This window comes from Gallinula chloropus (assembly GCF_964237585.1).
Source record: "Gallinula chloropus genome assembly, chromosome: 20".
In the NCBI taxonomy this organism is placed as follows: Eukaryota; Metazoa; Chordata; class Aves; order Gruiformes; family Rallidae; genus Gallinula; species Gallinula chloropus.
Window position 1 is genome coordinate 10,893,690 of NC_140105.1, and position 144,179 is coordinate 11,037,868.

Here is a 144,179-nt window from a genome sequence, read left to right on the forward strand (position 1 = left end):
ACAGGCATCGCTGCTGCTGTCTGTAAAAGGGCAGGGAAAGCACTTTGCAGGGGACGAGATTACCCGGTGCATCGGCTGGATGCTCCTCCAGTGACATAGCAGCCGACCTCCATCCCAGAACAAATTCTCCCCTGATCCCTTCACTTCACTGCACAGACACAAACATGAACTGGCCTTTGCAGCTGAAGGAAAAGGGCAACTGGGTTTCTTTTCTCCGTCAGCCCCGTCCTGACCACTCAGTTGTTGAGAGACTGAAATTCCTGGTATTTTTTCAAGCCTGAAGGCTACTGAAGTGCAACCGGTTTCATGCCATTGACCTTTGAATGGTAATGTCTGAGGACTGTTTTCATCACAGCAATGGTAAGAAACTGTAAAAGGAAAACCTCCAAACCCCAGATTTTCTTTTGGATGTGATACCAGGAGGCAGATTTAGGGGAAAAAAATATGATTGCAAGTCTTAGCACAGATAAAGAAAGCTCCATCCTACTCTTCAGCACTTAAATTCTCTTTTCCAGTAAAATGTGCCCACTGGGCTGGGGTGTTTCCCAGGCAAAGGCAAGTTTCTGAGCCGTGTTGTCAGATGCCATTCCGATGGGCACGCGCCTGAATGCTCTGCTGAACCTCTGTCTGCCAAAGCACCTCTCAGCTGAATACCTGGTAGCTGCTGGAGCTTATAGTGCTGAGGATCCTGATGGGACAGAGCCCTTATAACCTACTTAGAAATCAAACTATAAGCAAGCCAGTTCCTGCTTGGTTTGGTTTTACCTGCCCTTGCCAAACATCACCTTCAGTTTCCAAGCTTGGTGCTGTCCTTCTTAGGACCAGTAGGATAATTAGGCTCATTGGGCTGGGCGATGGGTGAGTCCAGGTTCCCATCCCTCTTCCGCGGTACTTGGGAATTTTACTCCATGGTCTGTTTGAGCCATATCCTAAAATAAAAGAGGCCACACGTGAAAAAGACAAGAAAAGCAATCTCCAAATGCCCTGTGGCTAGCAAAGCCAAGGGCTGCACACACTGTCTGCTGGCTATTACAGAGTTTCGTTGCCGTTTCTCTGGAGATGGGTGCTACAGCGGGTCCCCTCAGTCACCCTCTCTGTCCTGGGTGACGGGCTCATGCAGTGTTACCTTCTTCCCTTCAGGACACAGGTGTTTTGATTTTACTCATGGGCCAAAAAATAGTCAACTTGCTTTATTCCCACATCTGCTTCAGGTGGGCTTTGTGTCCGTCTCAAAGCGTTGGACACCAGCCCAAGGCTGGAAGGTTTTATGACTGGTTTGTGCAATGGAAAAAGTCTATGGGGTGAGAGGAGGGGGCACCAAGCCAAGAGAAATGCTGTGGTGCTTCCAGCCCATCCTTACTGCACATTTTCATGTCTTTTTTTTTAATTTTTTTTTTTTTTAGTCCATAAGCAAAAGTTGAAGCTGTGTTTCCAATCTAGAAGAACAACATGGAGTCAGCGCTCTCCACAGCACAGCTCCAGGTCCTCTCACCTGCCCATTTAGACCTGGCTTTCATGCCCAGTTTGTACATTCAGAGATTCAGGGATGCTCTGCCCTGCAATCCTCGGAGCGTGCCTGGCTCGGGGGTCTGGTGAACCACCTCTACTAACGAATACAAACAGAAGAACCTTGATTGCCACTCACATTAGCAGGTGGGTAGAAACAATGCTAGCATGAAATCATACTTAGGAGTCCAAAAGACTAATCTCCCTGTTCACATAGGGGTTAGGGGAAAAAAGAAGCTCTTGAAGAGTTTAAGTTTTGGGCCCATCACTTTGCTGTGCATCTGGCCCTCCCACGCTGTCTGGTTTGATGTAAATCTGTCACACGGGGACTCTGTGTGCTCAGAGCCCTCCACTTCCACGCGCTATCTGCAGATACGTGTGTGTGAGAGCTATACATCACCAGCCTGTGCTTTCCAACAAATTAGCAGAAATACCGTGGCATTACATGTGATCTGACTGCCAGTCAAGGAGAAACTCTCCTGGTCCCTTCTGATATTCATAGCAGGGGTGCAGCCATCCACTACCTGTTACGCACCAAGCTGGGCACGTCTCACACACAGATCCTGGGCTTGGTCTCCCCGCTGCCAGGAGTGGCTGCAATAGCAGCAGGGGAGCTAGATCATAAAAAGAGCACTAAATAAACCCAATCTTAGTGCCAAGGTTGATACAAAAAAAGCCATAAAAAGCAGGGATAATAAAAAAAGAAAAATGCATGGCAACAACAGAACCTGGACGCTGACATGAAGGGATTTCAATTGGAAAAGACTGCTGAAAATTCCCTCTTCTGAAAGTGATGGGCATCTCTTGTCCTAGCAGGATTATTGCTTGCACATACACACATATGTCAGCTTGTATTCATAGCCCTAAAATGTTCCTGTCAGTTATAGATGTCACAAACACCAGCAAGACTTGAGATCCTGCTCCCCCCCCCCCCAACTGCCCCCCGCTGGTGTTGTTGCATCTATCATTGGTCCCATCCTCATCTTCACCTGAGCATATGTTGCAGGAGAAGAAATATAATTAAGTTTGGAAAAATGCATTTGAGCTAACCAGATGTCTTTCACCACCTTGAACGTGTTTCCCACACCTTAATTAGCAGAAGGAAAGTCACTGCCTGCAGCCAAGCAGCACAGGCTGGGGCGGGGGCTGTGGGCAACCCCTGCCTTGTTGAAGACCAGACAGGCTTTGTTCTCTGGGAGTGCATCCCCCAGAGGCTTTTGGAGGGCTGTCATGGATAGGGAAAGACTCTGTTCATCACCTGTACACACTCAGGTAGCCTACATACAGACCAGGGCTGCGGGCTGGATTTATTACAGCCGGATGAGCTGAATCCGCATCGCTAAGTTGAGTAGCTACTTCTGGGGCTCGCTGGGTAAGGCGGTGGTGGACGGGCAGCGACACAGTGGCACTCGGGCTCTGCGGTCACAGGAGCTGTGTGTGCCAGATCAGGATGAGCTGTGCAACACGGTCAGCCACCAATTACTGGTGAAAACAGCATTTCCATACTGCTCTTTTACAAGAAATGCCTCATTAGGCTGTAACACATTGCAGGGGACTCGAGCCTGCCAGTCAGGGCCAGGTATATACAGACCAGCAGTTTGCAGAGAGCAGCGCTCTGCAAAAACCTTCCCGCTCCTCTGCCAAAGCCTTAAATCCCTCTGACAGCCTTCAGGTGAACTCTTGGCCTGCAAAGAGAGAAGGGAGCCTGCAGAGGGGAATGGAGCAATGCTGGGAAGCCCAGAGACGGCAGGGAGCAGAGAGGAGAAGTGATGCTACCGGGAAGAAGCCGGATGCTGCCCAGGTCACCCTTCTGCCAGCCCAGAGGGACACTCACGCCAGGGGAGGGTTTTCCTATGTCCATGCTGTGCACCCACTCTCTAGGGAACTGGGCATGGGCTATTTCTGTACTCTGTCAGTGGCCAGGCGTGACAGGGTATTCCTTTCCCAGCCCAGCTCTCCCCCCAGGGCCAGGCTTTCTCCTTCCGTCCCACCCAGCTCGCTGGGTCCCTGCCAGAGGCGCCAGTGCCGAGGGAGGGGTGACACAGCACCGCTCTCCCTGGCTGGACTGCGGAGGGACAGGGGAGGGACATGGTGCTCTTCTCCAACTTGTGCCCTTGCTATCCTCCTACTCTCATCTCTGGATGACCGATCCCACTGTGGTTGTGCCAGGGTGACCACGGCCGCATTGCATTCCCACCAGGGATGCACCTTCCCTCACCGAGAGCACCCTGATGTTTGCCAAGCTCACACCTTCCCTGTGCAAAACCCCAAAACAACACCCCAAGACTGACATGACACCCCATTTCTACATCCTCATCCACATTTGGAAATGACCAGGACAGACCCACCTTGGTCCCAGTCTCCAGCAAGAGCAGCCGTGCCTGTCCCTGCAGCAGCTGTGGCAAAGCCGTGCCAGGGCAGGCGCAGAGGCACAGGGGCTCCCTGGGATCAGGGCTCTGGTTTTGAGCTCAGCTGCCACACACCGTCTGTAACCCCGGCTGGGTTTCAGCTGCTGGCCGAGCAGAGCGGTACCCGTCCCCCCGCTCCCTGGGAGCCGTCGCGTTGTGCCGCACGGAGACAAAAATACTTCCCCAGCTGCTGCCCACCTGGTGCCTGAGACGAGTTGAGGAAACGGCAATAAGAAACTGAAAATAAAAGGCTGAAAAGAGATAGATATGGGGCTTGCACCAGAAGTGAGAGCGCTAAAAATAGCAGTGATATGATCCATCTATGCTATAGGTCATAATTAACCGCTCTTGTGGCTTTGGACATGGAGCAAGTGCCTCTGCAGCAATAGGAAACTCACAGGGGTTTAACAGCTGAGACAGCGTGTCCTGGGCTCCCAGCACGGCACCGCCAGGAATAGATGATATGTGGATGGCCCCTGGGCCAGCCGATGCTGGGCACTGGTGGGTTGTTATCCCCCTGCCCGTGCTGGGGACCACCACGCTCCTTTTTCCCCTGCCACAGAAGTGTGGGGGTCTCCAAGAGATGAGCCAGAGCCTCTTGCAGGGTGAGGGGCAGGCAGTGGTGGGTGGGCACTAGACCGGGAGCTCTGTCACCCCTTTGGGAACAAGCCCACTGCTGTATTCCCAGGGCCTCTTGGGAGAGGGGTGCATGGACAGGCTGCAGCAGCTGCTCGCAGCGACCTGCTCAAGGTTCTGGTGGCACCAGCATGTCCTTTGTGGTGGATTGGAAAGGAGAAGTCGCAGCTCTGGGTCACCTTCGAGTCTGGAGATAACGTGACTGGTGCTTTCCCGACTGCCCCACGCCAAGCAGCAGCACAGTCCCTGGAGCCTTCCCAGTGCTCCCACACAGCCATCTGCCCCATGCTGGGACCAGCGCTGAGCAGTTGGCTTGGTTGCAACCCAGGCTTTTGTCCAAACCCTACTCCATGCCCAAGCATGATCAAGGCGAGAGGCCTGGATGTGTCCTGCCCCTGTACCCCAAACCCCCAAAGCCCGTCTAGGCTGTACCCATTCTCCAGCTCCAGCCCTCCCACCACATCCCTGTTGTGCAGAGCACAGCAATGTCCCCCCAGCTGAGAGGGACCCCTTGCTCCTCAGGGTGCCCCACTGCACCAAGGGAAAGTGGTTTTACACCAGGGGATGGGCAGGGGGAGCTCGTGAGATGAGTGTGATAACACTACCAAACGGGGAGGGGGGGCTCTGCGCCCCACTGCTCTGCTCACCCCAAAGCCCCGCGGCTCCAGGCAGCTGCCTTGTAAGAGTCATGGGGGGGCTCTGGCAGATCAAAACATCACAGTCATTTAAAAGGGACCTCCTTTCAAGTCAGCTCCTGCCCGATGGTTGGTGTCTGCAAATACAGGACACTGTGCATGGGATCGAGTGGAAAGTTTTTCCTTTGATTCCTCCGGAAACAGAAAACTGAGCTGCTGCTCCCTGGAAACATTTGACTCCAACATTATGACATTGCAATAGAGGAGAAATTCAACACCACCACAACAGCCCTCGGCTAATCCATTTTCTTTTCTGGGACTGGGAAAGCTCAGACTAAGAGAAGGACGTTTAAAACCAGTTCAGCTCTGAGCGAGCGACAGTTAAAACCCCAATGAAACAGGGAGGGATTTTAAAAACAAATGATGACTTAATCATGGTCTAAAGTGAAGCTGAAACAGCTACGAGCTGTCAGGAATGTGTGTTCCTTGTTGCCTGTGAAGAAGCCTGATGTGAGCTGTGTGCTGGGAGCCCTTAGACAGCACGGCCGAGGCTGAGCTGTCAGGAAACAGCCCGAGGTCCCGCTGTGTGGAAACTGCCCGTAACCGCTGAGCTCAGCGGGACAGGTGAGCACTGGTGTCTTCGCAAAAAGCCCATTGCAGCTCACTTGGGTCCCCAGTCAGATGCCAGATCCCAGCCTGCATCCCCTTCACACCCTTGCTGTAAATCCTGCGCGGAGCCTCTCTTACCTCTTGTGCGACCGGCCCCGGGGGGTTCCCGCCTGGCCCAGCAGATGCATGTATCCCATACGTTCCTGGGGGTAACGTTACACGGTGGACACCAGACGTAGCCTGATGCCCTGTGAGAAGGGCCAGGCGCAGGGACGAGCCAAGCGCCCGGCGCGCAGAGGGCGGACAGCTGGGCTGGAGCAGCCGTAGCTATGCAGGGCTCCGGGGGGACAGACACGCAACAGGTTTATCCTGGGTGTGAACAACTCAAGGCTTTCTCATCAGTGAGCACACGTCTGCTCTCACGACTCCTCTCCCTGCCCGCAGGTCCCGGCGCTGCTTCTGCAGAGCGTGCAGAGGGTGTATAAGCAGACTGAAGGGCACTGCAGCCATCTGGGGCTGAGATTTAGCAGAACTCTGGGTTTCATGGCACAGCCAGCTCAGTCCTGACTGTCACAGACACAGCACTGGAGTGGGCAGAGCCACCTGATGCCCACTGCATGGCCATGGCCAAGGGTGCATCCCGCTGATGGCATCAGGTGCATCCTGGAGACCTGCTGTGCCTGCAGACCTGGGCTGGCTGGAGGCAGAAGAGCTTGAAAGTCACAACGTTATTTTCTCTCCTTCTCCCTATTTTTGGTTTCAGATTCTTGGATGTCTCCTGCCTACTCCCCAAATATGTGACAAGGAGTAGGTTTGAGATAGTAACAATATTAAGATGAGTCAAAGTGCGGCATGAGCTCACACAAAGCTCCCACAAAGGCAGAATAAAAACCTCTCAGCAAAAATAACAGTGAAGGAGCAGTCAGGGAGGCAGGAGATCCTCAGGAACAGCCCAGGGAGCTCTGGAGGATCGCAGGCTCAGCAGGGTCCCTGATACTGCAGCGTAGGAACCGCGTGGAGACTGGGACACCTTCGATGTGCTCTGCTTGGCACAGCCCAGGATGAACCGAGGTGGCAAAACCCTGAGAATGATGGAAACAATCATAAAGTGAGTTGACTGTGAAAAGGGTAAGACTGTCCTGACCTCCTTCACGTGACCTCCTGAAAAGCCCCAGCTGAAGGGACGCCTTATCTGTGACATTTAAATCTACGCCTGAGTCAGCAGTGAAAGAAGCTGACCTGCCCCAGGCACAGTACGGAGCCCTCCAGAGCCTCCCCGGGTCCCTATTCCAGCTTAATCCTCCTCCAACAAAGCCACAGAGGTCTTCCAGCCAGCTACTACTGCTTTTAACTTATCTCTGGTACAATGCTGAACCCCAAGCCCAGCTGTGGTACCCGGGAAGGGAAGCCAGGACCTGAGCAACCTGCACAGGAAGGAACCCACAGGCTGGGAAACGTGCATCTGCCGCCCGCTGATCCCACAGTGGGGATGGGTTTGGGGAGGAGGTGAGGCATTTACAGCTCCCAAATCAAAGCAATCCCAGTTAAACACCACGCTCATTTGTTGACTGCTTTGGGGAAGACCCCAAGAGCCTTAGTGATAGATGGCATGCATTCACCCCCAGCCAGCAGTGTAGGGGCTGATCTTGAGGTAGGCGCATGAGCAGGGAGTGCTGTAACAGGGATGCAGGAGCCATGGGGCAGCATGGGACACGACCCCAGCCTGGGGGAGTCCAAAAGCTCAATGGAAAAAGTGGGGAACAGCAGAAATAGAAACAAGCCAAATGTTAGAGAGCCCCATCAGCTCATGGAACAGGCTAAACCGAAGCAGCAGATGTCTCAGAGCTTGCACAGGTGCTGGTTGGGTGGAGAAGATGGGAAACCAAGATTATAGAAAGCAGCAGAGATGAGAGAAAACCAGCTCAGAAACCTCGTGGACAAGCTCAGTGTTTGCCAAGAGGTGCAGGGTGCTGGGAAATGCCCCCTCGCTGCGGGCACAGCCGTGACCCAGCCCAGAGTGCTCATGTGCCATGAGGAAGAGTGAGCCCAACCTTCTTCTGGGTGAGGAAGCACTGGCTTGGGAATAAACCAGTTCTCTGAGGAGGAGAAAAGGAAGGTGACGTTTTTGCCGAAGATCCTAAAGTCGAAAGTTGTTGTTGCTGCCCTTGTTCTTCTGTCATGGCAAGAAAGGAACTTAGGGTATTCTCTGGGCAAATCTGATTTCTCTCCTCCCTTCTCATGCCCCCGACTTCAGACTTGCAGCATTCCTAATCCCACAAGAAGTGAAGCGGGTGCTTCCCGGGGGCACATGAATAGCCCCATTGAAGTCATGTGCTGTGACTTTACGTGTGTGCTTAGAAGTTTGCAGGACTGTGGCTGTAGAGCCCAGGTGATTTTTGGGAGGAGTGACCGTGACACCCTAAGCACCCCACAGAAACTAAAGATACCCAGACCACAGCCTCAAAGCCGCTCATCTAGCAGGTACATTGCATTTGTAGGCTGCTTTCCTAGGGAACCTGCTTTGCAGGGGGGTTGAACTCAATCTCTGGAGGTCCCTTCCAACCCCTAAAATTCTGTGACTCTGTGCTCCAGGAGGCTTGATGCATGGCATAGTCCATGTGGCTGTCCTTGGGCCACCTCTTGGCACTTTGCTCAGCTCCAGCACTAGGTCACAGCCCTGACTGGGCAAGGACAGTCCCTGAATTTCAGTTACCAATATAAAACATTTAACATTCCCCAAATGGGGATGTTTGACAAAAACATTTTGTTACTACACTTCCTAAAGCATCCTGGAAAGCACAGCACTGTCAGGCAAATAAAACCTCTCAATAACTCCAAGCTATTGAAAGCCAATAGGTTCTTCCACCCTCTGTGGCCATAAAACCTGCAGAAATAAAGACGCTGGATGCTGATGCTGTTTAAAGGGCGGGCACAGCATCCTGCCACCATATGGTGATGTGGCACTGGCCAAGTCCCTCGATTACACTGTGTACATGGCAAGGGCTCATTTCTAATGAGCGTCCAGCCTTCCTCTCTGAGCATCCCTGGACTTCCACAGGTTTGTGGTACCCGTGTCCCCACCTCCTCGCAGGGTGAGGAGCTTTTCCCAGCACAGTATCTGCGTTAGCTGGTAGACTGGCTTGTTCCAGTCACATAGTATTTTTTATATCTTTAATCAGAAGCTATAAAATCCAGGAAATGTGGATTTATGGCCTATAAAAGGTTTAGAAGAGCTGTGACCTACTGGCTTATGTAACTTCACTTACTGCTGGCCTTAGATGGGGCTCCTTTCGCAGCGACCCACTAAGCTCGTTTTGTAGCACATCTTCTCTGGGCTCTGTTAGAGACACAGCGACATCAGGCAGTCGCTGGGTTCAGAGATGGGGGCTGGGAGGGTGCGCGGGCGCCCGCTCCGCGGGGCAGCAGAGGTGGGCAGCACCAGTGTTCAGCTTCTCACCAGGACCGTGGCTGCAGCAGAGTGGAAAAAAAAAAACCCCATGTCAGTCTTGGATGTTGGTGGCCCCGGGTGCAAGAGGTTTGCTGAGAGGGGTGGTGGGAGCGTCCCTTTGTCAGCCCCCACCCATCAGTTTGGGTGATGCCAAGTCAAAGTCTCTGAGGGGGCAAATACAATGGCAGGGGTGCACCCACCTCTGCTCACAGGAGGGGCTGGGCCCGGAGAGATGATGGCCCGGGGCTCTGCAGCGCTTCTCAAGCAACGCTGGACCTGCAGGGATGGTACCAGAGCATTTATCTGTCACAAGCTGCCCTGATGCCAACATCACCTTGGAGGCCTCCCCACGGATCTGCTCCTTGTCCAGCACAGACACGTTCTTTCATTACATCTCCCAGTTACAGCCACAGCACCAGCATCTTCCACCCACTGGGCATTGCTCTGCCTGCCAGGGACTTGCTCAGGTTTGCCACCAGCCCTTCCCAGCACTGTCTGGGAGCTCCAAGCAGTGCTATTTCCCTGGGAAGCACAGCTGGCTGGACCATACCCATGACACAAAACAGTGCCCTCCTCTCAGGACTACCCCGCTACGCCCCAAATCTGCACATCCTGAGGCTTATTAACCCTCCCAGCTGGTTTGGCTCCAAGTGCTAAGTCTGCAGGCAGCACCCACACTAGGACCCAGCTGCCTCCACACAGCAACTCCCACCTCCGGGCCAAAGCAGCCCCACTTTGAGAAATCCCAAACAACATCTGAACCAGCTGCAGGCCAGGGTGTCTTCATCCCCATTGCCTGGTGAGTAACTTCATCCCCCTTGAGAAAGGTACTGCTGCTGTGCAGGGTGCCTGGTGGCTGGAGGGGAAGGCAGGGTTTGTGGTACCCGTGATTTTTGATGAGAAGTGACAAGAGCTGCCCAAGTTCAGTGCACATGGGCTGGGAGATATCCTCAGAAAATGGAATTTGTACAAACAAGAGAGGAAACTGCAGCAGCTGTGGAGATTAGCAAACACTCCTGTGTCCAAAATACCAGAGGAAGGGGTGCTGCCCACTGTGCCCAAGGTTTGGGTCTAGAGCAGCCAGCCAGCCAGAAGACCACCATCACTGAAAACCCTCCAAACGGCACCTGTCTGACCTGCTCTTCCTGACCATTTCAACCAGCTCTGTAGCTCTCATTTGCTCTTTTGGGAGTCAAAGCCAGACCTATAATTTATACTGTGTGGGTCCCCAGCCTAAAGCGACGCTCTCCGAGCAGCAGCAAGCAGCATGGTCCAGCCTCAGGTTGTGCAACCCTTGCTCAAGGCACAGGGAGCCTGGCAAAGCTGGCTGTAACCTCAGGAGGGAAACAGGGAATCAAATTGTCGCTTCATCGGCAGGGTGAGCCCAACCAGTGCTGCTAACTCTCCTTCTTCTGAAAACACTCCTTAGGACTCTGATTTACTTCTTCCTTTGTCTCTAAGATCACAGCTTATGGTGCTTGCAAAACCCAGCTCATAGAACAGGAACACTTTCAACACTCAGGTGCTGCTGTCGGCCTGAAACACTGCTGCCAGCTCTGACAGAGATTTCTTAAAGTCTCTTCATTCCTCCACAGAGTTTCCTCCACACTTCCTTTTGCACTGTGTGTGTCCCATTTGTATGATTCCCAGGCTGGGTGACCAGCAAGAGCACATCCAGGACAAGGCTGGCTGCCCTGAGCTCCTCTGGGAACCTGGGACGGTGACAAACCGGCTCTCCCACCCCTCTGGTGCTGTCTGGTGAGAGGAGCTCTGGATGCCTTCAGCCTCTCCAGTGAGCCCCGCAGCAGCTGCAGCTGCTTCTCATGAGAACAGCCTGGTTACAGGAATTTTGCCTTCCCAATGCCAAATCAATGGCTTTTGGCCATCAGAGCACTAAGCCTCTGACAGACTGGCAGGGTCTGAAGAGCCACAAGACCAGCCCCACAGGGACCACGGCACAAGCTCCACCTTACCTTGCATCTGGAGCAAGAGCCACTCACCTGCCTCTCTCTTCCCAGATCAGTGCAGCAGTTCAACCATGGCAACTTCAGGCTTTACCAGAGATGGGGGTTGCTATGGTGCCTTCCAAGCACCCCGAGAAGTTCAGAGGTTTGGCTGAGAAACAACAGCCCTTCCACACTGACAAAGGCCAGTCACCCGACCCACTGCGCCAAGCCAATGGCAGGGCGGTTTGAGAACACAGCATCACCCAAAAGGCAACAAAACTGTTTCCTTACCCTCACTGCATGGAGTTTTGACTCTGTCCTGGTGTTTTCCATGAGTGTGTTGCCATTCAGACATTGCCAGGGATGTTCTGGTGCCGTCTCCCCTGGAGTTGTCTGTTCTGATTTTCCCTTCCCAGCCGTGGGTAACTGCAGCCCCCTGCAGCAAGGCAAGCGTGGGGACCTCCGAGTTTGATCGCCACTGCTGGGGGCAGACCCTGCTCCCCTTGCACCTCCAAGGTCTGGCTGGGCACAGGGGCCCCAGCTGCAGCATCTTTCTTTCCCACAAGGACCGAGGTACAGGCACATCTGCCAGGGGCACAGGAGCTTCTTGTGCCAGGGAGCACCCGCAGAGAGTTTGAGTCACCCGGACTCTGGTGGGATGCTGTACAATTCACCTCACTCATTGTAGGCATCTTCATTACCTTTTGGACAATTTTGAGAACTCCATTCTCCCTGCCCACACACACACACCCTGCTGTTCTCTCATTGAACACATCAATTAGCAGCCAAAAAAGTCCTCAGCATCTTTTCTCTCCTGGATCCAGGCTCCCCCATCAGCCTTTAACACCATTCCCAGTGCAATTACCCACCCCAAACCTCTGCCAGGTCTGACTCGAAACACTGAAACTCTTCACACATGATCCATGTGCTTCTCATCCCCACACACGTGTCTCTGCCCTCCTGGGGAGCACAAACCACAGCCCCAAGCAAGCAGGGACAGAGCTGTGCGTGGCGGCAGCGCCTGCCAGGAGCGTCCCGCAGCGGCACAGGAGATGTAACTGGAGGAAGAACCTAGCACTTTAACTCATTCTCAGTACTTGCCACCTCTAGAGGAATATCCCAAGGAGTTCCAGCTGCCTTTGCAAACCTGGCAGCTCCCTGGCTTCCTGCTTTGTTTGCCCTGGGATGCAGGGCCCCACCATTTCCCATCAAACCCATCGTTTCCACAAATCTGAAGCCGAGTCTCGATGCCTGAAGGAGCAGGAGGCTGCAGGGTGACCTACAGCTCTGCCCCGCACCGGCTGCCTCCTCCAGGCCTTTGCCTTCAGCCAGGACACCAGGACCTGGGGTCTGACCCAGCCCAGCACTTACCAGCTTTTTTTTCCCTTCCTTGAGCTCACCACAAGCATCGGTCCAGTTTGATGACCCTGAGAACCACACCTGCAAGCCAGGCCACGAGATAAACACAATGATGACTCCACCCCGACATACTGCCACTGCTGCCACGCTGGTCCGGACACAGGGACATGGCTGGCAGCAGCTCCATCCCTGCCAGTGCAGGGCAGGTGCTGGCCCCAGGCTGACTGGACACAGAGCTCCCCCATCTCAGCCCCAGGCACGGAAAGGTGGGTGTGAAAAGCAGATGTGGAGTCTGGGAAGGTGCCCAACATGAGGGGTTTTGGTTTTTCCCTCACTCTCCCATTTCAGCTCTGACTGGACAGAGCCTACAAAGCAGGAGCCCACGGGCACCGTGACATCGTGTGAAGAGATGGCAGGGGTGGCAGCAGCCCTCCCTGTCACAGCAGATCCCACCCATATGTCCCAGGGCCCAGGTCTTTTTCCTTTTCCTAAGCACTTGGTGCCCCAGGCTGGTGAGGTCGCAGCTGCCTCCAGCTCTTGGCAGGGCCGTAGCAGAACAGACAAACCCCCACATTGCAGAGGTGAAGGTGAGACCCATCTTCTGAGCTTCTCAGCGACCAAAGGATCCTCCCTTCCTTTCCAGGACCGCTGACACCACAGCTTCACCTTGAAGCGCTCTCAGAGGAAACTTGAAACCTGGGTGTTGAAAAGCAAGGGGAAGAGGATACTCCAGTCGGAGTTTCCCTGTAGGTCTCCATGTTCTCTTGCAGTTGTAAGAGCTCCATCTTGTGTCTACACACCACTCTGTGCCCAGCCTGTGGCTTCCCATCTATCTACAGTCATGGGCACCAAGCCACAGTGCTTCTCAGCAGCTCCTGTCTCACCCTCACTTCCCAGAGTGGTTTGAAAAGCTGGGAAACAGTTCTCATGCTCAGGTTTGTCATCTCAAAACAGCTTTTGAAAGACACTAACCATAACCATGCAGAATTGCAAGGAGTGCTGAACGCGGCGCTGAGTCGGTGGTCCGAGGCCACGAGGCCTCCGCAAAGCTTCTTACACAGCAGCTGTAAACTTGTGCATCAGAGATCACCATGGTGCTAAGTAACACTTACAGACTGCACTGCTCAAACAGCTTTCAATTGAACACAAGATGACAAAGAGGGACACGAAGGCAAGAAGGACCCTTGTTTTGGTTTGCTGTTCCATTATAGGAAGAGAAATTAAACAAATCTCAGTAAAGTTGGAGGTTTAATTTCCAGCAAACAAGGATTTTCCAGTAAAGGCCATTCACACTGAAACAGTTTTACTGCTGTAGGTGCATTAACATCTTAGGTATTCTGATTACCTCTTTCTGCAGGACATCAGTACAAACCAGGGAACATTTTTAGAGCGCGAATGCTTCTCCCATCACAGCCATGCTCACTGCAGAAGGGCCTGGGTGTTTAGTGGCTTAAAGCTTGAGTTTCCAAATACAATCTTTAACACCTTAATCTAGTTCACCGCTCTGTTGAAACCTCTCTCTCCCTCTCTCTCTCTCTCAACATAGGATCTCAAAAATTCAATTACTTACCCACAGGCCTGAGGTGCTGCCAAAAGAGCTCCAACATGTCCAGAGTCACTTACAACACTTCTTCCTGTTTAATATGCACACACTGTCTCAGCACAGTGCAATAACACAATGTGCAGGTGACTGGACACATCCTGAGAACCACCACTCTGGTGGAGAGGGACGTTTGTCAGTACGTCTGCTCTGGAGAGGCAAAAATCTTGTGAGAAAACCCCCTTAAATGAGCAGAGAGAATTGTTTTCTGTTAAGCACCAAGAAGATGAATTTGAAATTGGTCTACCAGCACCTACAGGACACTGCATACTCTGAGGCATGGACAGTGCCCCCATTCCTATATGCAAACATGGAGTATTTACATCCTAGAGGTGTTTGTGTTTATACAGGCTCTTCCTGGCTGCCAGGGAGAAGCAAGGGCAGCAGATGGCTGCACAGACAGAGCAGGACAAGGGACCGGAGGGCATCGTGCCATGAGCATGCTGGGGGAGAGAGCCTGGGCACCGCAGGACAAGGGCTAAGCAAACACTTCCAGCCACTCACTACCTGCTGACACAGGGAAACCACTGGCAGAGGAGCCCGGCAGAAGTTCAACCCCAGCTCTAGCAGAGCACTCTGTGCCTGCATCAGACTGGCTCTCCTGGCACCGAGTCCTCAGCCTTCTGCCACACCAGTGTACCGTTCCCTTTGCCGCGCGGGAAGCAGCGAGCAGATTCCAGCTTAGATGGCTCTGCCATGGGGCGTTGAGAACACCTGAAAGCCAAACTCCAGTGCCTGCTGGAAACGAGCTGTGGGTTAAGTGGATCTCCTCTGGCCCCTGGTCCTGCGCGTCAGCGGGTCTGTGGGCCATGCAGGAGGCTGAGGGGCAGGATGTCGTTTGCGAGCCTGTCAGCAAGTTCAGTTCTCCAGAGCTTTTGCTTACAGCCAGTTTGAGATCGCAGGGTTACACGAGCTGTTGGCCGACTGAAGTCCATGGCACTACCTGTACTTATGATGGCAATTACTTGTCTGCCAGTGTAAAAAAAACCATCTTGCAATTATGCTGCCTTCTGGTAGCACCAACCCCCTTCGAACTTCACGTGAGACTCCAAAGAACACACCAACCCGATGCATGTTTCATATACATATTTATATATATTTCATGTACAAAGTTACATTCTGAACCCCATGGATTCAATAATAGAAATAAATACTGAAATAACTACACTGCTATATGAGCTTTTCTGCTCACAGAAAAGAAGCCTCAAGTTTTAAACAGACAGCAAGTTTAACGCTGTAGGATCCATCTCGGATTACAGAGGCAAGTAAAATTCAGCGTAAAGTGTCCAACAGACAAAACTTTCAAAAATTACAGACCATAAAATGTTTAAAATATATGTTTAAAAGATTGAGAAATGTGCATCAACAAAATTAATAAAGGAAACTTAATCTTGTTAGAGGGCGGGAGAGACATTTAGTGTATAGAAAAATGCTTTGAGGTGCAACATAGGTTGTTACAATATGGCATAACCCTGTTAGAAAAACATTTGATTTCCCTAAAGAACCGTATTTGAGTTTACCATGTCTTGCTTTAGAGAGCAGGGCCTTCACCAGACCCTGGCTCAACAGGGTCACTGACAAGAGTGCTAAGTCAGGTTTAATCCTTTGGTAACTTTTATAATACTCACATGGAAATAAATATTCAGTTACACAGTATTTTAAGAGACACACGTTCTTTAGAACAGTTAGTAGAATAAAACAGATTTAACATTTGTTTGTTACTAAGGCAGCCTATGATAAAGTGTCTATGCTCTGCCAGCTCTATCTGATCCAACGCAGGAAGACCTTTACAAGAAACGGACAATGCAGCAGCTTATACAACGCATTTCACCTTTACCATGCAAACACCCTTACCCAGGCAAGTAATGTGCTGCATATTTTGTGCTCAAAATGTTTCCAAACTATTAACAAGCTGTAGCTATCAAGAGATTAGCTCCTATTTATATGATGCTTAAATCACAGGAGTGTATGCATAAACACATTCTTGAGAGGGATTTGTAGGAGGGTATTGTCATCCCGCTGCCTGGGGTTTTATGGGCTTTATTCTCCATTCAAAGCGACCTTAAGTAGAGTTTATCAATCCCAGGGCACTGTGATGACAATAGGGACCCATTTCATCTACTGTACCTTAGGCCAGGGGATAAAGTTTTTAAGTGAGAAACACAGAGAAGTGCACAAGCCTTTTATCTACACCCGCAGTGGTACATGGTTAACCTAATTTTTTGCATAAAAAAAACCTTCCACTACTGGACAGAAACAATCATTCTCTGAAAAATTTGCAAGAGTTGGCCCACTGGGGTGACCACAATGGCACGGTGGACCAGATACATTTGGCAAGAGACCAGGTACACACTTGCCCGATTGAATCGCTTGGTTTGAGCGCGGTGAAGCCGCTCAGAGAAGACGGCCCATCGCCAAGTCAAACGAAACAAGAACCAAGGAACAGGATTGTGCGCTTTTCTTTCTGAGAACACGAGAATGTGACAATCAACCAGTGAGAAAAAGCTTTGGAGACTCTGGTTTTCCAAAGAGGAAACAAAATAAGAAGGAAGTGGCAGGAGAAGCAATGAAACTGCACCACTCAGTGCCCGTTCTGCACAGCAGTAAAAGTTCAGACAGCATTTTTCTTAGACATCCAATTTCCTAAGTTAATTCAGATGTGGCTTCAGGTTCAGCACACATCTGGGTAAGTTTTAAATAGGTCTTTCAAAGACTGTTTAAGCCAGTTTACTTTTTGCATCTGGTGTTTTGGGGTTTTTTTTTTTTCTTTTATTAGCTCCCAGACTTTATATTTAAGCCAAAGTACTTTAAAAGTGACGTTAAAGATGAATTTGGAAAGCAAATTATGAACAACACGCTCTCATCACTTTTGGCATTCTGAAGAGAAAAATACTACCAAGATACTAGACATCTTTAATAAGGATTTTTACTACATAGTTCATGTCCTAGATACATATTTACGAGAGGAACAGCTGTGTACAAAATATGTCGCTTAAAAAGTATTTATACATATAAATCTAACCAATAGACCTGAATGGAGTTTTCTGGTTTATCAGCTATGATATGCATTTGAAAAAGCTGCCTAAATATATATTTACACAATAGACCTCAGCTAAATGTGTTCATTTAAAAAATTAAGAAAATATATAAACACATGTTTGCCTGATAGACCAGAACTGCTCCTATTGCATAAAAATGTTTAGGCAGTTTTAAAAAAGAGTTTCTATATTTACTCCTCTGAAACTGTTCAGTTCTCTCACGTAATCGAGTTACTAAATTTCTCTGCTAATCTGAAGAGAACAGTCCCAGCCTTTCGGGGGGTAAATGTTGGATGTTTATTAAAACCCCTCAAAACTTTTACTTTCCAGAGACTAAATGAAAGAGCAAATCTGGGTACAGAAATGATGAAGTGTTTAACTTAGGGTCTGATACTAATGTAGGCAATTCAATGTAAAAGGAAGACAGTCTTCAACTCACGCTTATGGTTAAAAAAATAGATGGTGAGTAGACAGAATGTCAGCCTAGTATTAAAGTCTCCTGACTTTCATCAATTTATTCAATCTTAGTGTTACCTGCTAACATTGTTGCTAAGCTTTTATTTACTAAACTGGGGTAAGCAGCTACAAAAAATACATTTTGTACCTAATTGTCTGGCACTAAAGTTCCTTTTTACAATCTCACTTGGGCAGAATGCATTTTTCCTGTACACTCTCAGTCTTTTCTCGTGCTCTATTCGAGGTCTCTAACCTTCACACACATAGTGCCTCATGAGTTTGACCAGCTAGGCAGAGAAGATCATTCTAGTGCTTAGGATGTAAGGAGTTAAGACATGAAAAGAACAAAACATATCCCCTGCTCAAGAATTTTACAGTTTTTTCAAATTTAAATCATCCTAAGAATACCCTTTGGAATCAAATTTCTTCCATGTCAGGGAAATGGAAAAACACTATGCTCAAAATTGCTCATTACTGAGGGCAGCAGTTCTCAAACTTTGAGGTTCAATAGTGAAAACATGTAATTTTATTTAAATATTGTCATCTTAGTTCCTATACAATCCCCTCTTCTTCCCCCCTCCCCCCCATTCAGATGAACGCAACAAATTAAACGGTATACACTATGCCAGCAAGATTTTCCAGGTTTGAAAACAACAGCTGAAATTTACAGTTTGCTTTAGCCCTCACTGAGTATTTGGATGAGTCTTAATAATCCATCTTAGAATTCGTCAATTTTGTAACACCCTGGGAGTAACTTTGCTGTTTTACTCAATGCATTATACAGTGAAATGAAGCTCAGTTGTAATAAAGCTGAACTCAAGTGAGACTACCAAAGAAGTGAACTACATTAGATTGCTGTGGTACAGTAAAACTAATGTCTCAGTTGCTTACTATGGTGTGCACACCAGTTTTGAGAAAGATCTGATTTCATTATACTGTTCCATGTAACACGGGTGCAGTAAAACAGCACAAGCTAATTCCTGTATAGTTCAAGGTATGACAGATTTGCAATATAAAGTTAAACAGCAAAGAAATGCTTCAACATCGTGTAGTGAAACAGGTTTCACAAAATAAAAAAACATGCAGAAGCTTTTTTTTTTTTCCTTTTTTTTTTTTTCTTTTTCTGTTTTTTTGAAGGTCTCCAGCTGCATCCTACAGGCTCACTCACTGCCACACATTACTTGCCACACTATCAAGTGACTCCTCTCAGCTTTGGCTACGGAAGGTTCAAGTTGTAGAGCTTCTCCAAGGAGTTCAGATTCTCCACCTTCATCACCTGAAAAAACAGCAGCTTTGGTTCAGGCAGACAACAAAACCCAATATTAACACCAAACACAGCAAGCCAGGTGACATCTGGGTTTGCAGGAAGACACCACCAGTGACAGTAGCTCACGTGAAAGCACACTTTGAAGTTGTGAATATATATATGTTACAAAGACTGTTGCATAATTATTTCCAAGTCAACTATTCCCATGGTCATATTTTTCAGTTCTAACCCCCAACTAACCATAGTTTGAGTATAAATATTCTACATGGTTCCTTCCTTGCAGCTCTTGGAAATGGAGGAAGAAACTCCTAATTCGCAAATCCACAGCCCCTCCCAGGCAGGAATGGAGCTGGTTTTGCTATGAGCAGAGACAGCACAAACACAAAAGCCACCTAGAGCGCTCTGGAAAGAGCAGCAGGTTGAGAACAAGTGAGACAAGGTATATGATGAGCCTTAACCCCCTCTCTCCTCCTGCTCTACTTACCCTAGCTTGTCACAACTCCACACACACTAGCACAACACAGCCTTAAGCTCATTCCCTGTAACTGCTCTTCATGAGCAGAGCAGTTTTGTCTAAACTCTTGACGTGAGCTGACTTGGATCAGAGGTGACAGTCTAACCACTAAACAACCCTGCACACAGACAGTAATGAACATCAGTGTCCAGGCAGTCTAGTGGCACAGAAGAGCATCAGCTTAATCAGACAAAATAGGAACAGACCTACAACTTCAGGAAGGTTGCAAGTCACAGTTTGGCTGGTTTTCTGGTTACACAGCTTTGGAAGTCTGAAGAATCTGAACACTGAATAGCCTGAACTTGCTCTTGAGCCAGGTTGCTGCACCAACATAGCTACAGTACTGACACTTCAGTTAGTGGCTTTGCATCATACCACAAGGACAGCAAAACACACCTTTGGTATGTGGCCATACCAGCTTGCTTGGAATACACACAGAGGTTTTAATACTCACTACAGCGTGGCACAGAACTGCCTCACGTCCTTCCTGCCTCCACTGGGGTTACAAGCAGGAACTGGTTTCTCATTGACTGGTGGGATGACAGAATTTGGGCTGGCCTTCACAGGTTTGTCTTTGTAGTGGTTTGGGGGTGTGAGTGTGTTTGTTTTTTTGAAAGTCACTACAGATTTAGAGAAAAGGTCAAAATAAACTCTAGCAGTTGCAGCTCCTTCTATGCCCCTTTTTGTCAAAGTTTCCAGCTGCAGATCCCAAGCACAGGACCACAACCATTCTCCTTTTGTTATAATGCCCCAAAAGCTTCAATTAACAAAAAAAAAAGTGTTTGTACAAGAAAATCTTTTATGGGCTGAGATCATGGAGAATTGCTAGCTGAGAAAAGCAGTGATCAAAGTACAAAGGCCACACAAAGACAGCAGTGAGCCAGTTGTGCACTTTTCACTCAGAAATGAATAAATTTAGTTTGAGTGTTCTTCATGTAATACATGACTTCTACAGTCAGTCTGCATATTTAAGTAACTGAGGACATGTTGTCCAGCAGTTGAGGCAGAAGACTAACCTGTCAAAGTAAGACTGAAAGCACAAACAATAAGGTTGAACACGGCTCCACAGCAGAGCTTCCAATAAACCTTTTTACAGTCATCCTGGAGGTCATGGTTTGCTGGGTGGAGGAGAAGCAGCTGCAGAAGTGTGCGTGTGTGTGTGAGAATAAAGATACTTCTATCCTCACATTTGCTTAGTCAGTCAGTAAATGCTCTGTACCACACACATACACTCTGCAATCACAATGGAAGTTATTATACAGTTAATGACCTTCCGTAACGAAGAGGCTACAGCTGACTTCAAGGTCAGTTTTCTTACCCATTCTGAAGTCAATATATCCTTCTCCGCCACTTATGACCAACATGGATTTTAAGGGACTCTGGTTGAAGGACTCTTGGGCTGGTTTGTCAGCTGTTAGCTCTGTTCCACCACTACTCTGTGGGCAAACAACCTGACCTGGATTGAAAACAGAATACGTTTTTATGTGATATCTCACAGAATAATACCCCCTATATTTAATCATAGGATGACATACTTAATGTCTAATGATAGACTTAACTTTGATCCTAGTAACTCCTCAGCAAGGGACAGGAAGCTAGCTTTGCTCTGATTTCATCTCTCTAAAGAGAGGCAGAATCCGTTCAGGTCAGTTCAATGGAAGTCAGAGAAATATTTGACAGCACAAGCATGTGGATCTAGAGACTTACATTGAAACAGTCCTGACAACCTTCCAATGCACAACTGAAATGACTCAGTGTCACCCATTAAGTGAACTTCTGCCATTTACTTCCAGCACACAAGGTGTGTAAAAGCACTGACAAGGTACTCAGCCAGGACTGCAGCTTCTAGGAAACCCTTAGCTTTTGCAACTGATAGTTTATCCTTTGGGGGCTTCTCCCTTAGTAGCTCATCCTACCTGCAGGATGTCAGGCCCTTAAATGGGAGCTTCCCTCAATTAGACTGCCTTCTTAATAGGCGAGTACTCAGTGAGTGATGCAGTTTCTTCCCCAGAAGCAAAACACTTCTTTCTTTGTGACCAAACTGTTTCCCCCCCACCATGAAACAACTGTGCACTTAGAAATCAGACAACTCCTGCAAAGAGAACATAGTAAATTGCTTCTGAACATACAGCTTCAAACACTTGCTATCTTTGTCTGAACGCTACGTTTAACTAAGCGAATGAGGACAAACCCAAAGCTTCACGTGAAGAATGGCAATAAACCCTCACCAGGTACTGCAACAAAGAACTTCACAGCGTCACGGTGCCCGTGGAAGCAGAGCTGAGCATGTGCCATGGAACAATAAGGTATGAACGTCCCTGGAGTCACTTTGTCACTGTTCTCATCACCATAGACACGGATCACGCTCCCCGGACGGTTCCCAGAGCCTGCTGCTGCTTTATTAGCTGTGGAAAAAAAAGAGGAGGAGTGTTTTCTACTTGAAGATACAAATTACAGAAGTGGTTATTTGTTAAGAAACCTTATGGTACCATCTAAAAGCTAAAGCCAACTTAGATAAAAATGAAACAGGAGGGCAGCAATGCCAATTCAAGACAGAGCTGGAAAGAAAAAAGATTGCATGCTTCGTTATTTTAAGTACATCAGAAAATGGAGCAGGATTCTTATTAGTCTAGCATAAACACCAGATTTTAATATCCTACTTTTGGAAGAAAATAATTTGTGAAAGACTGTATCTTTCACAGAAAACAAGGACCTCTAATGTGTTTCAGTATGAGCAAATTCAATGTACTTAAACATATAATTAAAGACAGTTCCATTCCAACTAATCATAGGGTATCCCCTTGCCAGCAAAAATTCTCTAAAAATAGCCCTCTGCGGGCATGAAGGAGCTACCCTATTATAATTCTGTGTCTAGTTTTTATGGAGAAGTTTTAAAATCCATTAAAACAGAGAAGTACTCATGCTAGACATACAAGCCATCTCCATTCCAGAGACTATCAAAGTAGTGAAAGAAACAGTGATTTGTAACAAGACAGTAAATGATGTGGATTAATGACAAAGTTATAGGATATGGTATCACATTGGCTGGAAGAAAAACAAAGTCTGTATGAAAGTTCAGCTGCAACACAGGATGATATACTAAACTGCTGAGCAGATTGGTGGCCATTTAGCAAACATAAAACTGCTGCAATGCAGTAACTGCAAGTGGAAAAACATTTAGGAACATACAAAGGGTCAATCTATAAAGAGTGGGAAACAGCCTCAAAGTGGCTATTAGAAGCCTGAAAATAGATTTTGTCGTTCAGGATCTGCACTTACCCCTCAGCCCCAGTAAACGTCCCTGGTGGAGGATTACAGCTACAGTGAGAAAGGAGGAAAGGGGAAATGGATAGGTATGACAGTAGAGGAGAAGGATTAATGAGAACCCACCACTCTTGTATTTTGGTTTTTTGATAAGGTAGAGCTTAAAAAATTTTAGCTCCTCAAACTAGTAAATATCAAATTACAGAAGATTCAATAAAAAGTCACAAAAACCAGCACCTCGTTAGAAAAGTTCCAGTACAAAATGGACAAGGAAAGCACTGCCACTTCCACAGGCTTTATCATGATAAAATTTATTATTATTAGCAATGTTTCCCCTTTCTCTCTTTCCTTGGCAGGAGGCCACCAAAATAATATAAACAGAACAACTCAAATCCTCAAGTGCCCTTGTGAAATATCATCTGCAGATCTGGAAGATGCCGTGCTACTGGGACACAGGGAGCTGGAGATAGTCAATTGCTTATGTAAGGATGTGACTACTTTTGAAAGCCATGACTATTGGTAAGGAGGGTTCTCAAACCCACTATCAGGCTACCCACAGTCGTTCTGATTCACAAACAGCTAAGAAAACTGAAGTTCAATGGAATAGCTTTACTAGGGAGGATTTCATGTTCACTACTGTTTTCAAACAAACTCCTCTGGCAACATTAAGTTAAGCTTGATGCAAATTAAGAGCTATAATTTTTGAAAGCATGATTTAAACTATTACAAACTCATGAGAGGAAGGCTGTCCTTCCTTAGTACACTCATGCAATGCAAAAAAACACATTTACTGAATGCATGGACAATGTAATGGGACAGTATGAGAAGCGATGTATGTATGTATGTGCTGTTCAACAAAGCAGGTACAACATGAAGAGGTTTTTCTCCCCTCAGACTGTACTACTTGTTATATAACAAGGGCACAATTAGGACTATCAAAGTAGTACACCTTATTTTCTGAAACTTCTGGCCATGTCAGTCTCAAGCATAAGTGTGTGTGTGGGGGTTGTACTTCTAAATACAATCACTTGACAGAGATTCTTCATGAGCTTGACCTATTTAATATTTGGTTTGCCCTTGAACTGGACAGTTCTCCCAAGGCTCAACTGCCCAGGTCAGAGTGCTCTCCCCTCCCACACCCAAGTAGTTTCAGCCTACGACAAGAGTTTGAGCTCTGTTATTACACAGATACTTGGATTTACATTATTGTAATTTTACCTACAAGTTAGTGCCCTATTTGTAGAACGTGTTTACAACTCCTGGAACTTTTGAACATGTCCTTTAAGCACTTGGTACTATAGCTGCTCCAATCCTTTATACCAGCTTTGTGATGAATTCTCCAGAACTAAAGCCAACTGAATTGCATTAGCAACAATACCAACTCGCTCAAACACACACTACTTTGGTGATCATATGGCAATCAAAAATAACATGAATTAGAAAACTAAAACAATCTCTTACAAGCAACAAACTTCCATAAACCCAGCTGATGCTCATAACATCTCTAAGGCTACAAAGTCTCTCTTTTACTCAAGCCATAGCAACTCTGCCCAAACTGAAGGGCAGGAGATTCGGTAGATGAGCTTTTTTGCTCAGAGTAATTGTAACCACACACAGATTAGATGCTAATTACCACACAGGCCCAACCTGCTACACACCTGAAAGACTCAGAGTGGGCAGTAAAGCTTTCTTTTTATTAGCAAGCATCTGAATGGTGTTTAATACTCTCTTTTTGTGTCTACAGCATATTGCACAGTGCTATTCATTTATATTTTACTTACTTTCTGTTAATGGAATGGAGATGATGACACCATTTCCTGTTCCTACCCATAAACGATTACAAGACACCATAAGAGCTGTGATTCTCACAAATGAGAATCCCAGTTTACCAGTACCTAAAAACAAAAGATGCTTTTCATCAAAAATTATGAGCAAGAATAAGTTCAGTTCCATAACAGAGAATCTTAACTCCAACTCCCAAACCAAGCAGACAACTAATTCCCTCCCACTTCAACCAGAAACAAGGTAGAGGAGTACATTTAAAAGTTGTAAAGATAACTTAAAAAGCTAAAAAACTCTTAAAAAAAACCCCATGTTAAGTTGTGAACCTATACTGAAAAAGACTAACATGAACTGTGAGAGCAGAAAAGGTGCAACAGATTCATAATTGCTGCACAATAAGATTTTTGGGGCTTACATCATCAGGGCAGCTTTTCAAGAAAAAAACCTAGTGAGTTTACAGATCTAAGGTAATGGTTTCTCATCCACTAACATCAGCACTATGAGGGGAGCAGACAGCAGCCAACCAGATGCAATGGCACAGTAGTTACATGTGAAGGATTTCCCATGGCCTGATTACCTGTATCTCATGTTACATAGATGGTCAAACTGCTCTTATATGAAGATTATAACAAAATAAATAGGAATGCTTATTAGCATCTATAGCAACAAAAACTTGCTATTTTGCATCTGTATTTTCTTGAAAGAGGCAATTTTTCCATGTAATGGATTCTTCCCACTCTTAAATTTTAAGAGAGGCCTCAGCTCCAGCTCAGTAAGAGGAATATTCTAGTGTCTCTATTGATTCCTGCACAACCCAACCACCATTTTCCTTGTTAGTTCTGAGATGTAAAGCACAGCTTAGAAATCAGGTAGGTTCAGACTGCATCAAAAGACTTATTGTCCTCATGACACTTGACAGACTAACTTAGACTTCTACTTCCAGATTCAAGTTTTCACAGACAGGATTTGACTAACCTTCCACCCACCCTTCCCTTTAGCTTACATTCAGAATTCCCTGAACCCTAACAGGAAAAGAAAGCTCCAGACAGCAAGAGGTATAAGAATGCAGCTGTGTGTCAACTTACCTAGCATTTTGCTTACATAAGGTTCAATATCCACATCTTGTAGATGCTGATACGTGTGCGCATGATAGAGACGCAGGGTGGAGTCCAAACGAATAGACACCCACACCCCGTCACCCACCCATGCCAGCTGTCTCACTTGGCTTTCTCTTCTTGGGTGTGCATCAAATGACTTCTACAAAAGATTGGATTTTAAATTAGAAGATGAAACAAGGGAAAGAGTAAGACAGACTTCCCTGTTACTCTCAAGCAAGTTGCTGGTACTGACAGTTAAGCCATCTATGACCCTCTGATTTGCAAGATCACAAGCAGATAACAGTGTTTACTTCAGCTACAATTAGCGTGGGATGCTGGTAAAGCAGTAGCAAAAGCACTGATTTCCTTCCCTGGAGGGTGATCTCAAAGCCATAGTTTCCTATCCTATTCCATTTACATCCACTACCCCAGCACTCTGCTGCTGTCCCCATTTTAACACAGGGTCTTTCCAGTACGAGGTCCTCCTGTCACACCACAGATACATATGCTGCAAGTGTCTTTCTTCCTGGCTCTGTCCAGCCTTGCTCCAGCATACCAACCAAACCCACCCTGGCAAAATACACACTATCTATCCACCAGCAAAACAATTCATGCCCTGTCGCATGACTTCATTCCTGCTTTCCCTGTATTTACAGATTATTAACTGAGTGCCTGGTATTTTCAGAAGAGCTGAGCAGTCATCCTCAAAAGGTCTGGCTCATGTCTCAGGCCAATTAGCAGAAGCTGGTTATTAGTACTGCTAATGGCTTTCAGAAACCTTCCTGTACTTGAGGGTAGTCAGACACATGTACAACGCTGCAGAAACACCAGTGTACACACCTTACACATAGCTACTCTATAACTGGATGAAGAGGACATTCAAGATTAGAATTTAAGAGCCTCTAAAGTATGCAAACAGGGATTATAAAGAAGGTTCCAAGCAGGTGGGCCACATGAGGCATGCATGTAGACCATGTCCTTGGCACTAGCCTTACAATCTCTGCACAAGGGCACTCTTCAGTTGGAAGTGGAGAACTAACACCCCAAAATTTAGTTTTAAGAAGTAAGAACTGTCTCATCATGGCTCAACATCTTCCAAAACAATTAAACATCTTAAAATGTAATAGTATTTCTCAAGAAAAGTTTGCTTGGCTGCTTGTATCTGTACTGATGAACAAACAGGTGTGCTCTAGCATGGTGTGCACTGAGCACGGGCATGAGATGTGATTAAAACATAACAATTACTTTAAACATGATTTTAACTTGCCTCTATTTTCATGGCCTTTGGTTGAACAACATAGATTTTGTTCCTGTAGCCACACCAGACTTTGTCATGTACCACTGTCATGCACCTTATTGAATGATGTGGCCGGCCCAGGTCTAAGAGGTGATAATTCGTCAAGTCCCACTGACCATCTGTTTTTTAAAAAAAAGAAAAAAAAAAAGAAGAGAAATAATAAAGCACAGGGTCCTAGGAGTTTAAAAATAGCTTATGAGCACAAGCAAATATATTAACAGTCTACATTTTTAAAAATAGCACTGAAATAATCTGGATAAGTCACTACAAATTTATGGCTCGGCTCCTCATTTTAAAAAGGCAACTAATTATCTGAACAACCAACATCCCCAACCTCCTTTGTGTTTATATATGATTGTACACTGACTCATGTCTAACACACATGAAAACATTTACCTGGTGCTAAACACTTTACTTCGTTAGGCATCAGTCTACATTACAAGCGACTACCCACACATTGCTAAGCACTTGCTGCTTGACCAGTCATAGGTATGTGGGCCAGTGCACAAGGGTTATTAAAATATCCTTCAGGACCTTAACAGCTGCACCTGAAATCCACTAAAAAACATACTAAATTGTTGGTCATTCAACACCAAGGAAAATTCTATTGTAGACTGAGCTAAGCTACAGATTATCACTGACATTTACTCAAGATCCTTAAGGATTCTAAGGCACTGGAGTTAGAGTTAAAAATAACAGAACACTAAAAACATAACTTCATCCCAATATCTGCATTAGTGTTGTGCAACCTATTTAATTCTTATAAATACTGATCACAGGGACTTCAACTCCACAAGAAGTTTACACAAGTGAACAGGATGCTGTGGAAATAAGCCAACAGGTAAGTTGCAGTTAGTCAGACCTTCCCCTCCAGGTCCTTATTCTGGAGGCTGAAGAATGGAGCTTGTCCAGGACTGGTTTAGGCAGAAATTCTGAGGGGACACTAACATAATTCTCATTGAAGGACTTGGCCACAGACAATTAACAACACTAATAATGAAACTGAAGAAGATGTGACTACTGAGCATGATGAAAAGCAAGAGATATGACGACGCAAGATTTTATCAACTGGCTTTTCACTACTGAGCTCACACAACCCTTTGTTCTCAGAGGAAAATAAAAACATCCCAGGAATGCATCAGGACAGTGTGAAAATGGCACCTGAGACTGCACCTGAAATACCAGAACAATTTCTTGTTACAACCTGTACAGTGGCCATCAGGGAATACGTTCTCAAAGCACTATTTACAAATGGCACATTTCTCTCCCAAGTCCTGTTACACCTTCACTGGCTTCAAGATCTAATCAAATGCTTACCAACTCCTCGGTGAAATATTGCTAGTGTTCCATCAGCTAGTGCAACTAATACTATTCCTTTTACATGTCTGGGAAGAGAAAGGAGGCACAAGAACACACACTGTTAGTCTGCATTTCTCCAAATGCCAGTTTAAAGTAAGGTAGAAACATTTTGTTTTTCAGCATATTTTTTACATTCAACACCAGCTTCAAACGTTGCTATCTACAATGCCAGAAGAAGACATCAAGGCTAACAACCTGTAACTGTTTTCAGTATCCAGCTACAGCTCATCATTTAAGCTCTAGTATTTTCCACAGAGACTACTAATGCACTACTAGGCCTTTTCTTTTTTCCCAAACTATTTCCATGGCCCCTCAAAAGACACACATGCATTTATGGCAACTGACATTCCCAGTATCTGAGGACAAAATATAAAACTACTTCACAATATTTTAATAAGCATTCATTATGATTTAGATGACATTCTTTCAGGACTTACACAATACTGAGAATAGAATCTTTAAGTTTAATGGCATGAACGCATTTCCTCCACTGGCCCACTGACGAATGAACATACAGGCTGCAAAGACAAATCAGGAAGGGTTAAAAGCACTAAGAACTGTCTGCCAGACAGGAAAAAGCCAAAGTAAAATCCCTGTAACCGAAATCCATAATCAAAGGGGAAACCCACAATCAAAAGGAAAAGAGTTTTGGGTGGAAGATGAAATCTTATGTATAGACTGAAAAAAACGAACTACATGGGCTGGCAGAATGTTTTTTTTCAGAGGCCTGAAATCACAACCCACTCCTCTGCAGGTATCTGTGGTAAAAAGGGAAACAGATTTTTCTAGTGAAATAAAATAGACAGTCATGACTATCAGACCACAACAATTTGGCTACAAAAAACCCTGAACTAACACTTTTCTGCAGAAAAAAAATCTGTCAAAAAGAGCTTGCTCATCATCTACAGTATTTTCTTTGAATTCTGTTAACACCTAAACATAGCAAAGCATACAAAGTTTAGGCTCTCGAGGTGTTCTTGCACTTAATCTTGACTTAAGACAGTTATCAGGCCTGTGGGCACAAGACTAAAGTTTAAAATAATTTTTCCAAATATATTTAACAAGATGAGCGTTTTCTTACCATCCATTCTGTGCTCCAAGCCACATTGTTGGTAAAAGGCTACTCATTTTCTGTGCTTCTTCTCTCACTAGATCTTGCTCATTTGGCAAAACTGCAACATCTTTATATAACTCTGATTCAGTGCTAAAAAAACCAAATCAACAGTTAAAACACACTGAATAAAGTGCACAGATGACTCAGATGATAAACTACACATTTACTTCATTGCTGCTAGTGTCTACACTGGCTCCTGAAGTACATAAGGTATTTAAAAAAAAACCCCAAACAATAACTGTGTATGAAAGCATGACACAAAGAAACTCACTGTTATTGAGGTTTTCAAATGGCCATTTACTTACACAAGAAAATTTAGGTTCCATTCAAGCCTGTCAGTACTGCTGATATCTCACTGGAATGATGGAAGAGTCATAACACCAGAGGCAAGAGAAGTACTTATAAAAAAGTCATATGATACTTTTGTGCCTGTATGCAGTGCCCAAAGATTTCTAAAGATCTGAAACACTCATTACTGTCAAGCTGCTTCTCCACTCCTGTAACTAATCTGATTGTGTTCTGAGAAATGAAACATCCACCTGAACAGCCAGGTGATTGGGAAAAAGGAGTGTAAATTTTATTTATAAAATCAAACTGAGAATGTAAAGGGGCATCTCTAGATCAGTGCCACTGTCTTGGTTTCAGCACAGGGCTTATTTTCTTCCTAGCAGTGTTGTGCCGTGTTTTGGATTTGGGATGAGCATAATGTTGGTAACACACTGATGTTTTCTGTTGGGGTCAAGCAGTGAAGTGAAGGACTTCTCAGCTTCTCATGCTGCCCTGCCAATAAGAAGGCTGGTGGTGCACAAGAAGTTGGGAGGGGGCACAGCCAGAACAGCTGACCCCAAATGGCCAAGGGGATATTCCATACCATATGATGTTATGTTCCATATATAACTGTGGGTTGGCCAGGACACAGGGCAGCTCAGGAACTGGTTGAGCATCAATTTTGGGTGGCAAGATACTGTACTGTTCATCACTTAATAAAAGTGATAAAAATATATAGAACACTATATACAGTCCTATTAAACTGCCTTTATCACAGCCACAAGTCTGGGTGGTTTTTTTCCCCTTTTCTAGTCTCTCCTCCACCCCACTGAGGGAGGAGTTAGCAATTGGCTATGTGGTTGTTTTAGCTGCCAGCCTGGTTAAACCACAACATTCCCGTTAAGTCCGTGGGAGGGCTTAGTGCCAACCTGGTAGACACTCCCTATGCCACACTCTGGAGGTGTCTGAACTCAAGGCATATGAGGTCACAGGCAAAAAGCTCTTTGTATGTAGGTGAACTTTTCACACAAGCAAAGAGTAGAGTGAATTGTACTAAAACTTCTTATATAAACCTAAACATATTTAAACAGTCATTTCATCCCCATGTTCTTTTCCTGCAGACATCATGTTTTTCTTTTTAAAAATATTAAGAGGTATGAGGACTATATACCTAGGCTGGTACACTGGAGATGCCTCTGTTGTATTCTGCACTCCCAGAGGGTCTGTAAAGACATGCTCCGTGTAGACTCCAGTTTGTGCGATATCAGCTGAATCTTCTCCTGTCCCTGCATTGACTTCTGTTGCTTCTGTTGCCTCCTCTGCTGTTGGAATGTTCTCATCTACTGAATTGCTTTCAGTTGCTATATCTATGGAGCAAAAAGAATTTGAAAAGCTTTTAACAAGTGCAAGAGAACTCTCAACTGTTTAAAACAGGCAGGATGCAATACTAGGTGAATAGCTTTAATGACCAGACACTCCCAATAGAGATTTTATATCTCATCTTAAAAAAATAATCAAAACACACACAAAAAAAAAATCAGATCTGAAACAGTGCAACCCACTAGTTTGCATATCAAGTGTCAAATGCATTTTAAGTACCAGTCCAGTGACCGATGACACAGATTGCCCTTGATGTGATTAACTGGAATTAGAAGTGAAATCAAATCAATTAAAGATCAGAACTATGGTGACAGTATTACATGCCATAAGAAGTGACATTCAAGTTGAATAAACATATCCATTAACAATCAAATCACCATGCAGCTCTGAAAGGTGTATATTGGAAACAATTAAGATTGCCTATAAACTACGTAGCTTCACTTAAATTTCTAGTGTGACTTCACAAGAGTTAAGGCATATATCTATGGTCTATCATTTGTCAGTAAGGTCTGCACTTCAAATACCAGGTAACTTGAAAGCTCTCTTTAGACCACACACCTGATCAAATTCTCTTTTGAAAGAAGCAATTGTCTATACATGTTTATCACCTCCACAAAGTTTCTGGCTACAGTTACACAGTCCAAGTGTGTCAGGCTTCCAGGCCATTTCCCACAGAGTGCTTGTTTTACATTATCATCGCTTACAGGCAAGCTGTGACATTAAATACTGGTACCAGTCATTTCTCAGTTATACCTAATGGAGTCTGTCCATCCCTGGCATACTTGTAAGTTTGCCATACCTGACTGTTTATCTGTCATTGGGGAGCCACCGTTTGCATCGTGAGCTACAGGTGCTCCTGTGATGCCCTCAGCAGTACAGCCAACCACTGTTATTCCTCCTAGCAAGCTATCTGTTTCTGCAGAGCTGTTGCTAGTCATACTTCCACACAGAGATGACTTGTCCACTTGACTGGGATCTGCTTCTTGAGACCCTTCTTCTCCTGCAGGATAGTCTGTTTCCCTTGCCCCTGAAAGAGATTAAACTCATACATTTCTCGTGGGCATGAAGGGGAGTCACTTTGCTATCTACTAACAAACTAAGCTTTCAAACAGAATGAATTCTCCAGCAACTGAGATTTAACATGCAGATACCCATCTAAAAGCTCATTTTAACATGATCAGCAGACACTGAAGATGCTGTCACAAAACTCAGAAAGCAAAAGCACTCCCTACACATGCTGCACATCTGAATGCCATGCATTGTATTTCCAACTGCCGTTTTTCCAACTAATTTATTTGTATTTCAAATATGTTTTCTGTTAAAATTATATTCCATAACAGTGCATACATGCAAGGGCACCTAGCTACCTCTTTCTGAAGATTTTTTTACTGCAATAGACCCTGTGTTCTGGAAAAGAAGCTGTTTTTCTCTCCTACAACCCTCTCAAATACTTAAGACTTAAAATATCCTTGGTCTCCTGATCGTTCTGTAATTTTACTATATTTTGTGCTGTTATGATTTTACAACTAGTTTCAGTGGAGCAAAACCTCAAACTTCTGTAGAAAGAGATTTCTCCTGAACTCATTGAACAAAACTATTTCACTGGAGCTAGTGCTCTCTAAGCATAAGCCAAGAAACAGGAAATTCAAAAGCATAATTACTTCTTCTCCAGATTCATACTACCCTTCTATTAAACTTCCCTCAGTACACTCTCCACATACACTCTCAGTGTAACAAGGATTCCCTCTACAGGAACCTCCAAGACTTGCTTCTTATCTTCAAGTGAAATTTTATCATTGGTTTTTCATTGGGTAAGAAAACCTGAATAAGATATGGGAGCTAAACCACCATAAGTGTTTACCTGGTACACTAGCAATACAAAGCACGTGAGAATTGCAAACAATGAAACTGTCCAGAATATTTCCTGGTTGATTAGCATCAATGATGATAACTTTCGTAGCAGAATGTGTGCTAGTACAGATCCACACTAAGCTGGATAGTTCTTCCTGATGTTTCAGCTCCTTCTGCTGGTCCTGAAGAAGAATGAAGGCAGAAGAGAAGTGAAAATCAGCAAGGTGGACAAGAAGAGAACTACTGCCTTTGATCTTGTAGGTTCTCACATTAACAACTACAGAAATATTCAAACATGTGATATGTTAAATATCTTTAATGCCACTGCAAAGCTACATGTATTTACTTGTTCTCTATGTATTTGGAACATAAACTCCCTTATATTGCAAACTTGTGTAGAAAGCTATATAAAATAATTATCCTGCACAGTTTCTCAGTTACACAAGAAGCTACACAAGAATGCTATTTATGTATCAGCTCCCATACCCAGTTATCACCTCACGTCAATGTAATGTTCCAAAGTTAAGCCTTTGTTTCTACACCTTTAATATGAATCCCATTCATTGCTTCCTCATGAAAACATGAGGACTACCAGAGTTTTAAACAGCACAGACATCTAAAAAAACCCACTGAAGTGACATCCAGAACATGAACGATTTTGCCACAAATGTTTTTAAAGCAGGCAGCACTGATATAAGCAGTGATTCATGCTCATGTAAAACTGATATGCTCCTCAGCTTTGCAAACAAGCTAGCACACAGGAATCACAGTGCTTTTATGGACTGATTCAATAACCCAAACGTATCTGGGGTTGATGATTACCCAAGAAAAATCTATTCCTTACCAATAAACCTGATTACAAAATATAACAATCTACAGCTGTACAGAAAAGTGCTCATATACATTATTCAACATCTTATGTGATCTTACCTTGAGCTCTTGGTCTAGCCTGTCTAAGCTACTTTGAGATCCTGTTTGCTGCTTGTTGCCATCTGCATCCATTCCAGTCACATCATTGTAGAATACACTAGCACCAACCACAGACCCGCCGTCTCGTGTTTTCCCTCCCGACAGGTTCACCCCTACAGCACACCACAGCTTGAAAGAAAAAGAAATACTTCACTAAAAAAGAAACTCCTGTTGTGCAGTATGTTAAGTTATATCAAAATTATTATCTATCTGTAGTCCATTTTAAGGAACTGATTAAAGGAATGTACATTTCTACTGAAGCTTAAATTCTGATTCACCTATGTTTTCAAAACAAACTATGTCAAAAAGAAAATAATTGGGACTCAAAAATCTTCAAACTACATATTGTTCAGGTCTCTCCAGCATTACTGTAAATATCCTACCTTCATAGAGGTATCCTTCTCATCTAAAGGTCTCAGGTAAACAGGTACAGGCAAGTTCTTCATCTTATTGTCTCCCTGGCCACCATTTGCCACCTAAGCAAAAAAAACCCACAGCACATCAAAACCAAGAAAACCCAAAAGCCAACAGAAAAGCATTCCCCTTTAAGAGGTTAACAGTTTTGGAATCAGTTGATGAGACTTGACTAAACACAATTAAGAGTTTTGCATTGTGGTTTTCCTTAGAAAAACTTTAACTGCAAAAATTCAACAAAAAATACCAGAGAATCACAAGCTGTGGAATTACACACTGTTCAAATTTCACAACAGGTGCAGCTGTTACCACTGCATATGAACACACAAACCTGTTTGTACTTCTGAGGTAGACTCCAGCCAAATGCTTGCACTCTGCCATCCTCTTTCTGAACATGTGCTTTCACTTGGCGATACTGTTCTCTCTTCTGCTCTCTGCGCGAGGCTAAACTGGCTTCAGTTCTAGGGAAGAATCATTGTTAAAGAACCTGTTATTTATGCTCTTTAGAATTCTTTGTGCAATGGAAGTTGCTGTTAAGCTCAATAGACAGTATCTCTGTGGAAGCACTGGATTATCAAAGAAAACCCCAGTTTTTCAAGGCATCACCTACAAAACCATAGGTTTCCTGTAGGCTGTTTCAAAGGGTCCTGTGAAAGACACGCAAAACCAGAAAGTCTAATGCCAGTATCCTTAAAGACAATTAAATTGGGTTATGTACCTCTGCTAGAAGCTTTAAAAGTTGTAAACCAAAAGGATATATGCCCAAAAAGCAGCAGAGGAGGAAAGAACAGTTACAGATACTTGTTAGTCTAACTTACATTGTATTTTTCCACTGAATTTAAAGTGGTAGCATGTGTAGTTAGTGCTTAGCTACAACACTTGCATACAGAAGCATACCAAGTGCTGCCTCCTGTGTGTAAATGTGCTCTTGTGGAAGGCAGCGGTATCTGCCTAACAGCCTACCACTGCCAGGTACCCAGAACACACATCCACTGCTGTGCACTGCAGTCTGCACCATGCTGATTGCCAAGGGATCAACACTCACTTTAGGAGAGCATTATACTCCAGTATAAAGCAAGTGAAGGGCTGTGTGGTAGTTGTGACTGCCTGCTGGGCTAAACCACAACACTTCGCAGCAATGCTATTTGTCTTGGAGGATTAAGAGAGTAAATGTTTTCTAGAGCATATCCAGTATTATAAAACCAAAATGTCTTACTCTTCACTGAGGAATTCAAAGGCTTTAGATTTGTCACTAGGTAACTGCGATAAGGTGCTGCTTCTTTTCTTGACTGATGGAGTAATATGTGAGGTTGGAGCATTGTATTTAACATTGACAGGAGGTTCTGGTTTCTTAGCTGTATTGCTAGATGAACTGAAGAGCCTGCTAAAACTAGAAGGAGAAAAAGAAAAGAATGTTAAGATTTGTAAGACACATCCTCACAATTTGACTATACGGGCAAAACACTGCATACACCAGCCTGCTCAAGGCAGTTAAACTAGAGCCCAACATAGCAGCAGCCACCACACACTCAGCAACACTCTCAAAGCTCAGACACTCATGTCAGTATGCAGAATTATTAAACAAAAGGGATGATCATTCTTTATCAAAATTCAAGATGGTCCCGTTAAATAAGATCTACAGGGAATCAACAAAATCAGAGTGCCAACATCAGACCTGGAGGACAGTTTTATGAAGCAGATTAGTTCATGCACAAAGCTATTTAAAAACCCCACCATTTTCTACACTATAGCTTACAACAGTTATCACCAAATCCCAAAACTGAAAGGATTATTTGATAAGTATCTTGTTATGAATTACACTATTTTAGATTTAACGAGCCTGAAGTTAGAAAGGAAAATTTAACAACCAGTGAGCTGCAGGAAAAGGAAGCCGAAATAAATGCAATTCACACAGGTTATCCAAGTTTCTATTTTTTATCATAAAAGTGAATCCAGAAAAATGTTCAGAACAAGAGTCCTGGTGCATATTCAGCTAGGAAAAAAAAATTACAGCACTTTGGCATTTAACTTCACAAAGTGCACAGCCATTCACTATGTGATGCAGCTTACGATATATTTTGTCTTCAAGAACAGTCTTACCGAGCTGGCATGCTAGGTAACAAGAGGAAAACAGTTAAGACATCTTCATGTGCCAAAAGATAATTAGCTAACATACAAAAAGTGTACCAGCTAATTGGTTAGGGGCTTTTATTTATTTTTGCCAGTGAGCTGTGTTTCAGTACTTACAACTGCCAAATGCTTGATCTCTTCTTTTCTTGCATGGCTGGATTTTCTCTTGATGCTCTACAAGAAATTAATGCCAAGTTTACTGAGTAAGCATTAATTAAAAAAAAGGAAAGAAACAGTACAGTGTGCAACTCATTAAAAAAAATCCAGGATAACATATCAAAAGTATCAAAGCCTGTTTCTTCACATCGATGCTTCTTTTCTGATCAGAGCACAATACTGAAATTCTTACTAGGTGAACTGAACTTACATAATAAATATCATTCGTGTTTTCTTGTATCACAAACACAACTGGTGAGTGCTTTTCAGACAGAAGAGACAAATGTGTAACGCTTGGCAATGAAAACAGTTAGAAGACAGCAGCAAATGATCTTAAATTATTCTGCCTTCTGTTTTGTAATATTTTAACCATTGCTTTGTATTTTCTAGTCTCTTATTCTTCCACACATCACTAGACAAACGACGGAAGTGATCACTCCTGAAGCAGATGTATTAACAGGGATAGGAGATAATTTCTATCTAGGAGAAATAGCTATGGAAAAGCAAGCCACATCAGCTCAACAATACGTGTTTTTCCTTTCAAACTGGCTCACAGGCATTGGGGACAATGAAAAAATTAAATGCCATTAGTATGTCTGACAAGTAGGTGGCACCGAATGACACTGCTACCTCTGGACACAGACACAGCTGAGGGGATGTGACAAGAACAAACTGGGCTGAGGCAGAACACGTTCTTTTTTAAAATTCACACTTTCCACACAGCTTAGGATGCAAACTAGACCAGCTCACCATCTTTATAGCTTATCTTTAACAAACCTTGCAGGGTTTTAACATCGTGATTTTTCCTGAACAGCCCAAGTCCTTACAAATGAACTATGCTCAGTCTGAAGACTGTATGTTATTCCTGTTTTGACATCTCAGCTGACAGCTGGGCCCACTGCTTTAAGGTCTGTGCACACATACACATAGGAATTTTCTCCTGCCCACCTAATTACTGCTATTTACAACTGCCAAGTTTTCTAACTGTTCCAAAATACACTCATTTCTTCAAGGGGTGCTTATTTCTCATCATAGGAACTAACGTATCGTCACTGAGGTCTCACAAGAACACATTTTAACAGGCTGAGTTATATGCACATAGCTTTAAAACATAGCTTTTAAAGCATGTGGGGAGACAAGGAGAAGAGCAATTAAGGTCTCAAACTACTGACCAGATCAGTCTGCAGCTTAAAATCAAACCCTTGTAAAATCCAAGGAGCTCTATCAAAGATTTTTAAAAGACCCTTTTACCTTATCATCTCAGTCCATCGGACAGCTTCCTGGAGCTCCATCAGCCTCTCTTTGTACTGATTTCTTTCCATCAGAACACGGGCCATTTCAACTCGAGTGAAACGCTTCCGCTGAGCGGTGGGGACATCACTCTGAACACACAGAAAGGAAACATAGGACAAACAAAGGAGCACAGTAGGGCCTTGCAGAGTCAGCCTCTGCCTTCCAATAAGAGTCACTTTAGGGCACAATCCCAGATTCAAAATCATTTGGGGCTTTGTAAAGCCAACTCAGTTTTACTTTCCTCTTCTCCCATCCTTTGTATGTAATATAATCTTAGTTTAAAAAAAGAAACCGTTCTTCAAAGAGAATATGACAACAGTGGGCAGAGAGGGAAGAAAGAAAACCAGACAAGATCCATTTAAGTTTACTTGTGCTCTTTAGATCTTCTATTTTTCTATACGTGGAGGAAGTTTACTGATACTAATTAAGCACTAAAGTTGAGTAGCACTCACTAAACTCACGTGAACTTCTAAAGTCCCACTGTGAATTATACGTACAAGAATACACACACACACATACACCTACATCATCATCCTCTTTAGCTTTCTGTCTTGCTTCCTCTGCTTCTGCACGAGCTCTAAACACAAAATAAAACCAACTGATTAGATACCATGTGGGTGCTTTGTTTTCTTTTTCCCCGAACACAGAATTAAACTTACTTTCTCAGCTCTTCTTCCAGTTCCTTATTCTTCTCTTCAAGCTTTTGCTTTGCTTGTTTTACAGCCTCTAATTCACCTTGTAGTACATCCTTCTCACAGGTCAATTCATCCACCTTTGCTATCAAATCATTCTTCACTACATTCAGTGCATTTCTACGCAAACATTTAAAATACACCATTAGAAGGATGACTATGGTCTCATAGTTTAGCTTCAGCCTGATTCTACTCTTGAATACCTACTATTTTCTGACATTGAGCTGCTGTATCAAGATACAGCTTTCTAAAACAGGTCAAACCCTCTTCCCCTCCCCCCCATCTCAAATGCATTCATACCTCTCTATTAGAGAAAAGCACTGATAAATCAGAGCAGTTTGCTTAGAGGTTGAATTCCTCAGCACTTCTCCAAAGGATTAGTTTTGCAGTTACAACTGTGTTTCTTACAGAAAAGGTTGAGGAATTGATCTCATTAGGCCACAGCACTGCATTTCTTGTAGCCTTATAAAGATGAAAGCAGCTTTTGCTTCTTAGGCCCTTCATTTCTAGAATACCAATTAATCTATGTATTTAGCCAACTCTACCCACAATTTCAAAATACTTATACCAATACTACTCTTACAAATGTGCTTCCAGTTGTAGACCTCCAACTTTCTGTGTATGAAGATTTGAAGATGTAACAAGAAGTCAGTATTTTTTATTTTTTTTTTAACATTCTCACTTACTTTGTCTCCAACAGCTGAGTGTTTTCCAAAATAAGGTTTTCAACCTCACGACCCATTCCTTTCCAAAGGAAACAAACACATGAAATTAGTCCATGAACTGGATGCTCTTACAAAACCTATGTTTTGCCTTTACCTAAAACCAGCTCAATTTTAAGTATGCCAAACTCGTCAGAAAAACCATGAGCTATCTGAATTTTCAGGACCTACCTTCTACAATTAATTTTCCCCTCCACCTTCCTCCCAAACTGCTTTCAGTTACAGCCTGAAGACAAGCCTGGTTCACCACTGGCTAGTTCTACCACTGCCTAAACCATACATTCTGAAGAGGTTACATTACTACTAAGTTAAAAGCCAAATATGGCATCACTGGGGAAGTATTACTCCACAAAATGTTAAGTATAAAAAGCTCAACTTTGGTTTAGACACAAAGGTACATCCATTATAGACAAGACATGCTGAATTATAAAGCTCAGATTGCAAAAAGCCCTGCAGATCTCCCCAGAGCAAATGATACCTTACCAAAGAAATTATGGTCTTTAAAGCCCATGCATTCCATGTAGAGCAAAAACAAGAACAAGAAATATTTCATGTAAGGTGTAGTATGAGTGAAGAGCAATAAAATATTTAGACATGAAGTAAGAGTGAATTAAAACAAAGCCACCACCAAAGATTTGAAGTGGAATGTGATGTGATTAGAAGCAAGATTTATATGAAAGACAGATGTTAAAGTCGTTCAGTTTGTCACAACCATTTCTGCTGGTTAGACTTCTTATAAAAATCAGTAACTTCATAGAAGTCTAGCTCATTTTCTGTGAAGTTATTTAGGAGCACAGTACTTGAAGAAATGCTAAGCCATTGAGAAGCTTCTAATAAATATGCTACTACAGAAAACAGCAACTTAACTCTTTATGTAACTACTTCAATGTTGGTTACACTTCTGGAAATTAATTACTTGCCCCCATTGTTTGCCTGCCTAAAATAACATAATTTGTACATTTTTAAAGCAATAAACTTTCAGGCAGAAGCCAGTTATTTTATATCTTGCAGAGCAAAATAATTAGCACCCTGAAATGGCAGGAATTATGCTAATTCAAGTTTGACACAACAAAGGAAAGAAGTATCTTAATGGTGGAGGCCTTTTAGAGTACTCTATGAACACACTCTTCTAAGCAACTTTGGTAACAGAAGACTTAAAAGATCTGGATAACAAGAAAAAGGTATCTTAAAATTGAAGTGTGGGTCAAAGCTCCCTCTTCTGGAATTTCTCCCTGGGGTTTAGATTGCAAGTGACATGTAATAGTGAAGGAATTTCAATATCTGGAGAAATCCTCCACACTACAGCCATCACGAGGTTTGATTCCAGCGGCTATAGTTTTTTTAAAAGCCCCTAGGTTCATTTCCAACAAGTCTCAGATCCTTTACAATGCAGTAACAAAAACTAGAAAGCCAGAGTGCAAAGGCAAAAAAAAATATAAATGTTACCAAGCAGGGAAAAAATGCAGAGAATGTATTTTATGAGAGCAGCAGCCAAGAATGCCTAACTGGAGAAGCAACAGATTTGAAAGAATTTTTTTAAAAAAGAAGCATACACACCAGAATATTCCCCTGGGTATGCAGCCCAAGAGAAAACAGATTAGAGAATCCCAATTAACTACTTTCACAGAACTCCAAACTAAAGTTTAACGCTCACTTAGAACAGATCCAAATGCTTGAAACACACCCACCATCCTGGATGCAGATGTGGCTTTTAAGTGACAGAGTAATTTGGACTGTGGTTATGCTCAAAGTGAAATGGTGATAGTACAGTAAAACCTTTAGACCAACCCCTTCTGCACAACACAGTTAAATCAGTGTGCTCCTTTTGCACACCCCTGTGTTTCTAGCAGCTTTTACTGAAATGGTAAAGAAGTCAGTGACAAACTTAAGATCCATCACACTTATAAATATGTTATTTTTGCTCATGGAAAACAGCATCTATTGTCAGGAAGTCCTGAACTTAATTTGATTTCTTTAAACAATTTATCATGTAGATAAGGGATGGAAGCTGTTATATGTATCTATTTTTCCATGCAGAACGTGTGATTAGCTGTCCCTGTGAGAACAGAGTGCAAGAGTTTTAGATGAAGTATGATCCAGCAAGGATGGGGTGGTTCTCACTGTTCAGGATTCAAAGTATCAGAGAGTGACAACAAAGGAAACCCATCTCAGACTGGAGATAGGCCTGTTACTCCCAGTGAGTAATACTTTGCAGAAATGTCACCTACTTGATGTAAAACAAGTTTCTGGTGGAACAATGAACAACCAGAAATCCAGATTGCACACACAACAGTTCTAAACAATACTGCTAACAATCTGTGTTTCAGCTGGGTCAGACAACAGAAGCAAACTGATGATTTTCTACACATAACTCATTCCTCACACACACAGAAGCTGCATCTGCTTTTATACATTCCATAGGACTGGATCTCATTATTTCAAAGCAAGGCCTGACTGTGTCCAAAAATACCTTTCTATAATACAAGGCACTTATTGATTAGAGAGATCCTTCTTTTAATGACCTTTTTGCTCCTCAACAACTCATATTCCCAAAACCTACATTATGTTCAGTCAGCACACAGCGAGGGGAGAAATGTGGGTTCCCCCTCCCCTCTCCATGAGCAGTTTGATTCTCAAATGACCCCTGCTGCATTCTGCTGCAATTCTCTTACGTGTTAAATTCCACAGAGAGGTGATAAAGCCAGGCCATTGCAGATAGGCACAATCTGAATTAAACTACTTAAAACTAATTCATGAGAGAACACACAGGGAAAACCAAACTAGAGAACAGCGCAAGAAGTGCCCCAAAACACCAATGCTGATATTGTTATACTGAAAGAAAGAACAACCACTTTCTCCTGGTTTTTTGCATCCTAATGAGCACCTTCAGATGCTACTCAGAAGTTTTGAATGCAAATGAATCCTTATAGTGAATCTAGCAAGGATAATTAAATACTCCATTAACAAGGAAAATCCTTTTTTAAATAACCTTTCTTACCCAGTAAATCTGCACCTTCATCCACATCTCCAATTAGGCCAGAACCAGCAGATGACAGCTCTTCAAAGAGTGACTCTGTATTACGGTCAAATGCTTTGTTCTCTATGCCTTTGGTAGGAGTGCTATTCAAAGAATTAAAACAAGACATAAAGAAGCAGAAGGAAAACATTCCCACATGGAAGAACGTTTCTTCCGTGTTTTCACCAGCAGCTTGTTACCCAAAAAACCCACCCCAAACAAAACCCCAGAAGTAAAATTTTCAGCAGTGCTCAGTTGGCTTAGTCCTAGATTCTGTTCTCAAATACTACTTTGGCATCGAGATGCCAAATTTGAGGTAGCTGCTGATATTGAGCCAGTCAGGATTTTAATAAATTAAAGCCTATCAAGTTTTGGCATATAGAAATTCAGCCATGTCAGGACTTAGTCAGCCCAAATGCCTAAAGAACAGACAGCTCAGCCAAACTCAAAGTCATTTAATGTAACACAAGAGAACCAAATAGAGATCAGAATACTCTGTGGCCAGAAAAGGGGCTTCTTTCACACGAAGATCTTGCACCATTAATGTTCACTATACAAGGTAATTTTTCCCACCTCATTGCAACAATGAAGCACAGACATGTAACATATCTGAAGGACTGGTGGCTAGATCCTAAATTATTCAGAGCTTACCTAAAAAGGTCAGGTGCTCCCTCTGCTACTAAAACAGCACCTGTTTATTTTTTTATGGGGCTTTAGAAAGAAATATTATCCTTCACAAGTAAAAGCCTGCAAGGGAGCAGACTCAGGCAAAAGCATTCTGGCAACACTGGGATTCAACCATCAGAATCTGATAAAGCAATGGCAGAGTCAGATGCAGGTCTAGATTTTAAAGACATGGGTGAACACACAAGGGGACAGCTTAGAAAATGCAAATTACCTTGAAACACCCATCTAGGGAGAAAAGGCCTTTGGGTACAGACCTTTTGTTTGAAAAATGGAAAGAATATTTAAGCATTCTTAAGTCTGCTGTAGCATGAAGTCCCCTGAACATTCGTCAGATGTAGCAGCAGAATGAAAAACTGCTGCTGCACTTAACCCCCTGAGGAATTTGGGGGAAGTCAGGCCACAAGAGTAGGAGATTTATTACATAATGCATGACCTCAGTCTGGTGAAATTTCTAACAAAGACGTGAGTTCAAAAGTGAGGTCTGGTACTTGCTAAAATTGGTCTTCCTACTCAAAATGCAACACACAACTTACCTGGAACCCTTATATCCACTGAGATCTTTATCCATATCCAACTCTGGAGTTGACTCAATGATTGCCTGAACTTCAGATTTTTCTTCATTTTCATTTCCACCTAGGGAAAAGCAAGTGCCACATGTCCATAAACAAAATCAGTGTGACATGTGACATTACTTAACATGTAGTTGTTTCTAATCAATCAACTTAATAGCCTTCTGTTCAAAGCTTTATCAAGGCAACTGAAGGAGAACTACAGATTTTGACACTCCAGTGCAGACATCTGAATTTCCATGCAAGTCTCTCCTGAATTTAACTTAAGTCATCAATAGTAGTTATTCTCTAACTTCTTCTCCAAATAGATGGCCTTTCTTATCTTGTGACTTCTGGTGTCTAGATTAAGTGCCAACTCTTTTTGCAAGGAAATGCCATAAGTAATTCTGATTCTAGAAAAGTAAGTACTAGATCCACTTATAAACAACAAGCTTTTCTCTCTTACCAGTATTCTGTATTCCAAAAATAGGAAGTCAAAAAACTTCTCATTTGTGGCACAATTAAAGACATTTCATAAGAGATTAAATATGAGGCCTGTAGTAAACATATACTGAAAAGTTAAAGCAGCTCACCAGTAGACACATTTCTGGTCTCCTGAGCTACTTGTACTTCAATGTTCTTGCTTACGTCCAGCTTCTCATTCAGCATCTCTGGGCCCTTTGCAAGTCCTTCAACATCTTCCTTTTGAGGGGTTTCAGCAGGCAGTGCAAGTGCATCCGAAGCAGCTGTGGATGCTGGAGTAGTAGATTTTGAGCCTGCTTGGCTGACATCAGAGAGCTCATCCTGAAATTGAGCATCACCGTTAAAAAAGGAATTGGAAATTGAAGTATTATTAGAAGCATTAGGCATATAAACTGAAGAACTAACACCAAAGTTACTGCATTTTACTGAAGAATATACAAGTAAGAAGGAACAGAAAGAATACTTTAAGCCAGTACTGCCAAATTCATCTTTAGACTATAGCTGCAGTGTCAATTCTTTTAAGGAACTTTTATCTACATAGAACATGCTCTTACTTTTAATACTGGTATAGTCTCAATGGTTTTATATTAAGTCTTTGAAACAACAGGCAGCATTCTGACATTAATAATTCTTCTAGCTGCACAATGAACTCCTGAATCTTCCCAAAGCTATTCTAAAATATTTAACTGCTCAACATGTCCTTGAGACCTTAAAAAAACCCAACTTCTTACAAAGCAAACAGTGCAGCACTGATGCAGAACATGGATTTAACTGGTATAAACCCACAGTAAGCACTTCACTCAAGACTTATGTGCTTTCCAGTCTCGAGCCCTGGAAGACCCTGGGAATGAGACACTGAACTGCAGTGACTGCTTGTCAGGTTAGATTTCAGATCAACTGTGGAACAGCAGTAAATGAAGCTGATTCCTGACAACACAGGAATTTACATCACAGAGACACTATATCAAGAAGTATGACTATTAATCAGCTGCTGGACTCAGGATTCTGATCGTTACACAGACAAGGCTGCATCAGGCACTGTATTGGATGTGACTAGAGGCTACTGCCTGAGAATACTAATGGCCCTTTCTGGACCTTGTCTCCTTTCATTCCTCATTCATGACCAGACCCATACCAGTGCCCAGATATCTTAACTCTGACTTTAATAGCATGAAACAGTGAACAAGATTTCACTGCAGTTATCAAAACAGTCTGTTTAGGTCGTTGTTTTCTAGCAGACACTGTTAGAGGGATCTCCTGGGGAAAATAAAGATGAAAGGTATGAAGGCAGGATGGTAAGTTTTGATTTAAAAAAAAAATAGTTCTTCCAGGGTTTTTGGCAATCGGAGGTGAAAGCACAACTCCTAGACACATCTGACATTTAAAGAGAATGTATCTGTTAGCTCAGGAAACCAAAATTGTCAAGAATGAAACAAGCCTTGATTTTATGAAGCATGAATTTATCTAGCATCCCTTTTTGAGAAGGAAGTGAAACTGAATTTTAAGGTTATTAAAAAAACAAGAGACACGAGCACACAGACACACGTTCTCTCATTTGTACTTTGTGTAAGATTACCAAGAATTCTAATTTCTACATTTTTATTTTCAGTACTTTCCAGAAAGATGAGGTTTTTATTTGTGGAGGAAGGGAAGAAAACACATATTTATGTATATCAGCATAAATAAAACTTGCATCCTACGGTGATACCCCTACATGGATTTTGCAAACCCTAGAAACAAAATTCAGCACTTCACAGTGCCTATGAATTATTTCATGCCTATGAATTATTTCCAGTCTTTATCTTTCTAGTAAATTCCCAAATAACCAGTGTTTAATAATGGATATTCTGACAACATTATTCAGAAATGCAGCCAGGCAGACACCCCTAAAGGAATAAAACATGCACAGTTATCCACAGTTACACATATGTGGGCAAAACCCACACGTGAAAGCATTCTGTGATATATGCTATGCCCATCAGAATAAAACAGCAAAGCTACACAGTTTACCCAATTGCCTTTTGAATTGGTGAAGTTCAGTCTCTGGATAACAATTCATACTTCAACGAGCAGGAACAGAAGGGAGGAAGGAAATGGTAGCCCTTACTGAGGAAACCCACAGTTCTCACAAACAAGGAATAAAGCCTCAGAGCTGTTGGCTCTGTTCAAGCATTTCTACATCTTTGTATTCCAAAAGCATCCAGTAACTGATGCGGCACAGGCTGATCGCTGACTTTCACACACAAAGCTCAAGAATAACAACCTGATAGCATCAGAGACAACAGTGAAGAGAACTGTCCTTTCCTTCAAGGAATTTCAAATAAACCTATCTATTCTGTATTTCTGATGACCACTGACTGCATTTTTTTAGCTAACTCTTGGAAACTATACAGATTAAACTGCCACAAGTGTTTGCTCTAGAACTCATGGAAATGAAAAGCAATTCCATTAAGTGACCGTGATTTGCTCAGGGTACCTTGCAGCCTGAGCATTTGAAAAGCAGCACTGGGTTGACTTAGCAAATTTGACTGTTTTGGCAATGTTGCCAAAAGACTTTTCCTGAAAAAAATAATTTAAAACTTACATAATTAGATCTGAAGAATTAGCAGCTCATCTGCAAAGCTTTGGAGAAATCAGCAGAGGAGAGCAAATGGTGCATAGCTGTAAGCTGTCTTGCACTGACAGCCAGCAATGGCACTACTGTAGAAGCTACAGGATACCCTGCCTTTTTAGTCTGGCTTTCTCCTTGACACCTACTCTTTGTGATACTTTTAGAGGAAACATTGACCAGTAATGAAATATTCATGCATGAATGGAAAAAAGAGATGCCTGAAAGCAGTGTACAATGTTGTTTGTTCCTTGCACCTGATGTTAAAAATATTTAGAGGAAATAGAAGCATGAGAGAATAGTATTTCAAGTTCTGGTTATGACTTCAATACATCATGTTATTCAATGTGTTCACCTGACATGCATAGCTAAAAGCAGAGATGCTGCCCTGGACCTAAGGAATTTACTCTGCCTAACTAGACAGTCTGTGTTAATTTGTAAATTCTTTTAGCAGCATAGTATTTTTAGAACTATACCAAGAAACCTATTTGTACAATATATAGTAACCAGTTTGATTTTCTGAGGGGACTGGATGGAATAAGAGCCATCCCTTTACACCTCATCTTCACTTACCCATTTCAGTCAGCATTCCTAAAGTCTGTCAATTATTGATGTTCACTGACAATGGACAAATGGAAATCAAGGTCCAAAAATGGTCCTAGCCAAGAGTTTGAGACAGATTTTTAGATCCAAACGCCTGTTGTTACTTAAATATGTTCATAATTAACCATTACTTACACTTCCCATTATCTCCATACAACCTCTAGGCCGAAAAACACCAAGTCCAGGTTCCAACTATTTCTGTATAGCTATTCAATTCTTATCAGTTGGATATTCCCCTGCTAGGTATTAAGTTCATTTAGAAGGCCATTCCCCTCAGTTGAATGTCTTTTCAGAAAGAACAGTACATCCACAGTCTTTCAAAAAGCCTCATCAACATAAAGATATAGGGAGGCTTTACACATTCTGGAGTTCTTCACCCTTCAGATCCCTCCTCCTGCTGTGCTGTTAGCGCACCCTCGTCCCGACTGCCAGATTCATCACACCCCAGCACCACTCCCCCATTTTTCCAATACTGCAGCTTGTTCTGTGCCACCCTCTCACTGTTAGAACACAGAACAATTGCAGGAATTATAGCCAAGCTACATGTAAGGGAAATCATAATCACAGGCTAATTTAGGAAAGTTAAGTCATTCTCGACTCTGCAGTATACCTACGCTACACGCCTGATAGTAGGCACAGGCTGCATCAAGAGTACTGCCTGTGTAGTAATCCAAGTTGCCTTCTAAAAGAATACTTACACCAGCAGACTTGCTTACACTAGCTGCATATCTAGGGTGTAATGAACAAGTGACTGACCTCTGGAAAGGCTCCTCAGTCAGAAAAGCAAAGCTCACTCCTGAGAGGAAGGGAACTAGCCTGTACTACCACTCATTCAGAAAGTGCAACCCAAACTCCATTTCTTCCAATAAGTTCCCTTAAAGCTTATCTGAGTAAGCAACATACTTGGCATACACAAAAATGGTTTAGGGGTTTCCCCTCCTCCCCTTTGATTTGATTTTGTCCCCACTGAGGATCTAGAGCCTGTTTATGGAGGTTTCTCCTACCACACAAGGCAGCCGCGCTCACCTTCAGGCTTGTGTGGGACCGTGGCTGGCTTAGCTCGTGGAACTTCCAGTGCTCCGACCCAGGCGTCTCCCCCGCTTCTCTCTGCGTGTCAGGCGTAAGCAGCGCATCTCCTGGAGGCAACGGGAAGATGCCCAGGGATATTGGACGCTCCTTTCTGTTGGAAAGAGACAGGTTTCATCAGCCACCTCAGATATCCCACGATTTCTTTTCCCCTTACGCTTCTGAAATCAGCAGGGAAGTGGTAAAATTCCAGGTTCAAACATTCATACACTAGGCTCTGCTAAACACACAATGGAGCTGACACAATTTGTACTGCCACACACAATTCCTCATTTCACATTATTTAATTGCAAATAGCCTATTTCATGGCTTCAGGCAGCAGCTATTGATTACACCAAAGCTAAGCTATGGTAAACAAGTGGTACAGAAATGGAACACAAACAGGAGCCTAAGATGAAAACGTTGCCTTATTACACATTAAGCTAGTTTTCAGCAACCACTCTTACAAATACTGACAGTCAACAGCTAAATCATTAAGTAAAGCATTTTGGAAAGTTTAAGCAATCAGCCTGAAGTCTGACTCTTCCCAAAAATTCTGGTGTTTTTTTCTTCTGAAGATCACACGAATTACATGGATTACATGGATTTGGGTACTGCAAAAACCTGGGTTCAAGGATTACTGATGTTAAAAGCAGCCCAGCTAAAAAATTGCATGGTGTTCACAAAGTTCAGTTCACCTCTCTACTTCAGCCTAAATCTGCAGAGAAGCTTGTGCCAGTAAGGCAAAGGACTTCATCCCATCTCTTCACCATCTTGGCTGAATTTATCACTTCTCTACGATAAACAACATTTGGAAATCCCAGAGTTTCATATAAAAAAAAATCCTCAGGCCAATCTTTCTGTCAGTATTGTGATCAGGGAGCAGTGAACAAAAAGATTAATTCTTCCTACTAGGAAGAGACAAAAACATTGTGTAGAAGGCAACTCATAGGATGCTATGACCAGCCCTGAGAAGGAAGAATATCAGCCAGGCATAGAATGGAGATAAAGCGAAGCATTTGTTCAGTCAACAATGAAATGCAGCAAAAAAGGGGCTGTAATCAACTAGCACAGCTTTAGGTATACTGAAGAGAGAAGATAAAAGCGTGCACAAGTGATGCCAAAAAATGAACACTTCTTGAGAGAAAACACTGCCTGGAAGTATCCCAGCAGAGATAATCCAGACAGAATATTAAGATTTGAAAGGTCTCACAATTTAGCATTACAAGAAGCCAAATCACAGCCACATATACTTTCTTTTACAAAGCTGCTCTCAAATTAAACGCAACCTAAGCAGAATCCTGTGCAGAATTACTATCTGCATATAAATTAGATGCAAAAATATGAAGGGGCATATTGAAAAAGCAACAGCTATGCAGCTTTATAGATTTTTTTGACTACCTTTTCTTCTAAGTAAACAAGAAGGGATTGTATTTGGCAATTAAGCAACAAACTCCTTTTAGTAAGTTTTACATCACCAAAAATACAATACTCAGAGCAAACAACTGTAACTATCATGAACCTTTCCAGAACAGGCATACAAAGATGCTCTCCCAGTCACAAGAATATCTTTGCAGCCAGCTCTTAAACTGTGTGTCTCAGCCTTTCATAAATATTAGCCTGAGTTACACTGTTAATCTGGAAGTAGTTTAGCAGAGCAAAGCAGGCAGCAAAGTGAGTAAAGCAGAATCAGTCAGGGTTACAAAATAAAACCCATCAGCTACTGGAACAGTATCTGCAAACTGACTGTGCTGAAAAGTCTCCATGAAAAACAGCCGAGGCACTAAGGAGAATTTGATTCCAGCGATTCCTGCTATTGTAACAGGTTCTGCTTTTCTTTAGATTTCCCACGAGGCCAATGCTGGGGGGAACAAAAGACACAGCACAGAAGCTTGGGTTATGTTAAGAGACGGGCTGAGACCATTTCACTGGTTAGAAGTCCAGCAGAGAAAAGGAGAAAAGCTGCCCTTGAGGGGCAAAGCCAGTGGTGATAAAGCATGCATTGTGAGGTTCCTCCACGCTGGAAATCCTGAGCCACGGCTGGGAACAGGCAGCTCTGCGTCCTTGCAGGGCATGCTACAAAGCCTGTCTCAGAGTCACCCGAAGGGAGGATCTAAACAAGACTCGTACCAAAAATAAAGCTCTTGACTGATGCTTGCTTTTTGCAGAATTGTTTTAAATAAATGTTATGAGTCCATCTGGACCTGCTGAAACACAGTTCAGACCTCACAGTGGGGGAAGGTTGGAAAGGGGGCTGGTTTGGAAGGGAAGCCTGTCATATGCACGTTCATATTCAGAAAATTAGACTGGAGTAATTTCCACTTATTTCACTGGTTGTTGAATGGAAAGCAAAGAACCCCTTCTACTGCCCCAATGTCCAAGAAATATCTGAAAATACAACAGTGAGCAGAAGGCAGGCACATGTTTTAAAAGCCTAAACTAATATTCTGAAGTGATGTATCAAAGCATTTACAGGAACCTTTAGGATAAGCAACCAGATGCTCTGTTCTAAAATCCGACTAGTGTTAAAAAATAGAAACAATTCTTCTACAATTCCTTCATCCTATATTTTCATCTTTTTAAAATGGATAAAATATTAAGGAACTGAGTTCCAATTCCTGTAATTCCTAAACCAATAAATTACTGGGGGCGGGAAAAAGCAGAGCCTCCCAAAACTCCCCAAATCCATTCAGTATTCTCCAGGGAAACAAAAGCCTATTTCTTAAACCACCCAGCTCCTTAAATATAAAAAGGTCTAATAAAAAAGTTATTGAGCATAAAGATCAATGTTTTGGTTTAGGCTTGTTTTCGGTTGGTTTGGGGTTTATTTTCCCTTTTGTTTTTTTAGTGTTGGAGATTTAGTTTGGGTTTGATCTTTCCTCCATTTGAAACAAGGGCAGCCTTACTAACTGTATCGGTCAATAGAGTTACACTTCATTTTATCTCTCTGCATCTAAATATTCATCCACATATACTGATTGTCAGAGTTAAGAATTATTGGTATTTCTTTTATCCATAGCTTTAAATCTTTGGAACAACCTTTCTGTGCTTGGAGACACAAGTTAAAAGCATACTACCATACAAAGCCTGATGCACCACGTATTAAGGAGAACAAGTCACATGCTCTTTCAGAGAACGCTATTGCCAGTATTTTTCCCTCCTTAAATAAAGTTTACTATTCAATTTACAACCCCTGTTAAAGTATGTCAGGTTTTCAGGTCAGAACCCTACATTTTAAAAGCTTTCCAACTGTTTTCCATTTGTAATTATAGCACTAAAATGTGTCAAGATTACTTCTGGTCACAATATTCCAACGCATCTCTGCTACTGCTCCAGGCAACTAGGACAAACAGAACATAACTCGAGGGGGCACAGAGCTGGCAGCTTGCCATACAAGTCCAGAAAGACAGGAGAGGATAACATTTGGCTGAACAATAGTGAATAGGCTTTAGGGGCTCTAATGCTTAAATAATGAAAGATTCCTCCCCCCACCCCCAATCAACTAGCAATCAGGTTTTAAAATAATGTGATCAACTAATTACTGTGGGTTTGAGCATATCATGGATTATCTGATCTTATAAAATTCTTCTGCATTAAAAAAAGTGGAGTTTAATAGTACAAAGCCTCAGACTGCATACATTTATGGCTACACAAGATCAGCCCAGTACCTGACAATACAGAGAACGCAAGCTTTATCCACGACATTATCACCACAGCTTTTTCTGCAGGTTACAATAAACCAGTGTAACAGCTTTAAAAAGAAATTATATATTTTGTATATATATATAAACTGACTGTGTACCTGCTTAAATAAAAGGCAATTAAATTGGAGTGTATATAAGAGATATACTGCCATATCCCAGCCCATAAATATTATGCTTATAAAAGGATTTGTTATTTATACACAAGTCACCTCCCTAATTTATCTTTTTCCCTGTCTGTCCGACAGGCAAAACAGAAAGCAGCGAAGGAGAAAGAGCCCAGGAAGCCAAGGTTCAGGAGGCTGGAGTACCTGAGTATCCTTGGGAGGTTCTGCGTCAGAGCCGGCACGCCAGTAGAAATAGAAAAGTGCACGAGCAGCAAAACCGAGAGCGACACCAAGATCGCGGAATTAATGACCACCGCCCCGCCAACGAAGCCAAACACAAACAGCAGCATGCATCCAGGATTCATGGCGCTGCGCTGGCATGGTGAAACGCCGGAACCAAGGCGGCTACACAGGGGCCGAGGGTGTATCTTTGTAGGCAAAGTCTGTCATTCAGCCGCTGCCACAAAAACAATGCCATCAGCAGCAGCAGCAGCTTTCCACTCTTCTGCAGCAGCTCCCGAGCAATGACATCACCGCTCTCCTCCCCCTCGCGCCGGGAGCCGCCGGGCTCCTCGCAGCATCTATGCAGCGACGCAGAGACACAGCCAGCCCTGGAGTTATTCTCCCCTCCTTCCTCGCAGGGTTCATAGGCTAGAAAGCGTCGACATCTGCATAATATATTCACACCAAGCCGTTGGAACGAACGGGTACCACACACACACACCTTCATCAACCTGTGCACAAAGCCGTGGCGAGACACCGATGATTTGGGGACAGCCGCTGAATTTGGGTGGGCAGGGGAAATGTCAAACACTCCAAAAAGCTGAAATTGTTCAAGGCCAACGTACAAAGTACATCTCAACGCTTAGCAACACAAGAGCAAAAGCCTCTTTCTACGGATTTCTACACTATTCTCTTACTGCATTCCAATCATACAACAAATCTTTCCGATTCAGCTGAACCGTTGTTGTAGGATTAAAGAACAAAGTCTTGCAAAGACAAATGAATGCATTTTTTTTCTTTCATTTCAGGGTGACAGCGTAATAAATAGCTTACCTAATTCTACTGTGCGTTGTGGATTCTAGCTGATCCCCCCCTGTTAGCTGATGAAGTTTGGTTCTTTCCAAGTGCTCCATATAATTGTGAATCATCTGTTTAAAATGACAGAGAAACAGCAAGAAATATTTAATAACATTTACTTTTACTACCACACAATATAATCTTCCTCTGTAATGCTAAAAATAGTAAAAGCATTTAGAAACACTAAAGAAATAAAGAAAGAAGCAAAAATTATACAGTGTATAAAACCACAAACCAGAAGAGAAGCCCATAACAAATAAAAAACCTGGAGACCTTACTTGTGCATTCATGCACAGGAAACATCCTAAGGGCTCACAACATGCATGTGATACTCAAAACAAGAGTTTTAATGGAAGTACCATGTTGAAATCTATTTTGGAGGCTGTCTGAGACCTCTGTGTCCAGCAGATACTAAGATTTATTATGTGACACAACACATTTCACTACAGCCTAACTGCAAAGTACTGTGAAGGTCAGAGACTACACACCTCAAATGTTCAGTATAATGAACACACAGCCTAAGAATCCGATCACTTCCATAAGCAGAAATACCAAGCCAGCATCTCTTTCTTCTAACACTCAAAGACATTGAATTGTTGTGTATTTTTTAGAAGTGAAGTTTGGGTTTAGATTAGAGTGACCTTTCACTCCAGAGCTCTGCTTGCTTGCTCTCTGTAAGAGACAGCCACAGGCCAGCCTGCCGACTCCTCCAGTCATGGCTTGTTTAATGAACCCCAATTCCAACTGGCCAAAGGACGATGCTATTCAGCACGTAACTGATCTGGGACATGCATGTGGAGAAGTAACTGGTATTGCTATATCCCTCCAAAAGGTTACTTTGGACATACATCTTTGAAATGAGTATCAGGAAAGCCTGAAGAGAAGCCTGCATGACATTTGGTATTTTTAGCACTCCTGCACTCGCATTCGAAGGGGAATAGGGCACTGGGGAAAAGATATCAGAGCTGAACTGCAGAGGAATCGGGTACCCTTTTCCTGAGACACATTCAGGTCACATCTCAAAGACTTCCTCTAGAAAAGATCCTATTCTATGAAACTAACTACTTCTGCAGATTGAGAAAGAGTACCCACACACCTTGCACCCCATTTGTTCTGAGGGCAGTTGCATACACTAGGACTAAATTCAGCAGTACCTGAAACCATGTATGTATGGGTTATGTTCAAGTCACGGTTGATGTGTCCAAGGCCAGTAAAACTGACCTTTGGATGCCCCTAACTCCAGTTAGCAGCAGCTTCTGCACAAACACTGCTTGCCAGTGTCAGCTACATACAAACAGATCATCTTAGTCTGAATTTTTTTTGGTAAAGTGGCTTAAACTATCCTGAATGATGGATGTTCTGTGTATCAGTAACTCACATGGTAAACACTGTTTACATACAGATCCTGGTTTTCCCAGCATTCACCTGAACTAATTAATATAATTCTGACCAGAAAAAAAACTTACTATTTTTAGAGAAACATTATGTAATATGATTTAACTGCTGTCAACAGCTTACAAAATTTATCCTCCAACCAAATGATATGAACACAGCATTTTACTAGGGCCATCTCATTTGCTTTCTGATTCTCTTTATGCTTAAACCATGCCACTCACACAGCAGCAATCAAAAGAATTGACAGCTTCACCTTCCACTATGCATGTTTCTTGGTTTTCCCCATTTCCACCCACCAAAATTAGGTGTCCCAATGGTTCCTGTCCATAGTTTTGTACAAGCTTATCATAATTCAAATTTATTTATAAGTTTCAGAAAAAAAAATGCTTAATTTTGAAATGCTCACCAGATCATTCTGTATCCTGCTCACACCCCTCCTCATGACACAAGGCAGGTCTTACTGACAGGCTGACCTAACTGCCCACACTCCCATTCACAGCACACCAATTGGTCTCTCAAAGTCAAACTTGAAAGGGAACATCTCTGGTGCTTTTTAGCAAGTGAACAGCAGCTGAGTAACTAGTACCTTTCCAGGGAACAACTGACACATGGATCAAGAAAAAAAGTCAAGTCAACACTTGACACACAACTTCAAATGCTTTGCAAAGTACATGGTTTAACCTACTTTCTTCCTTCCCCTTGTCTATTCTTTTGTTTACTGACATGTCTCATCATATTTATTACCCAGACACTGAGGCTGGAGGAAAAGTCAATTTAGAGGACTATGTGGTTTAGTACTGTCCTGCAGACAAAAATGATGCTGATGGTAAAATAAGCAAATCTGTATGTCACGTACTGCAGCATGAAACCCAAAAGCTACAGGAATACAAAGAAAAGGATGAAAACCTAAATGTATGCATCATGTGCAGCACAGCAATTCCTCCACAAGCTATACATGCCTGTGGTTCCACCCCCCAAAAATCAGAAAAGCAGTGATACCACTCTGCCTTGATCCAGGGTCTCAAGAACTGAAGTTGACAGCACTGAAATACCAGCCACAAGAAGCGAAGTTCCCCACCTTCCCTCTCCAGCCATGAGGCAGAGGGACTATACAGGTGGTGCTGCAGGATCACAAGACAGTGCCTGGGCTCTCAACTTCTAGAAATCAGTTTATCAAGAGGTTGGAATAATAAATTAAATACTGTAGCTTATGGGGAAGGTAGCTCAGTGTAACTGCTAAGCTCATCTACAGTAAAATTTTCAAAGACTCCCTCCAAAACCACAATGATCTGAACCCCAGAGATCTTTTTAATCTAAATTACGTAGACATTCAGCATATTCTTCAAGCACCACCCTGATCCCCCAAAAAAGTCTAATAATTTTATGCATTAGATTTCTCAGTGCTCAAAATCTGATCAGAAGTTTTGCTGTTTTGAGATTACTTGGTTATCCAAAGAAAAGTTTTAATATCACTGACAATTTACAAAGAGGCTAAAAGAATTTAGTCACTCTCTACTCAGCATGTTTCTTACCAAAGTTACACTAAAGGACAGATAAAGAACTACATCTTCTACCCTTCTCTCCAATAAACACTGCAGTCAGTATTTAATCATCCATAGCATTTTACCACTGACTTTTAGACTTCAGGAGCAGCAAGGTGAGCTGCTGCAAGTATGTATTTGATATGACCAATTGATCCAAGAAAGACTTCACAAACACTGATCTCTTCAGCATTGTTGTAATTAAATATATTGCTCAATTACCATTAGCCATGGGGATTAAAGATAAGGTAATTCTTCCAAGTTCTGAGTTATTTAGTTAACAGCATTTCCCAGTTCGTGTGTTCGCTCATTTCAGGGCACAACATGTGCCAACTGACTACAATGAGCTTTTGAAGACATTACAGCAGGAAAACAAAAGTCATTCCCCTTGAATACAAGTGACAACCAGGGAATGTCTTTCCATCTCAAAAAAGAGACTCAGATGTGTTTCTTCACAGGGCACGTGAGGAGTTCTACAACAGCAGGAAGTCTTACAGGTCTTTCTAAATCTTAAATTTCATCACTCAGTCAAAGGCAGTGAACGTCCTGTCACCACTGTCTGCTCCTCCCCTTCACAAATACAACTGCTCCCAATGCACACAAACCTGTCACAAACATGCTGTGACTGCTGTTACCTGCACTTTTTCCTTAACCAGGTTGAGAGCACCTTTCACACATTCCTTTTTCTCTTTCACTTCTGCTTCCTTTTTGTGTCTCTGCTTCAGCTCCCCCAGGACAGTTTTTAGTCATTCTTTTGCTGCCAGACCAGTCCCAGTGCTTGTTCATCCTGCTGACCCTATCAGGTTTGGCACAAGCAGCTCCTCCCTCTGGGAATGTGCAACCAACTGTGCATATATAGATCTTTCTGTGTCCCACATAATCTAGATTTATTGAGGTAACAGACATTTCTAGAATCTCCTGAATTCAATACAAAAGTCCTAAATATACTTCCATGTAACTACCTTTTACTGTGAAGAATCCATGGTAAGCTGACCACCCAAGTAAAAGCATCATTCCCACTGAGGAGCTTGATGCATCTTTATCCACAGACAAAATGCTGCTGCTGGCAGATACAGTGGTACACAAAGACTTTAAATCCAGGCTTAAACATCAAGCTGTTCATGCTTAGCAAAAGACTTCAGAAAAACTATTTGCTTAAACAGATATCTAAAGTCTAATCTCAGAATGACTATGACTGACTGGTACCCATGCTTAGCCACAACTGTTACTAGACATCTCCACTCGGCCTTCTCCTCCTGTTTCCCCACACAGGGACTTGCTGGGGAGATCTGTTTATCCCAATAAACCTGACAAAGTCCATTCCCAGCACCAAAGACAGGCTCACTGTTCTGTCACATTGTATCAGCTCAAAGCACTGAGCAACTTCCATGGCCCAATTATGCTTCATTAAACTAAGCCCATATTCTGCGTGTCAGGGAAAGAGATATCGAACCACCTCAGCCTTGTGCTTCCCAAAGGAGAACAGATTCACTTCCTTAAACAGAAACAGATTTTCTTGTGGATATCTGGGTGGAGAAATGGCACAGGTGTCAATCAACTCTCAAGCAGATTCTGACATGCTGCTTTCCCTCACTTCCCCACTAAGTAGTAAGTGTGAAACAGTCTCTGGCCAAGCCTTTAAAAGTCAGTGCCATAGTCATGAAGTGTGCCCCATGAACTGTGCAGAGAAAGGCAGAGCCTCTACATCCTACCCAGAGTCTTGCTCCAAGAGAGTCACTAGCAGCAGTGCATCACAACAGTGTTTGAGCTAAAAGCTATAACCAAGTAACTGAATTCCTTTCTAAACCCATAGAGCAAAGGCCCAATGACTCTTGGATTAGAGCACTGTCAACCATTCAGCTCTTGACCAGGCTGCCTTCATGGCTGTATGATCATTTCCTGCACCTGGTTCTTTCAAGCTTGAGGAAGATGGAAACAAGACTTTGCATAGGTATAATTACAGAAGTTCAAATTTGGAAACTCTACCAGGCTTCTTTTACTGCTCACCTCTTCTGAGCAACTGAACAGAGCAAGATCAGCACAAGATTAAAACATGGCAAGCAAGAGAGAGACAAGGGGGCTTAGAACTAGATGATCTTTGAGGTCCCTCCCAGCCCAAAGCATTCTGTGATTCTATGATTAAGGGCCAGACCAAACAGGGAATCACAAAATGATGTCAGAACACATTCAGGCTGCATTCACACATCATTGTTCTGACTGAACACATTATCTGCTACCTATTGCTAACACCCAGCTATTCTCCACCTTCCAACCTGTTAGCTCAACTGCTAAGGTTATCACACCCTAATCCATTTAAAATCAAGCCAGTTAGCTCAAGCACAGACTTACCAGGGGAGGAAGCTTAAGGGGATATATTCCACTCACACCCATTAGCTCATCTCCCACTCTACACAGAGCAGCAGGAAAGATAGAGGCTAATTCTCCAGAAAGGTGAAGAAGGCTAAAGCCCCTTCCCAGAGCTTTAACAAGTCCAGGCAGCCCTGCTGCCTCAGCAGCTGCAAAGACACAGAGTTGCTAGGGCAGGCTGGCGCCCTGGAGCTGCAATGCAGAGCCCTGTCTCTGGCAGGCTGAGCTCCAAGGAGCACTCCCAGCACACGCTGCGCATGAGGGATCCAGTTCTCCGGCTCACATCACCGGTGTCAGTTCCCAGGGCTTAATCAGCCTTTGTCCATTTTGACTGAAATGGTTTAGGTGAAACTGCTGAGCCTGGCAGCGTGCTGGGCAATGGTCTCCAGCAAAGAGGAGGCCACAAGCAGGTAGGGTTAGTGCTGACAGATGGTTACGAGCCTCAGTGAAGGCAGGAGTTGGAAGAGAACACCATCCATGTCCGAAATAGCGAGCTGTGAGTTACAGAGGGGAGGCTGGAGAGAAGAAAATACTGAAGACAGGCAGAAGAGAGAAAAAATTGCTAGAAATTAAGATTACAGAAAAGGCATCCAAGTCACATCTTTAAATTGCCATCTGTCAAAGAAATCACCACCAACACCTTAGAGATTAAAAATAATAGATCTTTCTAACACTTTTGATCATTATTTGGTCACTTGAACAACAATTACTATTTCAGTAAGTACCAAAGATAGATCACTTGCAAAGACAATGAAGCTGATGCAGAAGGGAAAGTATTCCTTCCTAGAAAAACACAAAAGCAAGAAAGGTTTCAGAAACAAGTGTTGTGATAGAAGTATTTACGCTAATAAACCAACTTGATAGTTTAATGCTTGAAGTTGGATGGGTATTTACCAAGATAGCTTGCTCTACCATAAAGAAGTTACTACACAGACCTGAAACACCAGAATTTGTTGGGAGAAAGGGAAGCAGGAAATCAAATGGGATAGGGGAATACAGGCACTATTACCAGTCAGTCCTCATCAGTCCCCAGGGAATTCAGTCCCCAAGTCTTAAACACACACACCCCAGACACCAGCATTACAATGCTGACTTGAGTCAGTTTACAACTGAAGCACATCAGGAAGTTCATACTTTGCAAAATTCTCAGCAGTGTGTCAGTTGTGCTCAAAAAGCTTTGGCAAATGAAGATAAGGAGTATCTAATTAACTTCCTGAGGTTAGTCACGCAGTTGTTAAAGGCTCACAGCCTTTTATAAATAACCCTATTCCTGGTAGCTATTCTTTGTCCCTAGTTTCCAACCCAGATCTCATTTGTGCAGCCCACAAACCCATTACCCCATCAACTCTTCATGTCCTATCTTGGATATACTGTTGTATTTAAGCAGCTGCCTGCTGGCAGTCTGGGAATTTTGAGTACCTCTAGTAACATGTAGACACACTTGTCTTTAGGTGACACACATATTCATAAACAAACCCAGAAATAATCTAGAGTTAAAGGGAGAGAGGTGAAACATTCAAAAGAATAAAAATGTGAGGCTAAGACAGACAGAAGTAAGTAAACATGCTGAAAGGAAGGGGCACAGAAGACATGAGACCTGATTTTAGGAGCACAGAAGTATGGCTGTACCATGTTGTATTACACCTTATTTCTTTACAAAGAAAGGCCAGAGGCACCTCATTAATAATAAAGCCCAAGGAAACACCTCTCCCTACACCAAAGAAAGTGAATTTAAGATGTAAAAGCATTTAATAAATTGGAATCAAACCAGCAGAGGTTGTTGTCCATTTTGGAGCAAAACCTACGTAAAAAGATATTCAGAACATTTCATTAGCATTTCAGTGAATTAATGGTGCCCAATACATTCAGTTACTGTGAACTCTGCAAAACAGGATTCAATAAAAACCTGTGCCATTCCCACTGTGATAACACCCAGAGGTGCTAACCAAAATAAACCAAGACTTCCCCAGTACACAGTACTCTGCAGTGTTTCCAGTTCAAAGGAATATAGAACTTCAGCAGGCAGCATTACACTTTGTTACTTACAGTTTGCAACAGATGTAGCATTCTAAAGCAACTATTTAGTAACAACCATTCATTTTGGTACAGGCTGGGGGATGACCTACTGGAGAAGAGCTCTACGGAGAAGGACCTGGAGGTCCTGGTAGATGACAGGTTGGCCATGAGCCAGCAGTGTGCCCTGGGGGCTGAGAGAGACAATGGGATCCTGGGGGGCATCAGGAGGAGTGTGGTCAGCAGGTCACAGGAGGGGATCCTCCCTCTCGACTCTGCCCTGGTCAGGCCCCACCTGGAGTGTTGTGTCCAGTTCTGGGCTCCCTGCTATAAAAAGGACAGGGATCTCCTGGAGAGAGTCCAGAGGATGATGAAGGGCCTGGAGCATCTCCCCTGTGAGGAAAGGCTGAAAACACTGGGGCTGTTCAGTCTTGAGAAGAGAAGACTATGGGGGGGACCTAATTAATGTCTATAAGTATCTTATGCATGGAATGCAGGGGGAATTAGCCAGCCCATTTTCAGTGGTCTGTGGGGACAGGACAAGGGGCGATGGCTGCAAGTTGTAGCACAGGGAGTTCCACACCAACATGGGGAAGAACTTTTCCCCAGTGAGGGTGAGGGAGCCCTGGGACAGGCTGCCCAGGGGGTGTGGAGTCTCCTTCTCTGGAGATATTCCAGCCCCGTCTGGACACCAACCTGTGCAATATGAGCTGGGGAGCTGCTTTGGCAGGGGGGTTGGACCCAATTATCTCTCGAGGTCCCTTCCAACCCCTGTGATTCTGTGATGTTAAATGCATCAGGATTTCAGTAAATACATGGACAGAGAGCTGCAGAAACCTTCTCATGCAATACTCAGGCGCTGTGTGCTGGCTGTGCTTCCAACCATCCTCGGTTTAACAGGGTCACCTTCAGACTGCTGAGGAAGTACTAAAGGTTCCTAAACCAGTCACCTCCCTTTGCTTTCCCTTTCCCCACACATGGTCTTCTGACCTAGGAACAGCCAATACTGCATTCCTCTCTGCTAGTGACCATCTAAAAAGCAGCTATCTGACCTTTCAAACTGAGGCAGAGCAAGCACAGTAAAGAGAACTGTGCTCAATATTGGGGCTTCAGATTAACCAGAATTATTCAGAGAACCTGGTGATTTCCTCACTAAAATAAGTGTACTGGTTTGGCAGTAAGCATCCCTGCATGGGAAAGAACCTGCAGCTAAAAATCAAAGCACTGTTAAGTCCCTTTACACTCAAAAAGCATAGGTGTGGCTCTTATTTAATTTGATCAAGTCAAACTTGTTCTGTCTTCACCAGCAAACACAATTTCAATAGGTGTAAGTATGCCAGTGACTTCTTTCAACCATGAATCTTGGTAGGAGGACAATTTTTAAAGGTATTTTTTCCTTCAATGATACAACTAAATCCAACACAGAAAACCTCCAGGAAGAAAACTGAGATTGCAGTTTCACTTTTATTTCTTTGAAGTTTGTTAGTGTGCTTTGAAGAACTGTCTTTGAAACATGAACAAATGTTTTGTTTTCTTTAAAACTGAGTATCTGAGAAAGCTATACAATTGACAAACGTGTGATCAAACCAACACAGAGAAACAGACACTTACATGTGAATTAGAAAAACTACCAATCAAATGAATCCTGGTTACAACCAATATTACCAATACAAACATCCAAGCATCAGTGGATAGTAAAACACCCTATCGTTTTCCCCAGTTGATCACAAAGTTTTCCACATATCTATATTTTTTCCAGACACCCTGAATTAATCTTAGCATAATGACCTACCTCTGTGTGTCTTGAATGAAGTGCATTGTATTCTTTCTTGAGTTCTGCCTCCCTCTCCTCAAGTCTGCTAACTGAAAGAAGAAAAATTTAAAAAAGGAATTAAAATTCAATTCAGAGTTCTAGTACATGAGAGTGTGACTTGCCTAGGACTGGGCAACAGGTGAGAGTATTCTTAGTAGTGAAGAGCAAAGAGCAGGGGAAAAACCATACACAGCACGTTGGTTCTTGGGTTTTAAACTCTCAATGCTTGAGCTTCCCAAGTACATCAGCAATAGCACAATCTTACCATTTGCAGTCCTCAAAAAAACAAGTACTCTTTTCCCTAGCTGACTGCTAGGCCACTGAGAGGAGATTTTTACATCCAAGGACAGCTCAGTGCTCACACCAGCCAAGACCGTTTCACACGCGCACATGGAACGTGGGAAAAGGCAGAAGCCACATCACTAGACTCAAGCTCAGATGAGAGCTGTGAGCTCCAGTTAAAGTACTACCTTGGTTTTGTTCTAGAAAACCAGGCATAATCTCCAGAGGTGTTTAACTAGGTCAAACAAAACAAAGCTATTTAAAAATACCTTGAAGTCATATGTTGTGGTACAGAAATTAAGGCTTCTTCTGGCATTCACCCATATTCCACTGAGTATTAAGGCAATAGATTCAGGGAAAGAAAACACACAGATATTTCTGAAGGTATTCCAAGAAATTAAAAATAGATTTAGCAGGTTTAATGGAACTTTAAACATGGCATTCATATTAAGAGGAGATGAGCAGGAATAAACTACGCAATTACTTTGCAGAAAACTGAAGAGAATTCAGAATTCCCTCACACAACTGATTCCTTCCAATCAAACAAATCATTTTTTTGATGCCTAGATGTGAATTCCGTGGGTTTATGTAGTTTTGAGCATGATACCCATGCAATATAAGCCTGTGTTTCAAGTTCTGTAACTGTGCTTCTCTTACTCTACTTGTCATGTTTAAATACCCCTGGGAAACATCAAATTTATAGTTACTCATCTCCAGAGACTCATTGCCAGATATACATTATCCTAAGACAAATGCCAGTATCTTCTCTGCCATGTGCACATTTCAGTCTTCTGAAAATTAATTCTCAATACAACATTCCATTTCTTTTTGCTCCATAGAGCTGTATCTTGGCACAGTATTTTATCACAAGTCAAATCAAATTTAAAAAAAAATTAAAATATCTTTGCCAGAGTCGAATGCTGGAACCAAAACACACAATTGTCTACTCAAATCTGTAAGCACTCTTAGCTCCTAATCTAATCTTGCTCTTATAAGAACATTAAGTTCCTTGACAAAACCTTTAGCACTCCACCTACTTGACCATAAGCATTACATCAAATTTTATTCATATTAATGCAAGATTGAATGGTTTCATTTTGGCACCGTTATCAGACTGAACAAGAGCTTTTTGGGCCAAGCAGCTCTAAGTGATGCACAAGTGTTTACAGCACAACACATACTGAAATATATTTCACAGCACAACGCATAGGTAATGTATTTTCGAGATGCAATACAGGACATAAACCATATGGAATGAATGGAAGACTTTGGTTTATTCATTTTAGGGACCAGATGTTTTCGGGCTGCTCATACATTCCAAGGGAGGCTGTATGGAAGCTTGTTCTAAGTGCTGACAGAAACAAATGTCAGAATTTATAGTTACAAAGTGTGACATGACAAACCACGTTTTATCCACTTTCCTAGACTGACAGGTATTCCAGTCAGAAGTAATTGCATTGCACAGCTGGTGACCATCAGAACCATCCTGTCAATAACCAGTGAGTAGCCACAAGGCAGAGCTCAGCTTTAGCTACCCACACCCCATCCAGCCACGGGGCTGCTCACTCCCAGCTCCACTGTCCCAGGACTTCAGGTTTCAGTTTCCAGCACCTCTCCCTTTTCCCCACACACTGAGGGCCTGGTAACCTTTCTGCTGTGCTAAACCTGCTTTAGAACAGGTAAATAGCCTGGAGATGATGAAGAGCAAACTGCATGGCTAATTGGCTTTGTGCTTTATGAAACCTGCTCCCTCCCCTAGAAACAGCGATCAGGGCAGACAGCCCTGCCACAGCTCAGCACCCACACGGACACCCTCTGCAATGCTGCTGATCCTCACTGGACACCAAAGTCATGGTTCAATGTGGCCTCACCAGCAACCTGTAAAGAAGCCACATCAATGCCCCCCAACATTGTTCAGTACACTCATGTCTAGTCAGGGCACCCAACGCTGCCTCCTAGAGATTTAATTTTACCCACTGAATTCCAGGAAGAGTTTTTGACACAGTGCACTTAATGAAGAGTAGCATCACATTATGTGTTACACCCTCCTCTGTAGCTACCCATAACTGACCTTGTTGAAATCCACAAAAGCATTCCCCATTGTTATGGATAAACACACCTTCACAACAGTAGAAGTTCCATAACAAAGCACCCTTTCTCCTTCTATGGTCTAATTTTGAACAGTTCCTCAAGTCATAGAAGACAGATGTGGGTACTGCATGGTCAAGGGGGATATCCCTGTTAAATCTGATCACTGTTTTTGTTACATACAAAGGTTAAGCAAAGATGAAGACCCTAGAAGGTGACATAATTGACCTTCAGCATTTTCTTCTGGAAGTCACTTCAAGCTGTGTAACAAGTTACAGTCCTACAGTTGGAAGTGTCAGTCAAAAGCAGATGTACACCAATTTTATATACTCTCAAACACCATGTTAACAGTCTTCAAAAGGTTCTTCCAATACCAGCAGGATGATGCACACTGGAAATCTATTCTACCCAAAATGTGTCTGCCATCAAAGACAAGATGTTGAGAACCAACAAACAGAACATGCTTCATTTTTCCAGGTAAACACTGTGGAAGAAAACAGATATTCCCTGAGGACTGGAGATCACCACAGACTTGAAAACAGAAGGTATTTGAACCTAGTGAAGAACAGCCAGTAGAACTCTGAGGAAGGCTTCCAGATTCTTGCCCCAAAACCTTGGAAAAACTTAAGTCACTATTAAAGGTACAATCCTATCAGCAGTAACAGGAAACTAAATGGGAGAGACAAATAAAATGCCTTCCACTGGCACCCAGAAGTATATTTAAAACCAAATTGTCACCAGTTCCATTCTACTGCAGCAGCACACAAAAGAGTGGAAGTCTGGCACCCCCCTGATAGCATCCCCCAAGGGGAACAGAGCTGGGCACTGGCAGCCAGACAGTTCCCATCATTTTGGCTTATCAGTACAAAAAGCTCCTCTGATGTTTCAGTTTAAGGCTTTTTTCCACTAAAATGTCAAATTCTTAATGGGTATATGAAAGCCATTTGATGATATACATCCTAACAGCAAAATACCCATTGTCTCTGTTGCAATATGTCTTTATAAAGCCATTATACCCTTGTTGCATCATGGCAGGTACTATGTTGCAAGATAACACTTTAGTAAGATATTACACGTACAAAATATAATACAGACCAAAAAGCTCCACTACACATGGTTACAAGACCACATGGAAAAATTTCAAAGGTCTTCCAGCATCACAAGGATGAACACAAGACACAAATATTCTAGTATTTTAGGCTGATAAGAAAGCATCCCACTGGAACACCACCACAAACTCACACCCAAGGTCCACCTGCAACCTTCTCCTGCGCTATCAACAGATTCAAGGACCTGAAGTACCAATCCTCACCAAAGTCCACTCAAATCAAACCAATCAAGCTTAAAAATAGGAGATTAAATATAGCAAACTGGAGAGAAGCCTTTGGAGGTTCTGCTTCCTAACAGAATTATGAAGAATTAGGCAGCAAAGCTGCCCCCCCTGCCTATTCAAAAATCAGAGCTTACCTCCCAAGTCTGATGGCTTTTACCAAGTTTGGAACACCCTCCATCTGTATGTTGTCCTCTGCCTCAAACTGCTGATAAGCCTGAGGGGGAGAAAGAGAAACAAACCTGCTAGAATGCCAACTCCAACCAGTATGATGCCTTCAAGAGGAATTAAAAATTCCTGCCACAGAAGCCAGGACAAAATCCAGCTCATTAACAAGCCTTTCCTAGCACTAAGACTATCTGATGGCTCTCCTGACAGATTTCATCCAGCTCCATTCCTAAAAGCAGGTCCTGTAACAATGATAAGATACAGCTCAAGCATAAATCCATCCCATGATACAACAGGGCCTTGTGACCCATGAAGAAGTTACCAAAGAACAGACACATCAACCACACACTGAAAGAGGGACCAAAGCCATCAAACAAGTATTTAACCTGAAGGCTTAAGACCTTCCAAGCAGCTCTTTCCACTGTAAGCTATAGGTCTAGTTCTCAGTTTAAGTAGTAGGGGTACCTTCAGTTATGAAGATAATTGAGCTGTCAAGAATGCTGTGCTGACAGCAGATATCAACACATACAGCTGCATTGTCTTACCCTGATACTTCTGGGCTTCAAGTATCCACTCTGACACATAAATCACTAAGTTATCACCAAAGACCTGACATAAAACTTCTAAGGAGATTTTTTAAATGTTCTGCTACAACCATTTAATCTAAAGACAACCACACGCCAGGCAATGCCTCACAAAGTCTGAGAGCCAAATGAACAAGGATCTATACAAACCAACCTCTCCCTAAAATCAAGTTTAAAACAATCATTTGGACCTCAAAGCAACTTCGTGCCTAGTCTCTGGCCAGAACCGTGTTTCACTGAGAGGAGTTTGGATTCATTGACTGTGCTGGAAACAGCAGGATTTACACCTTTACACTTTTAGCTAATGAAGCAAGTAACTTTTTGAGAAAAAAGGCAAAGTCAGTAGGAACACAGAAGTTCCAGCAGACTGCATTTGTTTTTAAAGCCAGATAAGCAGTGACAAGTCAGGAACATGAGTCATTTAAAGCCCATTTTGTTCATCACTGTAATACTGGCAGCAACAGAATGATTAGAGCAATCAAACTCCAGCACCTACACCACTAGCACAGTATTTTATAAAGTATATGAGCAGTTAATTATACGCCGCTGGATTTCAACCTCCTCTCACCACCTTTGTTCAGGTGTATTAATAGATGAGTTTAAAGCAGGCCAATGACTGCTCACATTTTCTACTCCATTTTATCCCAGCCTGCAGCCTTGCAGCAGGACCTGGGCGCTCTGAGCTCCTGTTCCCCCTGCTCCATCTAGTGGAGTGCACATTCCCACGTCGCGCTCCAGAAACGGCACCTGCCCGGGGAACAAGCCCATGGAGGTGAGAAATAGCTGCACTGAGGGAAGAAGCAGCAAACCCTAAGCTCCAAATTTGTTAATCAAGATATAGAGGAAGTCAAGCTGCTTTGTTCCTTCTTTGTTGGAAATCATATTGGTTCTGCTGTTCTCAGCCTTTCAAAGACACACAGGAACAATCCAGCCACTCAACAAACCTTTCCAACTTCTCTCTAGGTCTATTGAGAAGCTTTCTTGTATTCCTCAGAATAAACACTACAGTTGAGCCATACCTAGAAACAGCATTACTGACAGATGTATTTCCTGCCAGTTTAGTTATTCACGTCATCATGTGTACCAATACACAAGTCACAAGCCCCATCTCAAAACAACATTAAGCTTCACAACTGGAAGTTCGTATTAGGATCTCCTTGTTAACTAGGCTGGTCCGTGTGAAACTGCTGCTGCAGGTCTAGGTAGGGAAATATCTATGTCTGGAGCACTGAGGAGCTCAGATGAAAATAAAATACCAAATAAATGAACATCCCCAGAAGATTCACAACAGAACCTCCTCTTGCATTTTCTCCTGAAGCCAGTGAAAGCCCTTGTTCTGTTTAGCTACCAAGGAAAACAAATCTGCATGTTTTTAGGTCAGCTGCCAAAATGTTTGTCTCATATCCCAAATAAAACCTACAGCAAGCAGTATCAATTGCTGCATGATGTCACCTGATGTGGGCAATAAAGCCATCCTAGTTACGTCACAACATTTGCAGCTCTGAAAACTAAAAGGAGTTTGTTTGTTTTCTTTTTAACATATGTGGTTTTCCACAAATATAATCCAACTTGAGCATAAACTACAAGGCTAAAGTTTCATAAACTGAGGTATGGAAACATATCCGTGCCTTGGTTCTGCTGTCAAATGCAGCATGTTACCTCAGTTGTACTTTAGCACTAAGCAGATCCAGAAAAGGAAGAGAGTCTTTCAACTCCCACAGCCTACCACCTCCATCACAAAGCATGTCAACTACACAGACATTGTGTTTTTCAGATTCCCTCATAAATAAGTTACCCTGAGAATGATTCCTCCAGAAAGTATACTCCAAAGCTGTCCCGTTCCTGTAGTAAGTCAGAATACACCACAGTGTATTCTTACAGCCTGTAATACATAAAAGACTGACATTCCCAGAAAGGGAGGCAAGAAAGGGAAGTAAATTAAAGCTTTGTAGCCTCCCTTTCCCCTGAACTCAGTGGCACATTATGTGAGCACAGAGAGGCACCTGCCCCTTCTGGTAACTGGAGACGGGCAATACCCAGGGCTGCATCACGCGCCCTCCCAGAGCGGCGCTGGACAAGCGAGCTGCAGGTCGCTGGTACGAGTTGTGACCGCTCCGAGCGCCTGGCTTTACAGATTCAAAGGTGACATCTGAAACCTTCTAATGCTGCAAACTAATCACAGGCAAAGCTAGGGGTCCCACCACGGTAAAGACTGGAAGCAATGTGGAAGTCAGGCTTATTCAAGCTCTTGTAGGAAGCGTTTTAAGATTCTATCAAAGGCTGGTGGCTGCCTCAGACCCATTATGGAAGCATCAGGGTTTTTAAAACTGGCATTTCCATGCTTGGTTCATCTCACAATATTCAGAGGTGCCCTCTGCTGCTGAGAGACAAAATAACCTGTGGAAGTCTAGTCAAATCAAACAAAGGCATTTGCTCACATTGAAAGCGTGTGTGTTCATGCTGAACACCAGCAGCAAGAGCTTCCGAACACTCTGCCTGTACCAACCTCATCCCTCTGTGATATTTAACTTGCTTCAGCTTCCACAAGCCACAGGCCCCAAGAGCACTGGCAGTGCCTTTCCCCCCACTCCCTGCCCAGGTAATGCTGACAGCAAACACGAGGGCAGGGGCAAACCACAGAAAGTTACACGGAAGAGCAGCAGTGCAAAATGAGACAAGGACTGGGATCACAGGCTGGAGCCAGAGCGCTGCAGCCTGCACTCAAACAGAAGTCACAAGCCCTTATACCTTTGTTCTCCTTTAAGCAGTTGTAAAGTTCACCAAAATATCCCAGGATGCAACCTGTCACATCATTTTTTGGCAGCAAACTATTTAAACAACTACCACAACCCACCAATCCCAGGGTCAAGTGCTATCAGTTTTGCAAGAGTGGTAACTCAACGTGCATCTGTCCCTGCTGCTCAGGATTGCATCATCTATTGTGGCTCACAATCCTCCCAGCAGTGTCACCAGGCCACGCAATCATCTCTCCCTCTTCCCTCCCTCCTAAAAAGGACAGAGCACAGGAGTTCACTCATCTAGGAGAAAGCTGACAGAAACTGATTTATTTTGTAATGCAGGGACAAAAAAGTCAGTGAACCACAGGAACTTAGTGGATAACACAAAGTAAGCTTCTTACTTCACTTCTTTCAGATGGCAGATTTATTCCACCCCTGTTGGTTGGCTGCATGGCTATGGATGTAATCCCACCTGATAAATTTCTTTATTTTGACAATCACTGAGCCTGCAAAAACAAGCACTTATAATTCAGGACAAAGCTATGAGCACTTATAATTCAGGACATAAAGCTAGAGCCATTTTAGCTGGCATACATGTCTAAGCACATACAATCATGCTGAACCTTACCATGTACCTGAAGAGTTGCCCTCTCCCAGGGCTAACCAGTCTTCACTAAACACTCAGGATAGGCAACGTTCATGGGAACAAGTCGAAACTGTTTATCAGAGGGAACTTGTTCTCACACACACTGCTTATTTGAGGAGAAACCCAGATAGCAGAGGAAGTACTCTACCAGAACCAAAAAGCCTTGTAGTTAAAGTATTACATGGGATTGTATCTTCCTTGTATCAAACCTTGTTGCTATGTCAGGCTCTATACTCCGACCCAAAAAAGCAAAGCCAGTTTGTACTTGCTTACTCGCTCTGTGCCAGGCCTTTGCAATCCCCATGATCAAGGAGAACACTGCTGCTATTTTGAACACAGCTCTGGTGAGAGCTGGCAGCACCACACACTAATGTAACTGCACAGACAACAGCATAGGAAATAGAGGAGAAAAAGCATTATTGCTACAAGACCTGTAGCCACATCCAGTGAATTCAAGTGACTCATTGGGACGTTTGGTATCACAGGACATATACATTGTATAAAACAGAAAACAAAGTAATGCAGAAGAGTTGGACTACTTCAAGAATCCATTCCCTAGTATGGTTTTCACACCCTAGAAATTTAGCTCACTAAAAGCAGTTCACTTGCATAACAGTCATCAGGTGTTCAGCAACCCTGCTCCCGGCCCCTTTGATCTTGCTCTGCATCAGCAGCATGTCACATTTCCTAAGAGTCTTTCATGTGGTCCCAGACAAGTTATCAACCCAAATCCTAAGCAAAGCTCCACGTTCAACACAGCTCTATTGTTTCTCCAAAGTTAAAATTTTTGCTATCACAAAAGGGTTTTCCCCAATATAAGATTTTGGAACTCTAAGTCCATGTTCTAACACCAAAACTTGATGCTGTATGAGAACGGTTTCACTAACATTATTTCTTACAAAAAAAGTAGTTCTGGCCAACATTCAGTGGTTCCACTGCAACAACAGAGGTTTGTTTGGATTTTCTGGGGTTTGGTTTTTTATATATATATATATTTTTTACACAATGTAATTAAAAGCTTAAAAAATCTTACATACATGTTTTTGACAGCTTAATATGCAAGGCAGAAAATAAAGAGAGAATACCATAGATTGGCAGAACAATATGAATTGGCATTCTATGTGGCAGTACATAAGCCCAGTCTCTGAAACTCCAGGTATAATGCCACATACACAGCTGAGAATCCAAACTAATTTTTTTTGTGTGCAAATATAGTTAAATATACAAATTATTAACAGAAAAAGCAATGGTATATATGATCTGATGCAATCTCAGTGTCATAATCCTATTGTCAGAGCACAGGGTTTCCCATTACATGTTGTTTGGGCTGTGGGCTCAGAGCACAGGCCTTCTGCAAACAGTGTCCTTTGTTACCAAAACAGACCACTCTGCTCTTGCTCCAGTGTTTTCTTTTCCCTTCTGCTGCTACTTTTAAACACACACCCACTTCCATTCACAGCAATCATGACATTTTGACACAAGTCTCTACAATGTTTATGGTTATCCATTTTAGTTTGACTTATCTAAAAAGATGAACTGGAAATCAACCATCCTGGTTTCCAACAGAAAAAGCCCAAATGTTCCTCCATCACTGGACAGAGAATATTTTAACTGCAACAGACCTGAAGTATGTGCCTCCAAGAGTTGCCAACAGCATCCTAAACCATTCAGATTTCAGAAGGATTCAGGTCTGCATGTCACCTACATTAATCTTAACACTGATGCACTAATACTGAGGCTCAATGGTGACACTGAAAATTAAACATTAAGTTGAAAAAAAGATACTTGTAACTTGTTACATTTTGGGCAGGAGAAGTGGCTGAGTAGAAATGAAGGAATTGTGAAAGGGGATTTTTGACAACTGGCATTCTGCTTTTAGAAGCTGAACTTAGCTCAGTCTTATCAGGCTTGATACAATCTTCCTTTACATTCCTGCATGGCCCAGCAATAAAAGCTGTGTATCAGTTGATAGCCACGTTAGTCTTATGTCAACAGAAGTTAGCTTAGAAGCTTGACAAAATGTTTATGTTTATTCATATTGATCATTATTTCCACACTGTGCTACAAAGGTTAAATGAAAACAAACCCCATAACCTTCACTGCATGTTTAACAAACTCAGAGCAAAAAAAAATTAACCAATCATTAGCAGCACAGGTCTTTCATTTTCATTAGAAGTCTGTGGAAAGTTGAAACAAGAAGACTTCTGTAGGGTTTTTTTCCTCTACACTTTACCCAAGTAGAAGTAGAAAGATTGGTGATGGAGTTTCATGCAGTGACTATGTACCTGGATGACAAGTGGCCTGGGAAAATGTTTACACTGCAATATATTCACATTGCAACTTTCAGTATTTCAGGATAACTGATCATTGGGGTTTTTTTTCCCCCCAAACTTACACAAGTTTGTGAATTACATAGAACATCTCTAAAAGTGGAAATGCTTTTCTTCTTGTCCTACAAACACCAAATGCCTAGTAGAAACAATTCAGCAAACATACAGACACTGATAAGAATTCTCCCAGCAACACTTCCAAACCCAAATATTACATTTCTTTTTAGCACCAACAAGAGCTTAATGAGAAGACAGTTAGTTTATTTTATCATCACTAACAAGGACAAGATGCTAAACATGTAAACAGCATGGTCTAAATGGAAAACAAAACAAGGTAGAATACTGGACAAATCAGATGAGTCACAAGCTTCTAGTTTGTTTGCCTTAATTCTAAGGAAAACAGACTTGCACAAGAGTTAAACCTACTTATCTGTCAAAATACAGGAATCAGATAGCACAGATATTTAGTATATGTGTTATCATTTTACAGAACAGGATTTAAAATGCACTGATATCACTTTAAAGGGAGTGCAATATATTTTACTTACTTTGATCAGCATAGTTTTTTGCTTTTAGTTCAAGCTGTCGAGTTTGTGATTCTAGTGCTTCCACTCTGGTCTGCAAGTCCTTTTTCTCTTGTTCTTGAGAGTCTTCAAACTCAATGAATTTCTAAACAAAAAGAGTCAAGTTAGACTCACAATTAATTGCAGATTTTTTTTTAAAAAAATGCCTGAGCAAAGTTCTTTCTCCAGAAAGAAGAGATTTACAGTCACTCCTAGATTTGTTTTTAAAAATACTTTCACTTCAAGCAGCGTATAGGAAACAACAGACAGCCCTTCACAGCAAAGAAGGGTGCAAGCAGGTTTCCAAAAGAGCACAAGAGTTCTACAGCCCACATTTAACCATGTAGGATACCAACGATACCCCAGTCCAGTGTCTATCAGTCAAGCATCCCATCTAGGTTGCCCTGCATAAATAATCACTATCAACTAAATGTCAACTACTACAGAGGATCCTGCTTGGGACTAACAGAAATACAAACTATTTCCTTCTTTCCCAACTTCACACACTTGCCTGCCAGTGATGCACACAAATAGAGAGAGTCCTGGGACCCTCAGATTTGACTGGACATGTGTGATGTCCCATCCAGTGTAAAGCACGAAGGTATGAACAGGCCAGCAGCAGCCACAACCAAAATTATGTGCCATCTTTTCATTCTCAGCAAGTTGCTGTTGTTGTTTGATACATTACAAACTGCTCACAGGCTTCATCCAATGCTACAGCACTGCCTCCTATGACCTGCCAACTGCTTAAACAACAATTTATGGGTACTCTGCAATTCAGCTGATGATCATTCTTCTGCCACCCCAGTTTGCCAAAGCATCTCACTTAAAACATTCTAGATTCACTAATACATTATGTGTTTACATTTCACAACACTAAAATTATGAATTCCTCATTACAACAGCTTCAAAAACACTTTTTTTTTTTTGCTATTTTTCTTAAGAGGAAACTTCAGAACTCCAGTGTGCACTGGCAGCACAAAGAATGCTTCTAACAGCCAAAGACACCTTCTATCATGTAGTACTCTGTGCTGCACTGCAAAGAGAGGCAAGGCCATGAACACAGCTGACACAGAAGGCTCATCCTACAGAGAGGAGCCGCGTACCAGGAGCCTTCATGTAAAAACCCCAACAACCAACCACCAAAGCTGGGTCAGAAAGCAAGCTGCAGCTGGGTACCACATGGAAACAAGGAGACAGGAGGCAGCAGTTTAAATATAGGAATGCTACAGGTGATTTCAATATGGATTTTTCTCCTGTGTATTGCCAGGAAAACCTAGTGAAAACAGTACTTTGAGTGCTCACACACCAACTTGTAAGCTGTTACCAAGTTCTAAACTACACATTTTGTAGCTTTTACAAGAGCAGAAACTTGTAACCCTATGGAAAGGGCTTCAGTTCAGCAGGGTCACCAGAAGTTTTGCTTAAAAAAAAAAGTCTTGATATCTAGAAGCACATTAAAATCTAGGAAATGGAACAAGAGTTCCTTTCAGACAAGCTCTCCACAGCTATCACAGGACTGGGCATGGTGTTCATGTGACTGTGCTTGAAGCTAAACCACAAACCAATTGAGAAAGAGCTGACACTAGCCCAGGTAGGGCTGCTTTGGGTTCTATGAGTAAAGAGTTCTCCCCCTGCTTCAAAAAGACAGATGAGCAAAAAGTCTTTCTACCCCCTCAACACAAAGGTTTGGAGCATCAACTCCACAATGTAATACTGAAAAACCTGAACTTTTGTTTCATCTCTCCTCTGTAGGAAATGACACAAGAGCTTTGGCCCTTTTATATTAAAAGATTCAGGTCACATCTGGCTCACTCATTCTTAGCAGACTCCCTTTCTGAAAAGGGCCTTCAAAGTTTGACACAAATTTGGCACTGGGGCTAGGGACCAACATGGTTTGTTCAATTAAACATGGGAAAACATGAAAGAAGAATTATAAAACTGTAACATCTTTGTTTAGTTGCTTCTCTGATGACTTCACAAAGTCAGATGTCTCTCATAACTTGCAAAAGGCCAGCGACAATTATACTTCTGAACAAACAGCCGCTCGAAGCTATCAATGTCATTGTCACTCAGGAACTAAAGATAGATGTAATTCTGTATTTCCTCTCAAGTTCTTCAACTGAAACTACTAAAAGTGGCTTTGTATTAAATGGTTTCATTATTTTCCAATAGTTTACATGAACTTTAAGGTAAAGCTGAAGTTACTGCTCTTCAACATATTTTTATAATTAGAGCTGGATATGTTTTTCCCCCTCTGCTGAAAACTGTACCAGATCATCATGAACTGAGAGTACTTTAGACTTTGGATGTTTCTATTTGGTTTCATCTTTCCTTCTAGTGACCATGTTAAAACAGGCAGAGTCCCAGGAGACTGATTATCTTGTCCCAAACCTGTATGACTGTGATGGGAGGACTCATCAGATAAACCACCACTGCTGCCAAGGATAGGCTGAGCACCTATATAAAAGACTTATTTATATTGTTTAAAAGTATTTGAGTGCACTGTCAATGTGCAATAAATGCAGCAACATATGCAGGAACATGTTAGCCACTCACTGGGTACTGGATAGTCTCTTATTTCAACCCCAAGCTACTGGTTGCACAAAATATCAAGACAGACACTAAATAAAAAATTAAAGTGTCTAGCTTTCCTCATTTGAAGTGACATCCTGTCTAGGCCACAGAGCTGAGGCTGTGAGGGGCTTTTTGGCCATTTTTTTAAAAAAAAAAAGAGCTGAAGGCCACCAACACAACTTTGAAACCACCGGACCAAACACCACAAGATGACAGAAGATAACAGCTAGAATGATCCTTATAAGGTCATCTTGTTTCAAGGCTCTGATATTCAGTGTTGATGTCTGGATCCTAATTTGATATATAATAAGGTGTAATACAGGATATGATGCATGCATGTGCCTCCTTGCTGAAATCCAAGCCTGTGATACCTTCACAAACTATGTTTGGTAACTCCCATCTAATCCTTCCCGTTTTCTCCAGGCACTATCAGCTATGCCATTTCAGACAGACATTGGTCTAACCTGTTCTTAAAGAACACCAATAAAAAGTACTTCACAAATAAGATCCAGAAGTCTTTATGTAAGCAACTTTCAATCTTCTTAAAAGTTTACAACAATGATCACCCCAATAAACATGAACTCAGATGACACAATGGAAGAGCACAGCACACACATGGGGAGCTCTCTCTCATGCACACAATCATTTAATCACTGACACAGGACTAGCCAAATTAAACGTTTTTGTTTACTACATCTGTGTCATCTTCATTTCCTTGTGTTTTCCCATCACCTGATCCAGGTGCAACACTGACCATATCTGATGCCACGGTTCCACCTCCTCAGCAGATTTATTACCATATGATATGTACTTGGGAAACTTATCACAGCCATGCCAGCTTTTCAGCCAGTGGCATGTTCTTCCTGGAGTAGGTAGAGAAACATAATGACAAAGCCAACTCAGCTGGACTTAGTGTAGAGAAACATACACATAACTGAAAGCAACCTAGTAACTCTAACACTACTTTAGCAAGCTTTTGGTATAATGGGTCTCAATTTGGTTCTCTCTTAAATTCAAAGTACTGCAGAGTGTTTACTGAACACACAATGCTAAGGAAGAAAGTTAACTTTGGGAACAGTAAGAAAAGGCAGCCATTAAGGTCACACTGTTACCTGAACTAATTCTTGTGGTGGCAAACCCCTTTTTTATGGTTGCAGAAGCCATGGACACGTATTGAACAGCAGATTTCAGGAACAGCTTAACCCCACCAACAGCAGAAGAGCTAAAAGATGGTATCAGGCAGCCTGACACCACTAAGAGGAATAAAAGCACATGAAACCCCTTCTGCCAGCCACACACCCCCCTGCATGGAGCAGTACATTTGTACAGAAGTAACACTTACTAGCATATGAAATAGCAGAACCCCCAATCCTTCTTCCTCTCCCACTTCTTTGCAGCAGGGCAAGCTGCCTAACATTCACTAAGTGGGAAGATAAGTTATGCAGAACTGTAAGCAGAACAGCAGAATAGTTGGTTCCTCTATTTCCTTAGCTATATCACAAAACATATGACACAAAGTCAGACAAGTGACTCCACAGCCATTGAAAACATCATGCCCACTACCTAGAGCATTGAAAAGTAGGCCCAGAAGTTCTGAAATCATCTTTCTTTTCTAAAATCGCTATAGGAGAAACCCACAGGCAACACCTTTTGAGATGTTTCTTCAGTAACACTTTTTAGCTAGAGGAAATTAAAGAGGCAAATTAGGACAATGGTGTAAGGAGACTTCCATTCAAATAATAAACCATTAATATTCATCAAATGAATGCAAATAAAAATGCCTACAACAGCAGGCAGAAAGTCAAAGCTACAGTAGTTCAGAACTTCTGGCCAGTCAGAACAGATGATACAGGACAATGAACTCTGCAGCTCGAAACTCTCCATCTCGCTACCAGATGCCACAAGGAACCTCTGCCAGGCTGGGAAAGAAACACACCGAGATGGTAACTTTGTGTCCAAGAAAAGGAGTGGTACATTCCTGCACCCTGCTTTCCTTCCAGCCATGCTGCACCCATCAGATTAGCTCAGCGTTCACACAAATGGTCCAACAGTCAAGACTGAGTAAAACACATACCTGTCACAGTCACGCTGTGCCTTATCTACAGCTGACACTGTCACACACGTACAGCCTGACCTCAGCCCACAACAAAAACATCACCTTTGTCCTTACCATTGAAAAAACAGTCTTAGGTCTAACTGTAGCAGTAAGCTGTCTGGGAGCACAAGTACCAGTTTTGAAACTGCAGAATCCTCATGGCCTCAAGTTAATTTAGCACGACACAAAGAAATGGAGCTGGCAGTGAAGGACACCACCAACATCAGCACATGCAGCTCCTGAAAGCCACAGGAACACAGTTAACACCATATTCCATTCTGTCATATGGTTATGGTTTCTGTTCTGCTGCCCAAGGCTCGCTTCTTTCAATCTGGCAAACACTGCCTGTGTTTCAAGCCTGATCGATTTTCTCATGAAATAATCTGAAAATATTTATCAAGTCTCTTACTCTTTTAATAGAAATAAAATATGTTTTCTAAAAAAGCCTTTTCCAGGCAGCTTGTGTCAGAACTAGTGATTAAGTCTTTATGGCAATAGTCCCCAGCCAGAAGTCCATGAAGCACTGGAAAACAACTACATGCTTGACAAGAAGGATGAACAGTCCATGGGTCCTGGAGTTTGGGGGACAGGTTCACACCACATGACTTTGTGGCAAACTACTCAAGTCCTGGAACAATTTACAGATGTTTTTCACTTATAACCATGCTGTACACAAATATTTCTTCAGGGCTAACATTTTTCAAATCATTGTCTTCACCCTCAGTGCCATCATTTTTCTGATTTTTTTGGCAAATTTAGAAGGTAAACATAACCACAGAGATAAGCACAGGATGCCAAATCTGGAAACACACTTATAGGATGGCTTGTTCTATCACAGATAATGCTGTCAATCCAATTTCCTGGAGGAGTTTGGCGAGACAATGAACTGGAGGAAGTTATCCCTCACAGCGCTTTCTTCTGTGTCACTTTATAATCTCTTATGCTTTGCAAGCTTATTTACGCTGAAGTAATTCTTAGATATTTTTATTTCAACTCCTGCAGCACTAACCTGAGCCAGAGTTTATGCCGCTGAACAGTCCACACCACCTGTTGCTGACTGCAGCTTTTATGTTCTGGCTCTGCAGAGCTACAGTCTAGACAGCATGTATTTCCATAATTCTTGCTATGCTTCCGCATTGTTTTTAGTGAATACCCTCGACAGCGGATGGGAGATGGGCAATGCTCCTCCTGCCACGGCAGAAACCCGGAGGGAAAGCAAAGGAGTGGTGCAGTCAGCACATGGTTCCGTGCCTGCTCCGCAAAGCGGGGCTGTCCTCCTCTGGACCCGGGGACTGGGAGACCGGCGCTTCAAAGGAGTTAGCGGTAAGTCCTCCGGGAAGAGCCGGGCCCGGAGAGGGCTGGGGGGTCACACACGGCAGGGCTCCGCCAGCCCACCCGGCGCTGCCGCGGCGGCACGTACAGCCCCTCCGAGGCGCCGGCGGGGCAGGCAGGGTGGGCGCGCTCCCGGCCTTCCCTCCTCCCCGAAACACGCCGCGACCCAACCTCGTCACCCGGCGGCCCCTCCGACAGGAGCCCCGCCCGCAGCATTCCCTGCGCGGGAGCCGGCGGGAGCCAGGGCCGGGCCGCAGGGCACCCCCGGCCCAGGTACCGCAAGCACCCCTCCCTTGGCGACCCCGAGGGAGACAGCCCGGCCGCCGCCGAGGGCAGGAAGTCCTCCCGCCTCCACAGAGGAAGCCCGGAGCCGCCGCCCGCCTCGGGAACGGGCCCCCGCCCTCCACCGGCTCCGCTCCCGCCTCAGCCCCTGGGCCCGGCGCCCGCCCTCACCTCCTCGGCCTGCTTGCGCAGCGCCTTCTCCCGCTCGTACTGCGTGAGGAGCTGCTCGTTGTCGTCCCGCAGCAGCTCCAGCTCCACGCTGGTCTCCTGGCTGTGGGCGCACACCGAGTCCAGGTTCTCCAGGACGGCCACCACCAGCGGCATCAACTCGGCCACCACCTCCTCGTCGTAGCGCCCGATGAGCCGCTCGAACTCGCGGTAGATGGAGCCCGCCAGCCCCGACACCCGCTCCGACATCATGGCGGGGCCCGGGCCGCCGGGGTCCTCCTGGTACACCACGCCGTCCGCCAGCTCCATGGCTGCCGGCGAGCGCCTTCCCTCTCGGGGCCCGGCGAGGCGGCAGCAGCTCAGCGCGCTCCCGGCGCCTCCTCCTGCCTCTGCGGCGGGGCCTCGCCTGCAGCCCGGGCGAGCGGGAGGCGGGGAGGGGAGTGGGGGGGGCGGAGAGCGGCCCTGGCGCACGGCACTGACCTCACCCGCCGCGCCGGGGCGTGGCCGCCGCGTCATGCGGCAGGGGCGGGGTGAATCAGCCGCCCGCAGCGGCGCGGGGGGGGGCGGGGCTTGGCGGTGACGTCAGGGCGGGCGGTGGTGGGAGCGGCCGCGGGCCTGTCCCGGTCTCTCGCTCCTCACGCTCCGCGGGACGGGGATGGCGGCCGTTCCGGGCTCACCTGAGCGAAAGTCCAGGCGCCCGGCGAAGGGCTGCCGGGCCCTCAGGCAGGGCGCTCGCCTAAGAGGAGAGGCTCCGGCCCTGTCGGGGCCGGGAGGCGGCCGCTCGGGCGGCGGCACTGCGGGAAGGGGCTCCCTGCGGGGAGCCGGCCGGCCCATCCATCCCTGAGGCGGCCGGGAGCCCCGAGGGGCCGCGCAGTGAATCCGCACGGCTTTGGGTGCAGGAGTTCGGGAAGTGCCGGCAGTTCACGTAAAAAAGCCGTGTCATTTCTTGGCTGCCCCCGCAGAGCGTAAGGAGATCAGGTGGCTCCTTTCTGGGGTGACTGACGGAGCTGAAGCGAGATTTCAGCTCCTTGCAGCTCCCAGACCGCGCCTGGGGGACTCCTGGGGCTCATCTCGGAGAGCAGGAAGGCATCCTGTCTCCAGGGGCTCCAGATAAGGGTAGAAATCCCGTGTGATTAGCAATAACACAGCCTAGAAAGCATCTTCAACTGGCTAAGGGAGGTTGGTTTTCCTAGGATTGGGAACAGCAAGTTCCATAGAATCATAGAACCATAGAATGGTCTGGGTTGGAAGGGACCCCAAGGATCACAGAGCTCCAACCCCCCTGCCACAGGCAGGGACACCAACCTCCAGGCCTAGAGCTACACAAGGCTGCCCAGGGCCCCATCCAACCTGGCCTTGAACACCCCCAGGGACGGGGAAAATTCCGGATCATAAGTTTTGCCCTGGGAATCACATCAGCTGTCCTGGGCATTACTGTAACGTGAAATCATTGGAACTCACTGAGATCGAAAGGTTTTGGAGTTGCTTCACATCCCTCACTTTTACCATACAAGTCATACATGGGGAAATGACTATTTTTCTTCCAGTATTTCATGTACCAGGCAGCTGAGGGACCTGGTGGCTTAGCAGCAGCACAGGAACAAAGGAAGGAGAGTTTTCAAAAATGAAAAGGCTTGAGGAGTGGTGGAACTTCAACTGTGCCGATCGCATTGATTTCCACTGGAGAGCAGTAGAGCTTTGCACTATTGTTTTCTCTCATTTGGACTGATTCTAAGAGAGAACTGTGCTCTAAATGCATGTTCTGTGTTGGCATTTTATATAGGAAGCTAGTGGGTCTGCGCAGGAATGACAAAGAAAAGACATCAACCCTGTATATTGGATTTTCATGTGAGTTCTGTTTAGATATCGCCCTTCTGAGCTAACATTTAACATTGCACATCCAAGACATAGGCAGTTAAGATACAAATTTATTTATAAATGCAGCAAAAAGAAAGAGAAGCTGTTTGCCTTGTAATTATGAAAAAAACCCACAAAACATCATTTTAGCTAAAAATTAAAAAGACACAATCTGCACTTTCCTACTCACCTCTCCTCAAATAAATTTACATTTAAATTATTGGAAATGATCCCTGTGGAATGTTTTCTTTTCATATTTGTCTTTAGCTGTTGTCCACTGAGGAAAAAAAATGCATCTTCTTCATGTTTGGCTGCTGTCTGCCATGGGTTACAGCCTTTGCTTGATGTGGGCATGCTGAGGGAAGCTCTGTTTGGGAATTTCTCTCTCCTTTTAGGTCATGCCTAGTTTCCCATCTGCCTCAGTCACTGGCATTGCAGCAGGCACTGAGAACCTTTGGGGTGGGGGGTTATCAGCTCGTGGGGGGTTACTGAGCCAGAATAAATCTTGTAGGCAGGCTGCAGACAGCCCAAATTGAGAGGTGACTCCGTTCTGCTCTGGGGACAAGGCTGGCAGGCACTGCAGCAGGCTTTTAACCTAGCCCTCACCACGTTACTGCTGCACAGTGCTGTTATGTGCCAGGACAGCTCCAGGCAGCTGCATGTCACTGTGAGGACAGGAGTACCAATCATCCCGAGCTGTGGCAGAGATCCTTCACCCACGTGGAGTTTTACAGCTGTTGCCATCGTACTTGGCAAATGGCACAAACACATGAGCTCAAGGAGGTGCGTTCTGACAGACGGCAAAAATGGGTCAAGGTGCCTGCTGAGAGCCTCTGAGGGATGGGGGCTCTGAGGATGTGCTATTTTTATCCTGTTTCTATTAGCAGAATTGATAGCTGTGGTTTTTCTTTCACAGCTGGAGCGAGCCCAGCACAGAACAGCCAGGCTCTTGCTGCTGGAGTCACAATCAGACTGATGAGTACAGGTAGAAGCGGGTTGTTTGGGCTCCTGTTCTATTTCTAGTCACCTGGGGGGGTTCTAACATGAATAAATGAAGTGTTTAAAAAGATGAACATTAGAAAAATTACCTGGGAGCCAAGCTTAGAGTGGCATAAAAATGTATCTTATTGACAGTCTTATTATCATTATGATCATGTTTTATGAAGTGCACCTTGCAGGTAATGTAAGATCAGAAACTTGGGGATGGATTCAAAATAGGAAAAGTTATGGAATTGTATCCTAGTTGCTTCCCAGGAGATGAAGAGACTTTGATGACCTATTAACTTAATAAACCAATCAAGTGTATGAAACAGCACAAAATATACCTGATAGTATTGTCCTTGTAGCTTGAAAACAGTGGCTGTCTGTGCTAACCACTGGAGTAAAATGCAATTCACACTCCTGGGGGAAGAAGTGCCTGAAAAAGAAATCAGTTTATCGGATAATAAGAAAAATTCTATTCCCTATCCCCAGAAAGAAAGGTTTATTAGAAGGTAAAATTTACCAGGGAAGAAAATTGGCCTCTGAATCGATATGGGGTGAGAAGAGCTTAGCTGGGACTTGACCCAGAGGAAGAAATTGTTGTAATTCTTAGTTCTGAGGTGCTTGGTGTAACAGAAATCAAGCTGGAAACAGCTGGATGGTAGCAATACTTGGCTAAATGAAGGGCAGTGTAGCCATGAGCAACACAACGTGTCAGACTTGGGAAGTGGGCAGCCCAAAGTGAGTCCAGGTGAGAACTCCCCAGGAATTCTGACCAGGACAGGTACAGGTTGTTAGATGAGATCATGACAACACGGACCTGGTACCACCCACCCCCTGCCCTCTGCCACCTCTCATAGGTTTAAATCCTCCCGAGGTTTGGAGACATTCAGTGTCAAGTTTTTTGCCCCAGGCCTGCTTTAAAGACCTCTGCTGGTTTTAAGCAGTGTGTACACGGCTTGAGCTCAGTAATTACACTTGGTTCACTCACTGAGGACTTTGAAAGGTGTCTTCTCTTCCCATCACCAGTCTGGTTTTAGGAAACTCTTTGTCTAGACTGTCTACTTCTTTTTTGCCTTTTAGGCACACATGTAATTCTCCATCTAATTTAGTCATTTTGGTAAAATTTTCATCCCACAGAAAAGCTGCTCGTTTCTACACTAAAAATAACAAGGGAGCATGCTTCTGTGCTGTTCCTGTACAATATAATGCACAACAAGCTCAGCTAATCATGGATTAATCTCAAAAGTGACAAAGATGACCCTTATTTAATGAGGTTAAAAGACTTGGCAAAGATCACGGAGCAGATCCATGGTAAAGCTGTGCCTAGTGCTTGCCCACCTTATGGTGAGGCCTAAGCTTTAATCAGTGCATGACATAGTTTTAACAAAGCTGTAAATAGATGGCCTGTTGCTGCTTTTGAGAAAAGATTTCTCTAAACATCTTGTTTCTGGAGATCTTTGTTCTATTTTTAATTATTCTTTTGCCTCTAGTGAGGACCACAGCACTGGAGTTTGTAGTAGTATTATGATTGATATTATCAGGGGAATACTCAGGAGCTCCTAAGTCCACAGTAACTCCAGGGGGCACTTGCTGGAATGGACAGTGCTGTGTCTGCTTTAGACATCTTTCATTAAAGCAGAGACCTTGGGAAAATGATCACATCATAGCGTGGGAAAAAACCCCAAAGAGCCCTGCATAGTGGTTAATAGGGTGTTGGAACAGATGCTGATGGCAGCTCCAGGTTCTCCCACCCAAACTACAGGTAAGACATGGATGTGTGACGACCTGTAGCACAGAAAAGGGATCCTGAGTGGAGCAATCTACACTGTCAGAAAGCTGGACTTCTCCCCGGTGAGCAGCAGCGAAGTCCTGCCCTGAGGGAAGTGAAATCCACCTCACTCTGCTTTCAAGGAGAGCCAGGGAGCAGAGCCCAGGAACTTCACCCCAGTTTGAGAGATAAACCCCAGACAGGCACGGATCCCTCTCAGCAGGACATGCTGAGCAGGCAGGAACTTGGGCGTCCACAGGCGTTATCCTCACATCTCTCAGGGGAAATAGGATGCTCGAGGCCAAACAGTCAGAGGGGCGAACTGTCGAGGCTTGGAGATCTAAAACAGTACAACCAGCACAAAATAGCGGCCACCTTTACAGGGGAGACTCCCGGGCATCCCCGCTGGGGATAACCTGGGAAGAGAAGGGCAGCGGCTGGGGGTGCGAGCCGAACGCGACCCCCCCAGCTCAGCGCGGAGGCGGCTGAGCCGCGGTGCGGGGGCCGCAGGCGGTGACGGGTCGGGGGAGAGGCCCGGGGGGGCACGGATGGGCACACGGAAGGCAGCCCCGTTAGCGGGCGGGGCGAAGGTGCGGGCTGCCGCCGCCCGGCAGCTCCGGTGAGGGAGGGGTGCCCGGGCCGGGGGTGCCCCAGCCGGGGGGCTGGGGCGGCAGCTCCCGGAACCACCGCCCCCTGCAGGCGGGAGGCCGCGCTGTCGCCATGGCAACCGGCCGCCCCGAGCCGCGGCCCCGGTGGCCCGCGGGGGCGGCTTAGGGCTAAGCCGCGGCTGGGGCGGCAGCGGCCGCCGCCGCCGGCCGCCAGAGCCAGCCGGGGCCGCCAGCAGGTGAGGTGAGACGGGCCGGGCCGGGCCGGCTGCCGGGGGGCGCGGGGCCGTGCTGGGGAGAACGGGGAGCGGCGGCAGGGAGGGCGTCGGGGACCCCCCGTCTCCGCGTGCCGGCGGGAGAGGCTTCCCCGCCTCGCCTCCCCCCAGCGCGGGCAGGGGCTGCACCCCGGCCCGTTACACCGCTGACCTGGTGCCGCCCCCCGCAGCCTCCCGTGTGCCCGCGGGCACCTGCACCCGCGGAACGGTGCTGGGCCCCGGCAGCCCGCAGCGCCGCTTTACCGATGGGAACGGTGCACATGGCTTTGTCCAACCTACGGAGCCCTAAAGCGCAGGCAGCCGCCTCTCGGGCGGCACTTGGCGGGGCACCAGCCAGTCCTCCTTCCCCTTCGTGCCACTCAGAGCACCTCCGACCGTAAGGTTCGCTCGTTCCCATGTCTGCACCCTGTGAAACCCGCGGGCAGCGGCAGAGCTGCGGAACCAGCGCCGACCGCGGCTTAATGACCTTCAGATGTGGCCGATTTAATGATGATAATAGCTGTGTTACACGCAGTACAGGGCTGTGGTTGCACGTGGCTGCCGGCCCTGGAGTGATGCCTTCTCTTCCCTTCCTCCTAGGACCATGGCTTCCATCTCTGAGCGCACCTTCATCGCCATCAAGCCCGACGGAGTCCAGCGGGGGCTGGTGGGAGAGATCATCAAGCGGTTCGAGCAGAAAGGATTCAAACTGGTGGCCCTGAAGTTAATACACGTGAGCTTTCCTCGGTTCTACTGCAGCCCTAGAGCAGAGCAGCGTGCTCTAGTGAGGAATGCAGCCTTCAAAACAACCAAACCTGAAATTATGAGAAGTCTTTGGATATGCTGGAAAAGTTCCAATTCCCATCCCTGGCTCAGTGCCTTAGACATGCTAATCATGCTAATTTTAGTAACTTGATGTCCTTAGTCTGAAGAGAATATTCTTTTAGGTGCATCCTATATCTAACAAATATCTCCAGATACCTTTGACAAATCCAGGGGCACATAAGCTGTCTGCATGGGCAGAAGATACTTTTCTAAGTTCAGCTGTGGTTCCAGCAGGCAGTTCAAAGCCATACTGACCGAAAGCTCTTCTAGGAAGGTGTGAGAAATGGTGAATTTCCAAGTGCGTGCAAGTTTTAGGATTAATGATGCTCCCTGGCTAATCGCTGTGATTTCAGGATGCTCTTAAGTTCTTACTGTCAGCTTTTTTTGTTTGTCTGCTTTTTAATGCAGGCCTCTGAAGACCTTCTGAGAGAACACTACATCGACCTGAAAGACCGTCCGTTCTACGATGGCCTGGTGCAGTACATGCACTCTGGGCCTGTTGTAGCTATGGTGAGTTCTTGACAATGAAGCTTGGCTGAGAAACATGAACCATTTAAGTGTCTTACCAGCAGTAAGATTGTGTTACCTATTGCATTCTGTTTGAAAGGACTTACAACCCTAGATCCAAAGGCTGTAATTAGGAAGATGTGCTGTTAACATCTTTCTCTTTTTTTGTCTTTTTTTTCATCATCTTTCTCTCCAAGGAGTCAGTATGTGGAGGAGGGGGGCAGGGGTAGAGAGGGAACCAAAGCCAGGACCTTGAGCAACAGTGAACCTGCACAGAAACCCCACGATAGAATACTGTGTGTTAAGCAAACTGAAACATGATGGTGTGGAATATTTTTACTTCTAAGCTGTAATAACTTTGAAAATCTTTTTCACTAAGTTCATTAGAAGGGATTTTATCTTTTTAAATTTCATAGTGTATTTGTAAAATAGTTGAACCAGAGGTCTAGACCACAGAATCACAAGGTTGGAAAAGACCTTTAAGGTCATTGAGTCCAACCACTCCCATCCTATGCTAAACCATATCCCTAAGTACCTCACCTACCCTTTCTCTAAACACATCCAGGGATGGTGACTCAACCCCCTCCCTGGGCAGCCTGTTCCAGGTCCTGACAACTCTTTCAGTGAAGAATTTTTTCCTAACATCTAACTTGAACCTACCCTGGTGCAGCTTGAGGCCATTTCCCCTTGTCCTATCATCTCCCATCAGCAGATAGCTTTGCAAGGCTGATTACCATGCTGAGAGTTAAAATTGCTCTCTTCCCATCCTTGGGGAGGGAGAGGTATTGTGCAGAAGGGGAGAACTTCAGCAGAAGCTTCAAGAATCCAACAGAAACAATTGGAGGTAAAATCTGTCTTGCTATGGGGAATGTTCAGAAGGTACTTGTGCCACGATGGGCAGCACTGTGTAACTCACTGTGGAAGGGGTGATTAACTCTTGCTGCTTCATCTACTGCTAAGAATAATCTCAATGGAAATTTTTTTTTTCCCTTTTAAGGTGTGGGAAGGTCTTAACGTGATTAAGACTGGAAGGGTGATGCTGGGGGAAACTAATCCCTTCGATTCAAAGCCTGGCACTATTCGTGGTGACCTCTGTGTTCAAGTTGGAAGGTACATTTCTGAAACCATTCATACCATCCAAAGACACCACATGTCCAGTGGAGTGTCAGGATCTATCCTGACTCTGCTCCATCCTCCTCGGTCTCCTGCACGGAGCTGCCATTCCCTGTGCCCACACAACGTTACGATGGAGTTGTAGTCTTCTCCCTTGACAGAAACACTGAGTAAAGCTGGTGCTGCCTACTCCATGCCTACTGCTACTTTAGGGTTACTTACAACTTCTCCCTGCAACAGAGACCACTTCAAAAAGAGCAGCTTGCTTGGCTTTGGGGATTGTATTACTTGTTTATCCACCTTTCTCTTTTCCTAGGAACATCATTCATGGCAGTGATTCTGTGGAGAGTGCTGAGGCAGAGATCAATCTGTGGTTCACTCCTGAAGAGCTGGTTGATTACAGGAGCTGTGCTCACGAATGGATCTACGAGTAAAACCACACCAGGACCTGTTGATACCCTACTCTCTGTGAACAGCTGAGACCCTCTAGCTCTTCCCAAGTCCTTCGATTAACCGGTAGAAACCTGTCTCAGAAATCTGTGAGGTTGCTCTGTTGTGAATATTAAACATAGTCAGTACTTGCTGCTGCTTTGGGTAAAAGCTGTCAAGCTATAGATGGACTCATGCTCTTAAAAAGCTGCTTGGGGGGTGTGTGAGAGATACGACATTAAAACACAGGGTAGTAAAATGCTGGTTGCTAACGACACAGAGTGTGTGTGTTCTCCTGAAAGGCTTGTCAGTCAAAACTTGGGTGGGGGAGAAAGGGTTAAAATCTATTTGGCAAATGGCTTGGTGTCAAAGGTTAACTCACCAAGGCCTTAGGGGACAGCTGGTGTAGGTAAATACAGTGAGAGTGCCCAAAGGGTGAGGATTGAACTCAATATGGAGCGAATCCCCATGCCCAGCACAGCAACAGGAAGCAGCTTACTCACTTCTCCATGCCCATACACAGAGCGGAGCTGTGATTAAAATGAGACCTTCTCTCTCCATTGACACTGTTACAACTTGCTTTGTTCCCCCCCCCTCCCCAGGATTTATTTTTGAGGGAGGATTAATAGGCCAGGCTTTCTGAAATGCCCTTTTAATGTGAAAAGCAGATGGATGTGGGGACGGATGAGGGAGATCTACCTCCAGCCGCTTTAGCAGTCCTCTGACCCTGAGCAGAGCCACAGTGAGAGATGTTTGCTTTCCTGGCTCAACAGATGGTATTTTAGCTTTGTCCTTACCTGTGTCCTTTCCCTTTCAGTAGGAACTCCAGAGCAAGCTGTTCATGGGTGAGGTATTTCAGAATTGACTTTAGCATTACGTTTTATTTACTTAGCCATGTCAAGAAGTAACACTCAGTGTTTTTCAGTAGAAGTTTCTGCTTCTGTCAGAGGCATCTGTCAGCCTCTTGCAGAGATACTAACAGCAAATATCCTCTAGTTGTCCTGGAGGAGGAACAAGAAATGTGTTGGGGGCAATATTACGTGTTCATTCACCTCCAACACCGTTGTCATTGAAAGGCAGAAGTTTCATTGAATTATTTGCTCAAACTCCTAGATTTTTTCCTACAGTGAGTTCTTCTTTCAAATACTGAACTGCACAATGAATGCTGAATTCAACAGTGATGGTATTTTATGAAGATATCTAACTCCTAAGATAAATAGTTCAAAATAAAACCTGTACTGTTCCTTAAGCAAAATAAAAGGAAATTGTCATGATATTGTCTTAGATGTAATTAATGAGATTAAGGAGAGGGAACAAATTCCATAGATAACAAAGTGAAGGTGAGGTTGCTAGCTTCTCTTCTGAAGATACTCAGTGTTACAGATGATAATTAAGCTGATAATTAAGATGATAAAAAGCCCCTTCATGAGATGAGTAGCGTCTGGTTCCCTTTTTGCTTGAAGCAATACTCAGGATCTTGTTTTCTTGGTTTGCTCACTACAAAATAGAGAAATTGAGGGGATCTGGAGACACAGGGTCTGTCAGCAAGACATTGATTAGTGTTTTTAGTGCTTCAGGACCCCGAGGAAGTGCAGTCAGGCATCTCCAGGAGCAGAGCAACCCTCCCGCACACCTCAGCACGTCCAGCCCCGCCGAGGGGCAGTGGCCGGTCAGTAAGAGACCGACCGGCTATTTCGTCGGTGCTGCCTACGGGCGTGTCAGCTCAGGAAGAGGAAAGGTGCTTTGTACAGGGCAAAGCAGGAAGCATCAGTAGGTAAAACGTGACAGCCCCGCACCCAGGCCTGGTGAGGGCCCGGCCCCGGGGAGCGGGGAGCTCTCCATCGGCGCCTCGACACTCCGCAGCTTCACCTCCCCGTATCCCACAGAGCCCCGGCGGGAAGCGGCCGTGAGCCGCGCCGCCTTAGCGGGAGCAGCCTTCGCTCAGGGGCCGGAGAAGCAGCTCCGAGAGCAGCGAGGCTCCCTCGAGTGCAGCACCGCTCCGTGCGCCGAGGCGGTGGAGGAGACCAGTGCCGCCGGCCGCTCGGCACGGCCCGGCCCGGCCCACAGCTGCCCCCGCCCGGGCGCGGAGGGAGCGCAGCGGCCCCCGCCAGCCCGAGCAGCAGCACAGACCGACCGGCCCGCCCCGGTCCGGCCCGGCAGAGCGGGCTGGCACCGAAGCGAGCCGCCAGCCCCGCCAGGCCCGCCTCCAAGCGCCGCAGGCCGGGCGGCTCCGCCTCTCCGCAGGGCGGGGGATCCGGCCACCGCCCGCCTTGCCTTCCTCCTCTTTCTTCAGCGGCTGCGGTGCGGGAAGCAGCGGGAGCTCCGGCGAGGTGAGCCCAGGGCCGGGTAACCCACCCCCACCACCCCCCCCGACAGCGGCCGGCTCCGCGCGGAGGGGCCGAGGGGGCGCGGGTCGCGCCAGCGGCGGAGGGGCCGCCTCAGCCCCGGGCGCGGCCGGCGGAGGGTCGGGGCGGGAGCGGGGAGGCCCCGGTGCCGCGTGGGCCCGGCCGGGCGCCGCCATGGCGGCGGGGGGGTGGGGAGCGCCGGCTCCCTCCGACCTTGAGGGCGGCACCGGCGGGCGGCGGTGCCGGGCCTGAGCCGTGCGTGTCCCTCTGCCCCGCAGCGCGATGGCGGCCAACAGCGAGCGCACCTTCATCGCCATCAAGCCCGACGGCGTCCAGCGGGGGCTGGTGGGAGAGATCATCAAGCGGTTCGAGCAGAAGGGCTTCCGGCTGGTGGCCATGAAGTTCGTGCTCGTAAGTCTCCGCACCGGCACTCGCCCCCGCGGCGCTGGGGAAGCGCCTTTCCCGCGGCCGGAGCCGCCCCCGGGCGAAGCGCTGCAGCGCGGGGCCGCCGGGCCCGGCTGCCGCCCGGGAGCGCGGCCCGGTGATGAGCGAAGGCGGCCGGCTCAGATGGCGCCGGGCAGGCGAGGAGAGGGAGCTGAAGTGACCTTGACTGAAGGGGGTGGGGTGCCATCCATCCATCTCCCCGCTGCTTGCTGCGGAGGGCGGCTGCAGCGAGGAGTTTTGACAGCTCCCAGCCCTGACGCTGCTGCAGAGGCAGCTGGGGGTGGGGGGTGGTGGTGGTGCAGATCTCCTTTCTCTGTACAGCCCGACCCCCCCACAGCCCTGCAACGTCACTTGGTACCGTCAGTGACCCCCGAGCCCGGGCAGGAGCTGTGGTGCTACAGAGTAACTCCTCTGGGGGTGGGGAGGAGACAGGAAAGTGATGGTTATGGTTACACCTGTCCTTTTAAAGGCCTCTGAAGAGCTCCTCAAACAACATTACATTGACCTGAAAGACCGACCATTCTACCCCGGTTTGGTGAAGTACATGAACTCCGGACCTGTCGTGGCCATGGTAAGCAGCTGGAGGTCACTTCCCAGCTTCTCTCGTCACTAGATCGGTCTTGCTCAGTAAATGATTTTAAAATACTCAGGTACACTGCGTAGGAAACACTTTACCAAACTACCCAGTGCTGATAGTGGCAAAAGAAAACCAAAATGAAAGTCAAGACGGTCAAGTAAGAAGCTGCCATTAATTAACACAGAAAGTGTGTGTGTGTAGAAGGTGTATTGAAGTGCTGAGCATGGACTGAGCAGGATCCCTGGCAGTCAGGCGTTTCTGCATCAAAGGTTCTTCTGGATTGAGTGGGGGAGGGCACCCCATCCTCTGTGTCATTCTTGTTTATGCTGCCCCACTGACACCAGAGGGGGCTGCAGAAAGGCAGAGCAGGAGTTAATGCTGAGGCTTGGCAAAGCCTTCCCCAGCGTGACAGCAGCACCAGTCCTGATACAAATCCCTCAGGGTCCTGGGGGCTTTACCCAGTCTCTCCAGGCCTAAGAGGATCGAGGTGGGAGTGATTTTTTTCCAGTGGTGGGGCCTGTTTCTTTACAGAGTGGAAATGACTAGTAAGGATTACTCTTCAGTATAAGCATGGGTTAAGATTTGTTTGTCTTTTATTCTTTAAGGTGTGGGAAGGACTCAACGTGGTTAAAACCGGGAGAGTGATGCTAGGGGAGACAAACCCTGCAGACTCTAAGCCTGGGACTATCCGTGGTGACTTCTGCATTCAAGTAGGAAGGTTTGTGCTCAGTTTATTTTCAATTGAGGTTCAACACTCAACGCTGGTGGTCTTTCAGTCTAGGAAGTCAAAATAGGAGGTAGCTGAGCCTCATTTGACCGTGTTTTATTTGCAGGTCACAACCCATAACTGCTGGATAAGGAAATGGCTTGGTACAAAACTCATTTTTTGGGCATAACAGCTACAGACCAGAGCGTCCTGTAAGATCAGTTGGTGACACTGGCTGTTGTAGTGAAGTAGCCCTGCTCACCCCTGCCAGGCTGGCTTTGCTCTTAGAGGGGGCGGGGGGTATTGAACTGTTGCACTGAAATAGTGTCTCGCAGCTCTAGATGCTTCATCCAAGGGTTTTTTTTGCATATGGAGAATTAGGCTGCTGCAAGTGTTGCTTGGTAACGAAGCAACTTGTGTGTCTCCTTCCACAGGAACATCATCCACGGCAGTGACTCCGTGGAGAGTGCACAGAAGGAGATCAACCTGTGGTTCAAACCCTCAGAGCTCGTTGACTTCAAGTCTTGTGCACACGACTGGATCTATGAGTGAAACGAGTTTCCACAATGAATTGTGCCTTCTTGACATCATCTCATTCCAGCTATTGGCCTGGGAGCAATTAGCACCATGGGTATCTTAGTCGTTTTTCAGCCCCGTGAAATAAATGGATGATACAAACTAAAGCCTTGTGGTGCCTTCACTGCAACAGACCCCTGGGTTCAGATGTTCTGAGTCACTGTACTCCTGGGTGCAACATTCTCCTCCTGCAGTGGGGACAGTTAGTGGCAGCTCCTCCGGACAGGCAGATCAAGAGTCAAAATTCTGTTCTTCACAAACTTGCCTCAGACTCACAGAAAAGGGCTAGAAAAGGCCTTCAGGATCATTAAGTCCAACAGTTCCTGTCCTCTACTATCTCTAAGTACCTCATCTACCTGTCTGTTAAATACAGCCAGGTTCAGTAACCCAACTCCCTCCCTGGGCAGCCTGTTCCACATCCTAACAACTCTTTCAGGGAAGAACTTCATCCTAACAGCTGATCTGACCCTTCCCTGGAGCAGCCTGAGGCCATTTCCCCTTGTCCCATCTCCTGTCACCTGGCTGAAGGGAGCATCGCCCACCTCTCTACACCCTCTGGCCATTGTAGGCAGTGATAAGGTCTCCCCTCAGCCTCCTCTTCTCCAGGCTGAACACCCCCCAGCTCCCTCAGCTGCTCCTCATAGGATTTGCCCTCCAGCCCCTTCCCCAGCCTTGCTGCCCTTCTCTGGGCACGTTCAGTACCCTCGAAAGCTACCAAAGCAGAGGGCAGCCGCAGGGCAGAGGGAGCTGGAGGCAGGCTTGGGCTACTGCCAGCACAGCACAGCTCACCCAGAAGAAAAATGTGACACCACCTCTTCCCCTCCCTGCACATCTATTAATACCCAACATGAAATACATGACCAAGTGCAAAGCTTGCTCCCTCTTAAACGTTGATCTAATGCCACCTTCTGGTGCGTGTTCCTTGTGCTCAGGCTGACAGCCCTGGTTCCTGACAACATTCAGGTTTCACAAATCATGGAGTTCTCTTTAAAGTCTGTGTGACCTTTGGAACAAGCTGGAACGCCAAGCAATGCCTTCCCAACAGACCCACCACTCTGCAGAAAGAGACTTTTTATCATTTTTATTTTGTGTAAAAAAGGCAAATTTAGTGAATTATTTTCATCTTGTACACAAAGTTATAATTTTAATGCTTTTCACATCCATGCTGAAAATCTGCAGTCTCGTAAAAATGAAAAGTAACATTAATTTCTCCAAAAGCGTTTTTCACTTCGGTATGTACACTGCATGAGAAAGCTTTAAACGGGCTCTCTCACCGACCACACAAATTACCAAGAAAATAAAAGATTAAATTTGTACAGATATCGATCTATATATCAAATACATACAGAAAGATGTAAAAACCCTATTGGTTTCACCTTGATTCCCGCCCCAACGTTTTCCCCCGGGGCCAAAGCTGATGCCTTTTTTTTTTTTTTGTAGAAATGGCTGTGGCTTTTTTGTTTTAAATATGAAAATTAAAAGAAAGAAAGAAAAAATTCAGTTTAAATCACAGTTTTTCAAAATCCCTTCCCAATAAAGGATTGTTTACCAAATATATTAGCACCATCGTACAAATATTGACGGGAGAGGGTATTCACATCACAGAAAAACAACAAGAAGAAAACAAACAAACACTGAAACCCGTGTTAGTATCCGTAGAACAAGGAACTGGTAACTGCTTTAGCTTTCCTCCGATGCAGCAAGGAAAAGGTTAAAGAGTTGGTTTCTTTAAACTAACAGAAAAATCCAAGATCAGCAGAAACCTCTTGAGCAGTAGGAGAAGGGCAGCCGCAGAGTGAGGGACGCCCCTCGCGCTACCGCACGGCTACGTAATCCCACTCTGCCAAACACTGACATTAGTCTGACCCTGTTGAAGATTTCAGGTGTCCAAAACACTTTGCTGCTCTTTCAGCCACGGACCCTGGCTCAGAGTACAGCGAAGAGAAACCCCCTCGAGCCCTGTTACTAACCAGCGCTTTCCAAACACAGCGAAGCTACAGACACCCTTGCTGAAGCCTTGCTACAGGCACTGCAGCAAAGAGGTGACCTCCTCTTTGATGAGACCATTCCCTCAATTAGATTTGCTCAGATTTTCCTTCTCCCTAAGCAAGGGGCTTCAGTTAGTTCTTGATGTGGTTTGCTGGGGACACATCTCACTGCACCGGAGAGCTACACAATGTCGGTCCGTTTTGAATGTAGAAACAGGAGAGAAATTTCACCCATAAATCTCAGCACCCAACTCACACCAAAGTCACACGTGGAGCCCAGAACACAAGTCAGCTCCCATACCTTAGTGTTTAATAAATGCCTCTTTCAACAGGACATTATGAAGACTGACAGATTCCAAACCTGATTCTTGCATCTCTCCCATGCAGGAGGTGTGCAACTTCAGTGCTCACTACTTTCCCTCCCCACGTTTGAAGGCAGTAACTCAAAAATCAGGTGCTTCCCAGTGACTGGGAAACCCAGGTCTGAGCCTGGGCAATGCAGAGAACCCCAAGGTTTCAGGCCCTGGCATCACACCTTGCTCCCCACTAGCACAAATTTTCACATTATGGAACACAAATGAATGCAACAGTTTTTCTACTGAAGCCAGAAGTAAGTAGAAGAGATAAAGGTTGTGCCAACCTTGTTCCAGCTGCCTGGGACAATCTGCAAGTTGCTGCATTAAAAAAAAAAAATAAAAATCAATCAATAGTGATGTACTTACCCAAGCAAATCAACGCTCCCAGAGCTGGGCTGTACAGCAGGGTAAACAGAGAACATGACAAAGACAAATCAAGGCTCAAAGTGTGATTACAATGGTCTCTAATCCTACTTCTCCAATCCAGGCTGCTCAAAAGAAACATCATGGGTTGGGTCAGAATCTGAGAGGACATTTGAAGTCTACCAAGCCTGACAAAGTCCTTTCCACGGCTGTTTGAGAGCTAAAATGTCTTCACACCCTGAAGGTACAGACACTTACAGTTGGATTCTGTCAATATAAGAAGCTGTTGTTAGAAAGGGGTGGTTATTTAGGAAATTTCACCAGTAAGGGAGAAAAGATTTCCAGACATTCCTACACTATACAGGACTTGTTTTTACTTCCAGTAGTAAATACAAAACTTTACATAATTAACCCCTCTTGCATAGAATGAGGTAAACCTGTGCATATTACCAATACTATGTACCCAAAGTTAGAGCAATGTTTTAGAAAATAATCAAATTGCTGGTTTTCAACTTTCTATGCACTTTTTCTTTTTAAGCTCAAATAACAATGTACAAAAACGGTCTCCTGGGGCTCTGGGGGTCGTTATCCTTAAAGGATTTCTTAGGCTGTAGGAACACAGATGGTAATTTTTATTTTTTTTAAGCCCTAATCTATGGTCAAGAGTCAGATGATCACTGTACTGCTCTGAAGGGGACCCAGAAGCACTTATAGAACATATGCAGTTAATTCCTGAGAGTTTAGTTAATGAACCTTACTGGTAAAAGCTAAAGCTCTTGATGCACCTTTTTCCAGTCACAGCTCTGCAGGGCTGATTAACCAGTTTACTAATCAACTCCACTAAGGACATCATTTACAAAAAAGAACAAAGTTTAAAAAAACAGAAGGATGAACTCCATGGTGTAAGAGCTCACACTAAAATACTTCATCTTTTACTGGTTGTAATTGTCACGCTTTTACACGACTTTTGCCTTTAAAAATCCCCAACAGTGAAGCTGGTGGGCTAATGGGATGCTTGACATGAGATACAAGGAGGATTCCAAGCAACACACACATCCAGTTTAGGAATTCTGTAGCAGACAGTGTGATTTACATACTGTCCCCAAACCTCACCTTCTAGTATCCCACGATTTCAGAAAGGAAGGAATGTTGCAGCCTGTGCAGAACCAAACTCCTCTATTTTTTTAACCCCACAGTGCATGGCTCCTTTTAGCTCACCTGACACCACATGGAACATTGGTTTTGAATGTTCAGAAATAAATATTTAAGCTGGTAAGGAAACACCTGGGTCTTTCTGAATGGGGGAAAAAAAAAAGTCATCATCTGAGTACTCAGAAGTTCCTTCCCACTACACCAAGGGAAGCCTGAGTTACTGTCCCATCTAAGCAGCTTCTTTAGCCTAAACTCACAGCTAAAACTAGTCTTCCAAATGAGGGAATTCTCTGAAGGTCCAGTATGGCATAGGGCTCTGTAAACATTTGCTGAAGCATTCCAAGACTACAGACATTCATGTAGAGACAAGAGCTTTGTAGTCCCAATCCAACGCCCACTGCGGTCAGTGGCGACAAGGCTACTGCTGTTCATGGGCAGTGAATCAGACCCTAAGGAACCTTTGTTGGTTTTTTTTTTAATTATTTTTTAAATCTTTTATTTAAAAAAAAGTATTTGAAACTAAATAGAAACATCTTGAAAAGTTAAAATCTTCCTCAGGCGATGGCTCCATTGCAACTGGGGCTACTCACTGAGTAGAGCTTTAGAGGACTATCTTCCACATATGATTTATGCCTCTAAATTGGGCTTGAATGCCTTAATTTCACAATAAAAAACCAGAGGCGTGACCAGTGCAGTTCACAAGAGTCTAAAGTCTCCCAACTTGTACCAAAAAGGTTCATTTGTTATGACAGTTCATTTGTATTTGCAACTATATCTTCCTCCAACCGCTTCCCACAATCATGCTAATTAAACTTTTATCTTACCAAAAAATTAGAATTTCAGTTCTTGTTAACAATGCACAATAAATCTGAACTTGAAAATATTACAAAATTCTTTCAAAAGCTTCAAATACAACACAAAAGTGTCCATTTTTTTTTTGTTTGTTTTTAATAAATTGAAAAAATCTTTTTCACTAAAATAGTTTCCCCTCCCTTCCAAAAAATTCTGAACGGAGTCTAACTCTTCTACAGTTAGCAAAGTGCCCCAGGTACAGTCACCTGAACTGTACCACCCAAGTGGGAACAAAATCAGTCAGTCTTGGAGAAAGGCTCTTTCCTGTTGCCAGAATCCTGCCTCTTGCTTTCTGAGCTGCCTCATGGTTCCTGTTTGATGTAGTAACTGGCAGATCCGTTGCTCTCCTGATCAGATGCTCCTTGAAGGTAGCTGTATTCCTCTCCATCTAGCAACTCCTCCTTCAGCTGCAATGAAGTCACTAAAAATAAAAGAGCAATGTTAAAGATCCATAAAATTCAGCTTTAAATTTTCTTAAGATTCTTTAACTTGGGAACTGACCCCAGATTTACCATTTTCTTACATTCTGCGTTTTAGGGATATTTCTTTTCACAGTCAATATCCCACAGAAAGCAGATGCTTTGTGACCATAAACTGAACCTTAAGTTATGCTCTAATAACATATCTGAAGAAATTACTTATAAGAATATATTCTCTGCAGGGTTTTCACAACAATTTCATCTTTTAAGACAGTGGCTTCAGGATGTAACTGAGCCCATTAACAGAAATAATGACTGTTGCTCAGAGGAACACTTATTTTACCATTTGCTCCTTTGTTTACTGTTCAGTCCTTACGCAAGTAAAAAGAAAATTAACTGTTGGCCATTTACAACCTACCAAGGTTGTTACTCAGCACAATCACTGTGAATGGCCCATGGGAGACAGGGAAAGATGCTGGCACAGAGTTCTCAATACATCATTGCCATGTGAACATCCCACAAGTTTCAGTCAAGCAAAACATCTCTGTAGTTTTAATTGTCACTCTTATTTTGTAAAAAGAAACTAGAAATGAGGTCTAAGACATAAAAAATGATGTTATGAACAGCAGTGGTGTCACAACTGTTTTTCCAGGTTCCATAGCTGTCACAGTATGAGCACAATGGAAAGAACACTGAAAACACACATCCAGGCTTTCACTAAAGGTGCAGTACCCACACTAAAGGGTTGATTATATAAAAACAAATGGTTCTGAGACCAAATGGATGAGAATATTAAAGCTTCTATGTACTGAATACAAAGTTTATATGCAGAAATATGCAGTGCAAGCAAAAAAATCTCCAAGCCCATAACCTGTTGCTACTAGCAGCCCTGCACTAACTTACAAGCCATTTGATTATTGTTTTATTAGTTGCCCATGTAATGTCCCATGGTGAAACAAACTCAAGCCAAATAAAAATAAAATTTGAAAATGAAGATAGTCAAAACAGCAAACAGTTGGAGCACAATGCAAGCTTTCCTCATTTCTTTCTTCAGCAGCTGCCTCCTCCCACCTACACAGCCCACAGACCCCCAATCCTCTGTTTTTTCCCCCCTTCTAAATACTTTTCCCTGCATTATGCCCAACCTTGATCAAGAATTATGGTCTGTGGAAGAAACAAAAGTGCTTGTGTCTTAAATAGGACATGGAACTGAATCCTTGGATGTGTTGCTAATACCTTCAGCAAAGGCTACCCAGAGCTCAGGGGTACAAGCTGAAGCCCACCAGGCACCTTGTTTTGTTTTCTCTACCTCTGGCATTTGTAGAATGCTTCTGTAGGCTATGGAAGTAGTAACAGTCTCCACCATCTGGCTAACTTGAACCTAAACCCTTACATTTTGGTATTTAATGATACTTTACTTAGTTATACAGCTTTTGACTACAGCCCTCTGTAAGAAAGGCTTAGCTACAGCTACACAGAAAACGTTACTTGAAAGAAAGAGTAATAATTAAAAGCCAAGGGAAGTCATCTGACTGATCATCTTGGAAGTAAAAGGGATGAGGAAGTGCAAGCTACTCCCTTTTTAAGTAGTCTCAGTGATTTGCCAGGAGACAAAGAAATATTGTGTGTGATGCAGATCCCCAAAACACCAACGCAGAACGGAGCCATACAGCCCATGCAGGAGGAGGCTGAGTCTCCCCAGTCAGTCTCCTCTGCCAGGCTGGCTAGAGGCTCCTTTTAGAAATGAAGCTGTCCTACAGTAGCATTTTGTGCTTAAAAGATGCACAACTCAGAGATGCAGAGTACTCACACATGCTGAAGAAGCACCATGACTTCACTAGAAAGCAAAACCACTTCACTGCTACACAAGATGAAGAGATACTGAAACCTTCTGTGCTCACAACAGTCCAAGAGGGAAAAGCTGTTTAATGAACCTTACAGAGATCTTGGACACACAAGAAATTTTAGGGCAGATGCCTCTCCCATTACTAAGCTGACACTACTTCCATCCAAAGCCAGGTAAGCATCTCCTCCAACATCCCACAGCCCAGCACACAGTAAAACACATGTGCACTTGAGTTCCTGCTGATCTCAAGTGTGTCCTTACATCATCAGGGTTATGTTCTCCTCCCCCTCAAGCTTCAAGGTGGGGTCTTGGTGGTTTCAATTTATATTCAAGCACCTTTGGACAGTGGTGAGTTCACATAGCAAATAAAGCTACCTTAGTCCAGCCCCTCAGAATTCAGAACCTGGAGAAGTTCCCACAGCAAGCAGTGTGTCAGAACCCAAAGAACACAGGTGGTTGTGAGGGCAGGAAACAGCCTGTGGATGCCTGCACACTACAGAAACACACAGTGGGTGTGGGTTTGCAGCACGAGAACAAGGCTGCTCTTTCACATCAAAGGCTCTGTTACAAGCCAGACATGTACACAGGAGTTGCAAGCTGAAGCAAAAATAAAGGAGTTCTTGAGAAGCATCGAGGGGTGTGCAGAAGAGACAAGACTTTCCTTGGGGTCTAAAGGCAGCAAGTAGGTTATCATGTCCCACTGTCTCAACAGATAACACAGGGACAAGAGAAACTGCTCCAGATGTATTCTGCAGTCAGTGACAAGTGCCAACACTGCAGCAAATTTAACGTGGGGGAGGAGAGGTAAATCAAGCAAATCTGAAGCTGGATGTATCTACCTGGCAGCTGTCCCACAAAGAAAGTGGAATCCAGTTTGTCTTTGTCCCACAGATCATGTTGCTACAAGGTATTTGTTAGAAATAATTCACCTGCTACATTATATTGCCCGGCACATCAGGAAAAGGGGAGGAAAAAAAAACACCCCACCAGCTCCTTGTAAGGGACTCAGATAATTGATCCCATTACTTACACTATACCTCAGTAAGCTCAAAATTTTAATCTACTTGCTCAGCATTATTGATAAATTCATTTTGAAGAGTTTCTCTTTGCTCACTCACACAGATCCACAATTACACTGCCAATACTCCAGTCAAACAGGTTTTGTGACAAAGATGGGGAGAAAAATCAAATCCCAAAAGGACAAACTCTCCTCTAAGATATTTTTCTATATTAGTCACCTACACAATTTCCAATAACACTTACATTCTGAAGGTCCTTTCCCAGATAACTGCCCTGTTCTGGCACAAAGGCAAAGCAAACCCCAGCCCTTATTTACTGTGTACAGTTACTTACTCCCCTAGCTTCCTGCTCACATCAAGTGTTCCCAAATCCACATGCTGTGCAGCTGCACAGTGGGCATGTTTGCATCCAAAACCTTTGTGGGAGAGCTCCTCTGTGCTTTGCACCTCAGTAACCTACAGTAGGCCTCTTAGGAAGCTCTAGCACAGCTGAAATCCTTTTCTAGCTTCCTCTCTAAACATTAAGTCAAACTAAAATAAACACTGGGGTTAAAGGGCATTAGGTACCTCAGACTGTTCACTGAGAAACTGCTCTGCTTCATATCCACTGGCTATGGCAAGAGGGGCCTGTACAATGGCCCCATTCAGGTATTACTGGGAACATTGTTCTCACCCACCTCACTTCAGATACTGAATTCTACAGACTGTCTGGGAGGACTTCAGGTACAGTGCTTAAAAACAGGACCCACTTACTCCATGCTCTATCAATGAAATACCAAGGGCACACGTGGTGTCTGCTGTAGTTTCTCTGCACAGTCAGCACAGTCCTCTGGCAGGACACTCAAGACATACAGGCTTGGTCTGAAGCTGCACTTGGTCCAGTGTGTGTGCCTAACAGAATCAAAGAGGATGGATCTGGGGAAAGTATTCAACCCAGACAACATGTATCACCTCCAAAAATCTAGTTTAAAAAAATGCATAGTCTTAATTACTTTAGAAGGGTATTTCCATCTTTACAGTAACATACAAACATCATCGAGCATTTTGGTGTTTATTAAAAACCTTCCAAAATCCCTCTGAGTTACTAAACATTGCATTCATGTAAAAATGTTATTAAAACATTTTCCATGCAAATTATTAACACATTTCTCCTTCAACCTTGAGATGCTCTGATTGTGTGGCCAAGGGAACTTCTCTACAACATCAGGGATGAGAGCACTACAATCCATCTCCTCCAAAGCCTGGAGCTGGATCACAACTATGGTTGCTAATGCTTGAGTCTTCTCATATATAAAGGATGAGGAGAAAAACAAAAGCCTAGCCCTGAAAAGACAGCTAGGTTATGTATATGCTAGACATCACCATGCTTAAATATTATTCTTACAGAATGAGCCTTCAAGAGGTAACACTGTAATTAGGTAGTGTCACCTACAGAATCCCAGCTTTTGAAATGCTGAGGTCACATTATCATTTCAATAACCTTATTCCAAAATATACACTTCCTAGGGAGCAGACAATGCAAACAGGTACCCCACTATTAATGAATTGTGCAGGGGAAATGATAGGTTTCCCTTCAGGCATCCCCCTTGCACAGCTTTCCAAACAGATGGAACTTGGTACAAAATCCTACTCAACTGAAATAAACACCACTGGGAACAACATTGGAAGCAATACCTAAATAGTCACAGAAGTGCTCACAAAACCTAAGCTTGCAATTAGAAATTGCTAAGTAATGAAGTAACTAGCCAGCAAATGTCCACACTACACTCCTTCCCTCCAATGGGTAACAAGCAGCAATGAGACACACACTGCTGGATGAGAACATGGGGACCATGTAGAAGGCCAAAGGCACAATTCCAATGGTCCACCTGGTATTTTGCATCACACAGAACATCCAAAATAAAAGCAGCAATGTAAAAAGGGTAAAATAAGCATATCTTCACCATCCAAATGTCAGCAATGGGTTCACTGTCAACAGGAGAAGCTGCTTGCAAAGCAGCATAGTCTGTCTGAGAAGAAAATACCAGTTTTATTGAAGGCAAGGCTCCTACTCCCTTTTAAGCCGTTTCCTTACTTAAAATAGGCCAAAGACACTGTTGCAGCTTTAAGAACACATATTTTGTGCTGTGTGTATGGGTAATCACACCAAACCGAGTTGTTTGGGGATCCCCAGCAGTTAACAATAACAAACAGTGCTTAAAAGAAGTCCTGGGCATCAGCCTCTACATGAAAGGGACAACAACCTAATTTTTCTATCTTCATGACTCAATGTATGCTCATTAACCACTTGCAAGTCATAATGACAGGTAGGGAATTTAACACTACGATGCCCCTTGTGCATTTTAAGGAAAGAAGAAAAAAAAGCCCAGCTGCTGTATTCTCAGCTCCAAATTTACTTGGTTTTATGGATTAAGAAGTTCCCCTAAATAAAGATCTCTCAATCTTCTCCAAAATCCACACCACCTTTTGAAAGTCTCTGATTACAGCACTGGCAGTAATACTGAAGTCAAAGTGATCAATGTTTTGTAAGATAAGGCTGTTCAAAAGTTAAGAGACAACATCAGGATTCATCTTCATGACACACACCTTACTGAGAACAGCTGCAAAGCAGAAACTCCTCACATCTAGAGAACAGCAGTTTGGGTTTGGACAGCCTGTTTCAGAGAGAACAGTTTTACCCTGATCTCTTATCTTTCAGACAACGTGCCTCAAGTCTCAGAGCAACAAAACCTCTGGAAACAAGTCAAGATGATAGTGATTGTCTTGGTAAGAAAGGCCTAACCTTCACACTTAGACCAGTATTTCACAGAGTAGTATCTCTCCTAACATCACATTAAGGCTTGCTAAAGACTATTGTTCAAGTCAACTTTGCTGATTTGCAGGTAAAGTAATTTTCAGCACTAACAGAACTGTTGATTTGATTGTCTGCTAAGCCATCTTATTAGAAAATTATCTTGACAAAGAGAAGATGCAGGTTCTAAACCCTTTTCTGATATGGGCTGATATGCCCATGGGTCTGCAGTGTAGAATCACAGAATCATAGGGGTAGGAAGGGACCTCAAAAGATCATCAGGTCCAACCTTCTTTCCCTGCACCTTCTTTCCAACTGTCCACTGCTTCCAAGAAAATACCAAGAGAATGAGTCAGCACAATGATGTAAGTCTCCAAATGTAACACACAGACCAGAACTAGATGAGAACCACAGAAGGATTTGGACTAGAAGGAACCTTTAAAGCTAAGGACAACATCAATGACCTCAGGTTGTTCAGAGCCCTGTTCAACCTGACCATAAATGTTTCCAGGGATGGGGCATCTATCACCTCTCTGGGCAACCTGTAACAGCATTTTACAACTTTCAAGCTTGTCTTAAACCAGACCATCTACTTCTATCACAACAAACCAGCCTGATGTGGCAGAACCACTCCCCACCTCCCCCCTCCCCACAGTAGTAATTGCTTATTTTTAAAAAAGATATTGTAAAACGTTGAGTTAAACATCATTAAAAAGTCACAGCCTTTAGCTAGACTACAGGCTTACACTATGGCTTTATTTACTGCATCATCTTTTGCATGTACGTTTCTTGTACAAGGGTTGTCACGCTGCTGTTGCTCCTGACTCAATTTGTAGTTGTCTTTCAAAGGTCTTAAATTATTGGAAAAATGCCTTCAGACCCTTTAGAGTAAAACTGCCATATGAACCTACAATACTGCTTAGAGGAGAGACTACAGATGGATCTGATTTCCAGAGAAGAATGATGCAGGAAGGCACAAGGTGCTCTTAGAGTTGGTTGCCTCTACTCCCTTTACTTGGACCAAACAGATTTTCAGTTTAAATCAGAGTAGTGGAAATAAAAATAGAGATAAATGCACGATTAGCATTTGTGCAAATGCAAAGTGGTTGTGAATTTTGCAGATAATTTGATCCCAAGGGAAACAATTTATTTGGAAAGAACCTGAATACTTCAGATTCTTAAAAAAGTCATCACTGTTTTACTGTGACAAGAGAAGTCACACAGAGCAATGCTATTTATTGTTTCTGAAGGTAATCATATAAAAGTTTTATTTACATGTATCTTCTCACAGATGTTTCATCTAAAACAGCTGGCAATTAAGTTTCTTTTTTATGTTAAAAAGAGTAAATTCAATTTTCTGTATCTCACTCATTCAGATCCAAGTAACTTAGTTCTTATTCCTACACCCGTGTTACAAAGAGCAGAATTAAACCTGTGGTAATTGATACCTGAGTACTTTGTACACAGCAGTATACCTATACAGTCAACGTATTATTTAACTGAAATTATGTCTGGGTACCAAAACTATTCTAACAGTTGTCCACCTACAACTCACACAGATTAGCAGCAGCATCAACCCTACTGCAAGGTTCTTCTCAACAGAAGTGTTCCTTTTATGGCATACTGCACCTTTAAGCACGAAACCTGTGTACACACAAACACTTTCAAATAGAACAGGGACTTAAGAAGAGAACATAAACTTTTTAAACAACATGAAAAGTGCAAACACTACTTTGTCACCCACTTTTCTTATGGCCTTTGTACTGCTGCGACTTAGCTTTTTTCTTCTGTTTTGATGAACTTGACTGGCTATCTCTTGATGCTGCAAAAAAAAGAAAGAATTCAAGCCTTAAGTTTGGTATTTTGGAAAAATAGCGAATGCATCAAAGCTGCATTACCTCTCCTTGTGACTGAACAAAGGCAGAATACCTTTATTGTAGGAAAAGCCTCACATTAAACTACTAACAGTGACTGATTTTCCTCCCATTAAACAACCAACGGTTCTTGAAATATAGTTATCAATTATGATCATATAACTTGACCAGGCAGGAAAAGTCTTGATGCACCAAATAAAACGCAGCTTTCATCACATAAATCCATCTGCTCATGAACAAATCACAGAATCACAGAATCATAGGGGTTGGAAGGGACCTGGAGAGATCATGGGGTCCAACCCCCCTGCCAAAGCAGCTCCCCAGCTCATATTGCACAGGTCAGCATCCAGAAGGGGCTGGAATCTCTCCAGAGATGGAGACTCCACACCCCCTGGGCAGCCTGTTCCAAGGCTCCCTCACCCTCACTGGGGAAAAGTTCTTCCCCATGTTGGTGCAGAACTTCCTGTGCTCCAACTTGCAGCCATTGCCCCTTGTCCTGTCCCCACAGACACTGAAAAAGGGGCTGGCCATTTCCCCCTGCATCTCGTACTGAAGATATTTATTAACATTAATAAGGTCCCCCCTTAGTCTTCTTTTCTCAAGACTAAACAGTCCCAGCTCTCTCAGCCTTTCCTCGCAGGGGAGATGTTCCAGGCCCTTCACCATCTTCCTAGACTCCTCTGGACTCTCTCAAGGAGATTCTTGTCTTTTTTAGCTATTCACACACAGAGTTCCATCCAACTGGGCATGTAAAGCATGTGTCTCTGCACTCTTACAGCAATACAAACGCCCAGCGATACCATCCTGAACGGACGAGGAACAGGCTGTTTCCTTGGATCAGACAAGCATCTTCTGGCATTAAACATAACAAGCAGTCAGAGAAAAGCCCAGAAGTACTTCAATTGTCAAGGTGGAAGAAGATACCAGAACTATGTGCTTCTAAGCATTAGCAGGAATTGACTGTATTTTTGTTATACACAGGATGAAGTCAGGAAATTCACCACCCCTGGACAAGGACCAGTAAGCAACTGTTACCTTACTGACAAATCAGGAACTTACACTGTGGTGCTGGAGGCTGTAGTTGATATCCAGTTAGCTGGCACCATCCCACCGGATAGAGGTCTGGGGACTCGCAATCCACCCACTGATCATATTCATCTTCCCACCCATCAAAGTGTATCCGCAACAGACGATGGATAATGCGAGTTACTGTGGCCACACATACCAGGCGAGGTTCCATCAGATCAACAGCCTCCAGTTTCATTCCAACATGAAACCCATGGTTTGGAACTTCCTAGAAAAGCAAATATCAGTAAAAAAGTTCATTAAGATGGTTTAAGCATAATGTTAGTGTAGGAAAATACCAAATATTATTGATAAAGTTTCACATACCCCTGTATTTAACATTTCAGAAACATTCAAACTTAAGATACTTGAAGGATTCTTATTCCTAGAAGTCTCTGTTGCCTTAGCTTTTCAAAACCATATTTAATGAAATGAGTCAATCCCACGGACTATGAAGACAGAAGTGTAGAGAGAATACTAATTACAGTTTAAATATACAAAAATAAAAGTTTATTACCTTATTGAAGAGCTTTACAGGGGCTGCTATTGAGTCAGTTTCCCTGAGGTAGTCAAACCATTTAAAAGGGAGTTTTGCATAACCTGTGGATTTCAAACAACAACATTCATACATCAACTGCAACCTTCATGCATAAAACAAAACAAAAACATTATATTGGCACTGTGTTATGGCTAAAAAGACAACAAAGAAGCAAAAAATTATCATCAGAAATTTCCACTCTGAGCTTTGGTCTAAGGGACAGGACAGTCATCTGGACATTGCCCATTTGCAACAAACAAGATGAATGAACCTTTGGATAATATAGAAAGCGTCATTTAATGTTAAGATTAATTATTCATACTTGAAGCTTTCTGTCCACGTAGATCCTGGATCTCTACAATGCCCCACACAAACGACCCAGAACAGATCAATGTAATTAAGCCCATCCAGTGCCTTTCCTGTGGGGAAAGAGCTCCACTACTGAAACACTTGAATTGTTAGGAATGGAGTGGTAAGAGCAAGCATGCGTGTTTTAAAACCAAAATCAGGCTAATAATACTAATCATGTGGAAAATTACAGGATTCCCCCCCAAATCTTGGAAGTTATTATAAAGGGAAGAAAATGACCTCAAAAATATTTAGCTTTTGTCTATTGAATATGCATAAAACACAGGACTCTAGTGTGGGCAACTTCTACAACTGCTCAAACCAGTAATCCTCAAATTCTAGCATGAGCAACAACAGCTTCAAAGATCCCTTTGCAGTGTTATGTAGTGATGGATATTCTTGAAAATATCACAACATAGCAGGCATGCCATAGGGAGCTATGGGAAGCAGCTGGATCCCACTGAAGTGGGGGTAGAGAACTCCCACCGAGCCATAGCTCAGCACCGCAGGGGCAGACTCATCAGGAACTAACATTCACAGCCCAAAATTCAATCCCATTTTTTAAGGTGTCTGAGCAGCTTCATCTTCTAGTGGTTTCAACAAAAATGGCAATGTTTGGCAGGAATGAACTTAAAGTCCAATTATTTCACAGCAGGTTAAGTTATCCACATTGCTAAATGCCATTGGGAAAAGAGTGCTCATGTTAGGTACGTAGTATCTGCATCAACAGATGTAGCTGGACAGCTAACAACTAATACAGACAGTAGTGTATCAGTTTTGCATATCAATGTCTTTCTTAATGCACAGCTCCTCTGGCTAGACCAACATGTTTGTGTGCACCTCCTGATTAACTTCTCACCACAGGCACCAGGGACAGGTGCACATGGTCCTTGCTTCTCAGACCTAAAAAAACCTGTCCGTTTTCAAGCCCATAATTTGGAAAGCATGACACAGCTAAGAGCCAAGCAGCTTTGATCACTTCAATCTTATTAAATATATTAATTCATATTATGTTCTGTGTTTTGCTCATTAATCCCTTTCAAATGATTTTAGATTATTGAATGTGTGATTTATCATCACCTCTGAGTGGGGGATACAGGACTGTTACAGAAAACTGCAGTAAAAAGGGAAGTTATACAGGTGGATAGAGAATAAGGTTACCACGATACAGAAGCAGGGAAGGATCATAAATATGCTAACAGCAAAATTCAACTACTATAGTGTAAGTAGTGTTTGAAGAGTAAAGAGGAAAAGTTCCATCACAGAATAGTTTTTTCTATTTTGTATTGTCAATTTAACATTTATTATTTAATTTATATGTATTGATATGCATACTTTTTCCTCCCACAACAGCTTTTACTATTGCAAGGGACTCTTACACCATGTATTTTCGAGGGTTGATTATACCCATGAATTTCTAGGTGATAAAAATCACTAAATGAGCTAACTGAAAAATAATAGTAAATTTCTCCAACTGCCCTTTCCACATACTCAAAGATGACAGGTTCATTAGTGTGCAATAATGAACATGATATGAAATTATTTTCTTCGTGTTGCATTGCACTGTCTTTGCAGTTATTACCTAGAAAAATAATGCAATAAATACAAGTAGGAGCCTGCAAGAATGAGAATGGAGGAAAAAATCCATAGAAAACCATTATCCCATTATCTTCTGTTACACAGCTAGTTACAATCCTCTTTATATTTTGCTAGACCAAGACAAGAAGGAAGAATGAAGGCAATACAGTCTTCTGTAGGCACACGAGCTAGTGGGCAGACAGCTTTTTCACACAGAAGGGATTACACAGCATACAGCTCTGCTTCCTCAAAGCTCAAATTTGTGCATACTCCTCAAAATATTAACTGGTATTCGTGAACTACCCTTATTCTGAGATCTTTCATGATGTTTAACCATTTTGGTGGCCAGGACCTCCCAAGCATGACATATTTGGAACAGACCTTTTAGTGACTAGTAGACTTAATGGAGACATTATTCAGCTAGTGGCTATCCTCAATTTCTGACTGCAAAAGCAAATTCTTTTAGCCAAAGAATCGATCAGATGGTCAATTTGACTTTTTCTAAGTGAAGTTTGTTATCCATTTTAGATTCCTTTGAAGTTACACTGTTGCATTTGTTTCAGACTTGAGAAAGTCCTAAAAAGTGACATGAATTTTGTAGACTGAGTTAAGAAACAAAGCATATGGCACATACAATATCACTGAAAAATATTCAAAATAAAATGTGGTCAGAATGCTATATGTACCTCTGGGTGGAGTTAGTTCAATCATGTTAATTTCACAGAAACCAACAGGGAAAATAGAAGGGGAAGTGGCATGGTAACAAAACCAATCAGACCCATCTGCTGCTTCTGAGCCATCAATCCCAATCATTAGATAGCCATCTGCTAAAACCTTTGTAAAGAAAAACAAAATTTTTCATTAAATACCTTTAACTCTGCGATAAGGCTAGAAAGAAAGCATGCCATGTTTCAAAAGAGTGAAGAATAACTCAATAATACTGGCAGTATACTTAGAAGGACATTCAATTGTAACAAAAGAAAAAAGCCCCAAATCGTACCTGTCTCCAAGAGCGTGTGTGCTACTGTCAAATGTACCTTTGTCAACTGCAAAGTTATGAGATGAACACTTCCTTTTTCTGATCTCTAGCTTATTTCTCTTGTGAGCATCAGTTCTACTCCTAAAGCTTTAGAATTCAGCATACTCATTAGCTTGCAAGGATATTCTGCACACCGTTAATAAGAAAGAAGACTGGAAATCACAACCACACTCCACAAGTTTATGTCATTCTGCTAAGCTACTGTTTATATTGTCTTGTCTTCTAAAACAGATTGCACATGGAAGGGATCCCTTTCAAACAAGGTAGGGAAAAAAGATCCTTAAAATGCATTCATAGACTTCTGCAGGCAAGCAAAATGAGGTGTTGTTTTGAATAGTTGCAAAACATGGTATAATTAGCAGAAGAGATTTTTCTGCAAATTAATCTCACAAACATGTTACATTCTATCTACAGGTAATGATGAATTTCCACAGATGAAAGTCCAAATAAAACTTGCATGAATATATTCTTTCACAGCAGTTGCAGATAAACAATTAATGGACCTATTCCATAAACATTCACTGTGTGAATGAACAGAATTTGTTTTGGTTTTGAGCTTTTTGTTTCCAAACTGAATAAAGGTGAGTGAGAAAAGGATTGCTGTCTGCCTGCCCAAAATACACATCTGTTTTCTTACCTTCCTAATAGTGGCCACACATATTGCCGAGAGGTTTAAGGGGTCTATAGCTTCCAGTTTCATTCCTTCTTTAAACCATTCTCCAGCTGCATCAACCTCTTTTACCTAAAGAATCACAAAAAAGCACCAGAAGCTCAGAATCTAGTAAGCCTGGAACAAAATATAACCCCACACTGTCAAAAGCAAGAGACTGAAATACCTGTTCTACCCATCTGTACATCAAGGAGGCCAATTCAGGTAAAGGTTTGAATTACAGCAAGTAATGCCCTTGCTGGGCCTGTTTCCAGGACTTAAGTAGTTTCATGTCTGTTTTACACACAGCAGGAACTAAAGGTTCTCAATCAATGCTGAGGAAGCAGTGCTCTTGCTAGGAAACTCACCTTCATAAATAAATGTGGGGGTGCATCAAAGTGTCCATCCTGTTTCTTTGTAATATCTACAAAACATAATAGCACATATTATCCAGAAGTTTTGTTAGCAGAGCAGACAGCAAGTTCTTCTGAATATGTTAACTAGTACAATGCAACCACCTGTGTTTACAGCAAGACTACCACCAAAATCTGGAAGATCCATCTATTTTCCTTACTGACTCCAACCTGAAACACCTCTGTAACACAATCTTATCTATGGAAAAAAGTTTTTCTGGTATTTACATGACACTTGATTATGTCACCAGATTGACACAAGTATACATAGAAGCTTTTGTAAAAGACTGACAAGCAAACTACTGGTATTTTTAAAATATAATTATACATATCCACTTTCAATAAATCTATATAGCTGGGTGTAGCCAACTCTTGAATGCTACTTTTCAAGGGGAATCCCTGGAACTTTGTTAGAGATGTTACTGCTGGGAAGCAGCACTGCTCCTGATAGCTCTAACTACTTTTGTTTACAACTGGTTTCAGTGCAAGTTAAAGCCTGAAGAAAGGGAGGTTTTTCCTGAAGGGATGCCTTATGAAATGTTTTACAGAAATTGCTTCTGACAAAGAGACAGAAGCTCAGTGCAGCACAGAAATATTAAAAACACAGAGTTTTGTTTAGACATCTTAAATTATTTCCTATTACAAGGGGTTTTTTTTGTATTTCAGGAACAAAAGCCTTATCTGTGTACCATCTATTAGACTGTCACTACATCTTCCCTGTCCATCTCCTAATGCCCTCTAAAGCACCTAAGTCTTGCAATATAAAATTACTAGATAACAGTCAAACTTCCAGGAAAAAGCCCACCAGTATCTAATAGGGCAAATCAAATCAGACAAATCTGAAGGGACTAGATGTTTGTGGAGTGGGACTGGGTAATTCTGGGGTTCAACATGAAAAGACATGATGATGCTTGAATATTACAGCTCATGTTTTTCCTGCCTAGACTGTTAACTGCTGCTCATTGTTGAATATTTCTGGATATCAACATACTAGAAGACAAATAAAAATTTCTTCTGTTTGTTTTCCAATGCTGCAAAATACACAAATTATACTTCTGAGACTCCTGAACAGAAGCAATGTAACTGCTAATTATATATGTCATGTTACATGATATACGTATTTTTAGACCATTATTCAAGCTAGTTTTATTAATTACATGAAGTGACAGTACTGCTTAAGGCAGACCAGACTTCTCCAAGCCAGTACTGCCCACAAAGACACCACTGAACCACGACAAGCTTACCAGATCTTTTGAATCTGTGTCCTATACTTCGAGACCAACCGATGTGGTGAATGAGTGGACTGTACATATGGCACCAGAAGTCATCAGTTTTGTCTTCGCTTTCCTCATACACCAACCTCAACCGCCCCCCAATGACGCTGTCTACAACCGCCACCCTTGTTCGGCAAAGGTGCGTTTTGTCAACAACTTCTACTCTCATGGAAGGTTTGAAGGGGTACTGCATACTCTCAGACACCTTAAAGCAAGAGGAAAAAAAAAAGCCCAATCTTTAAGAATATACTTTGTTTTTCCTAAGTCACCCCCCTTCTGCTATTCAAGCAGAGTCTCACTGCACTCCTCATTTGACTCAAGTACTTCTTAATCGACCTGCAAAACTGACACAAACAATTCCTCTTGTATTTCACTGTACACTGGCAAAAATTAAATGTTTCAGAAAACTGAGTTGAATAAATCCTACAATGCTTTAATTGTATCAAGAACAGTCCCTAACACAATTCTTACAGAGGTTAAAGGAATTTTCCATTGACTTAAGGAAAGTTTGTTCAGTTGTTAACAATTGATAAAATTTCCCAGAACAAGATACACAGATATTTTTTTTCCTTTTTCATCCACTCAAAAGATCACATTTTAACCCTATTTTTACTTTATTATAAAAAGTATGTAAAACAAACCTTCGAGATAATTAACGCTGGTGACTCACAAATATATTTCTTCATAACATACCAAAAAGAGAGGAACAGAATAGAAAGAGATGTCCATGTGCCTTGTTACAATACATGGTTTAAAAAAAAAAAAATCAGTATCTGTGACTTGCTATTTCCATTATAAACTCCTTGAAAGTGTTGAGGCCATGCCAAATTTAATTTGGCTGCCAACTGAGCCACTTTTTAAATAGATGTGAACAACCACTAAAAGATTTTTTTGCTCCTTGTTTTCATATTAGGTGCAGTGTAAGACAATACAATCCACCTCATATTCCTACTGAAAGCTATGTACCATCTCATGATATTAGTAAGCTTATAGAACGCTATACAGGCAGCTGCCACAATTAAAGACAAAAATCTCATCCAGAGAAATAAAAAAAATTAACTTTCAAAAGTATGGTTTATTTTTTTTTTTTGCATCTAGATATGTGCTACATCAACAAATTGGGTTGTTTCTTGAAATAGTGCATGATAAAAAATTCCTGAAGTGGAAAATAAGGTTTAATTTTTCTTATAAATCACAGGGTAGCTTATTAATACCTTTTTTAAAAAGTTGAGATATTTTAGTACTCAAATAGACTAACTAGTTTTTAAAGACAATTACTTTCTACTAGATGAGACAGTTTTCCAAATAAATACTGACAAGTGTGGACATAAATGGAGAATAGAGATTTCAAGGAAAACTGTATTTAAGGGAAGAAACTACTGTATCATCTTCACCATAGAAGGGGCCAATGTGCCATTGCAAAGTACTTCAGGTCTTCACATAGTGCTGCAATTTCGGTTATAGTACATCATTGATATTGCATCAGCCTTACCTTCTGAGAAAAGTCAGGAGGAAGTGTTTTGGCACCAGTAAGTCGTTTCACTAGAAAAGCTTTCCAGTTTGTGTATTTGTGTTGGATGGCTGTTGCAAATGAAGGGGAAAAAATAAGCCACTGATTTTTAATTGTGTCCATTAGAGACAATATTAGAATCTGGAATATGTAAAGGAGAAATCCCAGATGACTGTTAAAAAGCCTGGATGACAATAATGACAAAAACCTCTTTAGAGATTGAATGCTACCCAAAATTAAGTTTATGGGTATTGTCAGGGCAAAGAATTTAATCACTAAATATAAATAAAATCAGTGCATGTTCACATCACTGATTAGCTAACTGCTTCCATCTCCATCTTAAAAACTATGAATTGCATCAGATGGGCTACTCCAAGAAACACTCTCAGCATCAGTCAAGTCCTTAGTTTTCCAAAATTTAAAATGATTTATTCATAACAGTTGGAAGAGTTGCCATGGTAAAAAAAAACCCCAAACAACTTTGATATCTGAACCACAAGCAAATTTAGTTTAGTAAGGAAAACATTTTCTATCAATTGGCAAGGCTACTATTTACATACTTCGAGGAGGGACTAGGGGCTTCCCACTGGTTGCACACCAACCAACTGGGTGGATGTCAGACCCACAAACGTTGCACCAGAAGTCAAGACTTGAATCATTTTCAAAGCCTTCGTATCTTAGCAGAGCATTGTAGCCTGAAAGAAAGCGGTCCCGTTTAAATAAGACAAAATCTAAACAAGGTGATAGAAGATCCATCAATATTTCTTTACTAATCATGATGTATGTTACACTGGACTTTCTAGACTAGAGCTTTTTACAGAACATTATTTTCATAACACATTTCTGCATGTTACTACCAGAGAATGGATTACCCTGATAAACGTGCATGTGTTACCATGCAAGTCAAATTTTAATTAAAATTCTTGAACTAGAAACCTTTACAAATTACATGTAATAGGACAAAATTAATTAATTACCCACAGTATCTGCTTTATCATATCTTAGCTATGCGAGCTCACAGTTTTAACTTTAAACCAAGAGAAGGCTTGCTTGCCAGCTGTTCTACCACTTCCCATCTCCTCATTCATCCCACACTGCTCTTACAGTACTCTTAGGCAGTGTAAAACACAGGCACTCTCATGCCTCACTGAAGACACTGTATAACACAGTGATGGTGCTAAAACCTCTAACCCATTGACACAGCTCTGACAACCTAACCCATGTCTATTTTCTACTAATCAGGTGGCCACTGATGAAATTAGCTCCCTTCACATGGTTACTTTGATTATTTTAATGAACTGAAGTATATTCACCTGCTAATTTTACAATTCCAGCTATCCAGAAGACTTTGGTAGGTAGGCTGCAGTCAGTGTTTGGAACTTCCACTCTCACTCCTTCTGAGATATCCCCCCAGCATGTCCCCATAGGTGCCTATCACATCAGGTAGGGGGGAAAAAGTCACCAGTTTACTACATAAGATGTTGTTTTTTGTTACATTAGTCTTTAACAAGCAATTTAGAGACAAAACAATCTATATACAGGACAAGCATACATTTAGAAAACAGTCATTCTGTGAAAACCTAGATGGGTTTTGATTTGAAGTCCTGGTCTGGTTTTGATTTTATTTTAAACCTATTTTAATCGTAGAATATTATTACCATGTGTTTCCTGAAGAAACTATAAGATTCCAAGTTAAAAAAAAAACTGTAAAGCACAAGTTGCATATACTCACATCAGGTTTTTTTTTTTTTTTTTTTACAATGTTTCAATTAGGTTCAAGCTACTGATTTTAATGAGAATGGTAAAATTCCTCTGCAATTCTACTTGCAAGAAAATTATGGTACTTGGAATTCACAACCGTACCACAGACATCAAAATCATCACATTCTGGAAAACAAACATTCCTGTAAAAATGCCCAAGAAAAAGTTACTTTTTGACTCTATCCTGACAATTTATCATGGTGGGGTTTATATCCTCTCAGAGGAACAGGTTTCACATCACAGGTAATTGTTCCATCAAGCACGCAGAAGAGACTAGAAGGCTGAGTGGCATTTTTTAAACACATGCCTACTGGAAATGCACAGCTAGAGAGACTCAGCACAGCCTGCCCTCAAGGCTCAGGCTAATGTATTAATAACAAGAAATACAAGCTTGACAAACTATTAAGGATTTAAGGAAACTGGAAATAAAAATCATGTTTTGTTGGACAGAGTATCATGAAAAGGCAGTCAGAGATGATATTGAGAGGTATCAGAAATGCACAGTGCTGAAGAATCTAAAACCTTAGAAATTACTCAAGTTATATTGGTAACAAAATAGAAATCAACTCACTCTACATTAAACTACAGACCACCAAGGGGGGAAAGATTATTTCAGAACAGCTGTATCAATACCAAGGTGTTCGGGAGAAAACCATCTTTTCCAGTTCAGGGAATACCCAGATATCACAGGGACAAAGAGGTGCCCCAGTCCTGTACCATGATGCATGGGCAGAATCCTAAGGCTGCATCTCATTTACAAAGCTCTTTGCAAACAGAGAACTAACAGCTCAGTGGGAATAGTCTCCAACTTGACAGAGTTTTGTTTGACAGCCACAAGCAAAGATAGTTGGATTAATCCCCAAAGACTGAGAATCACGATACTGGAATTTTGCTGGCAATCAGCAAGAGCCAGCTAGCAGCACCAAAAGCCAAGCTTTTCTTATAAAGGGATACCTGACACTAGTAGCAATACCTGAGGCTAGACATGCAAAACTTAAAACCTGTTTTAACTGTTAAAGGAAAAATAAGTTACTGCAAGTAAGCCAGTTTTAGTCTTGAAGCCTGGTCTTTGTGTCCTGCTATGTCCCATCTACACCAGTCTAGACTGCAGAGCTCTTTCCTGCCATCTGGCAGGCAGAGAGGAAAACAACAACTTGCCAGACAATGCCTAATTTTCACACACAAAATATGCAGATATAGCTTCTTAATCAAGTGCCATTACATTTTTCTCTATTATCTCTAAATTGACATGGAGCCTTTTGAATTTGGGAAATGAACTTTTTTCAGTAAATAGTACTGACACAGGGATGGGGCCAAACAATCAAAACCAGCAGTGCTCAACAGCTTCAGAATCCAGCTGCACTTACATGTATTTTATTGTCTGCTTCTCTATTTAGTTGCTTCAGAGAGAAAAGTATCTTGAAACACTTCTCACATCAACCAATAATGGATGTGGATTGGTATAGAGGGAAATAGCAGAAAGTTAAATTTGTCCTTGTCTGTAAACACATTGGTTCTGCTAGTTCTCCTACACCAATCCATATGGCTCACCCTTTAGAAAGAGGAAACCATCCTGTGTAGCATTGCTACTGAAATGCCAGATAACACTTCTGTCCTGAGGTGATGGCTTACAGTATACCTGGTATACTGCCCCATCTTTTCCTTTTTCACTCATTGTGAATATTTTTAAGGGAGGAAGACTGGATAAACCAGGGCTATAACAGCCATCTTCCTTCATGTCTTCTCTGTCTTCATCTGATTAATATTATCAGTGTTTGCACAGTGCTTTGAAAGACCCAAAGCACTATGTAAGCGTTAAGTCTTATTCATCTGCTGGCTGGAAAGGGCGACTCTGGAGTCTGGATTGGCATAGTGTGAACTAGCAGAACCATCATTTACAGGTAAGAACAAATTTACCTTTCAGCCTCATGATGAAGAAATCCACTTCACTCCCAAAGAAGGGAAGATCTGGTTCAGCACTTCCTGCTCCAGGAGATGACTTGTGAGGGTTTCTCTCTGAGCAGCAGCTGCCTTCTCTGCAAGGTAAGTTGCAATCAGGAAGGTCCTGTTTGAGAGTAGCGCCTAAAGGCCAAGCACCCCATGTGCCTGGCTGAACAAAGACCTTATGGGTTAAATAACTGGCTTCTGGAAGGTTTGGATGGCACTGTCATTGCCATGATTTCAGACTCGAATCAGATTTCAATGGTAAAGTGACGCTGTGAAGCATCAAGCGTAAGGACGTGATGCTGATGCCCTGTGTGTGAACAGACACCCCGAGGCAAGGCCAGAGAGGACAATGTGCGAAGTGGTTTAAAACTGAGTTCAAGGCAAAGCACTGACACCTAGTGTAAAACCCTGGAATTGCTCCCTAAGAACAAACTAAGAGCAAACAAAAACCCACTAAAGAATGAAAATATTTCAGCTCAGAATGAAATTCAGTGAGGAAGAAAGACTAAAAAATTCTGAACTGCTGGAAAGGTGCATCTCACCAGCAACAGGGGAGAAGCACAACCAGCACTGATTATTCATCAAGTTGTACATTAAGCAGTACTCCTATTTGCTTTCATTTCTAGGAATGAATTAAGCCAATAAAAGCAAATATAGGAAAAAGTAAAAACTGTTCAGAAGACAATGAAACTGGAATGCAGGTTAGCAACGAGCACACTGTATGTTACTATAACAGAATATGAAGAACATTAAGGTTTTTCTCCTTTCCTTCTGTGTGTCTGACTAATGCAATTTGATAAAACACCAGGTACAAGGTGCACAAACTGTAATTCTGGCTTTGTCACAGGCTTCCTATGAGACAAAGCAAAGCAGCTTCCTATTTCAGTTTACCAAATTATAAAGTGGGGATAGTTTACTTCTGCCAGTGAGCATCCTTAGCCTTACTCAACCCTGAAGTCTGGAATGACTGTAACAGGGAAATACAAAAGCCACATCAAAAGACTTGGACATTATTTTTTCTTATAAAGAGAAAGAGATACAGAGCTTCAAGATTTAAATGCTTTAATTAAAAGATGTTACTGGTTTAAACTTAAGAGGAAATAACTCCCCAGGCAAAAAAACCCTGATCTGGGAAAATTACATCAGACCTGAAATACTGAAGTATGTCAGGTTATTAAAAAAAAATCAATAAGCTAAGTCTCATCTCTTTTAATTCCCTTAGTTTTTCCTTTTGTTTAGATCCCAATGTTCTCTATCAAATATCCATAGAGATATACCTGGCAGAACAATATATGTATTTTATCAAACAAATTTAGGAGTAGATTGTCATGATTTTACCATCAACTCAAAACTTCTATTTTGAAAAAATACACTGTATATATTCCATCTTGCAGACACACAACATGTGCATGGAATCCGTAGTAAAGATGGTAAACAAACATCAACTAATACAAACTTTCACAAATCAAAGCAAAACAGCACACAGGAAATGTAGCAATAATCAAACACACAGAAGGAGAATTTCTTTATTCATCAATGTAGAGTGGGGGGGGGGGAGTCGGGGCAGAGAAAGATCTAAGAGACTACCAATATACTTTCCACTTCTGATTGGTTTAAATAACCTATTTTTCAAATAAATAACTGAAGCAAAGCTAAGTGTAAATCACACCCTTGTGAGGCTAACTAATGTCCATCAGAGAAGTTGGAATCTCTGAAGGAAACTGCCAGGGTTGCATTTCACTTCTGTAAAAAAATGGAAACGGGGACAGACAAAAAACATCTTTCAGGTTTAGCAGCATGGTTGCCACATCACTTGTGACAATTTTCAACATAAATGTGAACATTAGCATTGTATCTGTTCACATTACTGGGGTAGGATTCCAGTTGGTGAATAAAGCAGTAAGGAAAGAAGACGTAACTCTAATATGGAATGCTGGAGTATAATTCACAAGTGACCTAACTATTGCAGCTGTATCTTAATTAAAGATGCTATACATCATAAAATGTTTGTTGTTACAGTAACACAGGCCATATTATCAAACAATACATTTTGCTATGTACTTGTGAAATTAGTTATTATAGCATGCACATGACTCTGGAAGCAGAGAGCAAACATGCTCATTTAAGCACATGGAATTCGATACAAGTTCATGAAGCTCTACTAATGGAAGGCTCTGTTCTGGGCAACACTTTAGGCCTCTACACATAAAGGGTGCTATTCACCAAGTGCCAACTGCCAAGAGCCCTAGACTCCTACTGATTTATGAGCTGACAGGGTTCAGCATGAATTCCAGAGCTGGACAGAAAATACATCTCTCTCCTCCCTTATGGGCAACTTCCATCATAAAAATGTTTGGTTTGATTTCAATTTTCATCAGGTGAATTTGGAACAAAATTAAAATTTAAGATGCTGGAACACTTAAACCTCCCAAATAAAAACAAACAAGTAAGCTGAGAAAACACTTTCTGCCAGGAAGTTTTTCCATAAGAGACAAAAGTACTATTTTAAACAAGATGCACTAATTGGAACGTAAACAAACAGAGACTAATGCTGCTAAATATTTTCCTCATCCCCTAACTAGATTCTGTAATGATTGAAGACTTTTTGTAACTCTCATGCAAAGAAAACCAACCTCTAATTTCAGGTTTATAGAAAACTGTAATTTTCCTTTATTTCTGTACTACCTGGGAGCAAGACTGACAGGGAGAATCTGACAAAAAAACTAAGAAAAAAGTTTCCCAGATTCAGATATGTAACCCAAACATCAGTTCAACATGATGGAACAACCCTGATCCAACCTCAAAAGCCATTTGCAACTTTTTCCAATACTGCATCACCTGGTTGGTTTGATACTCTGTAGTGAGTTCAACCATTTTTGTATCTTGAATGTGAGAAAAATAACTTCACAAGTGTTTTAAATGTCTCCTTTTACTATTTCTTTGTACTATGAAAGTACCTGAGTGTTCAGAATGGTTTTTAAGGACAGATAAAACCAAACATACCTATCCAAAAGCAGTCATACTAACAGTTTACAATGTAAGTTTTACAGTTTGAGGCCATTAAACATACTTGAATATGAATGTTTTGCAAAAGTGAATTTAAGAATTAACATGGACTCTCTCTCTCTCACACACACACAGAAGGATAGTACATATTGAAAAATACTTACATGTTTAAAACAGGTAACAGGAGCTGCTGTAAAGCTATTGCTATTGATGTAGTTACCCCAGCTGAAACCTTCCACAGGGACAGCTGCTAAGAGAAAGTTATTTTATTTAGGAAGCTGTTAACGAACCACAAATCTTGTATTGCCAAGAGCTTGTTTCAGCTCTATTTATGTGCCATTACCTGCTTTAGTTTTTGCCTGGTTTTGTAAAGTTGCCTGGTACTGAGCATATGCTGCTAATTTAGCCACTAAGGGTTGTTTTTGTAGAACTTTAGCCTTCTTTGTTGGAGGTTTACCCTAAAACAAAAACAAGCAAAGTAAATAAAGAGTTTCCAAACTCCCATCAGGAAATTTCCATAGCTCTGTAGCTTATCTATGATACATTTAACTAGCATCAGTCAACTCCCTTTGTGTGTTGTTCTAAGTATCACAAAACTAACTGGAATACTAAATAAATTAAAAAAATCAGTAGCAAAGAATGTAGAAAGATGACTTTTGTACTAGTATTCTGACTTGAACAACATCATAGATGCATTGTTCTTTACCTGAAAAAAAGGTATCTTTTAAAAGCAGGTCAAAAGTAAGAACTTCTAATCTAATTTATACTGATGCAACATCTTGGCATTTGTTGCAATGATTCTGAAATAGGATATAACAGTACTTCCTGACAGTTCTAGCTCTTTTCTTGAATGTTACCAATACACTTGAATTATTATTTGATTCATATTTTTAGTGAACAGATCAAAACCCATTTTGCAAACCTATAAAGTTAAGACGACCCTCAAAACCAAAACACAACAACACTAAATAAACCTTTATGCACTCTAAAGCCAGAAAGTTTCTTGGGTGTGAGAAGCATGGAATTTCAAGTCACTACAAATGTAGACTGAAGATTTTTCCTGATCTTTTTCTTGCAGAAGGGACACTGCAGCAGAAATGAAATAAGGAGTCAGTAATTCTGCTGAGCAAAGTAATTTGTTCACGACTGAGACAATTCTGAGTTTTGGCTTACAACATGTTAGGAAACTTGATTTATCTTAAGACATCATGCAAGTTTTACAAACACAACGTTTCACAAACACACACTATGTCATAAATATATAAAGAAAATGGTGTCTGTACCGCTACCTGAAGTCTGGCCAGAATGCTGGCCTTCTTGGAGTTGGAGGAATAGCTTCTAGAGCACGACACACTGCAGAAGCGTTTCGTTTTAGAGTAAAAAGCGTCCCGGACACCAACCATTCCACACATCTCACATGTGGCTGATCAGAGGAGAGAAAAAGGCAAATGTTAAAAAGAGTGTAGTAAAGATCTCGGTTAAAAATTCAGAACAAAGACGACATCAGGAAGGTCCTGCAGGTGGCACCACCAAGCAGCTTCTGAAAGGGTTTGACCCCGAAGAGAACTGCACAGGAAAACAACACCCCCACAACCAATGCAGTGAAACTCTAAGACTCTCAAGTTCACTGGTGAAGGGGTGCCTCCTTTCCTCTCCTTATTAACTCTACCACTGGTAGAAGTGAATGACCCAGCTAAATCAGCTCAAGTGGATTTCTGTGTTTTCATGGTTCTCAAGGAAGCGTCTGGTTTGAATCCAGGCCTGCCAATCTTCATTTCCTCTAAATATTTGATACTTCCGACCTGAAACAAAACCAGATCTCTGTTTTGAAGGGTAAATTAGTACACCTGAAGTACTGTAGCCCACCAATTTCTTCTTTTAGCTTCAGAGGAGGCCAACAGCATCACCCAGAGTTATTTCATGATGAGTAAGTTCGTTACCAACTTATGCGGCGAGTGACACAATACCAAGATTCTATCCAGAGAGAGCTCTATTAATCACTAATTATTTTGGCCAAAATACTAACTTTTTTTCCTCCCAATGATGAAAGCATCTTCCCTTTATACACTCATTTGCAGCAAGCAGGTAGTAAAGAGGTATATATATATTGACAGGCTTTGTATAGTAGCACTAATGAAGTTTGCCAACTATAGAGAGGAGTATGTTTTAATACACACATGTATAACATCAAGGGCAGAGAGAACATATGCCCAAGCACAGAGGGTACACACTGACACTTTCCTCAAAGGACAGAAGCAATGTACATGAGAACACACACATGTGCATATACACACACCACAGAAGGGATATGTTCCCATACTATTTCTTTCCTGAAAGCAGGATTCAAGATCAATCTTATTTTAGTTTAGCAAAACCCAAACAATTTCCCCCTCCCAAAAGAGACCACCCCAACCCTTCAGCTGGTTTTGTCTGTTTTCAATCAGGACCAGCATTCAAGAATGAACTTTCACAACTCACAGCACAGGCTGGAAAAACATAAATATCAACCTTTTTGTACTCATGTAGCATATACTTACCCATGCCAGATTTGCCATCTGGGTAAGTATAGACCTGTCCATTGTTCTTTATAATCGGGAGACTGGATGGCAAAGGAGCAACCTCCTCTTCACTCTCATCTGAACTGGAGCTGCTGCTGGTGTCCTCACTACAACTATCATAACCGTCAAACATCCCGAATGAATCACGTCTTTTCCTTTCTGCTCGTGAAGGATGTTCTGTCTAAAAGAGTAAAAAACAAGAACAACACCCCAACAACCAAACCCCCGAAGAACAGCTGAGCGTTCTGAGTGCAAGTATTTCAAAGTCAAGCTTAAAAAGTTTCAAAGGTCAAAGTCAGCCTTCAGAAATAGATATACTAACAAACTGCTCTATCAGCACAGAGATACGAGCCACATATTGCCAATTAAATTAGTAATAGAGTCAAAGCCAGCCAATTTTTGGTATTGTGCTATACAGGAAGAAAAATCTCTCTCCCAATCCACTGAGAATACACAGTAGCAGTCCATACATTTCTTTTCCTTGGTATCTTCAGAGTTCATTAATCCTGATGTGCTGAATAATGACAAGCCACGCAGATCTTATATGCAAACAAGCACATTCCAGATGGCTGCAGCCAATTTCACTAAAACTCATTCATTTGAGAAAGCTGGGCAGAGAAAAGACAGTTCAACCAAGAGGGCACTTATTCCACAGGAACAGAACTGAGAGTGTACCTCTGCTCTCATGGGCTTGTGGGGTTATCGATTAATCACTCTGCTTCCCTGTGATTCAGTTTCTCACGTGTGGAACAGGAATACCTCCCTACCTCACAGGGATGTTCTGGGGATTAATACATTAACAATTATGAAGAGCTCAGTTACTATGGCAATAGGGTCTGTATAAACGCTAAAAGATAGAAAGGTGACTAATTTGTCACTGTCATATACAAAAACTTGTTATATAATAGTTTTCCTATAACGAGAAAAAATCTGAGGTCAAACTCAAACTTACAATTTTGAAGAACTCATAACAGATAAGAAATCTCCAGCAAAGACATTAAAGAAGCCTTAGCAATGAACTAATAATGTCTTTCCTGGTGCACATCCGATATATGCATTTTAATTTCAGTTTATTAATACCTCATGCCACCCTACTGAAATAAGGCTACAATGCGAGCTGCCCTCATTAAGCTAAAAGAATATAATTTCAAAGTATTTTCATTATCCTTAACAGTATCTACTAAGTTTCAGAGGAAATAACAGATAAAAAGACAATGAAGAATTTTACAATAGAAGCACAAGAGAACTACAGCCAAGAAAACAGAAAGGTTTCACCTCTACTTCCTTTTCCAAAAGCTACTTTTTGTTTAAAAGTCATTGTAGACAAAAATAATAAGATGTAATTGGACTTTTCCTTCTTAAATTGTATTTGAATTCACAGCTTTAAGATTCCATCATATTAATTTTCAAAATCCCTTTCCTAGAGAGTACACGCCTGAACATCTTTATTGTTGGATCTCATCCGAGCCTTCTTCTGCCACACTACCCCTTTATTGTAATATTCTCTGGTCTCCTTTGCCATCTGACTAAATCCTATTATGGAAGGATTTCCTTACAGTTAAAAGGGAAAACTGATTTCCACACTGACCCAATCCTAGCATCCAACTAAAAGGGAAAAAACCCATAACAAGCCACCAAACAAAAAGGAGTAAGCACAAAAGGCTCTGCCTAAAGGCCTAACACACTCAAACCAGCTCTGAAACAAAAAACCCCAAAGTCAGTGCAATATTAATTATGCACACATTCCTCTGCCAACTATTAAAAGTGATATTAAAGCCAATCAAAGCTTCGGATAGGACGTGACTTGACATCTCCTTGAAGGAACTGACAGCTGCCTGAGGTAGCTAGGGTAACAGTTGTGATGGTTAGAGGAAAAGCTACGTGGTGGCCAAACACCACCTAGTCCTGCCCTGGTAAAGAGTCCTACCTGTACAAGGTTACTGATGCTGTGAGCCAGAAAGATCAGTTACTTGTTTGTGTGTGCACGTGTGTGTGAATTAAAGCAGAAGTTGAGCACAACGTTGCCATGGAGACCATGTTCTGCAAACAGTGCCAGTAATTTACAGATCAGAACATGAAGACTAGTCATCTTCCTCAAGATTTCACAAACTCCTTGATCTCTCATAATATTTAACTTTCCCTGACCTAAGTTTTAGGTTTTTTTAGTCTTCTCTGCTAAGAAACAAACCCCAGTATGGTATTACCCCTTCCCAACAGCAATGCCAGAACACAGCGATGCCTTCAGTACTAGGGACAGATATTAGTGGTGTTTCAGAGCCCACGCAGGATCTCCTTCCTCATTCACTCATCTTCCCTAAGGCAGCTGATGTGATTTCACAAAGAGATTAGGGCCTTGTCCCACATAAAGGAGGACTTCAACTCTTTAGCAGAAGCTGCAGTACCAAGTAAACTCAGGACATTCATTTTCCATTCCAGACTGGAGGACTTGGGATCCCCATCCACTGGGTGGTTATGCTTTGTCCACTCACTCTGCTAGCAGAGCAAGGAGAAAGAAGAGATGCACAGCCCATTCCCACTCCCTACAACTCCCAATGCTACAGTAGAGAAACTCCACAGCCAGTTGTCCTGGATTTCAGCTGGGACAAAGTTAATTTCCTCAAGAAGCTGGGAGGGGACACAGCCAGGACAGCTGACCCAAATTCAAAGGCATATCCCATACCATAGGACATCATGCTCTGGATGTGAAGGAGGAAAGCAGTTGGTGCTCAAGGAAAGGCATTACACTCCAAGGGGAGCAAACTGCATTGTGTATCACCTACTTTGTATAGAGTTTTGTAAGTGGTGGTGTTAATTTTCCTCCTGCTTTGCTGTCCCCACAAACTGCCCTTACCCCCACCCATGAGTTTTACCTTCACCTTCCGATTCTCCTCCTACACTGACCCAGTTCTCAGCTGCTGGCTGGGGCTAAACCACACACCAGCGCTGCCCCCACTGCAAGAGCAGGTGAAAGAAGGAACAGGAGGTTCAAGGCAAGATGAAGGACCAGTGGCACAGAACAAAGACAGGCTACTCCAGGCAACTTGAAGCATGGTGCAAGATTACAACTGGAGATACCACAATAGCACAGGTGGCTCTTTTTTCTCCTTCTTTTGCATTGCATATATTTAGCATCTCAATATTTCTGCCAAACCCTCTTTGCCAAAATCTCCACAGATGATAAAGATAACATTTTCACTTTCTGTATGGAAAGTTAGGCTCTTTGCTAAGAAAGCCATTCTTCGGCATTGCATGAGTTCCTAAGTAGCAATTATCAAATTTGAGTTTAACTTGCTCTGTCAAAACAAGTCTCCTTTATCACTTTTTCATTTACTTTGTATTTGGCCATATTGCCCCCGTTCAAGCTATGAGGCATTCACAAGGGCAGCTTTGCTTATTGTTTAAAAATAATACTGCAGTATTTATAAAACATTTTTATCCAAGCTTTTGTTTGCCAGATTATTTATGGAGGTCATTCTTAATAATTACCAACCAGATAATAGGTTAGTATGGAAAAGTTACTCAAAATATCTTTTTTCAGACTTGGAAAAAGTACAGTTTTGCAACGAAAAAGGACAAAGTACTTTGTGTGTGGAAGTAGGTGGAAGTTAGGGAAGATGATATGCAAATACCTATGGTGGAATTTTGCTAGAGCAGATCAAAACATTTCTATTTTGATAATAAACACCACTAAGGTTCTTTTGATTCCATGTTGAAACACATTTGTAGAAAGAAGTGAACAGCACGTGGAATCTCTGATAACCCTCCCTGCAGAACTTCAAGGTCCTATTCTTACGCAAACTCCATCTAACAGCTGAAACAGTAAAAAGTTGAGGTACAACTCTGAACTCAGAGGCAGCCTTACAAAAAGGACAATTAAGAAATGCCTCAAACAGAATCAACAGTGAGATACAGCAGCTGCTTTGGCAACAGCCTGCAAGACTTCCTGCAAGTGATGAGCAGCAGTGTGCCTTATCAGCTGAGTAGGAGTATCTTGTCTGACAGAGAAGCACCTAACCATGGTACCTACAGGACCACTACATATGGGTGCCTCAAAGCACAGCTTATCACCCTACAAGACACTGCCACTGAATTTTGCAGCACTGCCTACAAAAATTCAGTCCTTCACTCAAAGAACCCACCAGAAACTGACAGTAGGAGCAACCTGACCTAACTACTGCAGCCATAGTAAGATCAATCTCTGTCTTTCAATACAGCTGTACAAGGAAAAAAAAAAGTCTCCTACTCTTAGAAGCTGGGTTCAGCACCAGAAAACTGCACAAAGGAGGTTGTCTCTTCCTCAAAATGGATCCATGTCCCTCCTTTACCTTCTAACAAATGAGGGAATAGCATCTGCACATCTGAAAAACATGCTTTCAGCAGGAGTCTAGTTTACTGTAAAACACAGAACCTCAAGCAGTAGCTCCACCTCTACGGAAGAGTCTACTAGGACATTAAGCAGAAGCAACACACAGACAAAAGAACAGGACAAACTTTTAGGCACACACCAGCTAGGGCTTATTTTCTTAATGAGATTACTGGTTCCTCAACAGGGAAGACTTTTGGACAGAGCAATACAAAGTCTAGGGTAAGTGGGACTGGCAAATAAGCCTGAACGATTATTTGCTTGGGGGTTTTCTCGCATACTTTTCTTTATTGAAGGGATGGGTGGGGAAAGGAACTCTTAAGAACTGCTTTCTTATTCTGCCCAACTTCCCATTTTCCTGTTCTTCCTCTCCTCCCTGTGAATTCTTGGCAACAGTGATTTTGAAAGAAATACTTTTAATTAACCATTACACAAGGCAAACAGTAAGATAAGGAATACAGCTAAGGAAACCGGTTTCCCTAAAAGCAGGAAGCCAATTCTAAACAAATATGAAAAATAACCAGTTTCTACTCTCTTAACATACAATTTAATTTGGTCAGCATACTATAGCTTACATTGGATATAGTAACTACTCTTTCAGCAGAAAAAGTTGGTCACAAAGTGAGAGCAATGCATGCCCAAAGCACAAAATAAAACCATTTAATATTAATTAGACATCAAATACTTACTCAGGAAATTGCTTTAGTGTCTTGATGAAGACTATACTCAGGTATTGGCAAAATTTAGGAGAAAGTGTGAAAACTTGCTACAAAAAAAAATACCCCATTAAGTAACCAAACTCTTTAGCCCCAGATAAATGCATCCTGGACAAAGAAGGATGATCCCAAAGGCTTCAAACCACTCCAAATGGTTGTACTACTGAATCAATTTAGTGCTTGAATTCATAAAGGCAGCAATTTAGAGCTTTTTACATAAGAGCTGTAGCTTAACAAAGGCCTACCAGCACCTATACAGACAGGCATCACTTTCTATATTCAGATCTAACCCCCAGGAACAGGACAAAAGTATGGACAGATGGCATTTGAGACAAAGGTCAACAATGAGGTCACCACAGTCCTGAAGCCAAGGGTCTGAGATAAGACACATTTACTTAAATCACACATCCTTAACAAATTGTGCACTTCCCATAGTCTACTTCCAAGTTGGCATTAAATGTGATGCCCAGCTTTTGTTTTCAAAAGTCCATTAATCTTTTAAGACTACAAGCTTAGTTTTAGCTCTGGATGTGAGCATTAGGAAACACGCCGATGGAACTAATTTATTACAACTCATCTGAATGTAAGCTGGCCAAAATAATTTACTGCAGAAATACTAGCTTGCCCCCTGAGGAACTGAAGTCTAATTGTGCCTCATAGGATGAGAAAAAAAAAAAAGAAGAAAATGAAAACATGGTATCAATTTAAAGGCAACATACTTTCAGCTTTCATTAAAAACAAACAAACAAAACCCCCAAAGCTCAACATCTTGGGATTCCTGGAAATCAACCAACCAAATTTACTTTTTGTTTTATTACAAGCAACTCACCTCTATCTGGAAATGTGCCTTCCACTCTTATTATAAGTAAAATCTCTGCTGGAAAATTACAGAAATGTTTTTTCCTGTCTCTTCATTTGCTATGTCTGACAGCATTTTGTCTGAAGCCAGTTTCTGCTGTTTGCCAATGGTTTTGTCCATAGCCTCTTCCCCAGGGGGTTTCACACAAGAGGGGAGACTCTTTCATAAAAAAATATATCAAATTAGCAGGCAATTTTGGAGGGGGTGTGTGATGATTAATATGTGAAACATGAGTTTTGAGCAAACTGAAAACCTGTTACAAACTCCATTATGTTTCTACAAAGCCCTTCCCGGGCTACGTGGAAGAGGCAAATATTTCACTTTAAACACCATGTTACCATTAAAAGTATTATTTTAAACGTAAAAAGACCCCCAACATATAACACCACCAACCCAAAACCAAAGTCTTCACCGCCTGAATTCATTCCATGTGCTCAGAGCCAGCAAAACATCCCACACGCCCAGAGTGTACCGACTTACCTGAGAAATGAAGGTATGCAGTAGCAGTTTGCAGAAGGTATCAAAAGCCTTGCAAAATTAAATCAAATTTTAGAAGGTAAGAGAAATGAAAGCCAATGAGAGGGAACTTTTGCACATATTTTCATTGCTGCCACAGTCACCTAGCTCTTGAGGGAACCTCAATAAGGAGAATGCTTACTTTTAGTCTACAATCCTTTTGCACATGCATGAGCCACTCTCAAGGAGACCTGAACTGTTCTCGTGGCATAAGCAGTAACTTCCACAGAGGAGAGAATATACCTCTGCTGCTTTTCCCTGTAACTTACATCACACACTTCCTCAAAAATGATCCCTAGGCAGAAGCAACGAGCAGATACTACTAACCTTCCAAATTCGACTGCCTTTTTTAAAGGAACACATTGTTTTCGTTCCTGTTTAATGTTCCAGGTTAAGCTCTCTCACAACCTTTTCCTTATATTCCTCACAAGTTGAAATGGGACTGGTACAAGTAATTGCATCAAGCAAGTAAGTAAATGCAGGTTCTCAGACTTGCAAAATAACCTTCATTTAAAATACAGAAGACTGGCCTGCAGCTTTCAGTTCTAACTAGGTTTGGATGTGAAAGCATCACAAGGGCTGCCACCCACGTTTTGAATCGTTATTTTAAAATTAATTACTTATTCACACGGGGTAGCTTCTACCATACTCAGCATACGCTTTGCAGGAGGACTTTTTTCTTTTTAGAAAAATAGAAAAAACCCCGTAAAACATCTCCAGCAACAGCCTGAAAGTGAAACTGGTTTCACGGGTTTAACGCTCCTCGCGTTGAGAGCAAAGTCACAACACAAACAGTCACAGAAACTCCACGGAGCAGGGAACTGGATGCGGAGAGTCCTGAGCTCCTCAAGTGCCCATATCACAGAACGCGGCACTTCAAGCCAGCGCCACTGGAAAACTAAACCCTGAAGACTTCAGCTGCGAGAGGAAGTTGCTGAAAAGCACTTGAGCGCACCCGGAGAAGCGTATCCCCCCCTCACTCAGCACCAGAGTGCCGGAACGCTCCCTGACTACCGGCAGGAAGGAGGAGGGGAGGAAGGAAGAGCCCCAAAGCCCAGCCCGGGAAGGCCGGGGCAGAGCGCAGCGCTCCCCCCCCACCACGGGACCACAACAAAGGGGGAGCCGCCGCTCGCCGCCTCCACGTGCCCGCGGCTCCCCCGCGGGTGACAGGCTCTGCAGCGCTGCCAGCGCCCACCCCCGCGACACCCCCCTTTCTCCCGGGCCCGAAGGGGGGGGGGGGGGGGGGGGGGTGTCTTCGCCTAGGGCTGCCCCCGCCCCGCGGGACGGCCAGGCGCCCCAGGGGTACCCACGATAAACTTTCCGCGGCAGCACTCAGTAGAAAGCCGGCCCCAAGGCAGCCCCGCTCCGCACCCCGCGGGGGGCCGGCAAGACACAGCCCCCCCCCACGCCAAGCAGGCACCCCCACCCCCCGCCGAGCCGTCCCGTCCCCCCTTCCCCAAACCCGGAGGGCGCTGGGGCCGCTCCCCTCCCACAGAGGTGCGGTAAGCAGCCTCCCCCAGCACAGGCACCATGGGGGGCCGCTCAGCCACCAGCCCCTCAAGTCTCGGCTGCCCCCCCGCCTCCCCCCCACCGCACCCTGCCACAGGCAGCCCGGCGCTCCCCTCAGGCACCCGGAGCCCCCCCTCGCCCCTTCGCCAGGGCAGCCTCCACCCCCCCCACACCCCCCCTCCCCGCCCGCCACAGCTGCCGCCTCCCCCGGGCTGCGGTACTCACCAGGTCCTTTGTGTTTTCCATCAGGCCCTCATGGGCAGGAGACGCCCGCTGCCTCTGCCCCCTCCCCTCGGCTCGGCCCCCTCCGCCTGCCGCCTCCCCCTATGAGGGGCCGGGCCCGGCGGGGCAGGAGGCGGCCTGGAAAGTTCAGCCTCTCACTCCGCCAGAGAAAGAAACCCAACTCCCTGCGCCGGAATATCAACAACATTAACATAAGGCCGCTGCGCATGCGCGGCGCCCGGCCCACCGCGCGCCCTCATTGGGCTCCCAGCTGTTTGGGGCTTCCTCGCTCGCCGTACCCCCTCTGGGAGAAACCATTGGGAAGCGGGGGAGTCGAGCGGCAGGGCAGAGATTAGGAGAGGAAAGCCGCCCCGCCACGCCTCTTTTAGCTTCTCGGTGGATGGCGGCGACCGCGGGGAGGCCGCTAAAGCTCGGGTGAGAAGCAGTCGTTGTCACGCGAGGCGGGAAACCCCTCCGGGCGCTCAGTGGAGCGGCCCAGCCGTGTGGCCGCGTCACGCGGAACGCGGGTGGGGGGGAGGAGTGAAGGCAGGCAAAGAAAGGGGGTCACGTGACCGCGTCACGTGTGCTGGGGAGGGGCAGCGGCACGAGCCTATCCCCCCTCCCCCCCCCCCCGCCCGGGGGCGGAGCGAGCGAACCAGCGAGCGCTTTAACCCGGCACGTGGGGAGCGCGCGCGCGTGTGTTCCGGTTCCGGTTCCTTCGTCTGCAGCGATGCGGCCGGTCGCGCCGCGGCCGGGCCTGGCGGCGCCGGGCAAGCGGCGGGCGGCGGGGATGAGGAAGGCGAAGAAACCCTCGAGAGCCGCGAGGCCGCGCCGGCCCCGTGCGGCCGGGGGAGCGCCGGCTCGGCAGGCGGCCCAGGAGGCGGCTCGCCGCGCCCGGCACCTGAAGGCGCTGTCCCGGCCGTCGGGCGCCGAGCGGGAGCTGGAGGAGCTGGTGTTCGGCGACAGCCTCAAAGTGGAGGAGGACGAGCTGCTGCAGCGCCTGGCCGGCGGCCAGCGGGTAGGGGTGAGGGTCCGGCGGGCGGCGCCGGCCCCGCGGCCTTTCCTGAGGCCCGAGCCCGGCGGGGCGGCGGCTCCTGCGGTCCCGAGCTGGGGCTGGCGCTTGTTTCGGCTCCTTGTCCCTGCTTGTTCCCCGCTGCCGCGTCCGTGGCTGGGCTAAAACGCGCTGTTGGGTTGTTTTCCGCTTAAGGCTGCAGAGAGGAGGAGTCCCCAGAAGGACTCCAGTGACTCAGAAGTGGAAAATGAAGCAAAAAGCAACTTCGTGCCGAAAAAGCCAGCCTGGGTGGATGAAGATGATGAAGCTGAAGAGAAGTAAGCGGGAGCTTGCAGGGGCGGGAGTGGCAGTGCCCTCGGGGTGTCTGTAAGTGGCTCGAGTAGGAATGACCGCCGTGTTCTGTGCTTTTCCCCCCAGCGTTGATATGACCCATCGGTACAGGAAGGACTTAATGAGGAGTGATGCTGAGAAGATACTCACAAAGAAAAAGCTGAAAAGAAGACTTGAAGAACAGTGAGTCTCGTTGCTCTGGCTAACAACAACGTTAAACCAACGTTTAATATTTGTTCTAGTAGAGCTGTACAAGCTAATTGCTCTTCTAGGGATTTATACCAGCAACGTTTTATAGGGCTCTGTTGCTGTGTAAGTGGAAGGGTGGAAGATACTAGTATGGTATAGACTGATCTGAGAAGTGAGTAGAGTCAGATAGCAAATCAGAACTTCAGGTATGTTTGAATTGTGCCAATGTGAGTGTGTGTTGCTCCAAAGAAGTGTGCTTTAATGTTTGGCACCAGTCTTGTCTTGGTTTTTTGTTTGGGAAGTCAGCAAAACACAGGAGATGGAATGAAATTTTAAAAAACTTGCATAGCACGCTAAGTACAAGTCATCTGGTAAGATTGTAACTGTCTTACTGCTATGCCTTGTAAGTACTTAGCACATAGAAGGAAATGATTCTATAAGTTTTGGTTGTTTTCTCTTCCTTCTGTCTCTCCCTTCTCTTGCTAGGTTTCAGCAAGCTATGGGAGGAGTTCCTGCCTGGGCTGATTTAGAAAACAGGAAGAAATCCAAAAAGACTTCAAGTGATAGTAAATAAATCCATTATTATTCTAATAACTGTTTGCCTATTCAGCTTCTTAGAAAATATGTACTTTTTTTGCTTTCTGTGTTTTCTGATAATATGCTGGATAAGTCAGCTTTATTCCTTCCTTTTGTGTGCTTTGATTTAATTTGTTTCTCTAAGGAATTTAGCTTTTTACATGGGAGTCTTTGTGGAATTAACCTTTTCAATGTACTTTGGTTTAATTAGATGACAGTGATGAAGATGATGATCTGCTGTGCAAGACTGGCAATTTTGTATCAAACTCAGAGTCCCTGCCAAGAGGTATTTTGAAGGTAAAAGCAAGTGTCTTTCTACTCCAGATTGACTCTTATGCACACTTTGACTGACTTGTTCTATTTGATGAGTAAAGTTAGTGATTGTGTTAATTTCTTCTTTACTTTTGTAACTGGGGTCTCTCAAAGCAATTGGACAAATTGCATAATTCACATGATGAAAGCATGATGCAATAAGTTGCATTGTTTGATATAAGAATTATCAGTAGCAGCTTGTAGTAGGACTTCGATTCCTGCATAGGAAGGACGGGGATTCTCTCCCAACTTCGAGGCTACTGAAATGCTCTTTGAGAAGTGACAGCCTTAAATGAGCCTTTCTTACATTGTCTCCTCTTCTACAGCTATTTCAGATAGGCCAGAATCCAACTAATTAACGTAAGGTGTTAATTTCAAAGTAATTAGAAAAGCTGGGTAATTTTCCTATGTTGTTGCAATGAAGCAACTTATCAAACCGACCCTGAACATGTTCTGCTCAAGTCGTGCTCCCCAGATGTTCACACAGGGTTTGAGATCTTGCTCTCATAGAATAAGCAGTTAATAACCTGGCTGTTCACCAGCACACTGGAATGTGGAAGCTGTGGGTTTCTGAAGCTGCCTGATCTGTGTTCCAGCTCAGCACCTGCTTGCCTGCCAATCAGGAACGTTTTGCTACTGGCAAACTGGCGACTGTGCAGTTCCACCCCTCTGCTCAAGTAGTCATGACTGCTGGACGGGATCGATCCGTGTCACTCTTCCAGGTGAGGAATTTCAGTCACTGTGTGAATAGCCACTAATGTGGACTCTTTTCTTTCTTAATGTGCATTCATAAGATAGGCTGGAACGATAGACTTTGCTCTCTTCATGTGATGGTGTGCTCACAGGGGCTGGAATGTCTGTGGTTAGAATGGGACTTGCATGATTAAAGGCATCTTATTGGAAGAAGCTCCCATCTGTGACTTCATACCAATGACTTAAAACTAAGTATGCCTGTGTTCTGCATCAGAGTTTTTAGTTGAAGATTTTCTTTAACAATGGTTTAAGATTTGTAGTGCTGAGGCCTAATGAGACTTTTTCTGAAGTTGTTTGTAAAGCCTCTAGCCTGAGGAGCAGTTCACTTCAATTCAGACTGTGTAATATAGCTGGGGAATCATTTCAGGGTTAGAGAGACTGTGCTGCATCAGGGAGCTGCTCATCTTGGGACATTCCTGACCTGCTCCCCTGAAAACCACAGATTGAAACTCCTATTTAGGGACTTTCAGCTTGGCCTAGTAATAGTAAAATTAGGTCAAAGAGACAAGATGAATTTGACATTCCCACAGGGCCCCAGGAAAGAACCATGTGAAGCAGACCTTTCCATTTAGAAAAGCACAATGAAGCAATGATTTGCTCAAAGCCTGGGCAAGACAGTGGGAAATGTAAGAGGTGTGAAATATATCCAGGAAGGCTGGGAGTGCCTGGTATGTAGGATAAGGAGCTAAGAGCCAGGCTATCTGTAGGTTGGGAAGAGAGGAAGGCATGAGTGCTTCAAACTGGTGTGTACCTCTTGCTGTTTAGGTCTCTTGTACTGGCTGGTTGATGTGTATTTTCTATGTAAAAATATTTGATAAGTTCCTTAATACAGTGATCTGGTTTCTTTTTCAAAGGTTGATGCTATAACGAACCCAAGGATACAGAGCATCTATTTAGAGAGCTTTCCAATCTATAAGGCTTGTTTCAGTGTTGATGGAGAACAAGTTATAGCCACTGGCACTCACCATAAAATGTTCTTTGTGTATGACATGATGAGTGGAAGTATTATTCCTATACAGAGAGTAAGAGGTACGTTTTACAGTGCTTGAAGTGTCTGGGGCTAGTTGAAGCTGTCTCAAATAGAGATGATGTGACTTTGCTTTAAAAGGAAGTGCAGTGAATTGTTAGAGGAAGTAATTTTAACTTCAGGGATTTTTACTCAAGTACTTTTAGCTTTATTTTGGGATGTTAAAAGTTAATTATCACAGGCAAACAAGGCTGAGCTGTAGCTTTATGTGACTATTACAGAAATGGAAAGCTGAAGTGGGAGTCAGGTCTTATCCATATTCATCATGCTTCTGAATGTTGAGGAAAGAAAGTGAACTATGCCAATTGGAAGTTTTGATTCTCTTTTTTAAAGGCATAGAGGAAAGGTTTCTCAAAGACTTTGAAGTCTCTCCAGATGGGTCATTTATGCTTCTAACTGGAACTTCAGGTTACCTTCACTTGTTGTCGATGAAGGTAATTGCTCTTCACGGTTCATGTACCTTCAATTTCTTTGTACCTTTTCCCTTGCAAATCTACTTGCTTATATTTAATTTGAAAAGCAATCTAGCTTTCAGCTGAAACAAAGGCATGACACATCCAGTGACAGCTTTCAAAAATAAGCTGTTGAATCAACTAATGGGGGCTTTAGAAAATTATTTTGGGGTGCTGACTATGGAGTTCTCTTTGGGACTGGTGGAGCTAAGGCCAGAGTTTCATGGGCTTTTAAGCTGTCACTGGGAGAAGTTATATGTCAGTATAGTATTTCAGCTGGTTGCATGAACACTGCTGGCAAAAGGAATGGCCTCAGTATGGAAACAGGCATCTGAGGGTGGGAGAAATACAGGACTGCTTTTTTGGGACTAGCACTGGCGCAGGCTGGTGTCCTGTGTGTGTGAATCATGCCATGGGCTGTGATTCATAACACACAGAGAGAGGTTTTCAGTTTAAATTTAAAGATGTGAAATGCTGGCAGCTGGATTTCTTTTAAATTTCTACTAGTGAAAATACTTCAAAAGTATGTTCAGCTCCATTATGTGATGCAGACTCCTCAGCAAGGGAGCAAATGAGTGTTTATTGAACAAGCTGTAGCTGTGCAATAGCAAATTGATCCCAGACTCGTGAGCATGAGCTTGTGCTCTGGTCTGCAGGCACTGAAAATGTTGGTGCTGTTCTCTTAATGTCAGTGTAGCCAACTTAAGACTTTAATGGGACAGGAGTATGGAAACAGCTTTCCTACCGATTCCTGTGAGAATCATTGTCACCATTGTTGTTCTTCACCCTATAGACAAAGGAACTGATTAGCACTATGAAGGTAAATGGAAGATGTACTGCATCTGCTTTCACTTCAGACAGCAGTAAAATATATAGCTATTCAAGTAAGTATTCTCTCTAATAGCACTCCTTGTAATTCCATTCAAATTGCCTAAGTTTTTATGAATCATTTATCATTTTACAAAAATAGTTAAAAGACCTTATGCCAGTGTATGTCTTAAAAATATAACCAAATGATTGGTCATTAAAGAATTGAGTAAATAGTATACCTCTAGCTGTTTTTTTGATGTTTGGTTTTTTTGTTTGTTTGTTTTTTAATGCCCTCTTTGATACTTGTCATCTATTTAAATTTTACCAAAACAGGCAGACAATGTGTTCTGTATGTATGGTTTCTAAAATGTACTTTATTCTGCAACCAGAGGAAGGTGAAGTTTTCATCTGGGATGTGAGAAGCAGAAAGTGTTTACACAAATTTGAAGATGAAGGTTCCTTGGAAGGAAAGTGCATGGCTCTTTCAAAAAATAACCAGTATGTGGCCTGTGGGTAAGTGACTTGGATTTGACAACTTCTTCCTATCTTATATTGAAGCTAAATAAGTAAACTTATTGGTGTTTGTGAGAGTGTAGGAATGTGGAGTAAGTTACCTTTTAGTAAGGTTGGAGTAGAGGTGAACAGATAAATGTTGCCTATTTTATCATAATAATTTAATTTACTCTGTGTATATCTAATATACCATAATACACTTCATACCAACATCACTCCTCATGTATTACTATTGCTATATATAGGCTTAGCAGTTAATTTTGATACCATACCAACTGAAATCACAAATTCCATAGTACAAATGGCAGTTTAGGGTCTTGCCCCTTCTCTAGTTCTCTTTCTGTACTCCTCATTTGGTTCCTGCAAGGTACAGTAGCATTTGAAAAGATGCCTCAACTCAAAGCCACAAACTTTGAAAGTGTTTCTCCAGGGATACTTGCCAAGCTGCAGCTTCAGCTGGCACCTTTAATTCTTTCAAGTGAGACTAGTATGTATTTTCTTAGTCCACTGTTGAAGAGTGTGTTAACCCCACCCACCAAACGTGAAACAAGTTCAGACTCTTCTGATCCCAAGCTCTCATGGCTTTCAATTCATTCTGTTGTAAGAGATGAGCTTATCAGGGTTCTACACAGGGAAGTGTGTGTCTTTATATAGAAATAAAAGCCTGCAGAATGCCTCCACTAGATACTGTTATAAACTCCAAAGTCAAATCAAGCACTAAGCAAAATACCATTACAAACTCCAGTAAATAATTGGAAGTTATGTTTTAAATTGAACAGTGGCTATGCAGGGTGATGTGTACTGTAAATAGTACTTTTTGGTGTGGACTTCATTAATTTCTTGTTTTAGTTCAGCCTCAGGAGTGGTGAATTTATACACCACTGATGCCTGTCTGAAGGAAACCCGTCCGAAACCAGTGAAAGCCATAATGAACCTGGTCACATCTGCCACGTGTGTGACTTTCAACCCCACCACAGAAATCTTGGCAGTGGCTTCCCGGGAGACTGATGAGGCTGTCAAATTGGTATGTGCAGCTTCTTTGCTGCAAGCTTTTTTGTATCTTGATCAAAAATGGTCCTGGTGGTGTAATAGAACATGTTACTGAGCAAATAATGTGTCCTGCAAAATACACTAGAGCAGGTCAGGATGTGTACAAGGTGCTCTATGTTTATCAGGAGATGTGTTGTTTGTTTTTCTTGTTCTGAAAAGAATATCTTATGTTCTAGTTTACCTTCAGTTTTGCCCTTTCTTTAAGATGCCATTGTTTCAGTCCTATAAATACAACTCTGTACCAAATCTGATTTTTCCAGAGGGTTCTAACAGTAATGGTCTTGATATGGTGTTTTTCCAAGCTCATTCAAAATTTTTTGCTAGCCTTGTTAGAGTTCTGGCCAACAGCAGAACTATTAAATTAACCTGAGGGCTTGGAAGCCCGATTTTACTAGCTTAAGTGTAATTAAAAATAAATGAGCGCCCATAACTGCATTTATAGTGTGTTCCCTGCATCTAGTAGAACTCCTGTATACAAAGAGATGTAGGATAGGACACTTCAACGTTGATTTTCAATTTTAATTTTGTATAACTTGAATTCTAGTGGCTTTTTCCTAATCATTATAACTCATGACCTGTTTCTCAACAGGTACACATTCCTTCCTATACTGTATTCTCCAACTTCCCAGTGTTCAGAAGAAAACAGATCTATCTTGCTCAGTCTATGGACTTTTCTCCCAGAAGTGGTTTTTTCTCTGTAGCAAATAACAAAGGCAAAGCTTTGTTATTTAGGTATGTACTAAACTAGAGTCTTTAATCTCAAATAACATGTTTATATTCTGTAAGATGGGGCAGATGACTTGTAAGTTACAAGGTTTGACTTTGGGATCTGAATTTTGCTTCATGACTTGACTGAATGCAGAGCTGGCTTATCCATCTGGAGAATGAGCGTTGTTTGCCATCTGATTGTGAAATACACACTGCTGCAGGCATCCCTGTCAGAGCTGTCACTGTCCTTTGCTGAAATAAGGAGGATTTAAAAAAGCTCTCCTCATTAAAGAAAAAAAGTTCAGAGGATTAAAAGATACGTGGTACAGTGTTAACATCTGTCTCTGGGGTTGGGTTGCTCTAGTTGTACAGGCAGGGTGAGTAGCATCTGAAAGGGAGGGTGACTGAAACCTGCACACGTTGCTCAGAGGTCATGTGGAGTCTCCATCCTTGGAGATACTCAGAAGCCGTCTGGATATGATCCAGGGCTGTCTCTGGGTGGTCCTGCCCTGGGCAGGGGGGTTGCACCAGATGACCAGGGATGGGGATGCACCAGGTCCCTTTCAGCCCCAACCATTCTGTGATCAGTGCTCGGGCTCAGTGAGGGTTGAAGCCTTGCTGCATGTGGCAAGATCTCATGGTTTGTGGTGAAGGCATAGGAATTAATGTATCCTCTTGGCAGCTCAGAGTCTAGCTTTAATGTGCAACTCACACTCAGTGATTTCTGACAGCTGAACTTTGCCTTTTTGTAAGAAGGGAGAAGTAGTGGGGTTTTTTCCTGCTGGTGTGGTCAGGGTTGTGGGACAGTACTAACTCACAGCAGGAGTTACTTTGTAGACAAAGTAACTTGAAAAACTTTGTATTTTTAATGTGAGGTTTTAGTGATTTACAAAGCCTGACATGGAGTAAAAAACGACTCCCAAGCAAGTCTGTAAAAACATGAATAAGTCTTGTGATTTGTCCTTTATTTGGATTTCAATTACATATTATAATGGCACTTTGAATAACTCTAGCATGTGGATGATTGCTCTCTTTTCATACACCTGTATTTCAGATTAGCTAAAATTACTCAAAGTAACTCAACAGCTGCATGGTTGTTGCTTTGTTGTGGTGCTCACTCAACAGGTTACAGAAAATTTTACATCTGTCTCAACTTTCTTTTTTCTTCAGGCTGAAACATTATTCAGATTTTTAAAAGAAGGTACAGGAGAAAGTGGAGCAGTAACTGAGGTAAAAGCAGCACTGGAACTGTTGGTAAATTGTCTTGAGGAACATTATTTCCATTTTGCTATCTCCACCTCTTCATAGATGGCATTAAGTTCTGAATAGTGTGTAACCAGAAACTCCTCTCTCTGGCTTGCTCATGTAGTAGGTTCCATGTGATGGGCAGGAGTCAGGCTTGTTTTACCAATCTTAGCTTTCCTAATAATGCTCTTGCAGGGAGCTGGTGGTTCAGCTAAACTTCTGCTCAGTCCTGTTGACAACAGTTTTAAAACCCTGAATATGTTTAAATCAAACTCACAGTCAGTGTTGTTAGAAACAGCTGTAGGCTGGCAGATACTTGGCGTGATCCTGGTATGAAGTCATGTCAGTGTGCCCACACAAGCCTGCATAATTGCAGTTTGAGATTACATAAGTCACTGAAATTTGGAGAGGAGCTTGTGTGCAGATGTGGTTTTGCTGTACACTTTAACCACTTGGTGGGGAAACTGGAAAAGCTTGTAACAGCCTTGACAATAATACTGTAGTCTTATTTCACCCAAAATGTGTTAATGATTGGAAGTTAAACTCGTTCAGACTGGGAGCAGGCACATCTTCTGCATGCTAAGCTTGCATTGAAAGTTTGAGGGCTAAATGTTTGGAAGATACTAACAAATTTCCCTGTGCTGATCTTTCCCCAGGTGGTGTAACCTGCAGATACAAGTACACTGACTAAGTCAAACAAGTTTTTTTACTTCCTTTGGAAGCTCAAAAATCCTAATGTAACATCTGTGGTTTTGAATGTCATTTCTTAATAAAAAAGTTTCCAGACAAGTTGTTTCAACTTTTCCCAATGATCTGTGTAAGCAAATGACTAGGTAGTTTTTAAGCCTTGGCATTCAAGCTAGCATCTTCAAGGATTGCTTAAATGTCTTGAGTAGTTTCCATTTCAGCACTGGAATAAATCCTGTCTTCATAAGAACTAGCTTTTTGTGAGCTGCAAACTCTGCTCCATGTGCTTAGCTTGAGTTTTTCCATCAGCCAGATTCATTTGGGGCTGGGTTGGACACAGGATTTGTGGACTGGAAGAGCAAGGTAACCTGAAACCCTGTGTGTGGAAGGTGTGGTAGTTCAGCCAGTAATGGGCCAGCTGTAGCTTCAGAAGAGCCTAAACCAAACAGTGTGAAATGCCACCCTTGGTTGTTCTTGCTGCCTCCTGCGTGTCACACAAACACCTGCCTGTAATGTCATTTTAATTCTTAAGGAAGAATTGTTCTGCTGGTTGTGAAATTCTGCCACCCTTAGGGTCACCCAGCAAGGGTGGCTCTGCAGTGGGTGTGGGGGTTCTGCACCTGATCCCAAATACTGGACCTCTGATGGCTCAGCTCCTGAACTGGACACCTCTTTCTTTTTAAACATGTGAACAAGAAGGTGACAGGGAACGTGATACAGTAAAACCCCTGGGAATAAATTGTGACTGATACGGTCTCTCCTGCCAGGGGACAGGAGATGGGACAAGGGGCAATGGGCTCAAGCTGCCCCAGGGCAGGGGCAGAGCAGATGCTAGAAACAGATTTTTTTTTTCCTGAAAGAGTTGTCAGGGCCTGGAACAGGGAGGGGCTGAGTCACCTTCCCTGTGTGTGCTTAAAAAAAAGGTAGATGAGGTACTTTGGGATCTGGTTTAGCACAGGACAGGAACGGTTGGACTTGATCATCTTAAAGGTCTTTTCCAACGTGGTGATTCTGTGATCCTCTGTCCCCTTAACAAGAGGCCGCTTTTTGGGCAGTAGCATCAAGGGTCGAGGTGCTCCAGTAACCAGTGGTGAAGTCATTGAGCCTTCACTGAAAGCAGCATTACAAAAAATGTTCTCTGAGCATGAGTAAAAGGTAGTTCTAGTGCTGTAAAAGATGATTAAATACACAAGTGCTGTTAAATTCTTGTCATATTGTTTTAAGAATTAGAATATTGTGTTTTCTGAAGGAATAGGTTTTTTAAATGCCTTTTCCCATGATTCACTGTAAGATGAGAATTGGATCTCACAAATGAGAGGAAAAGCAGAATATGCTCTGGAGGTGTTAAATTGTCTTCAGTGATAAGCTGAAGTGTTGTACTAAACCCAAACTAAAGACCTTAGCGTGGAAAAGTAAAATGAAATTACAAGCTCACTTTAAGGTGCTGCAGGATTCTCCTGTTACAAACAAATCTAGCTAAAACCTGGCTGGGACTGAGACACTTCAAGTTTCAGAACTGTAGATGCTGAACCTGGATTATGACTTCACTAGAGGGCAGCACCTCACCACTGATTTTGGAGACACGGCTGCTTCATGCTGTGGGAACAGTTGTCCTGTGGCAGCACTATTGGTGGGTGAGGCTTTGGTGCACCTTCTCTTAATCATTGCTGCATTTCACTATTGGGGAGGTTTCAGTTGTGTGACTTCATCCACAAGGCTATTATGTCATCTTAAACCAAAGGGAGGTAAAGGTATTGTAATCCCATTTGATCTGCTTGTTCTGAGACTGCCCCTCTCTGCATGGTGTGTGTTTGTCCACTTTGCCCATCAGAAAACCATACCCCTGAATCCAGTGATTTGAGGCCATGCAGCCAGTCACTAGCAGACCTAGAGATGGAACTGGGGAATGAACGGGTCCCAGGACTTCAGTTCGCCTCAGCAGGGTGGTTCCTGATGCTTTTGCTTAAGAGGTAAGAGGTCCAGATTGGATGCAGCAGGAGAGTAAATATGTTGTAAGATGCACTGAGGTGCTGTGTGCTCTTGTATGGCTGCAAGTGTTTGCAAAGGGTGGCAGAAGGGCAGGAGAGATTAAACACTGCTTTTCTGCAAATTCACAGAATCACAAGGTTGGAAAAGACCTGTGAGATCATCAAGTCCAACCATTCCCATCCTGAGCTAAACCAGATCCCGAAGTACCTAATCTACCCTTTTTTAAACACACCCAGGGAAGGTGACTCAGCCCCTCCCTGGGCAGCCCGTTCCAGGCCCTGACAACTCTTTCAGGGAAGAACTTCTTCCCCTCCCATCTGCTCTGACCCTGCCCTGGTGCAGCTTGAGCCCATTGCCCCTTGTCCCATCTGCTGTGCCCTGGCTGAAGAGACCATCGCCCACCTCCCTACAACCCCCCTTCAGGTAGTTGTAGGTGGTGATAAGGTCTCCCCTCAGCCTCCTCTTCTCCAGGCTGAACACCCCCAGCTCCCTCAGCTGCTCCTCATAGGATTTGCCCTCCAGCCCCTTCCCCAGTTTGGCTGCCCTCCTTTGGACTCACTCAAGGACCTCAATGTCCTTCTTATAGTGAGGAGCCCAGAACTGGACCCAGCACTCAAGGGGCAGCCTCACCAGTGCCCAGTACAGGAGCACAATCATTTCCTTGGACCTGCTGGCCACACCGTTCTATCATGTAAATTGCAATTACTAAACTCAGTCCTGAGTTTTGGGGGGCCCATCAGTGCAAGAATGCTTAAGCTTTGTACTAAATAACCTTCAGTCTTGCTGGTGCCTTTTTGTTTCTTGGCAAACAGAATTTACTGCCCCATCCAGTGTAAAAAAAGGAAGACTTTGCCTTCAGAAATGACAACATCAAGGTGCTTATTGTGTTTCTTAATGGGTGTTGAGCAAGGACACTTCCATGTACTCAACAGGCCTTAAAGGTTGGATGATACCAAGTGTTGCAAGAAGGTGAAACTGTTAGTAGTGTGGGTCCAGGAATATTTGTTTGCAGTGAGATGAATTATGGTGAAGTATCCTTTATCACTGCACTCCCATTCTGAGAAACTCCACTCTCTGTCACTGTGCCATGTGTTAATTAAGGTTCTGACCTATTTAAAGCCTCTTTGTGTTAAATTCCTTTTCTCTTAGCATGGCTTTTATTTTTTTCCTGGTGTTTCTAAGCTGAAGTTCTTTTAATGAATTATTTCTCTGCTTTTCCTCCTCTTCCATTCTCCTTGGCAAAATAAATTTTATTGATGTAGCCCATTAAATATTTATCACTGCAGCCTTTCCCCTTCAGGCTGCGATCTTGTCCGATTTTGCAAGCTAAAGAGAATGAGTCTGGTTGGTGCTTAGAAAGGAAACCTCCAGGAAAAAAAACAATGGACTAGATGTTTGGGGGGCACTGGTTATTTAGAAGATTGAGGTCTCTACTAACTCTGTCTTGAATCTGCTTGACCCTGCCCCTGGTTGAGAGCTGTGTTTGGGTGCAGATGGTTTAGCAAATTAGGCGGAATGATGTTTTTCTTTTCTCCTGTGTCTCATTCAGTACCCAGGGCTGCTGCTCTCAAAATTATTTGGAAAGT

At 43.4% G+C, this 144,179-nt stretch overlaps 5 protein-coding genes across 6 annotated transcripts; 3 read left to right on the top strand and 2 right to left on the bottom strand.

Moving 5' to 3' along the window:
• Positions 1-15,222: 15,222 nt before the first annotated feature.
• SPAG9 (sperm associated antigen 9) lies at positions 15,223-79,728 on the bottom strand (the record flags this gene model as incomplete). 2 transcript variants are annotated; one of them, XM_084273620.1, is made up of 30 exons in its annotated part: positions 15,223-18,917; positions 20,741-20,878; positions 21,651-21,827; positions 22,702-22,740; positions 24,468-24,581; positions 25,554-25,725; positions 26,833-26,981; positions 28,180-28,247; positions 28,659-28,739; positions 29,303-29,425; positions 30,774-30,969; positions 31,782-32,009; positions 32,844-33,015; positions 33,764-33,931; positions 34,186-34,278; positions 34,548-34,677; positions 35,433-35,606; positions 36,464-36,520; positions 37,754-37,884; positions 38,321-38,372; positions 38,455-38,607; positions 39,174-39,231; positions 42,208-42,329; positions 43,446-43,545; positions 44,054-44,264; positions 48,181-48,334; positions 53,084-53,178; positions 62,216-62,286; positions 72,951-73,071; positions 79,423-79,728. In XM_084273620.1, 30 exons carry the CDS (start codon positions 79,726-79,728, stop codon positions 18,802-18,804), a joined length of 3,969 nt encoding a protein of 1,322 aa, XP_084129746.1. In that variant the 3' UTR covers positions 15,223-18,801. The 2 variants fall into 2 exon arrangements, with proteins under 2 accessions (XP_084129746.1, XP_084129747.1); XM_084273621.1 differs by lacking the exon at positions 22,702-22,740.
• Positions 79,729-81,216: 1,488 nt separating this feature from the next.
• Positions 81,217-87,801, top strand: LOC311199305 (nucleoside diphosphate kinase A-like). The gene is made up of 6 exons (XM_084273378.1): positions 81,217-81,267; positions 82,193-82,261; positions 85,488-85,620; positions 86,121-86,222; positions 87,217-87,329; positions 87,649-87,801. The coding sequence occupies exons 3-6, from the start codon at positions 85,492-85,494 to the stop codon at positions 87,764-87,766; spliced, it is 462 nt and encodes a 153-aa protein (XP_084129504.1). The 5' UTR covers positions 81,217-81,267; positions 82,193-82,261; positions 85,488-85,491; the 3' UTR covers positions 87,767-87,801.
• Positions 87,802-89,934: 2,133 nt separating this feature from the next.
• On the top strand, positions 89,935-92,516 carry LOC311199304 (nucleoside diphosphate kinase). Its single transcript, XM_084273377.1, has 5 exons — positions 89,935-90,091; positions 90,385-90,517; positions 91,020-91,121; positions 91,733-91,845; positions 92,268-92,516. The coding sequence occupies exons 2-5, from the start codon at positions 90,389-90,391 to the stop codon at positions 92,383-92,385; spliced, it is 462 nt and encodes a 153-aa protein (XP_084129503.1). The 5' UTR covers positions 89,935-90,091; positions 90,385-90,388; the 3' UTR covers positions 92,386-92,516.
• Positions 92,517-96,202: 3,686 nt separating this feature from the next.
• On the bottom strand, positions 96,203-130,964 carry MBTD1 (mbt domain containing 1; the record flags this gene model as incomplete). The annotated part of the gene is made up of 16 exons (XM_084273603.1): positions 96,203-97,541; positions 104,940-105,017; positions 106,129-106,363; positions 106,652-106,734; positions 109,285-109,432; positions 110,275-110,379; positions 110,655-110,710; positions 111,944-112,178; positions 113,466-113,554; positions 114,044-114,178; positions 114,797-114,914; positions 120,362-120,447; positions 120,541-120,655; positions 121,481-121,620; positions 122,735-122,936; positions 130,944-130,964. 16 exons carry the CDS (start codon positions 130,962-130,964, stop codon positions 97,423-97,425), a joined length of 1,965 nt encoding a protein of 654 aa, XP_084129729.1. The 3' UTR covers positions 96,203-97,422.
• Positions 130,965-131,658: 694 nt separating this feature from the next.
• UTP18 (UTP18 small subunit processome component) lies at positions 131,659-140,706 on the top strand. Its single transcript, XM_084273764.1, has 14 exons — positions 131,659-131,958; positions 132,148-132,269; positions 132,370-132,465; positions 132,958-133,037; positions 133,259-133,344; positions 133,956-134,081; positions 134,967-135,141; positions 135,473-135,573; positions 136,385-136,475; positions 136,791-136,914; positions 137,764-137,938; positions 138,554-138,696; positions 139,843-139,902; positions 140,574-140,706. The coding sequence occupies exons 1-13, from the start codon at positions 131,671-131,673 to the stop codon at positions 139,865-139,867; spliced, it is 1,632 nt and encodes a 543-aa protein (XP_084129890.1). The 5' UTR covers positions 131,659-131,670; the 3' UTR covers positions 139,868-139,902; positions 140,574-140,706.
• Positions 140,707-144,179: the final 3,473 nt, after the last annotated feature.

Bases quoted from the DNA above. Each gene is read 5' to 3' on its own strand.
- LOC311199305 (XM_084273378.1), top strand. From the start codon at position 85,492: ATGGCTTCCATCTCTGAGCGCACCTTCATCGCCATCAAGCCCGACGGA. The intron at 85,621-86,120 runs GTGAGCTTTCCT...TTTTTAATGCAG, and splicing joins TGGCCCTGAAGTTAATACAC to GCCTCTGAAGACCTTCTGAG. The intron at 87,330-87,648 runs GTACATTTCTGA...CTCTTTTCCTAG, and splicing joins CTCTGTGTTCAAGTTGGAAG to GAACATCATTCATGGCAGTG.
- LOC311199304 (XM_084273377.1), top strand. From the start codon at position 90,389: ATGGCGGCCAACAGCGAGCGCACCTTCATCGCCATCAAGCCCGACGGC. The intron at 90,518-91,019 runs GTAAGTCTCCGC...GTCCTTTTAAAG, and splicing joins TGGCCATGAAGTTCGTGCTC to GCCTCTGAAGAGCTCCTCAA. The intron at 91,122-91,732 runs GTAAGCAGCTGG...TTATTCTTTAAG, and splicing joins CCGGACCTGTCGTGGCCATG to GTGTGGGAAGGACTCAACGT.
- UTP18 (XM_084273764.1), top strand. From the start codon at position 131,671: ATGCGGCCGGTCGCGCCGCGGCCGGGCCTGGCGGCGCCGGGCAAGCGG. The intron at 134,082-134,966 runs GTGAGGAATTTC...TCTTTTTCAAAG, and splicing joins GATCCGTGTCACTCTTCCAG to GTTGATGCTATAACGAACCC. The intron at 136,915-137,763 runs GTAAGTGACTTG...TTCTTGTTTTAG, and splicing joins AACCAGTATGTGGCCTGTGG to TTCAGCCTCAGGAGTGGTGA.